This window comes from Zootoca vivipara, chromosome 13 (genome assembly GCF_963506605.1).
Source record: "Zootoca vivipara chromosome 13, rZooViv1.1, whole genome shotgun sequence".
Classification (NCBI taxonomy): Eukaryota; Metazoa; Chordata; class Lepidosauria; order Squamata; family Lacertidae; genus Zootoca; species Zootoca vivipara.
In genome coordinates, this window is record NC_083288.1 from 27,272,255 (window position 1) to 27,416,433 (window position 144,179).

The 144,179-nt window shown below is 43.3% G+C and overlaps 5 protein-coding genes across 7 annotated transcripts; all 5 read left to right on the forward strand.

Annotated features, from left to right (window-relative positions):
- The first annotated feature begins 8,659 nt into the window (after positions 1–8,659).
- On the forward strand, positions 8,660–12,821 carry LOC118095274 (uncharacterized). Its single transcript, XM_035136380.2, has 3 exons — positions 8,660–8,743; positions 9,818–9,939; positions 12,038–12,821. The coding sequence occupies exons 1-3, from the start codon at positions 8,732–8,734 to the stop codon at positions 12,627–12,629; spliced, it is 726 nt and encodes a 241-aa protein (XP_034992271.1). The 5' UTR covers positions 8,660–8,731; the 3' UTR covers positions 12,630–12,821.
- A 1,593-nt stretch (positions 12,822–14,414) lies between these two features.
- On the forward strand, positions 14,415–15,786 carry LOC118094636 (uncharacterized). The gene is made up of 2 exons (XM_035135192.2): positions 14,415–14,434; positions 15,015–15,786. The coding sequence occupies exons 1-2, from the start codon at positions 14,415–14,417 to the stop codon at positions 15,619–15,621; spliced, it is 627 nt and encodes a 208-aa protein (XP_034991083.2). The 3' UTR covers positions 15,622–15,786.
- Positions 15,787–21,111: 5,325 nt separating this feature from the next.
- On the forward strand, positions 21,112–43,157 carry LOC118094637 (uncharacterized). The gene is made up of 14 exons (XM_060282114.1): positions 21,112–21,118; positions 27,919–28,065; positions 28,574–28,732; positions 30,009–30,170; positions 31,560–31,706; positions 32,451–32,612; positions 33,957–34,124; positions 35,709–35,873; positions 36,088–36,252; positions 37,223–37,387; positions 37,821–37,985; positions 39,817–39,981; positions 41,602–41,766; positions 42,934–43,157. The coding sequence occupies exons 1-14, from the start codon at positions 21,112–21,114 to the stop codon at positions 43,155–43,157; spliced, it is 2,166 nt and encodes a 721-aa protein (XP_060138097.1).
- A 12,319-nt stretch (positions 43,158–55,476) lies between these two features.
- Positions 55,477–108,676, forward strand: LOC132593103 (uncharacterized). Its single transcript, XM_060282115.1, has 14 exons — positions 55,477–55,560; positions 56,792–56,837; positions 60,591–60,737; positions 64,451–64,615; positions 66,427–66,591; positions 68,494–68,640; positions 71,170–71,373; positions 71,670–71,822; positions 81,367–81,531; positions 82,930–83,091; positions 93,026–93,190; positions 95,611–95,847; positions 105,329–105,388; positions 108,513–108,676. Exons 1-14 carry the CDS (start codon positions 55,477–55,479, stop codon positions 108,674–108,676), a joined length of 2,064 nt encoding a protein of 687 aa, XP_060138098.1.
- A 21,795-nt stretch (positions 108,677–130,471) lies between these two features.
- LOC118094638 (epididymal sperm-binding protein 1-like) lies at positions 130,472–142,484 on the forward strand. Of its 3 annotated transcripts, XR_009558464.1 has the most exons (5): positions 130,472–130,678; positions 132,857–133,003; positions 133,287–133,451; positions 139,323–140,641; positions 140,733–142,484. XR_009558464.1 is itself a non-coding variant. In XM_060281532.1 (4 exons), the coding sequence occupies exons 1-4, from the start codon at positions 130,492–130,494 to the stop codon at positions 139,427–139,429; spliced, it is 606 nt and encodes a 201-aa protein (XP_060137515.1). In that variant the 5' UTR covers positions 130,472–130,491; the 3' UTR covers positions 139,430–142,484. The 3 variants fall into 3 exon arrangements, 2 of the variants coding, with proteins under 2 accessions (XP_060137515.1, XP_034991085.2); XM_060281532.1 differs by having other exon boundaries at positions 139,323–142,484; XM_035135194.2 differs by having other exon boundaries at positions 132,893–133,003; positions 139,323–142,484.
- The last annotated feature ends 1,695 nt before the right edge of the window (positions 142,485–144,179 follow it).

Below are 144,179 nucleotides of genomic sequence, written 5' to 3' on the forward strand. Positions count from 1 at the left end.
TGGTTCCGATCTTCGGACCTCTGAAAAGTGTGAAAACAGGCACGTAAACAGGCCTCAATCTGCAGCAGCTGATCCTGAGGAATTTCGCCTGCTTGGGAGTCACCGGTTCCTGCGTTCCAGGGGAGGAAGTGCACGGATAGTCTGCGTTCCTTATCACCGGAGCAGTGAGTAACCGGGACTGATTTATAGCGGCAATAAAACCTCTAAAGCGGCAGCTTAATTGCAGATGCCTGCCGAAAGCCTAATTTGCAGCTTCTTTGTACTTTGAAGTCAGAAGCTAGCAGCACGCTTACAGAAGCAAGATGGCTAAAGCCGGGGATTCAGATCAAACACCCAAGAGTTTGTGTCCTCTGTTAAATGACTCAAATTACGCAACGTGGAGTGTTAAAATGGAATGTGTTCTTATCCGGCAAGGACTTATTGAGTTGATTCAGAACGCACCGCCCGTTTTGCCAGGCCACAGGTGGTTGAATCGCAACGCACAGGCAAGGGCAACAATAGTTCTGCATTTGGACCCATCACAGCTGGTTCATATTCGGAACTTAGACTATGCTTATGATGTTTGGACTCATCTTCGGGACGAGCACCTTAGGTTGCGCGCCGGATCAACAATGTTATACTTTCAGAGATTAATTAATTTGCGTCTGAAGGAGGGAGGAGACCTGAGAGCCCATTTGCATCAGATGCGTCAACTACGCCAGGAGCTAGTTGACAGAAACGTCAATTTGGATGACGACATTTATTGCTTTACAGTGCTAAATAGCCTTCCCAAGTCCTATAATGCTATTGCAGCCCAGCTGGGGGCTCAAGACCCTCAGCAAATGACTGCAGCAGGAATTTATGCTTCATTGCTTAATGAGGAGGACAGGACCCGCGCACAGGCGGAGGCCAACGGGGAGCGCTACTCACCCTCACCTGGTGCATCTGCAGAGACTGCACAAGCCCTTAAAGCTGTGGTCAGATGCCAGTTATGCAATATTCCTGGACACACAGCCAAGACATGTAGACGACCCCAGAAGGACTCAGGAAGTCAACAACAGGCTTCTGGGCCTAAGGGGCGAGGCAGTGGCAGTAGCGGCAGCAGCAGCAGCGGCGGCAGCAGCAAGGGCCCTACAGCACGCAAAATGCTTGTAATGCTCACTCAGCTTGATGAGCAAGACGACGACGGGTCTTATCTGATCATAGATTCGGGATCTTCGCACCATATGGTGAACGACAAGAGACTGTTCCAGACTTTCGAGAAGCTGGACTCCATCGTGTCACAGGCAGATGGCAATTCTTTGAAATCCATTGGAAAAGGAACTATTTTTCTGAAATCTCTAAATTTGAGTATCAGTAATGTGTATCTTGTTCCAGAGCTGAAGCAAAACCTTTTCAGTGTTTCTCAAATTGATGAGAAGGGGTTTGAGCTGTGTTTTCACAGGGGCACCTGTGTGATTTCTAAAGATGGAGAAGTTCTTTTGACGGGACACAGAGACAAAGATAACCTTTTTAGGCTGTCTTATGATAAAAGTGATGCATGCTTTAACGTTGTTGATGATTGTTTAACAGGTCCAGAGGAGCCTAAGGTGGCAAAGAAGCAACCAAGCAAGAAAGGTCTAACACGTTGTTTCCAGATAGTTTCTGCTGGTGTTTTTGGTCCTATGCCAGAGTCCCTTGGCAAGGCCAAATACTATCTTCTGATAACTGACCACTTCTCTAAGTATACGTGGTTTTATCCTCTGCAAAAGCCTCAGCAGGCTATTGTGAAATTTTCTGAATTTCATGCTAAGGTTGAACTGAAACATGGTTGTAAAATTGAATGTTTGTTAACCAATGACATTCCTCTTTTTACTTCACAGGAGTTTCAAGCTTTTTTTGATGACAAAGGCATTCACCACAAGTTTGCCAAGACCCAGGCAGCTTGGGACAAAAGCTTATGTGTTAAGGTTAACACTGAGTTAGAAGCAGGCATGCAGGCGCAACTGCTGAGTTCAGGATTGTCTGAACAACTGTGGGCTGAAAGCACCTCATTTTTCCTTTACCAGTGGCTCAGACAGGTTCCTAAAGGACAGAAGCGTTCTCCTTATGAGATTCTGTTCCAACAAAAGCCTGATGTGAGCAACACTAAGGTTTTTGGAACCAAAATGTGGGTGGCTTCGCTTGAGGGCAAGCCAGTCCAAGGCATTCTATTGGGTTTTGAGGAAGGTCAATGCAGAGTTATGTTGCATTCTTCCAATGAGGTGATTCTTACTCAAGAGGTAGAACACACTCCTACGCCACAAGAAACATATGTTCTTGATGAATTTCCCATAGGTGCCAATGATTTTGATGCTTCCTACACTGACACAAGTGGTAGTGATAATGATTCCTTTGCTGAAGGCTCTACCCCGAGTAGCTCTGACACAGGGGAGACAGTCATACACAAAGGAACTCATGCTGTTTTTAACAGACCTTCATCAGATGATGAGAAAGTGCTTGAAGCACTAGATCCACTGTTTACCATTGGTAAGAGTTCTCCCAAAAGTCCTGAAGGGGAGAATCTCAGTAAACAGGATTTGCACCTCTCACGCAGGTCTGAGAGGATTAGAAGAGGACCCAAGAGGTATTCTCAGGAGTTTGCCAACACAGCAATTGCAAATTTAGCTGTGCTTAGAACTCCAAAACAGGCAGCAGTCACACAGGCTAAGCCACAACAACAGGTTGTCAAACGCAACACTGTTTCTGTCAACAGAGCAACTGCTCTGGTCCCCTGGAAGCCAAAGCTGGTCAATCCAGTCTCAGAGAGTTCCACAGCAGGAAAGTCCTACTTTGTTTATGACAACTGTCTGTTCACTTCTCTTAATGATGCTCTCACATTTGCATCTTTTTCATTTCAGGATTCAGGGGAGATGTTAGCATAAATCCTCTGCATGGCACAGATGCTGCATGTGGATGAATGTTTACTTTATAAAACTGCTGTAACTTTCCCACACACAGGAGACTGTGTAACTTGATCTCCTGTCATGTGATGTTCTTTTTTTTCTTTCTACTTTCACTTTCTTCTGAACTGGAGAGTGATGGCTGAACACACACTCTCTGAATAAACGTAGATTAGCACCTACGATTGTTTGCTGTCTTCTTTACCGAAGCCAGTGGCAGTAGTAAGAATATTGGTGATTTACACCCCAATATTCTAACAATGATATGAAAGATGTTTGGAGGGAACAGAATCCCATTAGGAAAAAAATTACACACTATTCGGAGGCGAAAAAATCGGCGGCCAGATTAGATGCGATATGGCTAACCAAAAATTTATTCCCAAAAGTAATAGAATCCGACATCTTACCCAAACTTATTTCCGATCATAACCCGGTGATGCTAAAAATTGAAGATCAAAAAGAATACTCAAGGAGATGGAGATTGGATGAGAGTTTGTTAAGGGATGAGATATTTGTGGAAAATCTGAAATCGGCGGTGAAGGAATTTTTTGAATTGAACATGGGGAAGGGGACAAAATTAACATCGATCTGGGATGCAAGCAAAGCCTTTATGAGGGGTCTCTATATACAGCAAAAGGGAAGGAAACAGAGAGAAAGAAAAGAAAAGATAGAGGAGACCAAAAAGAGGATAGAAGAAAAAGAAAAAGAGTTAGGGATGAATCCCAGGGATAAAAATTTAGCAAACCAAATAAAAATCTTACAAAAAGAATTAGAGAATGTGGTAGATCAAGAATTGGAAAATAAGATTAGATGGAATAAACAAAAATATTTTGAAGTTGGAAATAAGACAGGGAAGTTTCTATCTTGGCAATTGAGGAAAAGGCAAAATGACAAAATTATAACAAAGGTGAGAGAAGGAAGAAATTGTTGGTCAAAAGCCGAAGATATACAAAAATGCTTAAATAACTTTTATAAAAACCTATACAAGGGGAATGAAGGAGATGAGGTAAAGATAAAGGAATACTTAGGAAAATATAGAGGAAAATTAATAAATGAAGAGGAAAAGGAATTATTAAATAATCTAATAACGAAGCAAGAAATTGGAATGGCTATAAAAAAGCTAAAAGTGGGTAAATCACCGGGGATGGACGGATTGGGTTGCCAACATTATAAGATTCTACAAGAAGAGCTAATAGAAGTGTACCAAAAAGTAGTAAATGAGGCCCTAGAGAAAGGCAATATCCCCCAATCCTGGCAAGAAGCCTATATAACCCTCCTGCCGAAAGAGAAGAACGAAGAAATATTGATAACAAATTTCAGGCCAATATCCCTGCTTAATGTTGACTATAAGATATATGCAAACATCTTGGCAGAAAGATTAAAAACAGTGTTGAATAGAATAATTGGCAGAAACCAACAAGGGTTCCTCCCAAAAAGGAAAATGGCAAATAATATAAGAATGCTTTTGAATATATTAGAATTTTTAGATTGGAATCCCGGGAAAAAAACAGCATTTGTGTTTTTGGACACCGAAAAGGCTTTCGATAATTTGTCGTGGGAATTTATGAAAAATTCGATACAAAATATGGGGATAAGGGGAAGATTTGCAGAAGGTATAAATGCCATTTATAGAAAACAAACGGCAAAATTAATCATGAATGGGAGAATTCTAGAGGAGTTCGAAATCAGCAAGGAAACAAGACAGGGGTGTCCGCTCTCGCCCTTGCTATTTATATTATCAATTGAATGTTTATTGAATGAGATCACAGAGGATGAAGAAATCAAAGGGGTTAGAATTAAAAAACATATAATAAAAGTGAGGGCGTTTGCGGACGACATTATAATAATGCTAGAAGATCCGGAAGAATCAATAGTTAGATTAAAAAAGAGGTTGGAGGAATTTGGAGAAGTATCAGGGTTTAAGGTAAATGTAAATAAGACCAAAATTATGACAAAAAATCTGAAAGGGGAAGAAGCAAGAAAATTGGAAAAAGTGACAGATTGGCAGGTAGTTAAAAAAGTTAAATATTTAGGCATATTGGTGACTCCAAATAATATAAATTTATTCCAAGATAATTACGGCAAATTATGGAAAGAGATAAAAGAGGACCTAGATAGGTGGAAGAATCTCTTCCTATGTATGTCAGGCAGAATCGCAGCTATAAAGATGGTGATATTACCAAGGCTCATGTTCCTCTTCCAAATGCTCCCAATAATAGGGAAAAGATCAGTATTTGAGGAATGGAGGAAAATTCTAAGCAAATTTATATGGGCAGGAGGGAAACCCAGGATACAGTATAAATTACTAACTGAACCAAAGGAAAGAGGAGGTTGGGGAGTACCAGATTTGAGATTGTACTATGCCGCGTCGGGGTTCTGCTGGATTAAAGAATGGCTCACGTTGGAGAACAAAGAGTTGCTAGAGATAGAAGGATTCCGTAACATCAAAGGCTGGCATGCCTATCTTCTATTAGATCAAAAAGGCAACCCGAGAGAATTTTCTGACCATATAATTAAAAAATCGCTGTACCAAATTTGGCAAGAGTTCAAAAAGCTAGTAGAACCCCAAAGCCCCTGGTGGGCGTCCCCAGTGGAGATGATGGCCATGTGTAACAGCAGGCCAGAGGGTAAGTGGCCATCTTATAAGGATCTAGTGATGAAGGTAAATGATCATTTAGAATTGAAACCATATGAGGAAATTAAAACATATTGTGCAAGCTGGCTTCATTATGTCCAAATACAAAGTATTTTTAAATTACATAAAGGAATTGGATTCTCGACAAAAGATTCTAAATTACAAGAGATAATTATAAATAATGATAAGAAGCCACTGGGGAAAATGTATAAGTTCCTATTGGAATGGGAACTAAAAGATGAGCTAACCAAAAAGGTAATGATAAAATGGGCAGTAGATGTGGGCAAGCCAATTCAAGTTCACCAGTGGGAAAAATTATGGAATTCGGACACTAAATTCACAGCATGCATAACAATTAGAGAAAACATCCTAAAAATGTTCCACAGATGGTATATAACCCCAGAGAAGATTGCCAAATATCACGGATCTGGAGATGGCAAATGCTGGAAATGTCATGAGAAAGTGGGAAGCTTTTTCCACTGCTGGTGGACGTGCCCAAAGGTGGCAAAATTCTGGAACGAGGTATATGAAAAAATGAAAAAAATGATGAAATATACATTTGAGAAAAATCCTGAGCTATTCCTTTTAAGTATGGTCCCGACAAACATACCAACAGATAGAATAAACATTTTGCTATATGCTTGTGCGGCAGGAAGGATGTTGATCGCCGCAAATTGGAAAGAAGAAAAATTACCATCGGTACAAGAGTGGCAGGAGAAATTGATAGATTATTTGAAAATGGCAAAACTAACGGCAATAATAAGAAATGTATCTAGGCAAAAAATAATAAAAGAATGGAGGTATGTACAGGAATACCCGGAAAAAGAAAACATAGAGAATAATTTGGTGACATGCTTAGAATAGAGATATAAGAGGAGAGGAGATATGAGAATGCAAAAAGGAAGAAGTTAAAAACGAGAAAATATAGTAGTACGGTAAGGGATAATGAGTATATAAAGTAAAGCGTATTGCAAATAGTAGGAAGCAACCATCTTTTTTCTTTTTTCTTTTTTCCTTCCTTTCCCTTTTCCTTCTTTTTCCTTTCTTCCCCCCCTTTTTCTTTCCCTCCCCCTTCTTCCCCCTTTCCCCCCTTTACTCTTCATCTGTTTTCTCCTCTTTCCTCTCTCTTTTTCCTTTTTTTTAATGCCAAGGAGACGGGGGATTGCTACATGGATGATTTTTTTTACATGTTGCTTAGTTTGTACCCAGTAGGTATCCTTGGCCTTTATTGGCATTTTAATGTTGAATGAATGATCGTATGGTATTTATGATTTGCTTGAGTTAATTTTGCTTTTGTAGTTTGTATTTATGATTTGCTTGAGCTATTTTTTGTATGTATGACTGACATAAGTTACTGTTCAATGTAGTCTTTATTCTTTATTCTTTATTCTTTTTTCTATTCTTTTTTGTAACATGTTTAAAAAGAAATAAAGTATTTAATCTTAAAAAAACAAACAAAAGAATTAAGGGCCCCACTCCCAGAGGCAGATAGGGTTGCAAGAATCAGGCACCTCACTCCCAAAGGCAGATAAGGTCACAAGAATCAAGGGCCTCACTCCCAAAGGCAGATAAGGTCGCAAGAATCAGGTATCCCACTCCCAAAGGCAGATAAGGTCGCAAGAATCAAGGGCCTCACTCCCAGAGGCAGATAAGGCCACAAGAATCAAGGGCCCCACTCCCAAAGGCAGATAGGATCACAAGAATCAGGTATCTCACTCCCAAAGGCAGATAAGGTTGCAGCGGCACCAAATGTTGTAAGCCAGAAAATGGCTTATCTTCTGAGTTAGCCAATAAAACTCAGAGACAAGAGGAGTTAGGAGTCCATTATGTTTATTGCAAAGCAATAGGCTACAGTCGAATCTTTTCGGAAAACTGCAACCCCGCCCAACGTTGGGCAGTGGAATTTATAACATTTCAGACAAAGGATTTTGATTTAACCAATCACATAAATCATTACATCATTGTATATTTAATATTCATCATTACCTCATTTCATATTTAATACGCATGCGCAATAAGCATCGCTAACTAAACTTTGATTCTCACCGTGATCTGTTACATATTGTTAGTTTGCATGTAAGGGAACCTGTGTTACGTGTGGATGTAACAATTTATGTTCTAGTTTATGAATTGCTTCTTTGTGATTTACGTATAAGCTGACTTTCTATCCCAGTAGGGACGGCTTCTTGCTGAATAATCAGTTTCTTTAAAGCAACAGGTTACCATAATTCACTAATATAAGCATATTCCAGGATTTATAGGGAATTACATTATCACCTTAATTGGGGCCCTTTGGGCCCCAGCTACAAAAGGAGCAGGTGCTGTCCAGCTGCTGCCCACAAGCAACATAGGAAGCTGCCTAATAGCAGGTCAGTTTCTTTGTCCATCTAGCCTAGGACCTACCACTTGCTTGTTTTTCCTCTTACTTCGGACATAGCCAAAGAAACCTTACAAAATTATTTTTAACCTCTCTTGCAAGCCTGAGATCATTCTGAGCCAACCTGACTCTCCCCCTGCAACTGTTAGCACCTCGTGTATACGCCTCCGTTGTGATTTTTCCCTTTCTTCCCTTTCTTATACATCCCCTTCTTAACTCTCAGCTCATCTGTAAGCTCCTTATGCAGCCACACTGGTTTACTTAGATGTCTCCCACTTTTCTTTCTTGCTGGCATTGATGTAATCGCTGACCATTGACCAAGAAGCCGTGGGGTAATGGGAATTGTAGTCCAGCAACATCTGGGGACCCAAGGCTGAAGTACACTGCTGTAGAGAGGCAATTGCTGCACTGTTTTGTAATGGTGCTGGTTTCAGCGGCAAGAACCTTCCCAAAATGCTGGTGCAAATGTATTTGCAGTCTAAAGAGCTTAGCAAACAGTATTTAGGTTCCCTTCACAGTCATTACATGTTGCAGAGGGAAGATGTGACCATAGGATTTCTCTTTCAGTTTTCCTGCCAAGAATAGAAAGAGTTGCAGATCCTCCCTGCCTCACAACAATTTCTTCCTGTATTTAGTTTTTTTTTTTAAAAAAAAACTGACCAACGCTCTGTTTTGTGATTGGCAATTCTATATACAAGGAGGGTGGGTGTGTCCAACCTTTCATAAGAAAAACAGAATAGCTATATAAAGAGCTGGTGAATTATTGCTGTAAGTGGGAGGAAGACCATCTTTGGCTGGGAGACAAGCTACTTTCTTACCATGGAGCAGACAGTGAGTAGCTCTACAATTTATCTCATATGCCTCTATCAAGCTTCTGTTATTATTGTGTCATATTATACATGTTATGAATAAATAAATATAACATTCATACCAATAAGACTTTATCACCATTCCTATAGATCAACTTACAAAACACCACTAATATAATAACTTCATTGAAAAGAAAAAGCAACTACAGTATAATTATACAACATTAGGATTTTGATTTAATATCTATGTGCTGCTTTCCTGACAAACCAAGATGAGCTCCAAGCAGCTCAAAACAATTAACAGCTCACAAGATGTAAGACCATTAAATTCAAAGATAAACATTCAAGATTTAGAGTAATAAAATTAAAATACAATGTAATTGTTTTAGAACTGGGAAAATATCTTATACAGTGGTACCTCTGGTCAAGAACTTAATTTGTTCCAGAGGTCCGTTCTTAACCTGAAACTGTTCTTAACCTGAAGCACCACTTTAGCTAATGGGGCCTCCTTCTGCTGCCGCACCACTGGAGCACGATTTCTGTTTTCATCCTGAAGCAAAGTTCTTAACCTGAATTAGGGTTAGCGGAAACAAAATAACAACAACAACAACAATTCCTTCCAGAAGCACCTTATAAACCAACTAAGTTTGTCATAGGTAACCTGAAGCGTTTGTAACCCGAGGTACCACTGTATCCAGAGTGCATTGCATCCTCATGAAGCTAATTAAGGAGCAGGAACATGGAACAGCAAATGCATAGCTTGGGAATATTTCTGGAGCCACTATTGTCACTTGAGTCATAAGAAGTCTCATTGGCTTGGAGTGTCTTCTATCAGTTTGGGCTGATGGTCCAGCTACACACCTATCTGAACGGTATAGCCGTCTATATGCTCTGGCAACCTCTACCAGTCTTAGGGTCTCTACCCACTTCTGTTAGGCAGTTAGATCAATTTTCTGGACTCTCAGCTTCCCAAAGACAGTCACCATTCAGGCAGCAGCTTCCTATGACCCTTCCAAGGGAGTGGAGCAGAGTGGCGGGAGACACCTAGCCAATGACACTACTATCAGTGCCCTCTCTTTTTGTTTTCTTCTGACAGGTGTCCAGAAGGCGGCTGGGTTTCAGCCTGTTGAGTGTGACTTTCCTGCTCTGCTTGACAAGTGGAGCCTTTGGGTCTATAGATCCAGACAACCTGAAGGCAATCATCGACTACATCAGAGAGTGAGTAATGTTTTGGATTTTTCTGGGGCTTTCTAAGCAAGTGTTCTGCACATTTTGAAAAACACCTCAAAACAAAATCATGGGACTAAAACAAGCAATAATGTTGGCATTCTGGCGAAATAAAGCATTTTGCTTTCAAACTCATAATAATTTACATTTTGATTATTTCATACAACATGGAGGAGACTGTTTTGCTTCATGTTATGAGCTTACCTTGATGCTGATGCTGCTACAAGGTGGCCTAAGATAAATGAATAAGATTCTGTCTGTGTATGTATATTTGTGCAGAGGGGAAATGTGTGTGTGTGTGTTGTATGTTCGCTTTCAAAGGTCTGCCCATGTAGTTTTGTTCTGGCATGTGTGCTTTCACATTTTGTCATCTTTAGGTGATATCAGGGCGAAGATGTGGGGAAGTCAATATCATTATGACTGTGAATATTGCAAGGCACATAAAAACTTGTACAGTAAAATGCCTGTAGAGGGAAGCACTGCATAGGGATAGGTGAGCATGTTGGTTTTCAGGTTCTCTCAGTATCTCATCTTTCTACTCTGCAGTTTTCCACATTTACAAGAAAAATCACCAGCATTTGTGCCAATTTATATTCACATGTTTTTTATGCATTTTTCCTAACGTAAACCTTTTTGCAAACCATTTCCCCCTAACACAATGCACTACTATGTTATTTTTACAACTTACATGCATTTTTATGCACACTGTACCTTACTTAGTATATGCATAATTAATTAATTAATGAAATTTCTATTCTGTCCTTCATCCAAGGACCACAGGGCAGGTTACAAAATAAAAACACAAAGATACACACTATAATAACAAACAAAAACAACAATACCCTCTTAAGATAGATATCTATTTCCAAATGAACTTGTTAAGAAAATAATCCGTTCTCATATGGGTAGGACAAAACAGTGAACACTGAAGGCGTACCTAAATTCTACAGTCTTTTAAAAGGTTAGTGGTTCTTCCATTTAGATAGCACTTCTAATGTTGTAATTGCCCTTGCCTTCTGCTTTCAGAACAGGTCCTCCAAACTCTCATAGCAATGAAGTTGAATGTTGCCCATCTGTTTTACACCTATACCCTTTCTCGCCTTTCTGCTTTCTATTGGGGCTTTAGCAGTGAGGTCTTTTCACTTCCTAGGAAACTTGTTAAGACACTTATTCCCCATGTTCATGAAAACAAAACTGCCCTTTAATGGGCTATAGCAATGTCAATGGTCTCTTGTGCAAATTACTTTGCTTGAGAAATACATTGCACAATTTGGAGATGTGTGAATTTCAAAATGGTGGTGGTGGGCTCATTTTGGTTTTCAAACTGTTTTGAAAAGTGAAAATTAGGTAGGTTCACCTTTAAATGTGGACTGAATCACATTTCTCCACCATCTGTACCTCTGGGAGAAAGGGCACTGCAGGAGAAACAGGGTGGTTTGGGAAGGAACTAGCTGGGTATTATGCAGGCTTTGCTGGCTACAAGCCTCAGCCACTGTGCCCCAAACACACTAGCAATGCCATAGCTGAGGCTGTATTTTTTTTTAAAAAAAACAACAACCCGTGTGCACTCAGAGCAGCACAATGTCTGGCTTCACTTCCTGCGACGCCCATGGAACTATGTATGCAGCACATAGTCATATGGGTGTCCTGGGAAGTGCTGATGTGCTGAGAGCCTTCTTCTGTTGCAAGCAAATATGGTGCTTTTACTAGTGCAGTATTTTAAAGAATAAAGGTATTCCCCCTCTGGAATGCATGGAACCCCTGACCTGCACCCACTGGTCTGGCTCTAATGGCACTCTTAGCTAATCTAATTCCAATTAACATGATCAATTGGATCTCCATCATCTTGGTTTATTGGCGTCCCACCCCACCCCACCCCCCATAAATGCTGTAACATTATGTCTTCTATCTGTAAATGGGCCATCACAGATATTGCAATAGAACTGAAACTTCTCTGCCGCTCCATTCAAATGACTGCAACCAAGACTATAATAAAAAAATCAAGCCAATGCGGACCAGGAGGAGGAACCTGGTTTGGAATGCTAAGTTCAGCATCACTCATTCTCAGCTTTCCTTTTGTTTTTCTTAGGTATGGCATCGCCAATAACCATTATGCTGTTGCTGTAAGACTGGATAACAGATACTGCAGAAGTCCTACACGGCGGAATTTAGAGACTGCTTTGCCTAGAAACCAAATGGATCAGATGCGTAGTGCTATTAGCAAGAAAAATGGAATTTATAACCCACAGCAGATAGGGGATGTTGTTGCAGCCAGGCCAAACTTCCAGAGAGACCCGATAGAGCATGCTGAATGGCGCTTACTGACTGGAGACCAGAATAGCCCAGTAGAAAGGATCCTAGCCAATAAGGACCAGAATAGTTGCCTGATCTTCTTCAGCCAATTATCCCCCTGTGTGAACCAATGTCTCAATGAGAATGTCATGAGAAACATTGTACGGGTGGTCAACCCCCTTTTTAACAGGTACAATGAAGATGGCAGGGCTTTTGTTTTCGAGTCCATTTACAGAAAGGATGCAGTAAAAGAACATGAGGTTGTGTTGGGGGCCTGGCAACGCATCCAGCGTGCCCCACTCTTCCGGTGCTATGCAGGTAACAGAGCCTGCATCAAATGTTTTAACAGTAACCAACCTGTTAGCAACAGTCCCTGCTTGGCCAATTAAGGAAAGCCAATGATAGAGTAGTGCCCGCCTAGGGATGGCAGTTGTGGCACTTAGCATTTTGCCAGCTGACCTGAGAACCAAAGGCACCCCTTCCTCATCCCCATATTCTTGTTTTCTTGAGATTGAGCATTACATTTGATCTTTGTAGTCCTTTGCTTTGCTATTGAATCAATAAAATCTTTGGAGCATGTCACAAAAGCTTCTTGTCTGTTTTCTTCTTCTTCTTCTTCTTCTTCTTCTTCTTCTTCTTCTTCTTCTTCTTCTTCTTCTTCTTCTTCTTCTTCTTCTTCTTCTTCTTCTTCTTCTTCTGTACCCTATAGCAGTGTTCCTCAACCTTGGGCCTCTAGCTGTTTTGGAACTATAACTCCCATCATCCCCGGCCACTGGTCCTGCTAGCTAAGGATGATGGGAGTTGTAGTCCCAAAACAGCTGGAGCCCCAAGGTTGAGGAACACTGCCCTATAGTACCCATGCCTACAGAAGAGATGTGCAAAGTCAGGTGGGGCTGTAGTGTCCACATCGGGGCTGTTAACATGCCCGTGCTCATGTGTGTTTGAGAATTCAAGGTTACAATATAACCCAGTGCCCACAGCTGGCATAAAACTTAAAAGCCCAAAGGACAATTTGCTGCAGTCTGGACAAGCAACCTAAGTTAAGGAGAATTGGTTGCAACCTTGCGATGTCTCTGAAAATCCAGATGCTATATCCTCAGTTGCTAGATTCTGAGCCGCCATGATGGATATTCGTTGAAGGATGGTTTTATCTTAAGCTGGTCTGTGACCAAAATAAAGTTTGATAGCTGATTGTGGTGTCTTGATCTGAAAGACTAGGTCAAGGAAGGGGAGCCTTGGGACCATTGTTTGTGGGGTGCTTGGTTGAGCTGGAATTCAGAGCATGTCCCTAAACTCCTCACCTGAACTCAACAGGTCATTATAAAATAAGCACAAGCTCTTGCAAGGGTGGAGAGGAAGAAACTGTTGACATAGACTGGCTGCTCACACAAACACACACCTCTGTGGGTTCTCAATTAGCATTTGTGAGAATAAAAGCCGCCTTCCCAGCCAGGGGCATCTTAGCCATAGAGGCTAGTGGTGCAAGGAACCACGACGCCAAGTTCTGGAGGGTGCTTTGGACGGCGCTTCCGCCTGAGCCTCGGGCAAGACGCCCCTAGGGAATACTGCCAGCTGTGGTCCACCTCCGCCTCCTCCTTGGCCGAAGTGGGTGCGCAGCACTGCCGTCCAGGGAGCCCTGGCTGCCGAGCCGTTGGGAGGCTTGCCGTCGGCTTCCCCACGACGGTGCCTGCAGCCTGAGAAGAGGCGCCCTTGTCCGCCTCTTCTCGGGCTGTGGGCACCATTGTGGGGAAGCTGGCGGCGAGCCTCCCGTCGGTTCGGCAGCCAGGGTGCCCTGGACGGCAGCGCTGTGCAGCCGCTTTGGCCGAGGAGGCGGAGGCAGAGGCGGACCACAGCTGGCAGCATTCCCCAGGGGCGTCTTGCCCATAGGAACTAGTGGCACGGGGCGCTGCCCTCCGCCATCCACGCAGCACCCGGAGCCTCCTCCCCGCCAGAGGAACTGCCCTCCAGCCTGCCCACCGGGAGGGAAATGTGTGTGTGTGTGTGGGCGTCGTAGGGATTTTTGTACCACGGCGCTGGATACCATTAAGACGGCCCTGTTCCCAACTGATTCAGCCCTACTGATAAACTAACCAGCAGTTATTTTACAAATCTTAAGAAAAGCATCCTTGACTTCTGTTTTGCCTCCTATTTCCACATGTGGTGGGAATGCCAATATGTGTGTGGATTTTGGAAGGTTATGCTGAAATAATGTCTTATTATAATAATATATGTTGTTGTTCTCAATGTTGTCCTCAATCTTTAGTGCTTGCACATCAACTTTTGCTTCCACACTTCTGATATGCCACAAATAATGTTGTAAGCATGTCATGTGGGAACTGAATCAACTTGCAGCCTAACCTACCTCACAGAGTTGTTGGAAGCACACTACATAGGCATACTGGAGATGTAAAAAGACACATATTGCATATAATAGTTTGTTGGCAAAACTAGCTGCTTGTTGCAGAATAACTTTTTAAAAACCCCCAATATTGTTTTCCTGCCCAATAACAGCTGTGACGCTAACTAAACCCCACTTAATTTTTTGAGAATCTTTGTTGTAAAATCCATTTCTGTCCTGTTATAGTAGCAGATGGTGGTTAGAATCTGTTTATCAGTCACCACAACTATCACATCACCAATAAAAAAAATCCTTCCATCTAACAATGCCTTTCTAATTCAGCTACCAAACATGGACGTTCAGTTTGGAATACTCACTGTTAGTTTTTGCTCATTCAGTGCCACTCATTCCCATCATTTTTGGTGATCATTTCTAGGTATGGAATTAAAAACATCCATTATGCTGTGGCTATAAGACTGGACCATGCATACTGCGCAGAACCTACACCAATGACCTTGGAGACAGCTTTGCCCTGGAGCAAAATGCAGCAGATGAAGAGTGCTCTCGACCACAGGAATGGAATATATGTCCCAAAGCCAATAGGAGATGTCGTTGCAGCTAGGCCAAGATTTACCCGTAGTAAAGAGCACGCTGAATGGCGCTTGCTGACTGGAGGCCAGAATAGCCCCATAGAAAGGATCCTATCCAATAAAGACCAAAACAGTTGCCTGATCTTCTTTAGCAAATTATCTCCTTGTGTAGAACGTTGCCTCAATGAGAGCGACACAAGAAACATTGTCCAGATGGTCAACCCCCTTTTTAACAGATACAGTGAGGATTCCAGGGCTTTTGTTTTCGAGACTGTTTACATGAAGGATACAGTGAAAGAGCATGAGGCTGTGGTGGGGGCTTGGGAACACATCCAGGGTGCCCCCCTATTCCGGTGCTACAGTAGCAACAGAGGCTGCATTAAATGTTTCGATGACAATCAGTCGGGTGGCAGAAACCCCTGCTTAGGCAATGAGGCAGAGCCAAAAAGATAGTGGGAGAGCAGTTGTGGCACCTGATATTTGCCACTTGGTCTCCTGGGCTATATATTGCCCAAATAAGCAAGGTACCTCCTCCAACTCCCGAGCACCCGCTTGTCAGCTGACTGGCGTCTCAGGCTAGATTTCCCTTAGAATCAAGTCTCTTCCCCAACGCTCACCCCTGCTTGACCCTGGTTTCTGTAATCATATGCTTTGCTCTTGCAACAATAAATGTTCAAAGCAAATCCCAAATACTTCCTGTCTTTTCTTCCTGACTACTTCTGATGTCGCCCACCCTGTGCTCCCCACATCTGGCAGCTGAGACCTGCGGATTCACGAGGAGCTGCAGTGTCCACTATTGCCTGCATGAGGTTGCATGTGCAGTGCACTAAAACTGGGATTTTTCCACATTGTTTGATTCACAAATGAACATTTTAGCATGCTTGGAAGTCTTCATCTCTGTCTTCTGTTTTAGATATGGATGATTGCAACAAGTGCCCAGAGGATCAGTATCCAAACCAAGACCCAAAACCACAACATCCCTAAAAGCCTAAGCTTCTTGTCTTGGGATCACAAAAGTGCAGTACAGTGGAACCTTGGTTTATGAACACCTCTGTTTACAAATTTTCGGTTTACAAATGCCGCGGACCCATCTGGAACGGATTAATTCACTTTCCATTACTTTCAATGGGAAAGTTTGCTTCAGTTTATGAATGTTTCAGTTTATGAACAGACTTCCAGAACCAATTACACCCATGCTTCGGGTTAAGTACGCTTCAGGTTGAGTACTCTGTGGACCCATCTGGAACGGATTAATCCACCTTCCATTACTTTCAATGGGAAAGTTTGCTTCAGTTTATGAATGCTTCAGTTTATGAACAGACTTCCGGAACCAATTGTGTTCATAATAATAATAATAATAATTTATTATTTATACCCCGCCCATCTGGCCGGGTTCCCCCAGCCACTCTGGGCGGCTTCCAAACAAACAGAAATTCTAAAATACAGAAATCCATCAAACATTAAAAGCTTCCCTAAACAGGGCTGCCTTGAGATGCCTTCTAAAGGTCTGGTAATTGTTCTCTTTGACCTCTAGTGGGAGGGCATTCCACAGGGTGGGTGCCACTACCGAGAAGGCCCTCTGCCTGGTTCCCTGTAACTTGGCTTCTCGTAATGAGGGAACCGCCAGAAGGCCCTCGGAGCTGGACCTCAGTGTCCGGGCAGAACGATGGGGATGGAGACGCTCCTTCAGGTATACCGGACCGAGGCCGTTTAGGGCTTTAAAGGTCAACACCAACACTTTGAATTGTGCTCGGAAACGTACTGGGAGCCAATGTAGGTCTTTTAGGACCGGTGTTATGTGATCTCGGCGGCCGCTCCCAGTCACCAGTCTAGCTGCCGCATTCTGGATTAGTTGTAGTTTCCGGGTCACCTTCAAAGGTAGCCCCACGTAGAGCGCATTGCAGTAGTCCAAGCGAGAGATAACTAGAGCATGCACCACTCTGGAGAGACAGTCAGTGGGCAGGTAGGGACTCAGCCTGCGTACCAGATGGAGCTGATAAACAGCTGCTCTGGACACGGAGTTGACCTGTGCCTCCATGGACAGCTGTGAGTCTAAAATGACTCCCAGGCTGCGCACCTGGTCTTTCAGGGGCACAGTTACCCCATTCAGGACCAGGGAGTCCTCCACACCCGCCCGCCTCCTGTCCCCCACAAACAGTACTTCTGTCTTGTCAGGATTCAATCTCAATCTGTTAGCCGCCATCCATCCTCCAACCGCCTCCAAGCACTCACACAGGACCTTCACCGCCTTCACTGGTTCTGATTTAAAAGAGAGGTAGAGCTGGGTATCATCAGCATACTGATGGACACCCAGCCCAAACCCCCTGATGATCTCTCCCAGCGGCTGCATATAGATGTTAAAAAGCATGGGGGAGAGGACAGAACCCTGAGGCACCCCACAAGTGAGCGCCCAGGGGTCTGAACACTCATCCCCCACCACCACTTTCTGAACACGGCCCAGGAGGAAGGAGCGGAACCACTGCATGACAGTGCCCCCAGCTCCCAAGCCCTCTAGACGGTCCAGAAGGATGTTATGGTCGATGGTGTCAAAAGCCGCTGAGAGATCCAGCAGAACAAGGAAACAGCTCTTACCTTTGTCCCTAGCCCGCCGGAGATCATCGACCAGTGCGACCAAGGCAGTTTCAGTCCCATGATGAGGCCTGAATCCTGACTGGAAGGGATCCAAATGGTCCGCTTCTTCCAGGCGTGCCTGGAGTTGTTCCGCAACCACTCGCTCAATCACCTTGCCCAAGAATGGAAGATTTGAGACTGGGCGATAGTTGGCCATATTGGCCGGATCTAAAGATGGTTTTTTAAGAAGCGGTTTAATAACCGCCTCTTTCAGCGGGTCTGGGAAGGCTCCCTCATGGAGAGAAGCATTTACCAACCCGCGAAGCCCATCGCCCAGCCCTTCCTGGCTAGCTTTTATAAGCCAGGATGGGCAAGGATCAAGGAGACAGGTGGTTGGTTTCATTCGTCTAAGCAGCCTGTCCACATCCTCGGAGGTAACAGATTGAAATTGATCCCACAAAACTTGACTAGACAGGACTCTAGCACTCCCCCGCCCCGGCCCTGCTCCCACGGTGGAGTCTACCTCTTCCCGAATCTGAGCGACTTTATCTGCAAAAAACTTTGCAAAATCATTGCAGGAGATCGTGTGGCCCGTACTGGGCCCGGATGGAGCAGGTGGTTCCGCTAAATTGCGAACCACCTGGAAGAGTCTCCTGCTGCTGTTTTCTGCAGATGCGATGGAGACGGTGAAGAAGGTCCTCTTCGCCGTCGCCATTGCCACTTGGTAGGCTCGAAGTTGAGCTCTAGCCCGTGTCCGGTCTGATTCAAAATGAGTTTTCCGCCACCGGCGCTCTAGCCGTCTCAACGACTGTTTCATTGCCCTCAGCGCCGGGGAAAACCACGGGGCTGTCCGGGCTCCATGCAATCTGAGAGGGCGCTTCGGAGCCAGACAGTCAATAGCGCTGGTTAACTCCGCATTCCAGCGGGCCACCAGGGAATCAGCTGAAAGGCCATCGACATGGGATAAAACATCCCCTACCACTCTTTGGAAGCCAATTGGATCCATTAAGTAGCGGGGGCGGACCATCCGAATCGGTCCCACCTCCCTGCAGAGGGGAAGGGTTGCGGAGAAGTCCAGTTGCACCAGAAAGTGATCTGACCATGGCACTTCTTTTGTTTCACTTTTACTTAATGTCAGATCACCAACATCCATAGAGGTAAACACCAAGTCCAAGGCATGTCCGCGGCTATGAGTTGGGCCAGACTTATTCAGGGACAGCCCCATGGTGGCCATGCTTTCCACAAAGTCCCGAGCGGCTCCTTGTAAGGTCGTGTCGGCATGGATGTTAAAATCCCCTAAGACAACCAAGCTAGGTGTCTCCAGGAGCACATCCGACACGACCTGAAGCAGCTCGGGCAGGGAATCCTTGGTGCAGCGGGGAGGTCGGTACACCAAAAGGAATCCTGTACTGCCTCTATTGCCCAACTTCCAGAACATGCACTCAGAGAACTGGGTCTTCCCAATAGGACGCCTGGTGCAAACTAATGACTTCCTAAAAATCACTGCAACCCCCCCTCCCCGCCCAGATGGCCTGGGTTGCTGTGCATAAGAGAAACCTGGTGGGCAAGCAGCGCCAAGAACGGGCCCATCGGCTTCCTCCAACCAGGTCTCTGTCACACATGCCAGGTCAAATCCTCCATCCACAATCAGGTCGTGAATGGCGGTGGTCTTATTCATCATCGACCTGGCATTGCACAGCAGCACCTTCAGGTCATGTGGGTATCCCTTGCCTATTCCAATATCCGTCCGGTCAGGACCAGACCTGGAGGCAGGGATAGTCCTCAGACAACGACTAAGTCTGCCTCCTCGGTAATGACATGGTCTGGTCTTAGCGTAACTCCTCCTCCTACCCGTGACCACTGAGATCGGTTGTTCCAGTGCACACACCCCTGTGGAATCTGCCCCAGCCATTTTGCTTGCTGGGACCCCCTCCCGGGCAGCCCTGACCCCTCCCCTTAAAAACAAAATAAAACCTCTGTAAAAAACAGCAAGAACTCAACAAAAGAAGAGTACAAAAAAGACAATAAAACAATAAAACCAAAAACAATAAAAATTACAAATACACTAAAATTTAACAGATTCCCACACCCAACTAAAAATCCCTCCCACCTACCACCCCAAACACAATAAAACAATAAAACCAAAAACAATAAAAATTACAAATACACTAAAATTTAACAGATTCCCACACCCAACTAAAAATCCCTCCCACCTACCACCCCAAAGAAGATAAAAACATTAAAAATTCTTTAAAAAGCATTTTAAAAAGGACTCTGTGCTGTTTCAAGTTCCCCTGGGCAGCACCAGCAGCAGAGCAGCGGCAGCAGTCCTTTATGAGGCCTTCCAGGCCCCGCCCTAGACCAGGTGGAAGGAGGCAGGGACAGGGCCTGTGGGCACTCACAGCAGGAGAGAGTCCTGGGCAGCACCAGCAGCAGAGCAGCGGCAGCAGTCCTTTATGAGGCCTTCCAGGCCCCGCCCTAAACCAGGTGGAGAGAGGTAGGGACAGGGCCTGTGGGCACTCACAGCAGGAGAGAGTCCTGGGCAGCACCAGCAGCAGAGCAGCGGCAGCAGTCCTTTATGAGGCCTTCCAGGCCCCGCCCTAGACCAGGTGGAAGGAGGCAGGGACAGGGCCTGTGGGCACTCACAGCAGGAGAGAGTCCTGGGCAGCACCAGCAGCAGAGCAGCGGCAGCAGTCCTTTATGAGGCCTTCCAGGCCCCGCCCTAAACCAGGTGGAGAGAGGTAGGGACAGGGCCTGTGGGCACTCACAGCAGGAGAGAGTCCTGGGCAGCACCAGCAGCAGAGCAGCGGCAGCAGTCCTTTATGAGGCCTTCCAGGCCCCGCCCTAGACCAGGTGGAAGGAGGCAGGGACAGGGCCTGTGGGCACTCACAGCAGGAGAGAGTCCTGGGCAGCACCAGCAGCAGAGCAGCGGCAGCAGTCCTTTATGAGGCCTTCCAGGCCCCGCCCTAGACCAGGTGGAAGGAGGCAGGGACAGGGCCTGTGGGCACTCACAGCAGGAGAGAGTCCTGGGCAGCACCAGCAGCAGAGCAGCGGCAGCAGTCCTTTATGAGGCCTTCCAGGCCCCGCCCTAGACCAGGTGGAAGGAGGCAGGGACAGGGCCTGTGGGCACTCACAGCAGGAGAGAGTCCTGGGCAGCACCAGCAGCAGAGCAGCGGCAGCAGTCCTTTATGAGGCCTTCCAGGCCCCGCCCTAAACCAGGTGGAGAGAGGTAGGGACAGGGCCTGTGGGCGGTAGGGACAGGGGTACCACTGTATGTTTCAATGGAATCAGTTTACAAATTCAGTACTGGCCTACACATCCAGAAGAATTAGTTGGGAATGAAATGGTGTTGGCAGAATGGACTGCACTAGAATGGCGTGTAAGTTGTGTGTGTGTGTGTGTGTGTGTGTGTGTGTGTGTGTGTGTGGATTTAGCATACTTTTCTAGGCAAAAGATTGTACTGTACTGTATCTTACCAGCTCCCAGATTGTTTATGTGCCTCCTCTTACTCATATAATTCCTTCTGTAGTTCCTCCCAGCTTCTACTCCTTTGAACCTCATGCTTGCTTTGTTGATTAATTAATGTCCTTCTTGGAACTAATTCCATTGTATCCCATAGCACTGCTGCAGAGCAGGGATGTTATTAATGAAACACTGTTGCAAACCCTCCTTGACCCTTTCAAGTGTAATTGCTCTGAGAAGCAGCACTGGATTTAATTGGCAGGTTCTGCTTGCTTCTCTGCCGGTATCCAAATGAAGCCTTGTTATAACTTCCCCATGGTCTAGTATGCCTATTGTCTCTAGGCTTGACTCTTTTAATTTAGGCAGCCAGTCAGAGATCAGTACACAATTTATATGAGAATTGTTCAAGTTTGAGAAAAACATACAGTTCCTGACATCCTGCTTGTATCCTTGCCAAGAGTCCACTGAACAATATTGTTTGAACAGTTCTATCAAGTGTACATTTAAAAAGAAAAGAAAAAGAAAGACTTACCCTAGTAGCCAGGTCTCTTATGGGGTTACAAATCTCATTGAGAGCTGCTTCCCAAACAACTTCACCCTCTTTGAAAGTCTTAAGGGTTTGCAACATACAAGTACCATTTAAAAAATCTATTTCTCTTTTGGTGCATACACCAAGCCTAATGGATTGGACCGGTAAGTTACCTGTGTGTGTGTTTCATCTCTACAGCTGTTTTGTGCTGAAACGTATGGAAGAGCAGTGGACTGAGAAGGCCACGAAACACAATTAGTTTCGCTTATTGTCAGGTTTATTTGAAGAGGCCCAGAGTTCTTCCACAGTGTTTTAATTCTCAGAGCAATCTGTGAGAGCACCACAAACAATAGCACTCCACACCTGTGGGTCGTGAAGGAAGAGAAGGAGAAATGACCCATTTATCAACTTTTGTGTTTGTGTGGCCTTCAACTTGTCTTCAGGCTGTCCATTTATCACTCTGACCTGCTGGTTGGAGATCCAGCTGGGTTGGAACATGGTGGGTGAATGGGACCTTCCTTGTTTTTTGGGTTTTTTTTTACAACTCCCCTTCTGAATGGATAATGCATCTATTCATTTCTGATGCACAAAGCAGCTTGGTTCTTACAGGCTTCAGACATATTCACTTCTTGCTCCCGTCAGCCTTTTTTTTGGTCAGCTGACCAGTTTGTAAACTAGCTAAATTGAAACGGTGTTGATTCCTCTCAGTTGATCACAAATCCGTGTCATTTGCTAAACTGGTGTGTGGGTTGAATCCAGTAAAGTCATTATGAGTGGAGTGACTTTCACAAATGCAACAAAACTTGTCCTCCATCTCCTCCCACTGAGTGCCCCCTGAACTTCCCAAATTTGTTCTGGAGGGCTGGGGGAACTGCCAGAGCAGGGGTTTTTTGGCCGGGGGGGGGGCGCAAGGGAGGAGGAGGAGGGGAGGGAGTTCTGTTCTTTGAGCAGAAACTGTTCTGCTCCAGCAAGGACTTCCTCTAAGATGTAAGTTGTGTTTGTGTATGTAAGTAAATCAGCATTATTTGTAATGCCGACTGTAGTAAGAGTAGAGGACACTGTAAAGTTAGTCCTCGGTTAAGGTTACAGGAAGTCAGGCTCTGTGACCTGGAAGAACTGTTGCTTGGCAATGCCAGTCCAAGTAGGGTTGCCAGACTCAATAGAGGACAGGACTTCTGTGCCTTTAATTGCCCTGCTTTCTTTTGAGTCTGGAAACCTTAAAGAGAAACCAGCAGACCCTTTGCTTGGAAATTAAACAAAGGGTCTGCTGGTTTCTCATTAAGGTTTCCAGACTCAAAAGAAAGCAGGGCAATTAAAGGCACAGAGGTCCTGTCCTCTATTGAGTCTGGCAACCCTAAGTCCAAGTAGGTCAGGCACAGGTGTTTAGCCAAAAGGCAGGACAAGATCCAAAGTAGTGAGCAGAAAAGTAGAGCAGGAACTTAGACCAGGCAGGAAGTGGGCAAGGGATGTAATGTTCAGGGCAAGAAGAAAGTTCTGAAGCTAATACTTTATAGACCCTGATGGTCAGGAAATGGTCCTTGCTGTCAGTTGACTGAATGCTCAGGTGGGTTGCTACTGCAGCCTAGATGGCGTCATGTAGTGAAAACAGAGCACCCAAGTGCAAGTGGTAAAGCACTTAAGCCTCTCTCTCCTGGATCCCTCATAGTCACCTGCATTGGAATATAAGAAGAGCCAGCTGGATCAGGCCAATGGTCCAGCTAGCCCAGCATCCTGTTCTCAACCATATGCATGTGGAAAGGAAGCAGGACCTGAGCACAACAGCAATCTCCCTTCCAGCAACCGGTATTGAGATGTATATTGCCTCTGAAGATGGAGGTAGCACATAGCCATCATGATTAGTAGTCATTGGAACAGATGCATATCCTCCCTACCCTGCCCTGCCACTTTTAGCTATATTTCTCCTCCTGCACAATCAGGGTTCTCAGTAGAAGAGGGAATTCTAATCAAGTCCAGTTAAAATCTCCCTGCAGCCTTTCATGCTTAGCACAGTAAGTTCAGGAGAGGAAGGAGAAAGAGTGATGCTTCCCCTCCTCTGTCTGTCTGAGCACACATTTTTAATGTCTGATGAGGGTTGATGGCTACTGGTTCTGATGGCTATAGGGCTACTTTCAGCACCACAGGCAGAATATCTCTGAATATTAATTGCTGGGGAACAAAAGCATGAGTGAGCTCTTGCCCTCATGGCCTGCTTTTGGGATTCTTAGAGGCAACTGGTTGGCAGGCGCGTAGCAAGGGAGGGGCGTAGGGGGCAGGCCACCCCTAGCTCCACTCTGGTGGGGGCAGCGTGGGGGCAGTGTGCGGGGGCAGCGCCCCCGGCCCCTGGCCCACCCCCGCCTCCTCCGCCTGAGCAGGATGAAGCAGAGTGCGCTACAGAGTGGTTTGCTACCGCCGCCTGGCAACCCGCTCCGTAGCGCACTCTGCTTCAGAGCGCGCTGGCTGAGCAGAGCAGCAGTGCCAACCCGGATGGACTGTGCATGTGCGGACATGCGCAGTACATCCTGGAAGCCAAGCGGCACCATTCGCCACTGCTGGTTGGCCATTGTGTCTGAAAGATGACAAGGGCTTTTAACTGAAATGCCACTACAGTATATAACTATATTACATCCAACACGCACACGCAGGACATGCAGAATCTCTCTAGATGGATAAAGGGATTTCAGCACAAATACCAGTTGCAGGGAACCGCATGTGGGGAGACTGCTTTTGCACTCAGGTCCTGCTTCCATATTTCCCATAGACATTTTGCTGGCCATTGTTGAGTACAGGACACTGAGCTATGACGGCATGATTTAACAGTGCTTTTTTTTTTGTTATTTCACATGTGAGTTTCTGTTTCAGGAACCCCCAGGCGATGCTATCTGTTTGCCTAGACTCACATTTGTAAACATGTTTGCTTCTGATATCATTGGCGAACCACACAGATGAGGCAGTGGAACAATGTGTTTATGTTCTTAAACGAAAGGGACAACATAACTGGACACTCTCATGCTAGTGGCAATGCTCTTTCACAGTATTAAGCTGATATTCCCAAAGCTGTCAAGAACCATTTAAACATTTATAAACCTGCCCCTTCTTCCCTCCCCACACTACACATTGCCTGCTATCTCTGAAACAACCTGAGAGTTTCAGTCTCTCCTTTGGAAATGTTCAAAAGCAGGTTCTTTCTCAAGTTGCATTGCAACAGGTATATATTCACACAAGAAATAGCATTCACGATGTGCTTTAGTAATATAGTTCAGTTGTATGGCATAAAATATATGATACCTGGCAGATGGCCTTTTGGCAGTCAGAAAATTGCTCTTGATGGGGTACAGGAATGGCTGGAGCAGAGACTGGGGACCCCGTGGCCCTTCAGAGTTTGTTGACCCACAGGGTCCATGAACCCAGACCATTTCTCATGCTGGTGGAAGTTGAAGTCCAGCAACATTGGGAGTGCCACATGTTTCCCATCCTAGGCTAAAGAGTGGCTCAATGTAGCTATTGGGAAATTAAGGGATCTCAATCCATCCTATTATTCCACCCATAATCACTGGTCTGAGGTGACCTGACAGCTCCTGGAGAAAATGGCAAAAAGCCACAGGTGCTCTGCAGGAGAGGAGGAGAAAAATTATTTATTTGCAGCTGTTCCTGTAGGAGGGAGGGAATATACGTTTTGGCAGGCAAGTTGATGCGGGGAGCGGCCAAGTTGAGATTATATAGAGAACGGAACACATCATATTTCACTTCTTATGGACTTACCGACGAGCTGAGATGTTTGCTATCCTGGGATTCCTTGTATTAGGCTGCAACCTCCATACAGTCCATACAGTAGGCAAAGGTAACATTGGTGCCAAGGGATGCTTCTAGCTTCTCGAGCTGTGTCGAAAGAGAGCTATTGCTGAGGACTTCCAGAGTGATGTAGCCCCCTCAGACAGCAAATCGGGGGTTTGTCATGAGGAGGCAGCAAATTGTTGGTTATTTAATTTATTATGATTGGGTTTTATGATGGGGAGAGGTGTTGATGGGGTTTTCTGCTACAGGTGCCAAAATAGGTCTGGAGACTGTGCCCCTTGACTTAGAGGGGAGTATCACTTGCTGCTCTGCCTGCACATCACAGTAACTTGGGCTGGTTCTGTGTAAGGTGTCACCTTGTCAAAATTTACTGTCTTAGAGATGAAGAACCACTAGATAGGAGAGCAGGGCCTTGAAGTCGGCCATCAACAGTTAGCCCTGGGACAGGTACTCATGTCAATCTTCCATACTATGGTGAGGTGTACTGTGTATCCATTTTAAATCCTAGTAATAATTTTCCAAATTTTCAGTTGCATGCCAATATGGAAACATGTGCAAACTTTGTCTATCTCTGTCCTTTTTTGCTCTATGTTTTGGTGATACCTAAAATGGCTACCCTAGCTCTGTATGCACTCTTGAGCTCTCTCCCCCCCCCCCCCCGGCAAACTGTCTCCTAACAGGAGGAACGGCTTAGGAAGCTGGGTATGTTTAGCCTGGAGAAGAGAAGGTTAAGGGGTGATATGATAGCCATGTTCAAATATATAAAAGGATGTCATATAGAGGAGGGAGAAAGGTTGTCTTCTGCTGCTCCAGAGAAGCGGACACGGAGCAATGGATTCAAACTACAAGAAAGAAGATTCCACCTAAACATTAGGAAGAACTTCCTGACAGTAAGAGCTGTTCGGCAGTGGAATTTGCTACCAAGGAGTGTGGTGGAGTCTCCTTCTTTGGAGGTCTTTAAGCAGAGGCTGGACAGGCATATGTCAAGAATGCTTTGATGGTGTTTCCTGCTTGGCAGGGGGTTGGACTGAATGGCCCTTGTGGTCTCTTCCAACTCTATGATTCTAGGACTGTTGCAGGAAGGGGCAAAATTATCTGTATGGGCTGAGCTTTCTGGATTTAACCCGTGAAAAGAAATAGGGTGGTTGATGGGAATTCCGCTGTATCGGGTTGTATTTGCCATTTCAGTAAAGCTTATCCCATACATTCCCAGAGTACTTTCTCCTTTTATACTGAGATAATGATTGGGTCATCCCAGGTCAGTGGGCCCTCAGCTAGTGTGCCTGACCTGGCTGACCTCTGGCAATACTGCCAGGAAACATATCTCAAGTGATATGTTGCAGTTCAGGTGATGTGAGGCTTAACAGGTCTGGCCCAATTATAAATGATTATGATAAAACCTGATGCTTGCTGTTGGGGAGGCCAGATCCAGTGCCAGCCCAGAGTTCAAATGGTACCTACCCACTAGGAACACTTTAAAAAATGTTGCACCATTCAGACACCATTCAGCTAATCGTGAGGACTTGTGCAGCTTCTGTTTTATTCTGCCATGATTTTGATTAATCCCCTTTGCTGGATTGCCTTAACTATTGCAATGCTGCTGAACTGTCAGAAACTGGCTTGGTGAATTGTACATTTAGAATTGTTTTTAGGAAATTGTTTCACTAGGCAAAATCGATATCAAATGTTGTTGCTCCTATCATTAGCTGTGCTGAGGGGTTTCTGGTGGCCAAGAAGTGACAAAATAAAATCAATAAAAGGAATCCAATTGAATAAATATGCACATTTTAACTTGAAGCCAATATTGTTGGCATATCTAACACACATTTTATTTATAGTTTTTCTTTTTAACATGTTTTCAGTTTTTTTTTAAAAAAATGTAAATGTGGTGTAATGGTTAAGAGCAGTAGACTCGTAATCTGGGGAACCTTGGGCTAGTCACACTTCTCTGAAGTCTCTCAGCCTCACTCACCTCAGAGTGTTTGTTGTGGGGGAGGAAGGGAAAGGAGAATGTTAGTTGCTTTGAGACTCCTTAAGGTAGTGATAAAGAGGGATATCAAATCCAAACTCCTCCTCCTCCTCCTCCTCCTCCTCCTCCTCCTCCTCCTCCTCCTCCTCCTCATTGCCAATTCCATTCATTTCAATGCATCAATTGATTGCAATACTCACTTGATATCCAGATGAAGTTTTACGTAAACAGGGGTGTCCTTGATCTCAAGGCAGGAAGAACCCCACACTTGCAGCAGAGATGAATGTGGAGAACCTTTCTCCATAGAATGTGGAGAACCTTTCTCCATACTCAAGTGAACAGGGCAACACCCTGCTACTTTTACTTGGCCATGATTCTTAGATTAGTTTATACTGACAGCCTCTCAATTTCTTACTTTTCCTTTAAGGTTCTCCATCTTGCAGCTTCCCTTTCATTTTTGATGGTAAATCCTACTCATCATGCACGAAGGATGGGGCGATTGATGAACAGTTGTGGTGCAGCACAACCCCTAACTATGACAAGGATGGCCAATGGAAGCGCTGTTCTCTCCAAGGTGGGTAGTCAACAATACTGCTAGAATTATTATTCTTTCCTGAGCAGTGACTCAAACTATATATTATGCCTTAATAGTGATGGGTGAACCTTGTTCATTTCAGTTTCTCATTTTCTCAGCCATTAAGTTCAGTTCTATACATTTCCACACCAGTTTGCAAATTTTCTTTCTCATGCAAGTTTTGCCAGCATTTTAGTAGAAATTTCTCCCAAGTCCCACTTTTATTTTTGTCTGAGAATTCCCCAATACACACACTTCTCAAAGCATTTCCCATGAATATTTTGCATTTATGGAATTTCACAAATATATGCATATGTTAAGGTCTCTGCTGCCTGGCCTGCCTCCCACCTTCTTGGTAACCAGCAGTGATGTCAAGCCTATCTCTGTCCTTTTTGCTCTATGTTTTGGTGATGTTTTGGAAGTCAAGTGAGCAGTGCCACTTTTCCCCATGCCACTGACACTACTGTACCGTTCTTCACGCTGTGGTTTGTTCCTTCCACATTTTCAGAGTACGGTGGCAACTCTGGAGGCAAGCCCTGCATTTTCCCCTTCATCTACAAGAATCGGACATTCTACACCTGCACTGATGAGGAGAAAGGTGTATTCTGGTGTGCCACCACAAGAAACTATGACAAGGACCTTGAATGGAGCTGCTGTGCTGACATCAGTAAGAAAACTAAGGGGCCATGGCTGTTATTAGTATTGGTACTCCAGAGGGAAATAGGAGATAAAGACTGCTGAGTCATCAGTTACATTAGTAAAGGAGACCTGGGGAAAGAAAATGTTTTTTTGTGATTAAGAGAAGACTCAGAGGGCAAGGTCAAAGTCAGGCAGGGCCAGCTCTAGGTTTCTGGGGGCCCTGGGGCACAGGGTAGAAGTGAGCAACCATGGCTTTTCTCTCTTTCCTCCTCAAACCACACCAATCCCTCTTGACACCACCTATCTACTATGGTAAAATATATGCCTACTGAATTATACATTTAAACTTTAGTTATCACTGACTGCATTTTTTGCCTTCCATTACCATTCAACTCCCAACTTGCAATGTTGTTGTTGTTTTGCCTACAGTACTTCAAACCCATTGTTGTTATGATTCAAATGGCTTACCTGGTCTTCACTATAAGGTCCCAGGGCAAGTTACAACAATATAAAATATGAGCTTATAATCAGAACCAGTGTTTTTTTTCTATATTAAAAAAGAGTTTTGCTTAGGGCTACTCTCATTGAAATATTGAAATACTGCCCCTCAATGAGGCCAAACTTAGATTCACAAAATGTTTACCGGGTATGCGTCCCCCTGTGTCCCCCCCCAGAGAAAAAGCATTGGATAGAACAATATACAATCAGAAGAATAGGTGAGTTCTAAAAAGTGTGTGTGTGTGTGTGTGTGTGTGTTTGTTTTGTGACGACTTGCCAAATTGTAGTTTGGGAGAAAAATTATCCCTTATAGTGGCATGCATTCTGGGAATAGGAAGTAGATGTGTGCAGAACAGTCTATGGCAGGCGTGGTTGACCTATGACTCTGTTATTGTTGTTGTTGTTGGACTCCAACTCCCATCAATCCCAGAGAGCATGACTTAATAGTCAAGGGAAGATGGGAGTTGTAGTCCAGCAACATCTAGAGGGCCATCAGTTCCCCACCCCTGCTTTATGCTTTTGAGCAGGCATCCCCCAAACTTCAGCCCTCCAGATGTTTTGGACTACAATTCCCACCATCCCTGACCATTGGTTCTGTTAGCTAGGGATCATGGGAGTTGTAGGCCAAAACATCTGGAGGGTCGCAGTTTGGGGGTGCCTGCTCTTGAGAATAGGCTGAGTTGAGTGTTTTACCCAGGAATCCAAGTTGAACACACTATCCACTGGAGTACACTTGTATTTATGCTTCTCGTACCAACATTTCCCTAAAGGGTAGGGGCAACACTGTCTTTGTCTCCCCTCCTCAGGACTAGATGCCAATCCCAAAGGCCCATGTGTCTTTCCTTTCACCTACAACAGTACATCCTACTCAGCATGCACAACAGATGGGATTTCTAACAAGAAGCCTTGGTGCTCCCTTACCAGCAACTACGACACTGACTTGAAGTGGACTTACTGTGAGCCCTCAGGTAAGAGAAATGACTAACAACCATGATAGCTACTCTCTGCCTCTATGGGTGGAGGCAGTACTGCTTCTGAATCCAAGTTGCTGGAAGCCACAGGAGGGGAACATGCTGTTGGGTTTGGGTTGTGGGTTTCCCACGGGCATCTGGTTGGCCACTGGGAAAACAGGATGCTGAACCAGATGGGCCGTTGGTGTGATCCAGCAGGCTTTCCTTATATTCTTTTGAAAACTGTAAGCTTGGTAGGGAAGAGGCAGGATCCCACTATGAACACTTTTCTGTGATCCAGCTAGAGGTGATGATAACAGTTAGGTCTGTTTCACCACAGGAGTGCCCCAAACATATAGAAATGGGAGATTTCCAAAAGTGGTGGGCATGATCAGAGTTTCTGAACCTCACCACTCAAGCCTACCTCTTAGCTCCCTCAACCTCTTTCTGCAAGCTTCCCCCCTCCGCCAGCTGAGGACAAGACAATTACAGCATCAAAGTGCAGTGGAGGAGAGAAGCACTCAGGGAGAGACGTTAACGGGGAAGGTTGTGTGCTCTAATCTGTTCATCCTTTCTGTCAGTCATCCCCCCCACCTCTCCTTTCTATGTGACTGTGGGAGTCTTGTGTTGAAGTACTACTTCATACCTAATTTGGCCCTAGGAAGACTTGGCTAAGGCTAGGAATTTTTGCATGACACTGTTTTTATGGTTGAAGACATTGCTTTTGATGCTCCAGGGGCACTCTAGGAGTAAGAAAATGGCACTGGGAGACTGTCAAAAATATGGAGGGGAGGAATTTCAGCATGAAACACGGTTCTTTTAACATTCCATGTTTGTTTCACCCAATTTTTGGGGGGAGCTAATTAAAAAGGTAGAACCCCAGTTAGCTGTGTTTTATATTGGTGTTTTTTATATGTCTTAGTTTATATTGTTTATATTGGTGTTTTTTATTTGTCTTAACTGACCTATATTTTAAATAATTCTTAACACTGTTGTCATTGTGAATTTGAGATATATTTATGAAAATTCACCAGCATTTTGACCAAATTTATCTTTTAAAGCAATTTTTAGTAAATAGCATATTTTTTGAAAGCAATTCCTCATAATTTAATGCATGCTTGGATGCAATTTTCACTAATATATACGGTTTGATGTACACATTGGTTGGATGGCTGTATTACAAAATTCAGGGGAGTGTGAATTTTGAAAGATAGATTTGTTTCGGTTCTCGTATTGTTTTGAGAAGTGCAGATTACTTATTAAAATGCAAGCAAAATAAAACTTCTCTTCCACCCCTAGGTCCAATTCAGCGCAACACAGTTTCACGTGTTCCTACTCTAGGTGGTCTACAAATCCTCACATTTGCCTTCTTTTTATTTTAAAACCCAGGGCCAGCTCCAGCTTCAGAAAACCCATTATGTGTCTTCCCCTTCATCTACAAGGGCAAGTCCTACAGCACATGCACTAGTGAAGGCATGAGTGATGGGAAACTGTGGTGTGCAAACACCAGTAATTACGACATTGATAAGAAATGGGTGTACTGTACTGTAACAGGTAGGAGAAAAGCAACATATATGTTTGTTCTGGGTTTGGTGGAAGGGATCCAAATGGGTATGAAAGGTACCCTGGGCTCCTTTTGGAGGAAGGGCAGGGCATATATTCAATAATAATAATAATAATAATAATAATAATAATAATAATACAGTGGTACCTCTACTTATGAATTTAATGCGCTCCGATCGCACATTCGTAAGTTGAAAAAATTTGTAAGTCGAATCCCATAGGAATGCATTGGGAGAAAACATTCGTAAGTCAAAGCAACCCTATCTAAAAATTCGTAAGTAGAAAAAATCCTATCTAAACCGCATCCAAGATGGCGGACAGAGCTCCGTTCGTAAGCAGAAACATTCGTAAGTAGAGTTATTCATAAGTAGAAGTACCACTGTAATAATAATAATAATAAACAACTGAGTGAGAAGAGAATAAGCACATCACTTCTTCTGCACACAACTACACAAAAAGTTATTTTTACGCATGTGTGAACTGACCATCAGCATCTAGGCACTGGACAACACTTGCCTTTCACCTTGACAACCCTTTCCCTTTGACAATGCACACAACTCAATGCCCCAACCTATAGGAAGGTTTCTAACAGCGCATCAAATCATAGTTTCATTCCGTGGCAGAAAATTCATGATGCGCACAGTGCAATCCATGCTGGGATAAGGGACTACAAGCATGCACATAATGATCTTCTCTTTTGGTCTTGTGAACTTTGCCTCCCCCTTTCCTGCTCAGAAGCAGCTGCTGAGCCCAAGGACCTTTGTGCCTTTCCTTTCATGTACAACGGCAAGCTCTATGACTCCTGCACAACACATGGAATGTCCCGGAAGAAGCCCTGGTGCTCTCTCACGGCAGACTATAATGCGGACCTGCAATGGACATACTGTGAGCCTTCAGGTAGGAAGGATGGGAGGGGCAGGAAGAAGTTTAGTGGTGAGAGATGGGATGCCAGGTAGATTACACAATACTGAGCAAGATGGAGACAGCTTCCTGTGAATGCTTGTAAGAAGGCGGCACATCCCACAGAATCCTTTTTCCAAAAGTGCAGGCTAAACTGGATATTTCTGGCAGAGCCCCCTTGTGTTCAAACATAGAACTGCTTCAGTCCTGTAGAAAGGGCATGCCCAATTTCAACAAGAAAAGTGGTGGATAGGTGAGAGATACTGAATTCTCCCAATTTCTGCCATTCACTTCCTTTTTTACATATGAAATGCGAGAGGTGAGGCTCTAATATGACCATAATACGTGGCCATGAATGTATGGAAATCCAAACAGGCCAAATAGAATGATTTTTCTCCCCCTGTCCAAGCATTCCTAGTAATACAACTACTGCCAGAGGCAGCTCATATGCCTGGGGTAACCAGTGTGCTGTGCTCAAAAGTTAATTCGTTTTCCACCCACCCCGTCACACCCCTGAATACCAGGCCACTGTTTAAACAGGAACTGGTTGGGCTCTTCTTATTTTCCTTATGTGAAAAGGGCTGTTATTATATATCTTGAAAAACTGGCGGAGGAAGGTGGGTGCATGGTGTGTGGTGAGCACCGGGTGTCAGCTGTGAGGGCGGGTGACATCACTGCACCCCCCCACTCTCTGCATGGGCGGCGCCCCTGGATGCTCGCTGCACGGGTGGCGGTCCACTAGGGATGATGCTGCCACGGGCAGCTAGCGGTGCCCCTCCCGACACTCACCGTGCGGGCGGTAGGCAGCTAGGGAAGCTCACTGCATGGGTGGCAAGCGGCACCCTCCATGCTCACTGCACAGGTGGCGGGTGGCTAAGGAGGCTCACCGTGCAGGTGGCTAACCCCGCCCCCACGGGCTGGCTAGTCCTGCCCCTGCACCACTCCGGGTTCTGGGGCAGGTAACTCTGCCCCTGTCTTGAAATATATTTCTAGTTACAGGTAGGTAGCCGTGTTGGTCTGAGTCGAAGCAAAATAAAAAAATTCCTTCAGTAGCACCTTAAAGACCAACTAAGTTTCTGAAGTTTCTAAGTTTCTGAAGTTTCTAAGTTTCTAAGTATCTGAAGAAGTGTGCATGCACACGAAAGCTCATACCAAAATAAAAACTTAGTTGGTCTTTAAGGTGCTACTGAAGGAATTTTTTTATTTTGAAATATATTGTTCTGCCATCAGAGAGGGATGGAAAGTTGAGGTCAATGGTTTCTCTAGCACAAGGATATCTCTGATTAACTCCAATCCCTCCCTGACATACTGTATATTTCTTTTGCATGGTAAAAAATTCAGGCCCTGACGAGGTTGCAGAAAGTCCACCTTGCATCTTCCCATTCATCTTTAAGAGACAGTTTTACCACAGCTGCACCACAGATGGGCGGAGAGATAAGAAGCCATGGTGTGCCACCACAGGCGACTATGATACAGACAAGAAGCGGAAGTTATGTCCGGAAGAGCCAGGTAAGAGAAGCTAAAGGCAGGAGGAAGGAACAAGCCAAGCAGAGGCCAGATCTATTCATTTTATTTTGTAGAATCTTAAGTCACATTAAAAACAACAGCATGTCTGTAGGGCTCCTCCAGGTAGATCAGGTTATGCTGCTGGTCATATCCCTGAGGCTGTGCCCTTTCTGGACCACCCCATTGACAGGGATGGAGAATCAGACAAAGTTCCTCATTACTTTCTGGGCAACCTCCCAGTGGTGAATGAAACCAGAAGCAAAAGTGGGTGGAGCAATGAATGTAAATTTCTTTATTGTGAGATGGACTAGTGTTTGCACATGTTCATGTACCCTTCTCTATCCTCCATCCAGCCAAGTGAGAGGCATTATCAGAGTTCAAGTACATATTCCAGCTTGGTAAAAATACTCAAGGGGTGTGACTTGGGTGAAAGAGGGTGTGGCCTGGGGAAAGTTTCAAGGGTCAGACAGAGAGGTTTGGAGGACCCCATCTGGTCCACAGTCTTGCTTATGTCTAGCTGCCCCATTCAATTGTGTGGAGCACCTACTGTACTTGGGAAACAACATCTACAACTCTTTCCAGACATCCATATTTAACATGTGGGTGTTGAGGGGGAAGAACTAGCAGGAGGTATGATATTGGGGGCATGGCCTCACTTTTCATTATACCTGTAGGAGACTACATTATGTGGAGAAAACATGAAGAGGTTTTTAGTTTACTAAAAAAAACCCTGAACTGCATTGATCTGATTCAAAAGTGAGTGACCCCAATGTTAAAAGACAGCCATATATGTGTGTCTAGTTGTTCCCTCAGCATGGCATGTCATATTTATTCAGAGGCCTCAACTTCTGACTCGTAGGGATCGCCTATCTAGTAAAGCATTGTTACTCAGCAAAAAATAGTAACGGGAGAATTACTTACTTAAATTAAATACAGTGGGACCTCGACTTACGAGATCCTCGACATCCGATGATTTTGACTTACGAGCGGAAAAAGTGGCTGCGCGCTTACAATTTTTTTGACATCCGAACGGAAAACCTGTTCGCTGCTAGATGCGGTTTCCTCGACTTACGAGTTTTTAGATGCGGTTTCCTCGACTTACGAATTTTTCCGTTTCCAATGCATTCCTATGGGAAACCGCTTTTCCTATGGGAAACTTGAGTTACGAAGTTTTCGACCTACGAGTGTGCATTCGGAATGGATTAAATTCATGAGTCGAGGTCCCACTGCATAAGGGAACAAAATAGTTTTGGGGGCCCAAATATGCAGCAAAATTCAGCTTCTCGGGTATTGCGTATGGGCATATGGATTGGCTGGTATCATTTTCTCTCTCTGTGGCATCTATTATGATATGGATTGCCTACATATCCCTCCATCCATCTTACCGTATATTCTGGAGTATAAGATGACTGGGCGTATAAGACGACCCCCAACTTTTCCAGTTAAAATTTAGAGTTTGGGATATACTCGCCGTATAAGAAATACGACCCGTCGTATAAGACAGCCCCTGACTTTTGAGAAAGTTTTGCTGGGTTAAAAAGTAGTCTTATACGCAGGAATATACGTATTTCTAATTTTAAAACTTAGGTCCAGATCTGAAGGTAGAGAGTCCATCTTGCACCTTCCCTTTCATCTACAAGGGCAACTCCTACAGCACATGTACTACAGAGGGCATGAGTGATGGGAAACACTGGTGCGCCACCACCAGCAACTATGACACGGATAAGAAATGGATGTACTGCAATGTCACAGGTAGGAAGAGGACAGCAAAAGTCTTTGGGTTCGTTTAGGAGAAGGGTGTTCCTCTTTGTTACTTGAGAAGCAACATTCCACGTTTTCCTGGACGCTGCTTGTAGCTCTGGGTGTCTGTGGATGTTATATCTTTTCTGTCTATAATCCGACACAAGCTATTTTCTTGAGTGCTCTGCAAATGTTTAAATTCACTTCTTTTTATATTAACATCCAGGGCCAGATTCAAAGGTAGAGAGTCCAACTTGTGTCTTCCCCTTCATCTACAAGGGCCTATCCTACAGCACATGCACTTCAGAAGGCATGAGTGATGGGAAACTCTGGTGTGCCACCACCAGCAACCATGATGTGGATAAGAAATGGGTGTACTGCAATGTCACAGGTAGGAAGAGAACAGCAAAAAGTGTTTGTGTTGGTTTAGGAGAAGGGTGTTCTTCTGCAGATGGGCGGAGGGATGGGAGACTCTGGTGTGCCACCACAAACAATTATGAAGCTGAAAAGAAATGCCTTACAGCAACTTTTTTCTCTGCTCATGGATGTAAGAGCCTCAGCTCATCATTGATGACCATCAAACAAATCATTGTCCTGTTCCTTGCTTAGAACAGAAGCGAGAACATTTCAGATTGTATGTATTCCACACTGGAGTGAAAAACGTGTATGTTGTGTGCTGACAGAAAGTCTTCCCTATAAGTAATCCAAAATGATAACTACTTCTGCTTTGAGGGGTCCACAAATCCTTGCCCCAAGTGCTATTTTTTCTAGAAAAAGAGGTGCTGAAACTCACCAGGAAGCCCCCCTTGTTGTCTTATAATGGCAATGCTACCCACCTGAGAGATGCTGGAACTGAGTTCCAGCTGAAAAAGCCCTGCTTACACCCATCTTCTTTTTCCTTTCAAATTCAGAGCCAGACTCTTTTTTTATTATTCAATTTTTTTATTATGTTATTTCTTATACAATCTCATACACATATACATTGTTGTTACTACATCACTAAACATTTGTTACATTTTCAAGGTACTTGCTTCTTGTTTCCTTCTTTCTGTGTTATTTATGTTAAATCAAATATACATAAATCAAATTTCATCAAATATCCATAGTCAAACCTAACAAATTAAATCAAGAATTTTGACTTCCCGTCACCTCCCAAAGTGCACCTCATCTATATTATTAATGTACATACTTTCCTCTTCATTTTCTTATTGTCTCTTTTGTACATCAAAAACCCAATCATACCAACATATCTTATAAGTTATAAATTTGTGTTATAAGCCAGTCATTCCAAGGTTACCATGAAAATTACATTGTTGTTATTATTTTCTTATTGCCCATCTTCTTTTTCCTTTCAAATTCAGGGCCAGACTCAAATGGAGAGGGTCCTTCATGTGTATTTCCATTCATTTATAATGGCAAGTCCTACAGTGCATGTACCACTGACGGCATGAGTGATGGGAAATGCTGGTGTGCTACCACCAGCAACTATGATTTAGATAAGAAGTGGATGTACTGTAATGACACAGGTAAGAGGAGAAGGATATAGGTAGACTGCAAATGATACTTTATGACAGTTCCCTCCATTTGCATTGAAATGAATGGAGTGGGATAATGTAAATCCAACATAATCTGCGTCATTAATTATATAATTTATGTAAATTACACAATTTTGCCACAGTGAACAATAACATAATGTAGTTTTAGGTGGAAGATGAACTGAAGCAGAATGGAAACAGTGCTGCATGCAATGAATACAGGGCAGGTTGGAAAATAATACCTTCTTGCATCCCTAGAAGTACTTAAGAAGCAACATTCCACTTTTTCCTGGAAGCTGCTTGCATCTCTTGGTGTCTGTAGACGTTATATCTTCTCTATCTGTAATCTGACATGAATTATATTCTTGGGTGCTCTACAAATGTTTAAAGTTTTAAACTCTCTTCTTTTTATGTTAACACCCAGGGCCAAATCCAGAGGTAGAGAGTCCAACTTGTGTCTTCCCTTTCATCTACAAGGGCCTATCCTACAGCACATGCACTTCAGAAGGCATGAGTGATGGGAAACTCTGGTGTGGCACCACGAGCAACTATGATGTCGATAAGAAATGGGTGTATTGCAATGTCACAGGTAGGAAGAGAACAGCAAAAAGTGTTTGTGTTGGTTTAGGACAGGCATGGCCAAACTTGGCCCTCCAGCTGTTTTTGGACTACAAATCCCATCATCCCTAGCTAACAGGACCAGTGGTCAGGGATGATGGGAATTGTAGTCCCGAACCAGCTGGAGGGCCAAGTTTGGCCATGCCAGGTTTAGGAAAAGAGTGTTCCTCTTTGTCTGATCATGCAAAAGCAATAACTGTCGAGGTTTAAGGAAGAGAGCACTCTGGAGACATAGAAGGACAGACGTCATAGAGGTGTATAAAATTAGCCTAAAACTAATGGATATCCTGTAATGTCACAGGAGGAGAACAACACAACATAGGAGGAAGCTTCTACCTATATCGAATAAGACCATTGGAAATACTAGCTCAGTATTTTCTATGCACTTGGCAGTAGCTCTTCAGGGTTTCAGGCCAGCAGCCTTACTTGTAGTTGCTAGAGGTTCAGCCTTGGAGCCATCTGCATGCAAAGCAGTTGCCTTACCACTGATCTATGAGCCATTTTCCTTTCTGGAGTAGCCACGTTCTGCTATCACTGGCTATTGGGTGGGCTAGCCCTGGCTGTGTCAATAGTTTTGGCAATCATTTGCATTTTTGTGTTCTTTTTGGTGATATAGTTAGGCATTATCATGTGACATTTATGTGACATTGTAGTTTGATTAGTGCAATGTAATGCATTGCTTGCTTTCTTTTCTTTTTGTAATTTCATACACTATTTTGCTTCATTGTTCATTAAATGCATTATAACATTTCCATTCTCTTGGAGCTTCCAGAAATGGATGGAAAAGGGACATTATAAATTTATGTCTTGCCCAATGCAAGGTGGTTATTCTAAATGAGATTCAGAAGTAATACAAAACACAAGTGAGTGAGAAGATTAAATATTTTATTCTAAACAGCAAGCAATATATACAGCGGTACCTCGGTTTATGAACTTAATCTGTTCTAGAAGTCCGTTCTTAAACCAAAGCGTTCTTAAACCGAGGCACACTTTCCCTACTGAGGCCTCCCACTGCTGGTGCCCTTCTACTATTCGGCTTCCGTTTGGCTTCCAAGGCAAAGTTCGCTAACCGGAACACCTACTTCCGGTTTTGCAGAGTTCTTATCCCGAATTGTTCATTAACAGGGCTGTTTGTAGACCGAGGTACTACTGTACATATCAAGCAAGCACCTCAGTCTGACACTTGGAAGCCCTCAAGAAGTGGCAAAGTGACTTCCCTAGGTAGCCTTAGTTTACACAGCCCTGTGGCCATCAGTCTGTGCATGAGCTTGTTAGACTCTGCTCAACACTATCTGATTTATAGCTAGCTAGCCTGTTAGCCTGTGTGGCTTGCTCGACTGGCTATGTGCAGATTATTCATTAGCCAGCTCTCCCAATGTCTCACATTCTCCAAACAATGTCTATCATCAAAGAAGGTGAAGGTACCCAGCACTATCACTTCCTTCCACAGATTAGGGCATTAAAGGCTGTTCTCAGCCGTCAAACTGCTTAACGAGAGATAAGAAGGGGAAGGAAGGAGGCAGGAAAGGAAACCATGTTAGATCACTAACTCCTTGGTACAATTTATCTTATGGATAGATTTCCCATACAATGTGAGAACTGCATAATAAACTGCTTCTCCTCCATGTCTACCCCAGTCTTCTTCAACTTCCCATCATTCCTCACCATTGGCTAAGCTGATTGGGAAGATGAGATGGAATCAGCAAGCCCGTTGGAGAAGAAGCAAATAGAAAAATGAAGGTATGTGCGAAAGTGTTCCATTCTTTAAGAACGTTTCTTCCTTCTATCTGTTCAAAAACCAGGGCCTGATGAGAGTGTGGAAAGCCCGCCTTGTGTCTTCCCATTCATCTACAAGGGCAAGTTTTACCTCAGCTGCACTGCGGATGGGCGGAGTGATGGGAGACTCTGGTGTGCCACCACAAGCAGCTATGAAGCGGACAAGAAATGGAAGTTCTGCCAGGACTCAGGTAAGCTCAGAGAAAACAGAGGAAGTGGAGGTTAATCATTCCCATTGGTACCAGATGTACAAACTGGCGTGGGCCAAGCTACTTCCTCAGTACCTCAGTACGTCTGAACCCATTGGTTCCCTCTTGTTTAGTGAAATGCAAGGATTTCATTAAAGTTACAGTGTTTTACACCCACCCACCCTACTCACAAACGAAACAAAGACCACCACAGCCAACCACAAATGAACAATCACACCCTAGGCCAACCCCAACCTCTCAACTCCAAAGGAACACAAGCAAACAGCAGAGAACCAGCACAAGCAACGCTGACAAAAAAACCCCCACATATACCAATTAGAATAGAAACATCGTCACCCCACCCCACCTCTACCCATCTTTCCCCCATCTATCTTTCCCCCCTTTCCCCCCAATGTCTCAACAAATGAAACTGATTTGTAAAAATGTTATGAGAGACATTGCACATATTTCTGTAAATCAAGAAAATCTTTAATAAAAAGAAAAAAAAGAATTTTTTACAGTGTTTTAAAGGCAGCAATAGCTTGTTCAGTGGAGGATAGTCTCACTAGATGGGCTACATATAACTTCAGAATATAATTTTTATCCTTGCTAGTTGGAAGAGTAGCAGCTTTTCAGTCCCAATCCTACCTGGTCTACCCTCCTCTAATTTTTTTTAAACCCAATGTATTTTGTCAGTGACCCGATACATTTTTATTTTCTTCCTATCTACAAATAATCCAGAGGTTACTGAATGGAGGTAACATTTTATGTTTCTTACAGGAACTGGGCAGTTGTCTGGGTTAGGGCATATCTGAATCCCACCCCATAATGAGAGGAGCGTAAAGGGCTTTGGGAATGCAGCACAGCACGTCTGAGGATAATATGGTGGCGGGCATGGATTTATTTATAGCATTTCTTACCTTCCCCTTCACCATAAGGTCTTGGGACAGGTTGCAACAATACAATCATAAGATGATAAAAACACATAAAGCAAGTGAAATAATGTATACAAGAATAATAACAAGAAAAGCAGCACAATATAGGTTAATTCGGGAGGAGTTGCAATCAGAGGTAAGGGTCGGGGCCTTCACAGTGGTAACACACTGGCGTAACACACTGACTATGGAATGTTTCTCATAGGGAGTTTCACTTCCCGCCTACTTTAATGTTATTTCATTTTTTTTATTAAAAAAACCTCTGTTTCCCCACTCACCTCTTATGATAGGGTCTAGAGCAACTTTTTTTCTCTGTTCATGGATGTAAGAGCCTCAGCTCATCATGGATGACCATCAAACAAATCATTGTCCTGTTCCTTACTTAGAACAGAGGCGAGTACATTTCAGATTGTATGTATTCCACTCTGGAGTGAAAGTGTGTAGGTTGTGTCCTGGTAGAAAATCTTCCCTATAAGTAACCTAAGATGATAACTGCTTCTGCTCTGAGAGGTCCACAAATCCTTGCCCCCAGTGCTATTTTTCTAGAAAAAGAGGTGCTGAAACTCGCCAGGAAGCCTCCCTTGTTTTCTTATAATGGCAATGGTACCCACCTGAGAGGTTCTGGAACTGAGTTACGGTGAGTTCCAGCTGAAAATTGCACCCATTTTCTTTTCCCTTTCAAATTCAGGGCCAGACTCAAATGGAGAGGGTCCTTCCTGTGTATTTCCATTCATTTACAATGGCAAGCCCTACAGTGCCTGTACCACTGACGGCATGAGCAATGGAAAATGCTGGTGTGCTACCACCAGCAACTATGATTTAGATAAGAAGTGGATGTACTGTAATGACACAGGTAAGAGGAGAAGGACATACGTAGTTTGTGTTCATTTAGGACAGGGTGGGGAATTCTTTCATCCAAAGGGCAGCAGACCCTTCTATTTCACACTTGACAATTTCTCCATGGATTTTTGAACATTGAGAGAAATTATAGGAGTGGGGGAGGCATTCAGAACATGTTGTACAGACACTGTTGCAGTTATATTAGTTGTCTATTTGTTTTGGGAATGCTCTTTTTTTTAAAAAAAAGTTGTGGCATTGATCTTTAAAGCCCCTAAATAATTTCATAGGAGATGTCATAGGTAATAGGACCTGTGCTCATAGGAACCTTCCCAGTTCTTAAGATAAGCCTCAAGGAGCTTGCTCAAAGGCCCGGTGTCAAGGCCCATTAGACTGGTAGACACTAGAAACAGGGGCTTGATCATTGGTGACCCTGTAATTTCTTTTAACTATTCTGTAGGGGATACTTATGGCCCCATCTTTGTTAACTTTCAAACAGACCTTTAAACCTTTTTATTTCTATCTGAATTATATTAACGCCCTTAAACAGCAATTGAAATGTTCTGTTTTGTAATTTGCATTGTATTCTATGGATTATAAAAATAATTCATATGTAGTTCACGCGGTGGGGTGTTTCTTTTCTGGCCATGGCAGTGCTGTTGCTTGCTGGGAGTTCGGTGGGGTGGAGCAGCATGGTAGCAAGGACATTGAGTTTGGCAAGGGTCAGGAGTGGCCAGCTTGGCCCCATAACTGTGGGTACCCGGGGCCATGGGTGCCATGCAGCGTGCATGGCTCTGTCACCAAAATTTGTGGGTGCCCGGCCACTTCATGGGGAATTTTGTGGGTGCTTGGGCACCCAGGGCCCCAGGGAGTTGGCACCTATGGAAAGGGTATGCAGTGGACCCTACTGCCTGTGTGTCTGCATTGGCTTCTGCTAACCCAATGCTTTCTACACCCTCACTGCTGTGATGCCCTATCTTACCCTGGTTCTGGCAAGTGGACAGGAGAAAAGCCGCAGTACCCCACCATACAGACACCATCTCTAGACGGACAGACAGACTTTCTGTCTTTCATTTGAGCTTTAAAATATATAGGACTTGTATCTCAGAACAGGAAAATGAGTTAAGATGTCTGAGAGAACATTTCTACTTTAAGAATACATCATCTATTTGTTTAATGACAGGACCTGACAAGAGCGTGGAAAGTCCACCTTGCACCTTTCCATTCATCTTTGAGGGCAAATTGTATGTCCACTGCACTGCAAGTGGGCGGAATGATGGGAGGTTGTGGTGTTCCACCACCAGCAACTATGATGTTGACAAGAAATGGAAGTTCTGCGAGGAGGACTCAGGTAAGGGCCTGAGGAAGTCAAAAGCTTGGAGAAGAAAACAGACAAGCCTCCAGTAGTGAGATTCAGAGGGGCACAGAATGAATACAGATTAGTGATTGCAACTGCTAAAAGGTGGTTGAATGTGTTGGCAACTCTTGGGACAAATTGCAATGTTTGTATGTCATCACAATGGGCTCCAGGTCTTCCACCCTGATCTTACCACATTCCTCTAATGAGTTCCTGTCACCAGGTGCCAAAGCAGTAACGGGAGTAAGGGAAGGAGATAAATATTTGGGTAGCACCTAGAGATGTCAGAGAATTTCAGTAAAAATGGAAATGGGAGTGGAAATCACCGATGTTCTTTTATTCAGACCCGTGAAAAAAATCCTGTGAATAAAATCAGTATTTGCTATTGTTTCTGTTTTGAGACCGCAAATAATACTTTATGATGGTTTCCTCCATTTGCATTGAAATGAATGGAGTGGGATAACATAATGACAACATAATGGGCGTCATTAATTATATAACTACGTAAATTACATAATTTTGCCACAGTGAACAATAACATAATGTAGTTTTTGGTGGAAGATGAACTGAAGCAGAATGGAAATAGTGCTGCATGCAATGAATACAGGGCAGGTTGGAAAATAATACCTTTTACATCCCTAGTGGTATATAAGAAGCAACATTTCACTTTTTCCTGGATGCTGCTTGCAGCTCTTGGTGTCTGTGGATGTTATATCTTCTCTATCTGTAATCTGACACGAGATATTTTCTTGGGTGCTCCACAAATGTTTGAACCCACTTCTTTTTATGTTAACATCCAGGGCCAGATCCAGAGTTAGAGAGTCCAACTTGTGTCTTCCCCTTCATCTACAAGGGCCTATCCTACAGCACCTGCACTTCAGAAGGCATGAGTGATGGGAAACTCTGGTGTGCCACCACCAGCAACCATGATGTGGATAAGAAATGGGTGTACTGCAATGTCACAGGTAGGAAGAGAACAGCAAAATGTATTTGTGTTGGTTTAGGAGAAGGGTGTTCCTCTTTGTCAGATCAAGCAAAAGCAAGCAGCACTGGAGGATTAAAGAGGAGAGTACTCTGCAGACAAAGAAGGACAAACATCATAGAAGTGTATATAATTAGCCTAAAACTACAACATTCTTCTCCCCCCCCCCGGCACTTCCTTCTTGAAACAGGACCAGATATAAGCAAGGAAGCTCCCAAATGTGCCTTTCCATTCATCTTTGAGGGCAAGTTGTATATGCATTGCACTGCAAGTGGGCGGAGCGATGGGAGGTTGTGGTGTTCCACCACCAGCAACTATGATGTCGACAAGAAATGGAAGTTCTGTGAGGAGGACTCAGGTAAGGGCCTGAGGAAGTCTAAAGATAGGAGAAGAAAATAGAGACCAGCTTTCAGCAGGGAGATTCAGAGGGGCACAGAATGAGTACAGATTAGTGATTGCCATTGCTAAAAGGTGGTTAAATATGTTGGCAACTCTCTATCTAGGGGATTCTCTATCTACTAAAGCACTTCTAATACTTGCTTAGTTATTTTGCATATTTCTCGTATGGCTCTTGTCCAGAATAGTTGGATTTTGGGGCATTCCCACCACATGTGGAGGTATGTGCCTGTGGAGGTGCATCCTCTCCAGTATCGTGGTGAGGTTCCTGGGCGTATTTGTGCTAGTTTCCTTGGTGTTTGGTACCACCTGTAAGTGAGTTTCAGAGTGAGTTCTTTCCTTTTTGTTGATATGGATTTAAAAGGAGGTTTAAACCACATTCTGGTCCACTGAGTGGGGTTAATATCATAGCCTATGTTGTCCTCCCATTGTTTTTTTGACTATGTCTAGGGGGTTTGTGGGATTTTGTAGTAGTATTTTGATTATTGTGGATACTATCCATTTGCTGTGTCCCTTTGTTGTTAGGAGGAGGTTTTGAAGGTTGTCAGGGGCCTAGTTTTCTGACACAATACCCCACACATACATTAAGTAAAATTGAAACATTGCCACCCAACTCCACCCCCCACTCACCCATGCCACCTCCACCTCTTCGCCCCTTTTCTTCCTAATGTAACACTAATGTCTCAACAAATGAAACTGATCTCTAGAAAATGTAACTTGAAGAAGAGACATTGCACATACTTTTGGAAACAAAGAAATCTTTAATAAAAATATGTTAAAAATAAAATATCTGGTAAAGCACTGTTATCTAGCAAAAAATAGTAATGGGAGAATTACTTACTTAAATTAAATATAAGGGAACAAAATAGTTTTGGGGGCCCAAATATGCAGCAAAATCCAGCTTCTAGGGTGTTGTGTATGGGTATTTGGATTGGCTGATATAATATCCTCTCTCTGTGGCATCGATTATTATATGGATTGCCCACATATCCCTCCATCCACCTTATTTCTAATTTTAAAACCTAGGTCCAGATCTGAAGGTAGAGAGTCCATCTTGCACCTTCCCTTTCATCTACAAGGGCAACTCCTACAGCACATGTACTACAGAGGGCATGAGTGATGGGAAACACTGGTGCGCCACCACCAGCAACTATGACACGGATAAGAAATGGATGTACTGCAATGTCACAGGTAGGAAGAGGACAGCAAAAGTCTTTGGGTTAGTTTAGGAGAAGGGTGTTCCTCTTTGTCTGATCATGCAAAAGCACGGAATTGTGGAGGATTACGGAGGAGAGTACTCTGCAGACAAAGGAGGACAGCAGGGCTGTCTTGGGCATATGCGCCGCCAGGGTGCAAAGATCCACCCACGCCCCCAAATTTAGTTTAGGGGGGAAAACTCAAAGTTCACCTGTAACAACAACGCAGCAGAAAAACAGCTTTTGTTTCCTGACTTGGGAATATTTGACGCTATGGAGTAACGGAGCGACGGTGGGGGGGGGCAGGGATTTTCGCTCCATTGCTTTTCACTGCCACCGATCGAGAGGGACCAGTTGACGCCTCCAGAATTCAGTGCCTGGGTGCCCCGCACCCCTTGCACCCCAGGTAAAGACTGCCCTGGAGGACAGGCACCATAGAAGTGTATATAATTAGCCTAAAATTAGCCTCTCCCTGCACTTCCTCCTTGAAATAGGACCAGATATAAGCAAGGAACCTTCCAAATGCTTCTTTCCATTCATATATGATGGCAAGAATTATAGCAGCTGCACAGAAGATGGACGGACTGATGGGAAGCTGTGGTGTGCCACCACTGCCAACTATGATGCAGATAAGAAATCGATGTTTTGCACCATCACAGGTAAGAGACAGGCAGAGGAGAAAAGTGGAGAGACATACCTTTTCTCTGAGGCTCATTCTTTACTGCAATTAAAATGGAAATGCATGCCCCCTTTTCTCTTGGGATGCAATTGCTGATGAGTCACCAAAGTCTACATCTTTCCAAAAGAGAGCATCAATATTTATCTGTTTCCAAAAGAGAGCATCAATATTTATCTGGGACCCAGGTGGCGCTGTGGGCTAAACCACTGAGCCTAGGGCTTGCGAATCCCTGTGACGGGGTGAGCTCCCGTTGTTTGGTCCCAGCTCCTGCCAACCTAGCAGTTCGAAAGCACATCAAATGCAAGTAGATAAATAGGAACCGCTATAGCGGGAAGGTAAACGGCGTTTCCGTGCGCTGCTCTGGTTTGCCAGAAGCGGCTTTGTCATGCTGGCCACATGACCTGGAAGCTATATGCTGGCTCCCTTGGCCAATAATGCAAGATGAGCGCGCAACCCCAGAGTCGGTCACGACTGGACCTAATGGTCAGGGGTCCCTTTACCTTTACCTTTAGATAAGCTCATTAATGATACTTGATCTGCTTATATCGCATCTAGATGAGTGACCACACCCATCTTTGACCACATTCTTTTCACATTTTGACTATGAGGTTTTCATTGTGTGTGCATGCTGGAGGCTTAAATGTGTGATTGGGCAATAAGTGCCAACTCTACCCCATCCCCCATTTTCTTCACCAAAGGTCCATGCGCAAAAATCACTTTGTAGCAACCTTACTGCAACAAAATATAACAAGCAAACTGGGCCGCATACAGTTATACATGCGGCAAATTTCTCACCACTATATCTTCCGTTTATACAAGAAGATTCTTCCCTGTTCTACCTTGTATCCAGAATTATGAATGGCCCTCTAAAGTACAACATCTGCTGCAAATACTCCCCCCTTCTGTGTTAAGGAAGGGTTGGAATTAGCGAGTGTTTCCTCATTTGGCTTGCTCAGTACCTTATTATGACGCTCTCATTAAAAAACAACAACCATTTTTGTCCATGTAAAACTGAAGAGTGACTACTCTGTATAGGGCAGCAAAGCCTGTGAAAATAAAATAGATGCATGAGAAAGAAGAAATTTTGTGGTGGTGAAGAAAGGAAGGGAGGCAGGAATCTAGCTATTTCCTCCTATGGCAGTGTTCTTCAACTTTGGGTCCCAATATGTTGTTAGGACTACAATACCCATCATCCAGAGCCAGCTTGGCCAAATGTTCAGGGATAATGGGAGTTGTAGTCCAACATCTGGAGAGCCAATATTAAGAAAGAAGAAAGAAAGAAGGAAGAAGATTCCACCTAAACATTAGGAAGAACTTCCTGACAGTAAGAGCTGTTTGACAGTGGAATTTGCTCCCAAGGAGTGTGGTGGAGTCTCCTTCTTTGGAGGTCTTTAAGCAGAGGCTTGACAGCCATCTGTCAGGAATGCTTTGATGGTGTTTCCTGCTTGGTAGGGGGTTGGACTGGATGGCCCTTGTGGTCTCTTCCAACTCTATGATTCTATGATTCTAAAGGCATCAACAAAGAAGGAGTTTTAGTTCAAGGTTAAGCCTTTTAAAAGGCAAGCATTAACAGGAACACAACCAGTTACAGTGGTGCCTCGCTAGACGAATTTAATTCGTTCCACGGGTCTTTTCTTATAACGAAAAATTTGTCTAGCGAATCCCATAGGAATGCATTGAATTTTTTTTGAATTTTTTTTTTGCCCATAGGAACATTAATTGAATTTCAATGCATTCCTATGGGAAACCGCGATTCGCTAGATGAATTTTTCGTAAAATGGATTCGTCTAGCGAGGCAACCTCCGCTCGAAAAATCCTTTCCTTAAGCGGAAATTTCGGTAAGCAGGGCATTCGTTAAGCGAGGCACCACTGTATTCTAAGGATCACTGAAGAAGAGAACGATATTTGCCATGTGAATGCCATTGTTCCTCTCTGCTATTTCTTGATTTGTGCTGCCATCTGTTGGTGACTTAATATTGTTTCTGGTTTAAAATTAGTTTGTTATGGTGTCACCAAGGAATGACAGGAGCTCTAGTTTCTAAGAGGCACCAGACACTTTCCAGCAATGGCTGTGATGCCAGAACCCCAAAAAGGAACAACCTGGAATTTCTGCAGATAGGAAAGTAATAGAGAAATGCAGTGAAAAGTGTGAATCAGGATGAATGTTCATTGTTGTATAACCTTTCCACAAACAAAGAATGAAGTTCAGCTCTAAGTTAGCCTTTGCATATACTTGGTGGAAGCAAATCAAGATGAATGCTTGTCTAACCTCCCTGTGAACAATTTGGAATGAATGTTCAGTAAAGACCAGCCATAGTCTAACGTCTTTGTAAGCTTTCTTTAAGCAAATCTGGATAAATGCTCAGTAAACAGGTCACCTGGAAGCAACCTAAGAGAGGAAATTCTGCAAGGAATTATGAAAACTCAACGTAACATGTTCCCATAATTGCAGTTCCCAGGATTCCTGGGAGGCATGCTGCTTGTTTAAAGTAATTTACAGTCTGAGATGCAGTTGTGGTCTTACTCCAACTCTCTTCCGCACCCCTTCTTTTCTATTCAGAAACAGGCTGTGTCTTCCCTTTTATCTATAAGGGGAAACCCTATGAAAGCTGCACCACCCTGGATAAACATGAAGGAAAAGCTTGGTGTGCCACCACTCCAGACTACCAAACCGGCTTGAAGTGGAGATTCTGCAACCGTGAGCAGTTTGGGAGGGCAAATAAAAGGCCAGGGGTGGGGTGGGGCTATTTTTGTTTCTATTTGTAGGTCAGACTAAAGACCAGGTCGAAGTGTGGGTGCATGGAGCCTATGAGCTGAGACCATTCAAAATCTTTACTGCTTACTTGGCATGGAAGTTAAGGCATTTGTCATGCCTTACAATTTCTTGGTGGTTTTTGGAGCAAAAGATTTTGCCTTAACTTTCATCTTAAACACAAGGGGTTTTTAAATCACTGAATAATGTTGTCATAGGTAGCAATTATGGGGAACGGTAGACTAAAAGTGTGAAGCTTAAGTAGGGATGGGAAAAATATATTAGTGAAAATAAAATAACAAATTTGTTATCTTAAGAGAAAGATACACTTTTCAAAATTGTGTATACAGCCGTACCTTGGAAGCCGAACACCTTGGTACTCATACATTCGTCTCCCGAATGCCGCAAACCCAAAAGTGAGTGTTCCAGTTTGTAAATGTTGTATGGAAGCTGAACGTCCGGCATGGCTTCCTGCACCCAATTGGAAGCCATGCCTTGGTTTCCGAACATTTTGGAAGTCGAATGGACTTCCGGAACGGATTCCATTCGGCTTCCAAGACTGTATTAGCAGAAATTTGCACTTAAATGGTGAGAGCAACCAAAATTGATAGACTTGCCCATCCCTCAGGTTAACCTCTTCAATCTGCTTTTCTCTTTCTTTCCATTCAGAACTGGACTGCGTCTTCCCCTTCATCTTTCGTGGCAAGTCATACGACAGCTGCACCAAAGCAGGACGCTCAGATAAAAGGAGCTGGTGTTCCCTCACTAGCAATGCTGACACTGACAACAGATGGATTCTGTGCTGATTCAAGCAGAGGAATTCAGGTGGGGATGGATCACAGTGGAACTGAGGGATGCTTCCAGACAAGCAGAGATGAAGAAATTGGTAGTAAAGTCTAGTAGCAGACATGTTATGTGGGGTTGCTGGTTCATGTGTTTTGTCTCATTTGTAGGACGAGGCAAAGAGATTTTATCTTAACCCACATGCTGAGAATCTTCCTATATATTTAGCTCTCTTTTCAGTTTGTGTCCAAAGGAACTGACTAACCAACGACCTGGTCTTGCTGAGATGTTTGTAGTTTCAGTTTGGCTGTTCCTGACTCTGAATGATGAGGATGTCAACAAAACAGAAGACCAACAAATGAACCAAGTCTAGCTGTCTTTCCTCCTACTTTTCCAGTTTTGTAGCTGGGAATAAATAAAAAAACATTTCAGACTCCCAAGCTGTATGCCTTCTCCTTCTATCCCTCCCACTTCGATCTTTCTGAAAATCTTGCTGTCCAAGGTGTTTCTTAGCAGCTATGGTGTGCAACAACCCTAGTGCAGGAGAAACAGGCTTGAAGCTTGCAGATTCTGCTTTGTGTTCTACTAAAAATTAGTGATCCACCAACTGGAGTCAGATGCAAAAGTCATACACTTACTTAGAATGAAAGAGCATGGTGCTTCCAAGCTGCTGTTCAGAACTGAGCTGAGCTCAGTCTTTTCACTCAAAATCTACTTTCAACAGTTGAAGGAGCAGGGTGAGGAGTCATTTCATTGTCCCTAATGTTAAAACAACTCTGAGAGCCACATATCCTTGCTGATCTACTGCATATCAACCAGACCTCTGTCATTAGATCTGCTCATCCTGACCCACCCATCATTGTTGCCTTGCACTTACCCTGTATGAAGCAGACACAAAGTACTGAGTTCTCACATGCATGCTCCTTACTTAAGGACCACCACAATCAGTGATGGACTTTAGATTCATAATTCTGATAAAGGAGTTGGTGTGAGAATCTATTGTTGTTTGGTATTAAACCATTGCTGGCTTAGAGATGAACTACTTCTGAACACTGGACTGGAAATAGTTGGCTAGAATATCCTTTTCCATATGGCACCTTTTACACATGCATTTGCTCAGTGCAAAAGAACAGCTGACACTCTCCTTTGTTCTCAGCAGTGATTGCTAAGAAGGATCAAAAGTAGCTTTCTAAGTTGATGATGTGAAGGCACACTTAAGATAGAAACACCTATACAAAATTACCTTTCTCCAAGTGGTGGGAAGCTTTAGGGGCAATGTTACCAAGTTTTCCATTTGGTGGGAGACCACTGGGATTGTGGATTCAGCTGCTTCTTCAGAAGTGAGGTTGAAAAATATCCAGGGGGACAAGAACTGAGGGGATAGCGTGGAAAAAAGTTACCATCACCAGCCTGGCATCAGTTCTGGGTGAAATGTAACCTTGTATCTCCACCAACAATGAATTTCCTAAGGAGCTACTTAACACACTTCTGTGACCTCATAAATGATTGGAGCAAGCCACTGAGTATAAGCACAGTGTGACATTTTATGATGTCATAATTTAACAGCCAGTGTATAGGCATAACTGTAGACAGAGTAGAAAAGGCAGCTCCCCTTAACAATTTAACCTGTTTGTCTTGATTGGAACACATATATAGCCAGTCTCAGGGGTGAAGTGTGGGGGGTGCCAGAGAGGCTGTGGTCCCTGGCACACAATTTTTGAACCAGGTGCCGCCCCCATGTAGGCACCCCCAGTGCAGAACAGCCCAGTGCTTCTCTCTGCCTGCCAAGGCCGGATTAACTGGCTAGGCTCCTCCCTGCGCGGGAGGGCAGGCAACTCAGCACAGCCCCACTTTGCTCTAGTGGGGATGGGGTTGCTCTGGCAGCCTTGGTGGTGTGGGCTCGGCTGGCACCCTCTGCCTGGCATGAGCGCATGCCCCAACCGCTAGCAACCAATGCTATGCCACTGGCCAGTCTATATGAAGGTAGTAGAAGTCACCCACTATTACAACATTTCAAATGCTTCCTTGATTTCATTCTTTAAAATAATAGCACCTGGTTTTCAGCAGCTTACTTCCTCTGATAGTGGAGGCAGAACATTGCCACCATGCCTAGTAGCTACTGAGAGTTAGACACATTCATGAAGGATAAGGCTATCTTTTAAAGCCATTCATGTTGCTGGCCACCACTACATCTCATGCGAGTGAATCACATTATTTGATTATATGCTATGTGAATGAATACTGCATTTATTTGTGTCCTGACTCTTCCAACATTCAGCTTCAGCACATGTTCCTACATTCTGCTATTATAGAAAGATAACACTTTCTCACCTTTCTCTACTACTTCTGAGCAGACACGCTTAGGGTTGTGCTGACATGGGACCATTTCTTTACAACTTGCATAACCAGACTCTTATGCTCCCATGACACCAGTTGACAGATCGTTGGAGAATGATGAAAAATTGAAAATCCTCCAAGAACTGGTCAGTGCCAGATCCCATCACTTCTGGCATTTTCCTGGCACAACAATTCAAAGTTCAGTTATGAAAGAGAACTAGTTACATAATTATGTGATCTGTGGGAGGGGGCATTGGGGAAGAAGGCCCATTTCCACAAAAAATTGGGAAAGAGCCTCTTTTGTAGGCATCTTACCATGCCTCAAATATGCATGAGGGAGAAATTAATCCGCTTTGAATTTTAAATCGAAATTACCTAGTATGCACTCCCTGGGGTAGGGTTCTTTTCTAATGGTTCTAATACATTTTATCCTGCACTGTAAATAGCAGGTTGTGGCAGGGTGGATTCAGATTGGTATAATGGTTTTGGTGGAAAGGATTAATGTAATTTCCCCTATTTAGAGTTTTGGAAGGTGTGAGAGATCCAGTCACAGACCTCTGGATTTCACCAGTGGTTTGGTTTATAATACGGTCCCCAAATGCACATTGGTACATTATGGTCTTTAAATGGTAAAGGTAAAGGGACCCCTGACCATTAGGTCCAGTCATGACCGACTCTGGGGTTGCGGCGCTCATCTTGCGTTATTGGCCAAGGGAGCCGGCGTACAGCTTCCAGGTCATGTGGCCAGCATGACAAACCAGAGCAGCACACGGAAACACTGTTTACCTTCTTGCTGTAGCGGTACCTATTTATCTACTTGCATTTTGACGTGCTTTCGAACTGCTAGGGTGGCAGGAGCAGGGACTGAGCAACGGGAGCTCACCCCGTCGCGGGGATTCGAACCACCAACCTTCTGATCGGCAAGCCCTAGGCTCTGTGGTTTAACCCACAGCGCCACCCGTGTCCCACATTATGGTCTTTTTTGATCTTCTTAAAAAACAACAACCAATAAAGAGTTGGGCTGACAAATGTCCATAGTAAGGGCACCACAACTTAACCCTCACCCAGGCCCTGTACCAGCCCCCCCCCATTAGTTGAGTGCAGTGGGGCACTGGGCAGCCTGTCAAACACACACAGTCTGGCCCCATGAGGTGGAACCTTAGGTTTTCAGAGTTCCAACTCTTGGGATGAGCCTATATACATTCGGACTGCAGATACAACCTCTAACACATGGACAGTGGTGTGGGGAGGGTGGTGTGAGTCACGATAGGAGGGGTGGGGTGAGTGAGCCAGGTCCTCCTGCTCCTCTCACTCATGATATTTTCACTGCTTGTTTTGGGTCACCCGTGTAAGTCTTGTTATCACAACTTTTCCTGCATTAGTGAACAAAGACATCCTATCTTCCAGAGATTTATCTACAAAAGTTACCGGTCGATTAACTTCTAAAAGTGGCCTTTGTTCTGCTTGACAGCAGTGATAAACCCTGCTTCAAGAGCTTCTTTGTAGGTAGTTAGGCCATGTTCCTTCTGAGAATTTAACTGTTCTATATATGCACTGACTCCCAAGAAGTTAGATAAAGCAGGTATCTTAGCAGTTTGGAGAACAGTTAGGAAAACCTCCCATTTGCTCTCCCGTCCCACAGTACCTTAGTGCAGTTGAGTTATTTTTTAATCCTACAAACCCCTCTCCCTGTCTCTGGTTGTGAAAATACAACAGTAATAAAATTAAATAGGTAACAATTTGTTGCCCTTTCATAAACCTTAAATCCAGCTGCCCAAGGTAGGCACCTCACTAATGGTAGGGCTGGCCCTGGGTGTTCTTTAGGGTCTGGGTATAGCACCCAATAAAACATACCATTCCCATTGGCTGGACAAACAATGGAACTTCCATATGATTGGTGGTATTGTTCTAATGCATGATTGTATATCACACCATTCCCATTGGTTGGACAAACAATGGAACTTCTATATGATTGGTTGCTTTGCTCTAATGTGTGATTGGTTTGTGTAACAGCAAGGTCTGATTGGACAGTGAGGTTCTTGGGGCCAGTTGGACAGTTAGAAAATTCAGATGGAAAACATGGTGAACTTGCTGAGAGGTGTAAGAATCGGGGGAAAAGTGAGTAAGAAAGGTGCTGCTTCAGAAGTGTCTTTAAGTAATAATAATAACTCTGGGCAGCTCCCAACAGATTAAAAACAGAATAAAACATCAAACATTAAAAACTTCCCTAAACAGGGCTGCCTTCAGATGTCTTCTAAAAGTCAGATAGTTGTTTATTTCCTTGACATCTGATGGGAGGGCGTTCCACAGGGTGGGTGCCACCACCGAGAAGGCCCTCTGCCTGGTTCCCTGTAACCTCACCTCTCGCAGTGAGGGAACCGCCAGAAGGTCCTCGGAGCTGGACCTCAGTGTCTGGGCAGAATGATGGGGGTGAGTATTGCTATATTTATATTCCACTTTCCCCCCAGTTTTGCAGGGCAGAGTACTTGGTTCTCCTTTTTTTTATCCTCACAACAACCCTGTGAGGTAGGTAGGTAGTCTGAGAGATAGGGACTGGCCCAAATGAGCTTCAAGGTCACCTCAAATCCCACTGAATTCAAGAAGATTTGGGACTAAGTAACATATATATCATTTATATGTGTAATTTTTGGATTTGTGGCTTATCCTTTGAATGGTAAATAGCAGGCACAGCCCCTCCCCCTTCAAAAAAATAGAATCAGAACCACAGCATGTTGGGAGAGAGGGACTAATCCATTTCCCCCCTGCCTTTGTCACAATAACAACAAAAAGGCTGTCCCAGAGGAATGCTTCAATTGACGTCAATCATGGTAATGGAAAATTAATAACAAAACCTTGGAGTAAGTGACGAGTATATACATATTATTTCATAATAATTAAGGACATTATTAGTACACAGTTGCTCTTGGCAATCATCATTACTAACCTTGAGTGAGCTTGTGGGGGGCAGAGGAATAAATTCTCTGTTTTGGGACTCTCACAGTAGATTTTGCAGATTGCTTTGGAAAGGGCAATGAAGAGATAGCAGGAACTTGAAGAGTTTATTTCCGTGGCCACCTCACCCAAGGATACCAGTTGTGCTGCCTGCTAGGAAGCAAGACAAAACAAGCACCAGTCAGACCCCAGTTCCCCAGCGCATGGTATTACCTGAAGCAGGTGGCAGAGTGAGGTGATGAGCAGTTGTGATGTGTTAAGAGTACAGAGTTGTGTGTGTCACATGGCCTGGATGGTGGTGGAGGTCTTTGGGGAACTGAGTGGGGATGGCAGCACTGGGATTCGGGAAGGCAAAGCAATGATGATAGGGCTGGAGGTCAGTGGTGGAACACCTGTTTTTGCATGTAGAAGGTCCCAGGTACAACCCTTGGCATTTCATAGAATCATAGAGTTGGAAGAGACCACGAGGGCCACCCAGTCCAACCCCCTGCCAAGCAGGAAACACCATCAAAGCATTCTTGACATATGCCTGTCAAGCCTCTGCTTAAAGACCTCCAAAGAAGGAGACTCCACCACACTCCTTGGTAGCAAATTCCACTGCCGAACAGCTCTTACTGTCAGGAAGTTCTTCCTAATGTTTAGGTGGAATCTTCTTTCTTGTAGCTTGAATCCATTGCTCCGTGTCCGCTTCTCTGGAGCAGCAGAAAACAACCTTTCTCCCTCCTCTATATTACATCCTTTTATATATCTGAACATGGCTATCATATCACCCCTTAACCTTCTCTTCTCCAGGCTAAACATACCCAGCTCCCTAAGCCGTTCCTCATAAGGCATCGGTTCCAGGCCTTTGACCGTTTTGGTTGCCCTCTTCTGGACATGTTCCAGCTTGTCAGTATCCTTCTTGAACTGTGGTGCCCAGAACTGGACACAGTATTCCAGGTGAGGTCTGACCAGAGCGCAATACAGTGGTACTATTACTTCCCTTGATCTAGATCAGGCATCCCCAAACGTCGGCCCTCCAGATGTTTTGGACTACAATTCCCATCATCCCTGACCACTGGTCCTGTTAGCTAGGGATCATGGGAGTTTTAGGCCAAAACATCTGGAGGGCCACAGTTTGGGGATGCCTGATCTAGATGCTATACTCCTATTGATGCAGCCCAGAATTGCATTGGCTTTTTTAGCTGCTGCATCACACTGTTGACTCATGCCAAGTTTGTGGTCTACCAAGACTCCTAGATCCTTTTCACATGTACTGCTCTCAAGCCAGGTGTCTCCCATCCTGTATTTCTAGGTAGGTAGTACAGTCTGAGTCAGTATGTGGTAGCTTTTTCCATTCCCAATGATAGCAGCAGGAGGGAAAGCCAAGAGTGATTTGGCTGGGTACCCAGCCAGCCTCTCTCCCATCTGGCATGGACACTTCTCAGTTCTAACTGAGAGGATGTGCCAAGCACAATCTTATCTTGCACTCAGAGGGTCCTTCAGCCTTGGAAAGCGAGGACCTCCATGGCCAATGGGGAGACGAGTAATGACGAATGTAGCCCCTGATCAAAGGAGTTGCTCATCCTTGCTTAACTTTTCCTTTTACCCTCTGCTATGCCCATAAGGTAGCTAAAGAGGGATTGTTCCACATCACTCAGTCTCACCAAGGAGGTAAGTGGTCATGAGCCATGAGCCAAAAGCATGAGCCAAAAGGAGTCTCAGATGGGAAGAACATAGAGTACCCCTCTGGAGATGCAATGAGGTTGAGGGTACGTTCTTTCATATGTGGTGGACATGTAAAAGGGTTAAAGAGTATTGGGAAATAATTTATAATGAACTGAAAAAAATATTTAAAAGCACTTTTCAAAAAAAACAAAAACAAAACCAGAGTCCTTTTTGTCAGGGACAATTCAGACAGAAATTCCCAGGCGTAAAAAAAGGTTATTTATGTATGCTACTACTGCGGCCTGTGTTTTGTTAGCCTCCAAATGGAAAACGAGTGAGTTCCCAACTGAAGAAGAATGGCAACTGAAACTGATGGAATATGTGCAGCTTGTGGAGCTAACATATGGAATAAGAGAACAAGAAGAACATACATTTAAAGAAGATTGGAAAATGTTTATTGAAGATATGGGGGCGGGTTGTGTACACCTGAAAACATTGGCGGCATTAAGATAAATTCAACTGTGCAAATAAGTTATGATGGATGTAATAATGGAATACTGAATGGTTTAGTTTATGTAAAACATTCAGGGATTTATGTTATGCAAAATGAACTATGGAAAGAGAAGAAGGGAAGTCACTGATATCTTAAGGCTGTTTAAATGAATATTCTAAAATGTAAAACAATATATATATATATATATATATATATATATATATATATATATATAGGTGGTGAAACTCGGAAAATTAGAATATTGTCGAAAAGTGCATTTATTTCAGTAACGCAACTTAAAAGGTGAAACCAATATATGAGATAGATGCATAACATGCAAAGCAAGATATGTTAAGCCTTTATTTGTTGAAATTGTAATTATTTGTCATTAGGCGGGTCAATTATAAATGGAATGGAATTAATGAAATGTAATAGCGATGTTTATTTTTGTATTATTGTAACTATTTGTTTTATTACTGTGGAATTTCCAAAAGAAAGCATTTGTAAAAATTAAAAGAAAAATAAAATAAAGAAAATAAATAAGATAAATTAAAATAAAAATAAAATAGTAAGTTGCATTTCTGAATTTAATGCACTTTTCGACGATATTCTAATTTTCCGAATTTCACCAGTACAGTACTCCTGCTTTTAGAAGCACCAGTGTCTTTTATTTTAAGGCAGCATTTCCATCTTCAAAAAGAAGCTCTTATGCTTTCAGTAGAAACTGCGCCAGGTCACAATGAAAGGGCCAACAAATTCTCCAGGCAGGACAAACAGCACTCACTGGCCGTACACCACCTAATAACATTTCAGCTGCCCTTGAAACACTGGCTAGATCAGCAGCAATTTCCAGGTCATCGTGTTTAGCTCTCAGGGATGAAAACTTCACTTGTTAGCTTCAGTCGGTGTAGCCTCTGTTGAAGAGATAGGAGCAGGCAATGGCTATTTTCTTCCCTTTAGCCATTTGGCAACCCCGAGCAAAAGCTTTGTCCCATACTGAATCAGCTCATGCAGAAGTGAAGCGAAAATGGGAGCGGTCTAATGCTGTTTGAAAAGGTCAGGTTTAACATAGCAGGGTTTTGAACATCTCCTTCTGTTGTAGTTGTGGGAGGAAGATGTGGCCAGGCAGGGCCTATATAAAGAGTGAGCATGATGTGGGTTCTTCACGCCTGTCAGATTCCCTGACTGAGAGTAGAGATGGCTCCTGTCATAGCTTTCCTCACATGCACCTGGACTCTCCTGCCACTACTCGTGGCATCTAAAGGTAAGAACCATTCCATCTGTCACTTCTCTGGCCCCTTTTAGCTGGGCTGGTGTGTGTGTCATTTTACTTTATTATTTATTTAATGAGATTTATATACCACTTAATCACGGAAGCCTCTACAGTGGTGCCTCGCTAGACAAATTTAATTAATTCCACGGGTCAATTCTTATAACGAAAATTTGTCAACGCATTAATTGAATTTCAATGCATTCCTATGGGAAACCACGATTCACTAGACGAATTTTTCACAAAACGAATTCGTCTACCAAGACAACCTCCACTCGAAAAATCTCTTCGTTAAGTGAAAAATTCGTCTTACAGGGCGTTCGTCTAGCGAGGCACCACTGTAAGTGGTTTACATAAAATGTGCATTAATATTATGGATATAATCAATACTAAAAATAACCCATAAAGCCAAGAGTTTTAAAAGATATGCATTGTGAAACACATATTACTGTATGTTTCCATGTATAACATGCCCCTGTGTATAAGATGCCACCTATTTTTTGGGACTCAAAATTAAGAAAATGCACTATGTAAAAGATGATGCCTTCTTTTAAACTTCAAAAATGTAGGAAAATATATAGTCTTATACACAGAAAAATATGGTATATATTGCATCATATCAAATAGGATTACCTGTATGGGCAGACTTGCTTAAGCAATTTTTTTAAAAAGCTGGCATCAAAAAGTGTACAGCAAAGGTGCCTAATTTATGGAGTCCTGCTTTCAACAAATCCCTTGCAGTTGATTTTAGCTTTAATAGTCAATCTTTTATTTTTGTATTAAATATTAAAACACACAAATTGACATATTGAAAACATGACAGACTAATTACATAACTAGTAATGTTATCATAATTGGGCATGCTGAGGAAATAAGCAATTTGCCATCCAAATACCCCCCCCCATTCCACATCTTTATTTGATCCATTACAGTGATGCCTCGCAAGACGAATTTAATTTGTTCCGTGAGTCAATTCGTTTTGTGAAAAATTCGTCTTGTGAATCGCGGTTTCCTATAGGAATGCATTGAAATTTCGTTTTGTGCCCATAGGGATGCATTAATTAAATTTCAATGCATTCCTATGGGAAACCGCGATTCGCAAGATGAATTTTTCGCAAAACGAATTCGTCTTGCGAGTCACCATCAGATCGCAAGACGCATTTGCCTTGCAAAAAATTCGTCTTGCAGGGCATTCATCTTGCGAGGTACCACTGTACATCAAATAAAGCTCTCTGTAACTCAGGTTATCATGTTCCACCCAGTATTTTACAAAGGAGCCCCATATTAAACAAAAGTGATATTTCCTTCTTCCAAGAAAAGGGGGTTGAAAATCACTGTTGTGGAATGTACACATATGCTATAGACATGCAGTGCAGTTCCCCTTATTTATTGAAACCTGCACAGCAACAAACAATGTTCCCAATTTTAGCCGTTTCACCACTGACATTTTTTTTAATACTGAAAGCAAAGCAAAACAGAAGCACCTGGGACAAAATCAATTCCAGCAAAGTTGATTGAATTTTTCTTGCCACCGGTGTGCTTTTTTTGCTCCCACACCCAAATGAAACATATGAGACATAAGTGGAAGAAAGGTTATATATCACAAGTAGGTTAAACAAATTAACCAAATTAATAAAGTCTGCTGCTGTTGAATGCTCCCCTGAAGTGCGCATGCCAGGCCCTAAAAGGCCCCATAGTACACCATGCATTTTTGTACACACTATTCAGTTAGGTAATTGCACTGCAAAATTTGGAGACGTGCGAATTTTGAAGGCTAGCTTTGTTTTGTTTTGCACATTGTTTCAAAAAGTGCAAATTTGGTAGATTGGTCTTTAAATGCAAACTGAATCAGATTTCTCCCTCAGACCTAGCTCCTGGACACCCAAGGAGCATCCATGACAGATGGCCATCTCTTTTGTATTTTTCTTTTCATACAGTTTCTGCTGAGTGTGGTGCAAGTTTCCTTATTTTTCCTTTCCCTTTGTTTCCCTTTCAGCCCCTCCAGCCTGTGTTTTCCCCTTCCTTTTCGGTGGCAGATACTACTCTTCGTGCACCACTGATGGCAGCCCTGACCAGCAGCTGTGGTGCGCCACAACTGACAACTTTGACAAGGATCGTAAATTGAAGCCATGTGCTCTTAGAGGTGAGAGGCATACAGTCCCTCTAGTAAAATCCATTTACGCGTTAATAGGTCGTCCCACAGACTTTGCTTATTTACACACTGAAGTGTGCTCTGTTCTATGAGATGAAATTGATCCAAAAAGGTCCTAGCAGGGCTGGCCTGCTCATGAGGTGGACGGAAGGAGCCACCTCAGGCAGTGGAATCCAATGGGGGTGGCAATCCCATGGCTAGCGAGCATCACTAGCAGGCCAGTGAGACAGGGATTCCCTTTACTCTACCCCACCCCCTCCCTCTCCTCCTCTTAAAGATGTTATGCCATTTTCTGAGCTTGCAAAAAGTCCTCTTGCACCATCCTAAAGGGAGTTCTAATCCTCACAATGCCTAGGAATGCTCATTGCCCCCTCTTCAAATTAGCTCTTTGGGCAGCTGCCCGTTTGCCCTCTTGTAAATATTCCTCTGATGGAACATTTGTTCTGATCTGTTTGTGGGGAGGTTGAAATGTCGCAAGACTCTGCAGACTGAATGAAAACTTCAAAGCGCAGCAATAGAGAAAACGAAAGTAAATTTATGGTTTGCTGACAGCAAGCAGTGGCTCAGAGGATACTTCCAAAAGCTGAGTGCCTCGCCATGGTTGCCCAGAGGCTTATATACTTTATTTCTGACTGATATACATGAAGCATTACATATTCATTAGCTAATTGTTAAACCACATCCTTCCTCACTCCTTTTAAGGTTAACTTCCCCATTTCGTACATAAGCTCAATCATTCTTTCATGGCCTTCGCAAGACTCTGAACAGACTTTCTTGGGTCTTCTAAGCAACATTCCACAGATAAGATAAAGGAGAGCTTTACTGTCACTGGTTAGTACAAAGAGAATAGTCTTCTAGCAACTGTCCATGGCCATGGGGAGCATAGCTGCCAAGTTATCCCTTTTTTACAGGGATTTTCCCTTATGCTGAATAGGCTTCCTCGCGAGAAAAGCGAAAACTTGGCAGCTATGATGGGGAGGGGAACAACATCCTGCAGCTGCAACTGTACACGTGACAAACCGTTTCTCACAATATGGGGTTTCTCAGAATCATGGGGGCCACTGTTACAATACAACAGCAAGCATTCATGCTGATTTGCTTGTGCAACATTTATATGTCCTACCATTAGTCTTTTGTTTATCCCAGACTGTTCAGTGCATTTCTCTGTCACTTTCCTACTTGTAAAAAGTATGTTTGTTGGTTTGTTTTTTAAAGTGGCTTTAAGCTACTGTTAAAAGCAAAAATCTGCCCTTATTCCCTTATGGGGTACACAAGAGCCCTTTATTGGGTTCTCCATCGGTCGGAGATATAACAGAGGCAAACCAGAGAATTTTGAGAAGCAAAGCCTTTATTGTTGCTGTTGCAACAGGGTCCTTCCCCTCACGCAGGAGAACGAGGAAGGAACCCCAAACAAAGGTGTCCTGCCCTTAAATAGAAATTTGAAATTGGTTCCAGCCCACCCCCCCAGAAGCATCACCCATACGTCACAGAAGGGGTGTAGCCCAAGACCGCCCTCCCTAGATTCATCATAGGTACATCATGAAAGGGGAGGTCTGGTGGCAGTAATCTGAGCATCCTGGACCCTGCCCCCTGCCCCCAAAACCTAATCAACAAAAAAAGGAGATATTTACATTTCCCTGTTTCCCAGCCAAGTTAACCACACCCTTTTGTCTGGCACTCAGGTATCAGGATGCCAGGGATTATCACTTTAATTCCTGAGACAATGAGAAGGTTTCCCCCACCCCCCTCCTTCCTTGCAGAGGAACACCTGGTCAGAGAGTGTCAAAATGGTGTCAGTCAGGCCTGTCTTCCTGTGCTGCTTCAGACATGTGCCTGTACATGTTAATGAACAATTAATATATATATAACCTTAAAACTCATACAACACTACTGTACTTTAACTGTGCAAACCTGAATTCCTGATGTGGACATGAATCCCTCCTACAAGATATTTTGCTCTGGAAGTGACCGAAAAGATTAACAATGTGCATTACAGTCTCAATCTCATAATTTTGTTAAGAAGAGCAGCTTTGCACGGAGTGATTAACAATTTTCCTACTTCAAATTGCTCACCATTAGCTGTTTCCCCCTCTTGCAGTGTTGATACTGCATATCGGCCCATGCAAACATGTTTGAACTTGTGTGTGTGTGTGTGTCTAGGCAATTTGGAGATAGGGGTCAACATATTCTATCACTGCTTTTCTGCTCTTAATCACTCTACTCAAATGTGCCTCCCCCAATAAATGGGCAATGACACATTTATACTTTTGTGCAACATATAGTAACCCTCTGACCTCCCCATTCAGGAAGTACAGTGGTACCTCTACTTACGAATGTTTCTACTTACGAATGGAGCTCCGTCCGCCATTTTGGATGCGGTTTAGATAGGATTTTTCCTACTTACGAATTTTTAGATAGGGTTGCTTCGACTTGTGAATTTTTTCTGCCAATGCATTCCTATGGGATTCAACTTACAATTTTTTTTGACTTACGGATGTGCATTCGGAACGCATTAAATTCGTAAGTAGAGGTACCACTGTAAATAGGTTTAATTCTCATTAATGATACGTATCTGTGACAACCTCCAAAGGCAGTGTCTATATAGACACTATGTGTCTTTGCCTGAGTGGTTGGATTTCAATCCCAGCAGGCAAAGGAAATGGGGTTTGGTGGTGGGCAGTTGATCAGCAGCATATACAGATCCTGAAGCCTTTGTCAATCAATATATACTTTATTTGACCGATAGTCAGAAACAAAAAAACATTTCTCAATACAAAGATAAACATATAAAACTGAAGGCATCAGAGGGATACATAAAAATATAAAACTGAAGGCATCAGAGGGATACATAAATGGGGTATGACCGCGCTACTAAACCTCCTACAGATAACCCACATGAAGACATTTGATTATACGTTTCCGACACTTGAGCGCCAGGAAGAGGAATTTAGCCACTGAGAAGGTTATTTTCCCAGTGGGCTTGTTTAGCAAATATGCTGCCTGCCGTTCTCTTGGTCGGGAACTAAACTGAGATAAATACGGGTCTATAAGATATTGCCTTAAATCATTATAAAAGGGACAACTCAGTAGAATGTGTTCTGTGGATTCTACCTCACCCAAGGCACAATGGCACATTCTCTGACCGTATGGGACTCCTCCAAATCTTCCCCTCAAAACCGCCGAATCAAGGACATTCAGTCTAGCCGCAGTAATTAGTCTGCGGTATTCCACGTAGTGGATATCCGCCAGGTAACGGGCTGGTGCAGACCGATACACCTGCTCCCCTAAAAACATCCCAGATTTCACGCGGGCTATGTCCTCCTGTCTGGCGATATCCCCCAATCTCTGAGCGATCATGTCATGGACTCAATATAAAGGGAGGACAGACCGCACTTTTGCACTTCCTCTACCACTTCCCTTTCCCATGGAGATTTAAAATTATCCCTCAGAATCAGGGGGGCCAAACCCATCGGTCTGAAAAGCCTTTGTCTGTCTGGTTTGATTTGTCTTGTCTACCTGTCAAAATGGCCCACAGTGTTTGGGGACGGTAAGGATCTGGCTGCTGGCTGCATCCAGTTCTCTGCCCCTGATATAGGGTGTGGCTATTTTTTTTAAAAGGATAATATAAGAAAGAAGCAAGAAAAGTGTTACTAATGATTTATTGGCATAAACATGCACAAACTCTGCTTTTGTCTTTTGCCTAGAATATGGAGGCAACTCGAATGGAGCTGAATGTGTTTTCCCCTTCAGCTACAGGGGCCATACTTACTACACCTGCACTAACAAATACGAAATAAGAAATCGGTACTGGTGTGCTACAACAGGAAACTATGATAAGAACAAGATGTGGAGCTTCTGTGCTGACACCAGTATGTAAACTGGGGGGTCTGTTGGATTAGAAGTCAGGGTTGGGTTGCATCACAGGGCTTGGAAGATGGTTGGTTGTAGATTAAGCACAATTAATGATTTTTTGGGGGGTACACTTTACTGAGAATATTCCCTTGTAAATTCCATTCTCTGCAAATGCTCTTTGTAAACTCTCCTTTCCAATGCTTTGCTTTGACATCAGCATCAGCATTGTCCAGGCAGTCACATTACAAAATGGAAGAGTGAAATTAAGGGTGATGGAGCCATCAAAAATTTAGCAGATTTTCCATTTATTTTAGTGGGAGGATTACAGATCCTCCAAGTGTCATGATTTTCCAGGGAGAGTCCCAGATTTACAGAAGCCATCCTGGTTTTTTATTTGATCTAATCCTGGAATGCCCCACTTTTCCTTAGGATGTCCCTGTTTTCACTGGATAAATGTTGGAGGGTGTGGAATTAGGCATGTGTTTAATTTTATCCCATTGGAATCAATGGAACATGGGCGGCAATCCTATACACACTTTTTGGGGAGTATTTTTCTATATTTACTTAAAACATGTTTTACCCCACGCTTGATTGAAGAGCGGTGCATGCTAAAAGCTTTCAGAGTGGCTTGCAACAGTCAATACAGTGGTACCTCGAGTTATGAACTTAATTCGTTCTGGAGGTCTGTTCTTAACCCGAAACCGTTCTTAACCTGAAGCACACTTTCTCTAATGGGGCCTCCCGCTGCTGCTGTGCCACTGCCACACGATTTCCATTCTCATCCTGGGGCAAAGTTTGTAACCCAAGGTACTACTTCTGGGTTAGCAGAGTTTGTAACCCAAAGTGTTTGTAAGCTGAGGTATTTGTAACCCGAGGTACCACTGTAGTCAGATTATCAGTCCAGAGCAGTGGCGTCGCAAGGGGGGCGGGCGGGGGGGGGCAGTACGGCCCGGATGCCATCCCTAGGGAGGGTGACAACCCCCCCTGGGTGGATCGGTGCGGCGGCGCTCCCCTCCACCAGGCGGATCGGTCCCACACCTGTCGCACTTCAGACAACGAGTGCGACGGTGGTGGGTGCCAGAGCTGGTAGCTACGCCCCTGGTGCAGATTCCCTGCAATTCTTTCTTTCCTTCTGCTGTACCAGAGTGGAGGATTCCATCTCCACCTGAGGGCCACATTCCCTTCCAGGCAACGTTCCCAGGGCCAGATGGTAGTGATGGGAGGAGTCAGAAGGAAAAGTGAGCACAGCAAGGAATGTCCATATTACCTTACACTTACACAGCCCTCTCTATCCTTCATTCAGTCAAGCAAGAAGCATTATCAGAGTTCAAGGACACATTCTAGCTAGCCCAAAACACTCAAGGAGGGGTCAAAGTAGTGAGCAGTGAGACTAGGGAGGGAGTATGACCTGGGGGAACGCCTGGGGGTGCATCCAGCCCCCACCCCTGAAGTTCCCCAGCCTCGTTTTATAGTCTGATTAACCTAAAAGGGACTTACCTCTGAGCAGATATGCATAGATAGGGCTTCTTTTCAACCGGAACTTGCTGGAACTCAGTTCCGGCACCTTTCAGGTGGGCTCCATTGCCATTATAAGAGAACATGGGAGGCTTACATGGTGAGTTCTGGCACCTCTTTTTCTAGGAAAAATAGCACTGTGCATATGATTGCATTTTTAAAAACTTTAGATGATGGTGATGGTGATGTGGGTAGTTGTTCCATGATTTAATCATGCATAGGAATCTGATTACTGAGCGCATTCAGCAGGACAAAAAAGCATTGTAGGTTATTAAGGAAGCCTCTCCTTCTACCTATTCTCCACTTCTTCCAGGACTAGATGCAAATTTAGCTACAGGGCCCTGCATTTTCCCTTTCGTCTTCCAAGGCAAGTGGTACAAAGCCTGCACAGTAGATGGGAGATCTGATGGGAGGCTCTGGTGCTCTCTTGTCACCAACTACGATGAAAATCCGACGTGGGCATACTGCGAACCCTCAAGTAAGCAAAATAGAGAAGTATGTGGGATAGGCTATTCAGTGTGACAGACTAGAAATATTTCTCTTTCTTGCCGCAAATAAGGGCTGGCTTTGATAATAAGAATTATTATTATTATTATTATTATTATTATTATTATTACATACCTGTCCTTCCCAGGCCAGGTTACAATTTTAAAATACGATATTAGCATCAATTAAAATCAAAGATAGAAGGAATATCTTATTATGAATTTAGCTAAAATGACTGCAGCTATAAGGAATATCCCCAAACAAAAAATCCAAAACGAGTGGAAATTGGTAGAGGACTATCTGAAAAAAGAAGGTATTAAAGCTGATCTGGTGATTTGCTTAAGTTAAGTAACTTGTTAGATAAAAGAAGATGGTACACCTGTGGTAGGTGGTTTAATTAAAGGAATTTAAGAAAGCGAGTTAAGAGGGATGAAAGTTAGAGGAAGCGATATGTGAACAATCGGAAGTATTTTCAATTTTTATTTTCCTTTCTTTCCCTTTTTTTCTTTTTGAAATTTTTATATTTTGATTTCATCTTGATTTAAACTTTTCATACAATATTTGTTATGCATTGTGTTGAGCATAGGTTAAGATGAAGCTTTATTTTGAGCACTTATTTCTATGTTCTGTTTTTGGTATTTTATATCTTTCCCTGGTTTTTTTTATTTACATTTTTTAAATCCTTTGGTTTTCTTATATTTCGTAATGTTTTAAAGAATCGAAATAAAGATCTTTTAAAATATTGAAAAAATTATAGATATATATATATATATATATATATATATATATATATATATATATATCAAATCACATTAAAAAGTAGGGTTGGTCCTCACAATATTAGCTGCATTCAGGAAGTACTTTATCCAACCCAATTAAACTGGAAAATCATGGGAGTTGTGTGCTATAATTTCCCCATGGTTTTTATGTAACACACTCCCGCCACACAAGTGATGAAATCTGGGGCTGTATTTCTGAATACAATTATTTCCCAGCCTTGGGAGAAAAGAAGCACACATGAGCATTAAGGGCTGATGAACCGTCTGATGGCATACACTGTTGTGGGACACAATGTGAATGAAATCTAGTGCAACACGCAGTTGTATCCCTCAAGAAGACACCGTTCCATAACTACACAGGTAATGCAGTGTACTAGGAATGTTGGAAAGGGGACAGAAGCGCCAACATTGTAACCAGGAAAACGAACACAATAATTCCCACATCTGAATGCAACTTATCTCTAAGGTGTCATTTTATAATAAAATCCTACTGCAATCAATGAGACAAATTCATGACTTAAGTGGATTTCAGTGGTACCTGAGTACAACTGACATAATCTGGATCCAATCCATTTCTCTCTCTCTCATATATATATATATATATATATATATATATATATATATATATATATGGACCCCTGACCATTAGGTCCAGTCGTGACCAACTCTAGGGTTGCGGCGCTCATCTCGCATTATTGGCCGAGGGAGCCAGCCTACAGCTTTCAGGTCATGTGGCCAGCATGACTACGCCGCTTCTGACAAACCAGAGCAGCACACGGAAACGCCGTTTACCTTCCTGCTGTAGCGGTACCTATTTATCTACTTGCACTTTGACGTGCTTTTGAACGGCTAGGTTGGCAGGAGCTGGAACCGAGCAACGGGAGCTCACCCCGTCATGGGGATTCGAACTGCCGACCTTCTGATCGGCAAGCTCTAGGCTCTGTGGTTTAACCCACAGTGCCACCTGCGTCCCTTATATATATGCAGATTTTGTTCAATTCCCCTTACAGCTGGCTAGCATGCACACAAAATGCAACTGAATATGAATATCACACCAATCCCCTCTTTATGTTGCTTCAGTTAATGACTCCCCTCTCCACTCTGTTTCTCTTCAGAACCTGCCTCATGCGTCTTTCCCTTCAAGTATAAGAACAAGTCACACTTCTCGTGCATCAAAGAAGGAAGTGTTGATGGGCAGCTGTGGTGTGCCACAACTCCAGACTATGACAAAGACAGCAGTTGGAAAGGATGTTCCCTCCAAGGTAGAGTCATCTGCTGGTGACCATGCTCTGCTAGGCAAAACCCCTCCACCTTGAAAACGACAAATTGTACAGAAATGTTTCTGCTTCTGTTCCTTTAACAGACAACTAACAATGTTCCGGGTGCTGCAAATAATGTTTAAGTCCCCAAACAGCTAAATGAAATTGCTGTATTCGGATATAAGGCAGATACCAGACACTGATAAGTTGGCAGGTAACATGGGTTGGGCGAGGTTCAGAGAACCACTGAAGGAGCAGCAACCCGTGAAGAGGGTCAGTCATACAAAGTGATGCACATGGTTGATTTAGGAAGACACTGCAGTCCCACAGTATCAGTATCAAACTTTATTTCGGTCACAGACCAGCATAAGATAAAACATATGGATAAACTGAATATGTAAGACTTAAAACAGGCAAGGAATAAAAACTAGGAATTAAAAGGTGATTATATCACACATACTTAAAAAGAGAGAAACAAGGACAAACTGTTAAAAGTGACTATAGGGGAGGGAGCATGAAGGAGCACAAGTTTTGCATTGCATGACCAGACGGAGCCCCCCCCCCAGCTCCCAGGGACCATCAGCAGGGGCGTAGGAAGATAGGGGCAGTGGGGGCGGTGCGCCCCAAGTGACGCGATCCCAGGGGTGCCATCGCCGCTACCCGCCCCGCCCCAAAATGTGTGCCCCGCCCCTGCGCACGGCACGCCCCACCCCAAAACGTGCCGCTAGGTCACTGTGCACAACGCACCCTGCCCCCATAACGTGTGCCACGTCACTGCGCACGGCGCCCCCAAAACACGCACGGCGCCCTGCCTCCAGAACGCGCGACACGTCACTGGGGGCAGCTCGCCTGCTCTCCGCCCCCCATGGCGGAGCATGAAGCTCCGCCGCTGACCACCAGAATTAATAATGACTCATGACAATGTGTTATGGAATTTAAATTTGGCCACAACTTTATTAAACTTTCAAATGTAGAAAGACCTTGGCTTAGGCATTGGGCATGTATCCCTCCCAGGCAGGCCCCCAGCCGGGGGAACTGGGGCTCCTCAGGGTGAATGGGATATGGGAGGTGCACTGCAAGATGCATGTGTATGCAGGCAGCCCACCCCGTATCCCCGCACGCAGGGTAGTTCACTGACAACCTTTCAGCGTATGGCCAGTGACACCCATTTACAACCCCTTTAAGAGGGGACCCTGGAATCACCGCTGCGGGGGGGGGGGGGAGACTAAAGGATTCCACCCATGGTCTTAAACAGCCAAAGTTGTGATGATTTGCTACGGGGAAGACAGAACCTGCCAATGCAGGAAAATTTCTTCCCGGCTGGCTCTTCAACAGCAACCAGTCAAATGACCCTAGCAGTGCCCGCTAAACAGGAAGAAAAAGGTTAACCTGCAAAAAGAACATTAAACAAAGGGAGGGTTGTGTGTGTGGGTGTGTGGGTGAAGCTCCTAAGCTGACTGCCTGGCTGTTGCTGGCTCCGCCTCCTATTTATGCGATTGGCCCCACCTCCAGCAGTGCTAAATGACTGAGATTTGGCAGGAACCTCCAAAGGATAGCACTGAGAGGCAGGCCAGCCTAATCAGCCGGTATGTCCCCAAGAGCCCAAGGCTCCATGCACAATCCTGCAAAGGCTGCCCACAGTGTAAGGTGTGAGTGCTCATTTTGGGCCTAGTTTGTGGTGCAAACCACCCATTGACGAATATTCATTATTGCAGCGCAGAGTCTAGCAACCAAGTATGTAACATCTGGGTTTTCATCTTAATGTAGCAGGGGGGTATAAGGTTGTTCTGTACAACCTTGGAATTTATGTAGTATAGGCAAGATCAGGCATAGGCAAACACGCTCCTCCAGATGTTTTGGGACTACAATTCCCATCATTCCTGACCACTGGTCCTGTTAGTTAGGGATGATGGGAGTTGTAGTCCCAAAACATCTGGCGGCCAAGTTTGCCTATGCCTGGGCAAGATGAACCTAGCTTTTATATCTGTATAGTATTGGCAATGAAAAAAGGCATGTTCCGTTGTTTTCAGTTGCCCAGAGCCACATGGGCATTTCTGCTCCTTGTACGGTGTCTTCCTAAAGCAGCCTTCCTGGATGGTGGCTCTGCAGATCACAGGATTTTAACTGAGTTTTAATTGGATATAACTGCAATCCCACAAGATGTAGCAATGACCACCAACATGGCTGGCTTTAAAAAGGGGGTTAGACAAATTCATGGAGAATAAGGTTCCCAGAGGCTACCAGCTACTATGGCTGTGTTCCACCTCCACTGTCAGAGTCATTATGCCTGCGTCTAGTAGCTGCTGTGAATTGGAAGTTGCACTCATTTCTTGTATGGGCTTCCCATAGGCACCTTGCAGGCCGCTGTGAAAACAAGATGTTGGAGGAGGTGGGCCTTGGCCTAATTCATTAAGTGTCTGACTTTATCTAGTCCTTGAATGCAGAGCCATTGCCCATATCCTCCATACAGTTCTCTTTGACAACACGACGAAACTCTACGGCATATTATTTTTGTGTTCCCTCTGTCTGCAGAGTATGGAGGGAGCTCCAATGGCCAGCCTTGTTGGTTCCCTTTCACCTTCAACAACCAGACATATGATGCCTGCACCAATGAGGATGACGACGGCGAGAAGAATGGGGGATACTGGTGTTCCACTACTCCAAACTACGACGAGCAGAAGCTATGGAGCTTCTGTGCTGACACGAATTTGAGAAGTGGGGAAGTTTTATTACCAGGTTAGCAGAAAGCTGCCCAGGTGGGGGTGTAGGAGAAAGTTGGTTTCAGACAGGCAGCCTGATCTCATGTTTACTTGGAAGCCCATGCTACCAAGCAGATTTTGCTCCATGTCTTCATTGCAATGTGTTGAAGTAATATGCTGTAGGCTGTAATTAAATGCGCAGTTATTTGGGAGCAAATAACTCCCAAATAATCAGAAGTATTATTAAGATAGCTTCCTAGCCTCATTCCTTTGCTAGAGGTGCTCATCTCATGGTTTTCTCTTACATTCCACTCCCAACCCTCATGGGACAAGGTGCAGAATCGAGGAGCTGTGTCTTTCCTTTCACCTACAAAGGCAAGACTTACACAAGCTGTACATCAGTTGGGACAATGAACTGGAGGTATTGGTGCTCTCTCACAAGCAACTATGATGAAGGTCGCCAGTGGAAATACTGCGAACCTTCAGGTAGGAATGAATTCTTCTTGGTGCTTCAAGAAGTGCTTTATAGTGGGCATAGGTAGCAAGCACAGCAGTGGAAGTGTCACAGATTAGAAAGCTTTCTTTTATTCATTTCTCCATTTTTCCATTCTGTACAGTTTTGTATCTACATTAAGGTCCCCCCGAAGTCCTGGTTTCCTTTTACAGCTTAAATCCCCCCAACAAAACTTTACCTTATGTTCCACAGATTTGAAAAAACAAGATGATTATCAGCCATAAAGACAAGTGAGACCGGCAACTATTAGCAAGGTAAACGTGTTTCATGTTTCCATGTCATTTTTATTTGTCTCTCAATCGGGGGTGGGGGAATATTTTTCAGCTTGAGGGACACATTCCCTTCTGGGCAACGTTCCATAGACCACATGACAGTGGTGGGCGGGGCCAGGAGAAGCTGTGGGTGCAGCAATATATGCAAATTTTACCTCTGTACAGTAGGCTGGCTCCTACACACCCACACACCCTTCTCTATCCTCCTTCAACCAAGAAACATTATCAGAATCTGATGATACACTGGAGCCTGGCAAAAACATCCAAGGAAGGTGCAACGCAGGGCTGGTAAGGGGTGTGTCTCACAAAGAGTGAGAGGCCTGGAGGGAGTCATGAGGGCTAAATAGAGTGTTCTAAGGTTCCCCACCCTTGCTTTTGGCCCATGAGAGATGACATATGCCTTTTCATGATACAAGTCAGGGGTGATCTTTTAACCGTGTAATACTGCTCAGCACTTCAGTAGACAATGAACGATCAAGAGTTAATTTGGGGGGAAGCTGGTGATGAGCTAACTTCCCTTGCCTTCACTTAGAATTAGGCTTAGCAAGTCAAGGTGATTCCCCCCGCCCCAAGCCACATATAGAAAACAACTTGGTTTATTTTCCTAATTTTGAAATTTGGACCTGGCCATGCTTCCAATCACATAAATAAGCACACAAAAGAGTCAGAATGCCTCTCTCCTCAAGTGCCAGGAGTAGGTCAGTAATAAACGTACACAGCATTGGTGAACTTAACTCTTTATTCCAAGAAACAGCTCAGGAGGCCAGGTCTAGTAAGCACATCAGCTCTTCCTGGTAGATCTTGGCCGAATGAGGCAGTTGTGAGAACTGATGGTCCCTGTCTTCCCACAGTTGTCTAAGCCTCCCCCACCCCTGATCCTTCCCAAGCAGCTTAAGACTTTCTTGATGTGTGTGTGTCTCCTTTGCCCTTTCTTTGGTCCTGGGAGACTAGGGGGAAGGAGAGCTGGTCACAGCAGGAAGGGGAGACCCTTTGGCTTCTTAAGCAGCCTGCCTGATCTCTGCCTCTTGGCCCTGCTCCTCTCTAGCTTCTGTTTCTGGCCTGCTGTCTGCTACAGACTCTTCCTGCTCAATAAACCCTGTTACCTCTTCAGCTTCCAACATCTCCTCCTCCCAGTCTGCTCCTTCTTCTTTTTCAGACCACTCATTGTCATCCCACCACCACTCCCGTGGCTCCAAGCCTTCTTCCCTTGAGGGTTCCCCAGCTGGTGCCTCGCACCACTCCTCTGCATCCAGCCAGCCCATAGCATCAAGATACTCTGACTTAAAGTAGGTGAATAAATGAACAAATTAACTTAATTTGGATATGCAGAAAATATTAAAAATAATTTAAGGAACTACAGAAACAGGGGGAAGGAAGTCAAGTTTTGAAATGTTAAAATAACGGTAAAATTATCAAAATGTATAAACCTGAAAACCATAAATAAAATATTAAAAAAACCCAAAAAACCAAGATACCCTGACTCACACCCTCTTCTTTTTCTGGTTACCCAGTGACTGTACTGGAAACCTTTCTGTGAGACCTTTTCTCCTTGGCCCCTTCAAGGCTAAAGTAGCAACACCTCAGACACCAATAATTCTGTGAAATGCAGTTTCCTATGTTGCCTGAATCCTTAATGCACACATTGGGTACTCTGGAAACAACATGCCCCAGGGCTCCTAATGCCTGAGATTCTGCCCTTTGGAGTATTCAAGAAATCAGCGCATGAACCCTTTGCCTTCTAGCTTTATTGGACTTGCTACATGCCTATTGGCTCTGACTTTAGGTGTTGTTGGTAACTAACTAGCATGTATCTTTTCCCACCAGATTACCAAAACCAATCAACCAATATCTTGGATCTGTGATTCCCACTATACTATTTGACTAGTGGAAAGTGGCTAGTTTTCATCTGGGCCTATCCTGTTTCCACCTATGCCACAACTATGGATAAAGTCTCTTACAGACTGCAGCTGCTCTTCATCCCTGGCCTAGGATTCTGCTAGGGACCCAGCCTCTGAAGATGTTTTACCCTCATCACCAATGAACAGCAGTTCAGAAGCACCACCAGCATATCTAACACTGTCATCACTTTCATCCTAGATTTCCTAGCTGATACACAAACTCCTCCCTTGTCCTTTACTCACATGATGAGCAGCTCTGTGCTCAGTTGCTGAAAAACAAAATCTATTTTTGCCTTGTCTGACAGCTGTAGTCTTTTGGATTATACACATGGTAGCACTAAGTCATATAAAAGAATAGTAATTAAAATTAGTAATTAAAATCAAGCAGTAATATAATTGTGCATTTCTGTACGGCCATGATTTCACGGTTATCATCAAACACCTACAGATTATTATGGTTGGGCAGAAGAGTGTAAATAGGGTAGGCCTGGTTGAAATGTTAGAAGCTGCAGTGGTGTGAATAGACAAGGGAGAAAAAAAGAAGGGAGTACTACCTACAGCATCTCCTCCCCCATAGCTGTTATTCTCTAGCCTCTGCTAATTGGAATAAACTGTAGGGAAAGTGTTCGTTTGGGATCAAATCTGAAATATTTCAGTTTTGCTATACAAAAAAGGAGGCGTGTAGGCTACTGTGTAATCCAGCTAGCATGAAATGAATTTACTTTTATCAAGAACTGATGAGGTCATTCTGTTCTGGGCACCTATATAATTGACCTCTGTGTACCATTGCATAGTTTACATTTTGATGACAAGATGACTTGTGAGTGATGTTACAGATGTACACAAGAAATGTGCAACTTTCAGATGATTGTGGGTGGATGATTGACCCGGGTCGTTGTAATTGCGTCCTCCTGGAATGCTAAGTGGCTTATTTCACCTGAATACTTAATAAAGTCTATCCTTGCAAGTTCACAATAGAGTAGCTTTGTAAAGTGTGAGCCACCAAGACAGAGAAGCTATGATTGAAGTGGATAAACTCTTTTTTCTTCTTCAAAAGGTTAATAAACACTTTATTTCCATTTTACAATATCAGTTATTCTCAATTAATTTGCTTTTAAAGTGCTGAAAAGATTTTCCTTTTACTGTTTTGTTTTAAAAGCAAGATACATTTGTTAAACAAAAAGATCAAGTAGATAACAAATAGCATCTGTAAGGTTGGGAGGGAATATAGAAGGCCTTGAAGAATTTTGCTCCACATCTCAGAAAACTTTCATTATACAAAAATAACAAATATATAGAGATGACTAAGATGGTGTTAGAATGTACACAAAATCTTTGGTTAATTTATTTTATTGTGACTTTTTTAACCAGACAAAAATGGAAATTATACCATGGGTGTTTTATTACATCTGTCCTGTATCAAATTAATACAAAAAACCTGACCTTTCTGCAGCAATGCAGAGAGTGGATAAACTCTCACTGGGAGCTTCATTCCTGTCAGTATTTTTCTATGGGTAGCCAACATGGTGTAATCCGGATTTTGTTGGTCTACAATTCTCATCAGCTAGAGCAGGCATCCCCAAACTGTGGCCCTCCAGATGTTTTGGCCTACAACTCCCATGATCCCTAGCTAACAGGACCAGTGGTCAGGGATGATGGGAATTGTAGTCCAAAACATCTGGAGGGCCACAGTTTGGGGATGCCTGAGCTAGAGCCAGTGTGGTTGATGGTCAGGGAAAATGGGAGTTATTGCCATCATCATCATCATCATCATCATCATCATCATCATCATCATCATCATCAACAACAACAGGCTACTCCTCATCTAGTCCCACATTAGTTCCCACAAGACCCCTGCAGACTCCCAGTCTACCCTCTCCAGCTCCAGTGTGCTTGCTCACAATGTCTGTTCCTCTGTTTGCAGAAAGCTGGTTCTGCTTACTGTTTTTCATTCTCCAGCAAATGTTTGGGGGATTGGAACCTTTACACGTTGAATCCCTTAATGGGGATGCAATTAAAGAGGGGAAAAGAGATTGTTTTCCCTGTTCCCAGAGTATGCAAGGTAGTGTGATCAATAACTGCATTCTCCACTAAATGTTAGAACCCCAGTTTGGAAGTTGGAACTGAACTGGAAACTTTGTTTGAAAGGGGGGGGGCAGCACAAAGTGGCTACAAGCACCTGAAAACTGAGCCTGGTACCCAAGCTTATGTATAGATCAAACTCTTATTTCTTAGTGTCTGACATGTATGCTTTTTTGCTGTGTGTATAGATGAACAATTTTTTAAAAAAATTAAAAATGACCATTTATCTACATCCCACTTAGTGGTTGGTGAAAACGTCAATTTCAATGTCTCATTTTTCCAGTCTTAAGCTCAGTTCTTCACATATCCACAGCAGTTTGCAATAAGGGGGGGGGGGGGGACCAGCATTTTTGTGCAAATTTCTCCTAATGCACATTTTTGTCCGCACTTTTGCATAACATACACATTTTTCGCTAAGCTCCCCCCCCCCCCAGTTTTGATATTCTCCTTAATAAAATGCATTTGTTTGTGCTATTTTCACTAATATATGCATGTTTATGCACATTTAACTTAGTAGATGCGTTTTTTGGAAACATTGCTTTGCTGAAGAACTGCTTTTGCAGAATTCAGAGAAGTGCCCATTTTTAAGAATGGTTGTGTTTCAGTTTATGCATCATTTCAGAATATGTGAACTAGGTAGAATCACTTTTAAAAAACAAAGTGAATTGACCCCACCACCCCAATCCCTAATTCTACCTTCCTTCCACAGAACTCAAGTCTGTCATGATTTTCAGGTAATCTATCAAGTATTGAGCAGTACTGAAACTCTTTAGCTAACTCTTTTGCTACACTGTTCTCAGACTTCCACAGCATACAGTAACAGTGGTTCTGTGCAAAGTACATGCAAAGTACAGCTTGCATAGGAAATGAGCGAAGGTTGTATGAATGAATGAATGAATGAATAAATAAATAAATAAATAAATAAATGACTGATATGCAGAAGCAGCAAACATGGAATCTGTGTATCCCCTTGTGGCCTTGGTGATTAATTTGGGAGAAAAGAAAATAATAATAATAATAATAATAATAATAATAATAATAATAATTTATTGGCCAAGTACATTTTCCAACATACTTGGAATTTGTTTCGTCTACATTGCAATGTAGACATACACACACTGTTCCACTCACAATACAGATAAGCAAAGAAGCCCACCCATAATTGACCACCCCTTCAGCTACACATCTACAAATTTAACAATTTAATGGCACAAGGGAAAAAATCTTTCTGGGGTAATTTAAAATTCCTTAGTTGACACAGAAAATACAACCTCTGGTGGACCTTTTAAATAATACTATTGATGTTGCTTGACCAATTTAACTTTTGAGAAATTATAGAGCCCAGGAACTTAAAGGACTCTACTACTACAACCATGTTACCAAGGATGGAAATTGGCGGCAGTGCTGATTCTCAAGCTCAGGCCCATATGTGTTTATATGGGTGGCTGTTCACATCCCTTTTCATGCTCAAGGATATCTGTGTCATTTCTTTGCACATTCCAAGGTAGATTCCTGGCACCAAAAGACAAATCCTGTGACTGAGTCCTGATTAGGTCCTGACTGACTGTGCTAGTAGGATTCATATATCATGATCCTGGAGTTATGAAGGTGATGAACACCCACCTGAGAATAACGAACATTATTTCCAAATATCACCTAAATGCAGCAAACAGATGCTCTGGGCAGGCAGACCTGTTAAATCTGATTGGATTTTTCTTGCTCACTGCCCCCTTACCAAGCATTTTGCTTCCTACCTTTGACCACGGCATTGACCTGATCAAGTGGTCAAACTGAGACCGTGAGTGCAACTTCTCTTTAAACCAACAGTGGGACAAAGGCTCTGTTTGTCTGCTCTCATTTCTCGTAAGTCATTTGCACTGGTAAATAAATAAATAAAAATGCTGAGGTTTGGAAATCCTTTTTAAAAAATAAAAAACCAAAAAACTCCCTCCTGGAAACTCTAGTGAATTGCTGTGGAGAACTTAAAACTCTGTAATGAAGATCATACCGCTGAATCTCACATTAGTTTCACTTTAAAGTAGGCTGCTGCCAACTTCAGACATCTCTGCTATCCAGCAGGATGAAACTATTTTATGGGTAACTTTGTGGGGGCAACCCAGCCGAATCTCCATGCCCCACTGAAAGAGAGGTCTTCCTTACCAACCTCCTGCAGAATCCCATAATTTGGAAGGCATATAGAAGTGTATAGCCTGCAAATTCATCTGCAAGAGCAGAGTTCCAAATCAAGTACTGGGTTTCATCAGGAGTGAGCAGAAAGTGGATAGAGATCTAGGGATACCTCAGGGTGATGTGTTGTAGGTCAACAAAGTTTTCTGACTCCCAGTTATTGAATAATAGCAATAACCAAGTTACTTCCTCACATCTAAATGAGGCTGCTCAAGTGGGTGGAGGAGCTATCCAGGAGTAGACTTTTTTTGGTGACCTCATGTTAGTTCCAGTATCAAAAACAAGTTCCTAGGCCTGGGGTATGCTCAGGGGCACCCTGTCCTTTCATCCCTGGGCTCAGAATTCTTTCATTCTAACTATGGTTTCTTGTAAGTGGCTCTGGTTAGTAAATCTCGGGGTTCTAATAAAAAAGCAAAGTAGATCTGACAAGCGTAAAATCTGCACTCCCATATATGGCACACAGAGAAAATACTAAAAGATATTTTTAGATGGTACAAAAGAAAGCAAATGTGAATTTTGATCTCCTTTAGGCAGGCATCCGATGCCTGCATTACAATTATTGTACCATGCACACTGGTGAATCAGAAAGATTGAAGACAGCCCATTGCCAATCAAAAGAAGATATATCTAAAAACACTCTAAAGAAAGGGTTCAAGAAGTGTACATATATTGTCAGGGTGCCAAGGATGACTGGCCCATGAAGCCTTTTCTAACAAACATACAAACACCTCATGCTTTCAGATAGAAACTTGGAGAAGCGATTCCTTAAATTCTTCTGATTTGGCAGTTGCACCTTCCTCACCACCTAGCATGCCTCTATGATGGGCAACTAGGTCCTACAATAAGACAGCAGGCCTGGCATCAGTACCAGGCACCACGTAAACTCACCAATAGAGGAAGGGGCTGATCAGAGGGCATTTTGCCAAGGCCCTGGTCAAAGAAGCTGGCTTTGCAAGGTTCTAGCCAATACTGAAGCCTAGGATCATAGAGGAGTCAAATGAACAATTGTTTTCTAATTACAGGTAGGTAGCCGTGTTGGTCTGCCATAGTCAAAACAAAATTAAAAAATTCCTTCCAGTAGCACCTTAGAGACCAGCTAAGTTTGTCATTGGTATGAGCTTTCATGTGCATGCACACTTTTTTTTGAGGACTAAGTATTGAGGGGATATAGCAGTGAAAGGATTTAAAATAAATAACCCGAAGAGATGGCAAGGGGAAGTCTAAAATTTTGGATAGGAGTGAATGCTGAGTGGAAGCGTATTGGTTTAAATTGGATAGATTTAAATGTTTTTGTTTGTTTGTCAGAATATTCTGTTATTAAGGATTTGTTTTGCTTTGTTGGTTTGTTTGGAAAGCATGTGTGTCAGTTGTTATTTTTTATCTGTATGTTGTGATAATATTGTTAATCAAGATCTAATTTTAATATTTAAAAAAATGGAAGGACTTTTAAAAAATTGTTTTCTAAAGAACTGTTAATGTTTCATCTAATTGCAGTTTGCCTAGAAACTGCCAGACATTTGCACTGTACAGGACTATCCTTGGACTCTTCATATACCCAAGTCTGGTTAGGTAAAAAGGTAAAAGTAAAGAACTCCTGTACAGTTAAGTCCAGTTGTATTTGACGTTGGGGTGCAGTGTTCGTCTCTGCTTTCAGGCTGAGGGAGCTGGCATTTTTCCGCAGACAGCTTCTGGCACATGCAGCAGTACCTATTTATCTACTCTCGCTGGTATGCTTTCAGACTGCTAGGTTGGCAGGAGCTGGGACAAAGGAACGAGAGCTCACCTCATTGCATGGCTCCGAACCGCCAACCTTACATATAAACTGTGTTCACCATCAGCCAGATCGATGCTAACTTTGCCCAACTGTTGAATCTCCACCCCCACAAAATTGCTCAAATCCTCTTGCATCTTTGCATGTTGTGGACAGGGTGGTGAAGCAGTGTGTGTGTTGCCTCATCATGTAGCTTAATGCCCACTGAACTGATAGTCTGAAGCGTACATGAATATCATTCGGGGAGTTAGGTATGCATATATTGTTTGCTCAGTCCCTGTCCAATGTGCAAAAACCAGGTGTTTGTAGTTGTGGGAGGAAGGAGTGGCCAAGAGGGGCTTATAAAGAGGGTAAATGAGGCTACTCGGCATTCCTATGCCTGTCAAGTTGTCTTAAAGAGCTAATGGCTTCCATTATAACCTGCCTCTTGTACAGTTGGGTTCTCCTACATTCACACACAGCAAGTAAAGGTAAGGAATGGTCCATGTATAATTTCTGGTTCGTTCAAGCTGGATTACTATACAGTATTGGTGATCTCCACTTTCAGCAGATTTTATATAGACCTGGCTTGCATAAGCTATGTTCCCATTCAAGGCTGGAAACACAGTGAGGTAATTCTTTCCCGTGGCATTTTGAGCCACAATTGCGGCAGAGTCTTTCACATCAGAGAGAGGATGGGGGGTGCATGGACCTGACACACATCATCTTTAGCTGTGATTTCTGCATTCCAGGGGGTTGAACTTGATGAGCTTTTGAGTCCCTTCCAATTCTACAATTCTGTGATTCTGCGGTTCCCCTGTCCCAGCAACCCCACCTGTTCCTGTGTGATGGCTGTTAGGGTATATTGACATTAACATTGACTCTGCATGCAGTTTTCTAATCAGAATAAAGTTGGTCTGAGAAAAAACATGCATTAAACTACAGGATCAATATAGATTGTAGGTAATATTTTGTGAATGTGGAAACAGGACCACAGAGTAATTCAGAGTAATTCTGATGTAGCTGCAATTCTATCAAAGAAAAAAAACAGCTACTTAAAGGGAATGTATGAGAAAGGCAGAGTGGGTGTGATCTAGGAGTGTGTCCCTGCCATGGATGAGCCTCCATGGAGGAGGCTTGGTTCCTCCATAATTTGGACTATTGGTGTCAATCAAGAGGTGCTCCTGGACTGACATATACTAATAGGCTGCAATCAATCAGCTGTCAAAAGGATTTACACCATCAGCTTTTCATTATCTTCTTTAAAGTTGGAGTTTGATGACTTAAGGTCAGCCCTTCTGACCCTTTGTGCTCTCCGCATCTACAGAATATGGAGGGAATTCCAATGGCCAGCCTTGTGTCTTCCCCTTTGCTTACAAGAGCCGGACGTTCTATACTTGCACCAATGAAGATAATCCACATGGGAAGTTCTGGTGTGCCGCCACAGTGAACCATGATAAGGACCAGAAGTGGAGCTATTGTTCTGAAACCAGTAGGAAATTCTTACAGGTTTTTATTAAGATGGTGATTGGGTGGCCTAAGCCAGTTGTTGGTAGACCAAAGAGAGTAACCATGTGGTCTGATGAGAAGCTGTAAACAGAAACTGGGATGTAAATTTACATTGTATAGAAAAGGGGCTGGGTAGAAAGGTGGAGAAGAGCCTAGCTTGATGGTGAAGGACATAGGTTAAATGCCTAAAGTGCCAAATTCAGTCTGTGAATTTTTAGATAGCAGGAATTGAAAAGACACAACTTCTCAATAAGAGGTGATTCAGAACTGAGTGAATCAATGGTCCATCTCAGTATAGAACTGCTCCAGCTCTTTGTGTCAGATTAAGTAACATTTCTCATGCTCATAGCTGCCAAGTTTTCAATTTTCTCACGAGGAAGCCTATTCAGCATAAGGGAATTTCCCTTAAAAAAAGGGATAACTTGGCAGCTATGCTCATGCTGCTCATATGCAATAGTATCTATAGGCATTGCACTGCTTGAGAATTGGGTACCGGGCCAGATTTAACAATTTGTATTTACCTATGAAGCCGTAAAGGTACTGGAGCAGGATTCCCTGTTGCCCTACACAATTGTAATAGTAAGTTGATGGGCTACTTGCCCAGCCTATGGAAGTCCAGTTAGGAGCTTCTGGGGGGAGTGTAAAGATCCAATTTAAGGCCACTAGGCAGTGTTTTAAGACTTACATGTGTTTCCAATCTTTCACTGGTGCTTCATCTCAGTATGGTATACTTGTTGGGAAAGAGCTATTACCAAGTCTTCTGATTTTCTTTGTTTTTAAACTTGAAGCCCAACACTGACAACCGATTTAAACATTACAATAGCCTGGGGAAATTTCAGACTTTTATTAGAAGCTCAGTGTGCACCTACCACAACCAAGTGCAAAAATGTAGTGCAGGCAGTAGTTGCTAGAGGTGGGAAAATACAAAATGAGTCCGCAGATGGCTTGGCTTGCACTCTGCACATCATACAGCAGGATGAGCTGCACAGAGGTATGCATCTAGACCAGATTCGTAAGAGACCAATGGTTCTAACACAAAACTCTAAAACTGACCAGCAATCAGCATCCCTATTTTACAGGTGAGAAATACAGTGTGTCTAAGACCTCAGTCCAGCAATGGGAGAGCATTTGTAATTTTTAAATTGAAACTGGTATTAAGTGATTGAAATGAGAGACACCTGCTGATCTACTGCAAATAACTTGCACATTTATCAATAGATGTTGGTCTTTGTTCTGACCCCCATTGAATGATAAGGTATGAAACAGCAGAGCATTTGATTCTTCTGAATGAGAATCTTTATTGAGGGCATGGTCTTGGAAGCTCTCTTGCCTTACAGGACTCCCATCTTTTCTGACCCCTCCCTTCACCATTTCCATCCAGGACTGAGTACAAGACCTACAGGGTCATGTGTATTTCCTTTCATCTACGAAGGAAAACTTTATACGTCTTGCACAACTGATGGGGAATCCACTGGCAAACTCTGGTGCTCTCTGACCAGCAACTATGATGAAGACCCAAAACGGGCATACTGTGATCCTTCAGGTAGGAGGGAAATAGAGGGGAGGAAAGCTTAGCCAAACCGTTTTAGTGAGTTATTCACTTTTTCTTGGGATGTATATGGATGGGAAGAACAAGAGGATGGGTTGGGCGATTCAGTATGATGGATGAAAAATATCTCTCATTTTTGGGTCCTGGTGCTCAGAATGCCAGTGTCCTTGGCCACACGTCCACTTCTGCCATACCAAGACCTAGCAGTTTTCACCTTGCCCCACTTCCAACCTCAAATAATGCCCCCTCTTAAGTGATAGATTGGAACCAATGGCAATCTGGTGAAAACCCAAATTGATATATGCTCCGATTAAGTGTTAAAGAGAGGTTTTCTCTAAATCAGCTCTGTATCACAGAGATGGGGAACGGTTTGTAATCCAAGGGCCACATTCCCTTCTGGGTAAACTTTGGGGGCCATATGTCCCCAAAAGTAATTTTTTACTTTTATACAGTAGGCTAGGTTCTACAAATATTCAAGCACCCCATTCTTTCCTCCACTCTGGCAAGTAAGAGATATTATCAGAGTTCAATGACACATTCCAGCCTGTGACAGATCTACACTGGTTGTTTATAAAGTTAAAAATGTGTTAATAAAATGTGACACCAGAGGGCACCGTAGAGCAGTGAGCCTTCAACAATAGAAAATTGCATTGAGGATGATATAATGTTATATTTATTAACATTTTTACAGATCAATGTAGATCCCGCCCAGGCCAAAACCCTCAAGGAACGTTCAAGCCTGGGCAGGGTGTATGACCTAAGGAACATCTTGAGGGCCAGATAGAGAGACCTGGGTGGAATTTGCGTGTTCAGACCCAGAGACCTCCCCCCTAAATAAATTCACACTTCACTCAAATTTTGATTTGGTTTTTGGCAGTATTTAGGCCACAACAATGAGTGTTTGCATAGTCTCTGGTTCGACTAGCTCCCTGCACCCTTGCAGGTAGCACTGACCCAGGGAACCAGGATAGGTCAGCCAAGGGTGAACACCTGGATAGGCGGAAAGAACATATTACTCATAATAACCCATTCAGTTAATACATTGTGTTTTATGGCCAGTATATACATGAGTTTAGATTTATTTTTTCGGAGGCTCTTTTTGAACCATTCAACCATTGGATCAATAGTGTGTGTCCACACTTGACCTTTGAAGGTACATCGAGTCCACATTGTTTACCTTTCTTTCATCTAGAAATCTTTGTGGATAAATTAAGAATTAAAGTGCGACCCTATAAGAAAAGCACAGATAGAAACTCCTTGTTACAATACAGATCCAACCATCTCCGTGAGAACCTCCCCTTAGGTTAGTTTCTAGGATTAAAACGCAATTTATCGGACCCACAAGACTTTCAAGCCCATTCAAAAATACTTTCTGCATCTTTATTACAGTGAGGTTATCCAAACTCAGTCATAACAACTGCCATCCAAAAAACACACGTAAGAGAGAGGCTGATCCTTCTTACATCTGTTTCACATGTTAATAGACGATCTTCATGTATTTACGCTTCCCTAGAATATAACGTATGTTGTCCAGTCCTCCACGTGGTATTTTTTTTAAAGATGTGGGCATTGCACCTCCTGTAAATATGCTCTACAGGTAAAAGGGTTTACCAATAAAGAAGGTTTTAAGTTCGTTTTACAGGCATTTGGCACATGTGCTACTCCACTTGTTATAGGGAAGCTTTTAATCTTTAAGAAATTAGTGTATTTTAATATTTCTGTTGGAAGCCACCCAGAGTGGCTGGGGAAACCCAGCCAGATGGGCGGGGTATAAATAAATAAATAAACAACAACAACAACAATAATTATTATTATTTACGTGATTAGATGTCCCTGTGGTTTGTTGTATGTAGGTCATACTCTCAGACCCATAAAAGTAAGAATATCAGAGCACCGTTCTAGGATTAGGAACAATGTAATAGATGCTCCTCTAGTGTAACATTTTATTAAGTATCTCATTCAGATGAGGACCTGACCTTTTTTGTAATTTGGATGTATTTGGGTCCTGTCGAACGAGCTAAAAATATCCTCTTGCCGAAAGAAACTAGGTTTATTTTTTTACTGACTACGTTACACTCCTCAGGTCTGAATATTGAATTTGATTACAGTTGCTTTTTATGAGTAGGCACCAGTATTGATATGTAGAATACCTAAGTATGGACTAAGTTTGTTTACTTCTGTGGGGTGGAGGAGTCTCTTCAACAACAACAACAACAACAACAACAACAACAACAACAACAACAACAATTTATGTTTCTATCGACTGCTATTACTTTGTATCTGAAAATTGGTTACGGTTGTCCATGAGTTTGTATTAATTTTACATACATAACACCTAAGCATGGTTTAATTTGGGTTTTAACTTTCTGCTGGGCTACAAGGGTCACTTTGAGAAAGAAATTTTGTATCTGTGGATTGCCAACACCTGTACAGTAATTGAAATCAATACTGTCTTTGTCCATATAACCTCACATTGTAACAGTTGATGTTTATCGCAGGTAATACTATGACACAGAACTACTATCTTGTTACATCACTTTTGGTATGTACAGTTGTTTATGGTATTGTTATTATTCTTTTTGTAAAAAAGAGTGTGACATCACAACAATGCATTATTCGCATCACCCAGAACCTGTACTACTGATGAAGCCCAGGACGGTGAAACAATGTTTATATTCTGAAAATCCTTGTCTTTGGAATAGGATTCTGTGGAACTGGAACTACTGGTACTTGTTATTGCTGGGACTTTAAGAACTGATGTAGGTGGAACAGACACATACCAATGTCTAGACCTGATCCATGAACTGATTGCAGTATGAACTGATCCACTGGGTCTTCTGCTTGTTTCATTGTATTTTATGACTCATTTATGTTGAAATTTATATGATACATTGAATTACTATACTTTATTTTGCAAGAGTGTAGCCAGTTATGACTGTTTTTTGCGATGGAGACTAAAGCAGAGACAAATATAAACTGTTTCTAAAGAATTGTTTATAAAGATGTCCAATGTTACTTTTGGAAAGATCAGCCCATGGTACTAAATACTGAGATACCAGGAGAAGCCAATATTGTGCATCATTAAACTATATGGGAAAAAATAGTGATGAGGAAAAGCACTACCAAAGTGTACTTTGCTGCTGTGGTTAATAGCAGTTTGTTGACTTTTAAAATAAGCATGTGCATAGCCCCACTGCAATGATAAATCATTGTGGATCCCTCTCCAACCAGTTTGCAATTACAGTGGTACCTCAAGTTACAAACACCTCAGGTTACAAACTCTGCTAACCTGGAAGAGTTACCTCGAGTTGAGAACTATGTGCTGGCAGTGCAGCAGCAGCAAGAGGCCCCATTAGTGAAAGAACGCCTCTAGTTAAGAAGAGTTTCAGTTTAAGAACGGACCTTTGGAACGAATAAAGTTCGTAACTAGAGGTACCAATGTATATGAAACAACAATCAATTGTCCAATTGTCCCAACAACAACAACAACAACAACAACAACAACAACAACAACAAATTATTTATACCCTGCCCATCTGACTGGGTTTCCCTCAGCCACTCTTGGTGGCTTCCAACATGTATAAAAACATAATCAAACAGTAAACATTAAGAAACTTCAGATATCTTCTAAAGGTTCTAGTTACAGGTAGGTAGCCGTGTTGGTCTGACGTAGTCAAAACAAAATAAAAAAATCCTTCCAGCAGCACCTTAAAGACCAACTAAGTTTTTATTTTGGTATGAGCTTAGCTAAGCTCATACCAAAATAAAAACTTAGTTGGTCTTTAAGGTGCTGCTGGAAGGATTTTTTTTTATTTTGTTTCGACTACGTAGACCAACTAAGTTTTTATTTTGGCTACCTTAAAGACCAACTAAGTTTTTATTTTGGTATGAGCTACTCATACCAAAATAAAAACTTAGTTGGTCTTTAAGGTGCTGCTGGAAGAATTTTTTAATTTTGTTTCTTCTAAAGGTTGTATAGTTACTTATCTTCTTGGGCTGGGGGTCGGATAACTCTACCCTCCCAACATTTCTCCAATTAAAATAGGAATGTCCTACCATACCCTTCAACATTTTTTTTGATGAAAATAGGGTTGTCCCAAGGAAAATAGGTACATTCTGGGATTAAACCAGAAACCAGGTTGGTTTTTGTAAATTTTGGACTGTCCCTGGAAAACAGGGACACTTGGAGAAGCTGTATATTATGTAAGTGCTGTAAGATTTGAATAACTAATTTTACACAACACAAACATGGAACAACTTAGACTGCTCTGTTGCTGTTAAATTATCAAGAGAAATGACACATGCTTCGGCAGATACAGAACATCATTGCACCAGGCCAAGCCATTGGCCTTAAATGGCAGAAAATGCTATTTTGATTGCTATCTAAAGACTTGAAAGAAGAAGTTAGAGGTTGTGCCAACTCAGTATGATAAGCTCGGTTCACCGTCTCTTATAATCAGAATCATCTCCCAATCTTCACTAAATCAGCTTCCTAGAAAACTGCATTGAGAATGATATAACGTTATATTTAATAACATTTTTACAGATCAATGTAGATTCATCCCAGGCCAAAACCCGCAAGGAGCGTTCACGTCTGCACAGGGTGTATGACCTGAGGAACACCTTGAGGGCCAGATAGAGAGTCCTGGGTGGAATTTGCGTGTTCAGACACAGAGACCTCCCCCCTAAAGAAATTCACACTTGACTCAAATTTTGGTTTGCTTTTTGGCAGTATTTAGGCCACAACATTATTGATTACAGTAGGTGAGTGGTTGCATAGGCTCTGGTTTGACTAGCTCCCTGCACCCTTGCAGGTAGCACTGACCCAGGGCACCAGGATAGGTCAGCTAAGGGTGAACACCTGGACAGGCAGAAAGAACATATTGCTCACAATAACCCATTCAGTTAATACGTTGTGTTTTATGGCCAGTATATATATGAGTTTATATTTATTTTTTCGGAGGCTCTTTTTGAACCGTTCAACCATTGGATCAATAGTGTGTGTCCACACTTGACCTTTGAAGGTACATTCATACCTGCCAAGTTCCAGCCTGAGAAATAAGGGACTGGACCGGAAGTAGAAGGCCGGAAGTAGAAGCACCAGAAGTCGCGCTGCAGCCATTTTGGAACTGGGCAAAGCAGCATCAAAAGTCACTTCTGAGCATGCTCCGCCCAGTTCCAAAATGGCTGCCGCGCCAGAATAAACCGGGAAAAAACAAAAAAATCCGTTTTTCTGGCTGGGGTGCAGCTGGAAAAATGGGGGTTTCCTGGGGAATATGGGAGACTTGGCAGCTATGGGTACACTGAGTCCACATTGTTTACCTTTCTTTCATCTAGAAATTGAGAATTAAAGTGCAACCCTATAAGAAAAGCACAGATAGAAACTCCTTGTTACATTACAGACCTAACCATCCCAAACATATCTGTGATAACCTCCCCTTAGGTCATTTTCTAGGATTAAAACGCAATATATTGGACCCACAAGACTTTAAAGCCCATTCAAGAATAATTTCTGCATCCTTATTACAGTGAGGTTATCCAAACTCTGTCATAAAACTGTTATCCAAAAAACACACGTAAGTCTTTCAAAATTGAGAAAATCATTCAACGTAATGGCCTTACGCACCAACGATTGATTAATCCACAGGTGAAAACATCTCTTGGGGTAAGCTGCAGAAATAACCCTAGCATCATCAGAGGTCTGAGAAGGTGTACCAGTGGAAGAGGAGGCGTCGCCATCTCTGTGCCTCTTGGCCCTGTGTTTGGAGCGACAACTCTTATGCCAATTGCCACCAGAAGAAGGGGCTCTAGGCACAGGGAGATCCTCCTCAGACGACTGAATGCTGAGTGCCTCCCTCGAAGGAGCAGCCCGGACCTACAAAGAACTAAAAGCATGTGAGGAGCTTGGCTTGGAATATGATTCCCCCCCCCACATGCTGTGCAAACTGAGGCCCTAAACCCCCAGGCCCTGGGGTGCTGATTGTGAATGAGGACTGGGATTTCTCTAGATAGGCATCCCAAAACTATCTTTTTTAAACAAGGGGTATTACAAAAATACAAACGGAATTGAAAAGGCACCCCACAACCAAAATGGTGCTCCTGCCAAAACATGATGGCGCTCCCGCAAAAATTAGCTGGGTGAAGACCTCCCCTACTGGAAAGAGGGTACAAAATGGCGATCATGTTAAATGCGGGGTTGGGTGGAGGTGGGGTACCGGCCCTGGAAATTCCCCACCAGCCCTATAAGCAGAACAGAAGAAAAAGCAATTCGCTTGGAGATGGAACTCCCCACTATGCCCAAAAGCGATCAGTTGCCCAATAAAATTTTCAAGCACCAAAGCTGCAGTCGCAGCCGGGAGAAGGAAATGCCACTGCATAAAAGCCCACGGCAATTCAAGAAGCATAGCTGCCAAGTTATCCCCTTTTTAAAGGGATTTTCCATTATGCTGAATAGGCTTTCTCGCGAGAAAAGGGAAAACTTGGCAGCTATGTCAAGAAGTAGTGGCAAGCTTGAAAGACTGGGAGCACTCGAGGGGCTGATGCCCGGTGAGTCGAAAGCCCCTCAGGAGGAGGGAAGGGAATTAACCAAGGATGGGAGAATAACTACTGGGAAAATCAAGGGGAAAAGGGGGGGGGGGATAAAGGGAAGAGATACCTGTGCTAATTTTCAGTTTGCAGGGATATATGCTAAAAAGAGTAACTTTCCAAATCTGTATTTTTCCGCCAGCATTTCGACCACATCAGGAAGCAACCACCTCCTTTTGTTGTATGTGTTTCCTTTGTGGACTTTTTTTGAGGGATAAGGTTCTGTGTAAATAATGTCAAAATATGTATAATTTGCATATTACAGATTTATAACACACACATCCCACTCCCCAGATCATGGTGGTAGTAAAGGTATAGTTGGAATCTGTCTGTTGATATATGCATAGCTGTCAACTTTTCCTTTTTCTTGCGAGGAATCCTATTCAGAATAAGGGTATTTCCCTTTAAAAAAGAGAAAAGTTGACAGCTATGGTATATCATCCCTGGAGCTTTGAGGGTATAATTCTCGATTTCAAGTCAGATGTAATCATTTTCTAAGGAAACTTCTATTTTTACTCATTGCAAGATAAGACCCACTTCCCTTTGTTTTTAGCATTGTATACAAAGAGGAAACAAAATATGATGAGGTACACTGAGCTGCTTTTGGGAAATATGCCATTTATTGTAGTTGTGCCAACATCAGACATCTGTAGTTGGAGGAAGGAAGGACTAAGTGGAGCTTGTAAAAAGAGGACCCACCTCGTGCCGCTCAGAGTTCCTTAGAGAAGAAATGGACTCCATCATGGCATTCCTCTTGCTCACCTGTAGTCTCTTCTTATTGTTGCCTGAAGCTGTGGGTAAGAAATATTCCATGAATTTTCTTCTGTTTCATCTTAACAAGGCTAGTGAATCATTGATATCTGCTTTCAAAGGATCTCTTACAATTAGCCTTCACTTGCATAAACGTCTGTTTAGCTATGGTCCTGTCTTAGTGGGGAAAAGATGACTTACAGTCTGTCCACAGTAAGTCCCACTGAGTTAATGGGTTTTGTTGTTGTTTAGTCGTTTAGTCGTGTCCGACTCTTCGTGACCCCATGGACCATAGCACGCCAGGCACTCCTGTCTTGCACTGCCTCCCGCAGTTTGGTCAAACTCATGTTCGTAGCTTCGAGAACACTGTCCAACCATCTAGGCCTCTGTCGTCCCCTTCTCCTAGTGCCCTCAATCTTTCCCAACATCAGGGTCTTTTCCAAGGATTCTTCTCTTCTCGTGAGGTGGCCAAAGTATTGGAGCCTCAGCTTCACGATCTGTCCTTCCAGGGAGCACTCAGGGCTGATTTCCTTAAGAATGGATAGGTTTGATCTTCTTGCAGTCCATGGGACTCTCAAGAGTCTCCTCCAGCACCATAATTAATGGGTTTACCAGTGCTATTTTTTTTCTAGAAAAAGAGGTGCTGGAACTCAACATGAACAGCTCCCTTGTTCTGTTATAATAGCAATGGCACCTACCTGAGAGGTGGTAGAACTGAGTTCTGGAGAGTTCCAGCTGAAAAAAACAACCCTGGGTCTTACTCCCACGTAGGTGTGCACAGAATTGCAGCCTCCATAGAGGTTCTATCTCCCTTAAACTAAACCCCTGGCATGTAGGGGGTAGACTGAAATCCCTTCCCCTTAAAAACTGCCACATCCTTCCCTTTCAAAAATGGGTCATGGTTTTCTGCTGCTTTTAGAAGACATCTGAAGTTTTTAATGTTTGATGTTTTAGTATGTGCTGTGACCCACCCAGAGTGGCTGGGGAAACCCAGCCAGATGGGTGAGGTATCAATATAACAACCACCACCACCACCAGCACCAGGCTCACTCATACTTACCTTGCTCCACATTTCTAGGCACAGGTCCGGGCTGTCCATGTCAACACCTGACTGCTTGTTTTTGGACCTGGCATCCCTGAAAACCCACTCTTTACCACTGAATTGGAGTAAATGGCAATCCATGGAAAACTCAAATTGCCATTCGATCCGATTCAGTGGTAAAGATTGGGTTTTCCTTGGAAACTGGTGGGTAAAATAAATAAATAAAATAAGCACTCAGACATGGACTGAGAAAGCATGGCTGCTGGTCCCAAGTGCCTCTACCACAGCCCAGGTTGGGTGGGATGCTTCAGTGACTACATATGGTAGCAGTCTGTGGCACACTGGGGAGGGGGGAATGCCAGCCCACCACAGGAGACAGCTTGAGAAGCAGTGGCTTGCTCTGTATCCACTGCTCGTTCGCTGCTAGTTTTTGAAGCCACATTCACATGGTATTAGCCACGATCCATACTGATGCTGTAGTTTCTGCTGTTTGGTGTTTGATTTTCTTAAACCAGCTTCAATTCAACTAGAAAACTGAATGTTGAGTGAGTGGAAATTGAGACAGCAGTCATACATGCATGGATGATAACTAACAGTTTCTAGTTAATGCATTGCAGTTCTTATTCTTACACCTTTGTCTCCTGTTTCCATTTCAGTTGGTTATCCCTGTGTCTACCCATTTAAGTACAAGGGTGAATTACATTCCACTTGCATCGCGAGAGACCATGATTATCGGTGGTGTGCCACAGATGTTAACCCTATCTCGAAAGAAATTGTGGACTGGAGATCATGTGCTCTTAGAGGTGACCTGTATTCTCTTCTATTTCTGGTTTCCTATGTCACACATATGCATAGCCATTTTACTGAAATAAAGTAAACAGATCCTCCTTGTGAACTTTAAAGCTAGATGTCTGATTGGACATTGTGGAAACCAAATGATGGATTAGATGGGCCTTTGGTCTGATGCAGCAGAACTCTTTCTGTGCTCTTAATGAGCTTTGGGACTATTGAGCTTGTATTGATCTTCCTTATGCCCGAACTATTACAAATCTCCTTTCAAGTTGCTTCATGCAACAAGATTTCTGAAGAAATGAAAAACATCACCAGTTTGTTAATTTGAAAATATGGTTAAAACTATGTACCTAAGAGGCACTTTTGTGCAAATATTTCCTCCTAATAATTGATAAAGGTTGCATAGACCATAGAAGTCACATGTCATCTTTTCTAACATTACTGATGTATTACATTGGCATAAATGCCAGGTAGCCCCATGTCTTGTTTTATATCTAGTATAACTGGATTCATTCACTTAATCTTTCTTTATAGTATCATGTTTCTTTAACATTATTGTCAATTGAGCAATTGTCACTTGCTCTCACAGGCTCCTGACCAATTCTTTTGTCCTTGGTTTGTAGCTATCTTTCAAAGTCTTTGCAAAGGAGATTCCTGGCAAGGTTTATATATATGAGACTTGTTTTGTTTTGTTTTTTGTATTTTGTGATAATTAGTAGTATGTTTCAATGCATATAATTTCACTCTGTTTGGGCCTAGAGAATGGAGGTAATGCTAATGGACGACCCTGTGTCTTCCCCTTTGTGTACATGGGCGAAACTTACCATACCTGCACCCAGAAAAATGCACGGAGACAGGACTTCTGGTGTTCGACAACAAAGGACTATGACAAGGACCATAAATGGAGCTACTGTCCTGATATCGGTGAGCATGATGCAGGGACCTGGAATAACAGGAGTGGTTGGCTGGATGAATAATTAGTCAAGGCACTTCAAGACATTTTAAACTGCAGTTCCCATCACCACTGACCAGTGGCCAGACCTGTTGGGGGCAGACTGATGTGAAACACCTGGAAGGCCCCACATTGTGCACACTTGCTTTGCATGCAAAACATCAAAATTTCATTCCCCAGAATCTCAGCTCTGGGGAAAACCACGGGGCTGTCCGGGCTCCATGCAATCGGAGAGGGCGCTTCAGAGCCAGACAGTCAATAGCCCTGGTTAACTCTGCCAGGCCCGGCTCTAGGGGTAGTCTCGGTGGCGCGGGGTGACAGGGCGCCGTCCACCAGGACGGGGGCGCCAGAGCGATCTCCGTCCCACGGTGCCAGGGCGCACGACCTGCTTCAGATGGCCCTGAGGGAATCAGCTAAAAGGCCATCAACGTGGGATACAGGGGCGGTTCTAGGTATAGTCCCGGTGGCGCGGGGCGATCTGCTTGAGACTGCCCTGGTGGGATAAAACATCACCTACCAGTCTCTGGAAGCCATTGACTCCATTAAGTGGCAGGGGTGGACCATCTGAATTGGTCCCACCTCCCTGCAGAAGGGAAGGGTCATGGAGAAGTCAAGTTGCACCAGGAAGAGATCAGACCATGGCAGTTTTTTTGTTTCACTTTTACTTAGTGTCAGATCACCAACATCTGTTGAGGTAAACACCAGGTCTAAGGCATGTCCGCAGTTATGAGTTGGATGAAACTTATTCAGAGACATCCCCATGGAGGCCATGCTTTCCATGAAGTCCCGAGCGGCCGCTTGTAACATGTTTGCCGCTCTGTTTCCCCTGCTCTGACAGATTGGTTAGGAAGAGAGTTGGTGAGCAGTAGGATCAGCAGTACAATCTACAGAACCAAAGTGACATGCAGGAAGATCACTATGAATCTTCCCCTGCTGTTCAGACCCCCCCCCTTCTTTTCCTAATGGATTCACTCACAGTACTGAAGATTTTTTCGGAGAAAAGGGATGTTGAGGATGGTTTGCTGAAGAAGTCACTGTGCAGGAGAAGGGTTCAGCAAGCCCTGCCCGCCTGCCCATTTGATACTTCAAATGGCACCCCAATTCCTTTGCTTTATTGCAGACTTGTCATCATGGCATGTAATTTATGTCGGGTAAGCAAGTGAGGGGGGGGAGGAATGATCTCGCAGGCAAAACGCAGGAATGTTTCCAGCACTTCCCCCCCCCCGATGTCTTCATAACCCACGCCTGCTAGACACCGGGCATATATTCAAATACAGTATCTGGCAGAGTAAAACGCAGAAGGACTAAAGCAGAGGTGTGTGCAAGAACTATGTTTATTACTAAGAATAAGGCAGAGAGGAATAGAAACCAACAATTTAGGCCTTGTGGTGACATGATTGTTTGTGGGCTATGGCTTTTGCTAACACTGCCAAAACTCTCTTCATTGTTCAAAATTTTATGTATAAATGCATTCAGAAGTGCAGTGGGTCATATCCCACTAACATGTACTTTGAGTATACCCACTGAAATGAGCCATGCCCATTAATTTCAGTGGGTCTACTTTGAGCATGACTAACATTTGTAGAAAGGAGTTGACATTGTACAGTGAGTACTGAGCATTCAGTAAATGTCAGTTGATCAAACTGGGATGGATCTGGGAAAAGCCCAATTTCCACAGGTGCTTGGAAGTATGGAACCGTAATAAAGCTCTACTAGAAAGGAAAACACCATGGTGGGTTGCCCCCTTAAACGTCCTAGCTATACAAAAAGTGAATATGGAAAGGAAAGGAATTACGTATGAGGATATTGTTGTAAAAACGAAAGATGATTTTAAATTAAAAATTTATGACCAGATTAAGGATAAATTCGCCGGATGGCTACAATATTATCAAGTTAATGATTTATTTAACAAGGATAGAAGAGAAACTGGTTTTGAGGTAAAAAAAGTCGAAATTTCAAATTGAATTATTGGAAAATAATCAAAAAATATTATCAAAAATGTACAATTTGTTACTGGATTGGTACACGTTGGATGAGTTGACAAAGGATTGTATGATCAAATGGGCGAGAGATTTCGGGCACAACATACCCACTGATAGCTGGACAAAACTATGGAAAGAACACCTAAATTTTACGGCATGTACTACACTCAAAGAAAATGTAATGAAGTTAGCACACCGTTGGTATCTAACACCAGTAAAATTATCCAAAATGTATAGAAATCAAAATAAATGGTGTTGGAAATGTGAAACATCGGTGGGAGAATTTTACCACATGTGGTGGGAGTGCAAAAAGGTTAAAAATTTTTGGGATTTGGTTTACAATGAATTAAAGAAAATTCTGAGATACACCTTTCCCAAAAAGCCAGAGGCTTTTTTGTTGGGATTTTTAGACAAAGAAATAGCAAAAACTGACCAAAATTTCTTTTTGTACGCCACTACGGCGGCGAGAATTCCAATAGCCCAGAAATGGAAAATTAACGAAATGCCATCAATTAACGAGTGGCAGTCGAAACTTCTGGAATATATGGAAATAGCCATACTCACCAATAGAATCCGGGAACAGGATGAAGGAAAACTCAAATTTCAATGGAGTAAATTTGTTGAATATGCTAAAATCAATTATAAAGGTATGAAAACGTTAGTGGTAATAACATAACTCTCACAATGATACATATATAATGAATTAAACAATACGATATGAGATTGAAATAATTTACCATTTGCTGGAAGGAAGGAAGTCGTGCTGTTGATCTTGATGTATATATTGTTTTCTCTTCTGATATATCAATTTTGTTGGAAAATCAATAAAAATGTATCATGAAAAAAGAAAGAAAGAAAGATGGCTGTGAATCTTCCCCTGTTGTTCAGACCCTACACCCCCACCTACATCCCCTCTTTTCCAACTGGACTCACTCACAGTACTGAAGTTTGTTTGGGAGAAACGGGATATTGAGATGGTTTGCTGAGGGAGTTACTGTGTAGAAGACGGGTTCAGCAAGCCCTGCCCGCCTGCCCATTTGATACGTCAAATGTCACCCCTATTCCTTTGCTTTATTGCGGACTTGTCATCATGGCATGTAATTTAGGCCTTGTGGTGACATGATTGTATGTGGGCTATGGCTTTTGCTAACAGTGCCAAAACTCTCTTCCTTGTTCAAGATTTTATGTGTAAAGGCAAAACGCAGGAATGTTTCCAGCACTCCCCCCCCCCCGATGTCTTCATGACCCATGCCTTCTAGACACCGGGCATATATTCAGATATCTGGCAGAGTAAAACGCAGAAGGACTGAGGCAGAGGTGTGTGCTACAAATTATGTTTACTACTAAGAATAAGGCAGAGAGGAATAGAAAACAACAATTTAGGCCTTGTGGTGACATGATTGTTTGTGGGCTATGGCTTTTGCTAATACTGCCAAAACTCTCTTCATTGTTCAAGATTTTATGCATAAAGGCATCTAGAAGTGCAGTGGGTCATATTCCACTAACATGTACTTTCAGTATACCCACTGAAATTAGCCATGGCCATTAATTTCAGTGGGTCTACTCTGAGCATGACTAACATTTGTAGAAAGGAGTTGACATTGTACAGTGAGTACTGAGCATTCAGTAAATGTCAGTTGATCAAACTGGGATGGATCTGGGAAAAGCCCAATTTCCACAGGTGCTTGGAAGTATGGAACCATAATAAAGCTCTACTAGAAAGGAAAACACCATGGTGGGTTGCCCCCTTAAACGTCCTAGCTATACAAAAAGTGAATATGGAAAGGAAAGGAATTACGTATGAAGATATTGTTGTAAAAACGAAAGATGATTTTAAATTAAAAATTTATGACCAGATTAAGGATAAATTCGCCGGATGGCTACAATATTATCAAGTTAATGATTTATTTAACAAGGATAGAAGAGAAACTGGTTTTGAGGTAAAAAAGTCGAAATTTCAAATTGAATTGGGTCTACTCTGAGCATGACTAATATTTGTAGAAATGAGTTGACATTGTACAGTGAGCACTGAGCATTCAGTGGATGTCAGTTGATCAAACTGGGATAGATCTGGGAAAAGCCCAATTGCCACTGGTGCTTAAAACGTTATGTATGGTGCTTGCAATATGACTCCAAAGCAAGGTTTGGAAATGTTAAAGGCAATGCTATGAGTCACTGATTTTACCATGGGGAGAGAATTCTGGGTCAAAGTGTCCACAGGTTTGTTGTAATTAATAGTTATGAAGTAAATCTATTGTACTTCCCAGAACTTGCTAGCTGGAAGAAACCTTTCCATTTTTTAATCATTTGGGCTAAAGGTTTCCTTGGAACTGTTCAACATTAATGATATTTTGACTACTCTGTTTTCGATTTCCAGGAATTCAACCAGACGGCAGCTACATATATAAACGTCTGCCAATAACTTAGAAGAATGATGACGCTGTTACCAATATATAAAAACCTATTGGGAGTTCTTCACCCTGTGAGGTGGCCTAAAAATAAATAAGATGTGGCAGTGGGAGATTATTAATCTTTGTCAAACTGTATCTTTGTGCTACAAAAATGAAACATTTCTTTTAGTTTGCTGGGCAGCATAAAAAATGTGTGATGAGTGATCACTATGAAATATGATGAGTGCGGGAGAAAGTTTTTGCAACTGCATCAATGAGATTGCATAGTCTTCATAGGATGGATGAAAATATGTACATGTGGTTGTACGTGAGAGTTTGTGTGTCCAAAAGCTTCCCAAGTGGTCTTTAGCTTTCACTGGTTCATGTCAAAGAAATATCTGTAGTAGATAAACTGAGTATGATTCAGTATTCAGAGATACCCTAGTTAAAGCCAGCAGCAAGCATCAATCAAGCAAAGCTCTCATGCCCAGCCAATGCCCTCAGCCCTGAAGGGGACAGCCCTGCCACCCCATTCAACTGTTGTCACTTCCTTTGGAAATTCTACCTTCTCAGCCCCTCTCCTTGGATAGAACTTAATGGAAACTCATCAGATCAATACTTTCTGTACTGTACTAAAAAATGCAGACTGACAGTGTCATCCACTCCTAACTCGGACAGCCACTTTTGAAGGATATCATGGCTGATGGTAATGAAAGTCATGAGAATTAACAGAGACACATTTCCCCTATCTCTTGCCTGACAGACATCATCATATACACATAAGCTATGCTTTGTTTGGTGTGCAAAATCAACAAGATAATTGAAGGTGATAATATGCAAATGATCAGGGATGTGGATCAGTGTGAGAATTTGTCAGGGTGTGATATACCATGGTAAGCAGGAACAGATATCCAGACCACAAAAGGGGGAAAGTTAAGTCCATTTTATGAATACAAAGCAATGAAGTACACGTCCTCTAGGCTGCCATGCAACAATTCAAAAAGAAAATTCCTACAAAACTTCAGTCATAACATGGGATATAATTCCTGTTTAAAGGTGGTTCACTGCAGTCTAAATGACACATTCAGCCATCTTCAGATGAAGTGAGTCCTGGACTTTTTTAGTCAGTGAAGGGCACTAATGGAATAAGCAGATCATCATACAGTCTGTTATATACATAGTTCTGCAAAGCTCAACTTCGATTGACACCACTGGATGTTCTCACTCATTTTCCTTCTGGTCACCTCTCTATTTCTGCAACCTCTTTCTCTTTTTACGCTAGCCAAATTCAAAAAAATTTATTGCGGTCCATAGACCCACAAAACAGTTTCAAAAAAGATAGTTAAAACAACGAAACAGCAGGCTCCATCATGTCCTCCGATGCCTCAGCCCGTTGGTGATGTGATCCCTATTAGTAACCAAATAAATTGACTAGCTCATGCCCCACTCCCAAACTGTTTTAACGTTTTGTCTTGGAATATGGCGGGCTGGATGTCTAAATGGGATGATGGGGTGTGAATGAATTTCTAATGAAATTCCAGATTATTGGTATATAAGAGACCTGGTGTTTAGAAACCTCCCCCCCCATCCTGTCCTTATTGGGTTACTACATCTTCGTGACTCCTGGGACGAAAACGCAATTGTATGAGAGCCCTAGTGGAGGCCTGGCAACTTTTGTCTCCCAGGAGCTGCAGTTCAGTATCTCCCCGCTTCCCTGGTTAGAGAGTAAATGTATTCAAATTATGCATATTTCCAACATACTTATTGGGGATTTTATATGTATAAATCTATATAACCCCTTTATTTATACCTCACCTTTAACAAATCATATCTGGGAAGACTTAAGACTCATTCATAATAAGACTGCGGTTGAATTTCCAAAGTCAGAGATCCTTCTACTGGGGGACTTTAATGCCAGAATTGGGTCTGATATAAGCACATTTACTGACAAGTTGCAAATTGTCCCAGATGAGGAGTGGTTTCTCTTGTGGAAATCATATGATAATATCATGAATAGGATGGGCATTTCACTATTGGAGGTCACTATTAACCACGAGTTAAATAGTTTGCATGGAACTCCCAAACATTGGACCGAGGGTTTCTTTACATTTTTAGGTTCTAGAGGCACAAGTGTTATAGATTATATTTTGTGCTCTCCTGTTCTTGCTGACAAGGTGTACTGCTATAACATGTTTAATAGAGCTGAAAGCGATCAATTACCAATTGCTATTTCCGTGCGAAGGCCAGGCTTAGGGCTTTCCTATTCATTCCACCCCCAGGACGTACAGCCACTAGCTCCTAGATGCAAGAAGTGGGATATCCACCTGGAGTGAGAAATAAAAACTCCTATAAGTTCCTCGGAGATTTTAGCCCTGAACGATCAGATGTTAATGACGAACGAGGACCACTTTTCCACATTTCAGCAAATTGTATCCTTCTTGTTCCCTTTACTCACGAAACCACCCTCTGTGATCCCAACCTCGAAGAATCATTCCTGGTTCGATCAAGAATGTAAACTGTGCAGAAGCAGGCTTAGATCTCTCCAGTCTGGCCTGAAATTAGACACCACCCAGGGCAAAATTATCGATCTAGCCCATCATTATCAACATGCTGAGAGGGCTTATGACATATTGCGATGCTAAATCCCTCAAAATTAACTTCTCTAAAACTAAAATTCTGTCTTTTGGCATGCCAGAACGGAAGCCTTTCTGGAATATAGAGGGCTATTCCATCGGCCAATGTGTGGCATTTAAATACTTAGGCATCATATTTCAGTATAGGCTCAGTTGGTCAGCTCACTTAAAAATGACCATATTGGCTGCCTGCAGAACCATCGGAGCCCTGGATAAATTCTTTTATGCAAAAGGTGGCCTACATTAGCAAAGTACTTCCGATTTTATTATATGGGGTCGAAATTTGGGGATGGAATCTAAAAATCCTACAATGAATAGAGACCCTGCAAAATTCTTTTGTGAGAAAGATCCTCGGTCTTCCCAAGGGGTCTGTAGCTGCCCAGTTAAGAATGGAACTGCGCCTTCCCTCCATTGCAGCGAGAGCTCATATTAGGATCATCAAATTCTATAATTTTTTTTAGCAATGCTCCAAATTCCTTATTAGCCAAGCAGGCTTTTCTAACTTTTTCCCGTAGCCATATATGGATCAAGGCCATGGGGCCCATCCTTATTCATTATTCCCTTCCGGAATTTCCCGAGCTGTCATCCTGGGATCAAGAGGAAATTCATGACTGGATTCTAGCTAAAGACGAAGCTATGGACTTGGCATGGTCCAAGTCAGCCAGCCTCTCAATGTGGTTCCCTAGAGTGAAGGCCCTAAGTGTTGGAAGATTCATTCCCCGTGTGCAAACCCCGTGGGTTTGTATGTTTTTGACATGGCTGGGTATGTGCTTTGTTTCCACAGAGTGGGAAGTGGGAAGTGACGTAGACAGGATGTTTGTCTTACTATGTTTCCCTGAAGTAGGACTATTGTCCATTGTTCTTTCTCTTTGCTGTGTGATGCTAGAGAGAGAGGGAGCCATGTTGAGAGTTCCAGGTGTTTATATGTAATAAAGTAGGTTAGCCAACATGCTGAGTTGCTGTGGTCTGTCACGCAAGCTGGGCAGAACTCTGCGGATGCTAAGAGTGTGTTGATGTATTCCCACATCAATCACTGAGATGTCCGGGGGCTGTGGAAGGCTGAGAAGCTCCCGAACGATCGCCCAGGAAGGAAGGAACATGCCAGTCGGGCATGTGTCTCTGCCAGGGTCCGACTTGTGAGTAAGCCATTTTCCTGATAGTAAGATCATTTGCCAATTACTTGAGTAATCTGATGGAGCCTGCTTTAAGAAGAGCTTTCTCTATGGCCCGCTTCCATACCCTACCCACGGCCTTCCTCCAGGGTACACCTTAAGATCCCTATTGATCAGCGCCTCTGCTCCTGTAATATGAAAGAGATAGAGGACCTTTTACACTTCTTTTTTCAGTGTCCCTTATATGATTCAATAAGACACAAACTTCTTTTCCTGATCCTGCCCTCCATTACTGTATATCTAAGGATGACTGCCTGAAATTCTTACTAGTAGACGCAAACCCCCAAGTCTCATGTGGAGTGGGCATTTTTATTCTGCAGGCATTGAAACTTAGGGTTCCTTGACAGGGTGTGTGACCTAGATCAGGACTCTAATCACTTTCCTCACTCTGTTTTAGTTCAACCTTTTGAGCTTACCCCAAGTTTCTAGTTGCTTGGTATCTATTAGTAATTTTATATAATCAGCCTCAGGTGTTTTAGATATTAGCTCTATCTGTTTTATTGTAATTTAAGTTTTATTATGCCATGCTACCCTGTTTCTCATATTTTAAGACATACCCATAAAATAAGCCATAGCAGGATTTTTAAGCATTCAAGGAATATAAGACATACCCCAAAAATAAGACATAGTGATAGGCGCAGCAGCAATGCCGGCCGCGGCAGGAGGAGAAGGAAAAAAATAAGACATCCCTTGAAAATAAGCCATAGTGTGTTTTTTTGAGGAAAAAATAAATATAAGACATGTCTTATAATATGAGAAACACGGTATATCTGCAGCTCAGTGCGATTTATGTACTCTGTTGTTCATATTCGGTATTGTTTGTTTTTGTCTGTTGAGTTTATGCTATGGCTAAACACTAATGCAATGAAGAATTTGACTTTGGCAAACAGCAGGCCAAAGATACATACGTCTTATGCTAGTGTCTTTCATTCCCTTGAGCTTGCAAAAATTGCATGATTTCTTTAGATCATGCCAGATCTGCTACCTACACAGCATGATACCTGCATAAAATGTCTTTGTTTTTTCACTGTGGGGTTGCAAAAAGCATAAAGCTAAACACAGATGCAGAGTAAAAGTGTTGCTCATGTCAGGCCAGTCTGGAAGGCAATTATTCCACATTGGGGGTGGAGCGATTTTTAAAAAGCATCCCGTTTGAAAGATGCAAAATGGTTAAGAAGTTTCCTGTTTCTAAGATGGAGACAATTGTCTGATTACCCCACCAACCCCCCCCCCCCCCCAATGGCTATTGCACACCCACCAAAATTTCTCCGATGAAAATGAGAACAGTTTGTAATCCAAGGGCCACATTCCCTTCTGGGTAAACTTTGGGGTCCACATGCCCTTGGTGGGCAGGGCCAGAGGCACAAGCACAAACAGCAATTATTGTAATATTTTACTTTTATAGAGTAGGCTAGGCTCTACAAATATTCAAGCACCCCTTTCTTTCCTCCACTCTGGCAAGCAAGAGATATTATCAGAGTTCAATGAAACACTCCAGCCAGTGACAGATCTACACTGGTTGTTTATAATGTTTATAATGTGTTAATAAAATGTGACACCAGACACTGTAAAGCAGCCAGCCTTCAACAGTAGAAAATTGCATTGAGAATAATTGTTGTTGTTGTTCGGTCGTTCAGTCGTGTCCGACTCTTTGTGACCCCATGGATCAGAGCACGCCAGGCAAGCCTATCTTTCACTGCCTTCTCCAGTTTAGCCAAACTCATTTTAGTAGCTTTGAGAACACTGTCCAACCATCTCGTCCTCTGCCGTCCCCTTCTCCTTGTCCCCTCAATCTTTCCCAGCATCAGGGTCTTTTCTAGGGAGTCATCTCTTCTCATGAGGTGACCAAAATACTGGAGCCTCAACTTCAGGATCAGAATTGAGAATAATATAACATGATATTTAATAAACATTTTTACAGATCAATGTAGATCCAGACGCTCTCAAGGAGCATTCAAGTCTTGGCAGGGTGTATGACCTAAGGAACATCATGAGGGCCAGATAGAGAGACCTGGGTGGAATTTGCGTGTTCAGACCCAGAGACCTCCCCCCTAATAAAATTCACACTTAACTCAGATTTTGGTATGGTTTTTGGCAGAATATAGGTCACAACTTTATTGAATACAGAAAGTGAGTGGTTGTGTAGGCACTGGTTCGACTACCTCCCTACACTCTTGCAGTTAGTGCTGACCCACGGCACCAACATAGGTCAGCCAAGGGTGAATACCTGGATAGACGGAAAGCAGGGGACAGGCTATGTCCACAACCCATATGTGCCCCTGGACTCAGACATGGGCACAACCCCCTTATAATCATAATCAGTCTTCACCACCAGTACATTTTTTAATGGAGATTCTGGATTTATTTTTATTTTTATCTAATAGTTTTTTCAAGCTTGGTTCAAAGTACTTCACTCAATAACTAGGTGTAACCATAGGCTCTAAATGTGCTCCCAGTCTGGCCAACATCTTTGTGAGAAATTTTGATTTAGAACATATTGCTCATAAAAACCCATTCAGTGATTATATCCTGTTTTATGGCCCGTATATAGATGACTTGATATTTATATTTTCGGAGGATATTTTCTAACTGTTCAACCGTTGGATTAATAGTGCGAGTCCACACTTGACCTTTGAAGGTACATCGAGTCCACATTGTTTGCCTTTCCTTGATCTAGAAATCTTTGTGCATGAATTAAGAATTAAAGCGCGACCCTATAAGAAAAGCACAGATAGAAACTCCTTGTTACATTACAGATCTAACCATCCCAAACATCTCCGTGATAACCTTCCCTTAGGTCAGTTTCTAAGATTAAAACTCAATTTATCGGACCCACAAGGCTTTAAAGCCCGTTCAAAAATACTTTCTGCATCCTTATTAGAACGAGGTTATCCAAACTCAGTCATAACAACTGCCATCCACAAAACACATGTAAGAGAGAGGTCGACCCTTCTTACATCTATTTCACATGTTAATACAAGATTTTTGCGTATTTACGCTTCCCTAGAATATAACCATATGATTTTCGAAATTGAGAAAATCATTAGGCATCATTGGCATATTCTAAAGGATATCCCATGGTGCGATAACATCCCCCTCTTTGCCAAACAGCACACAAAGTCATTTAAAGATATATTGGTGCATACAAATTTAAAATCCACACTCACACAACGTCCGTTGTCCAGTCCTCCACATGGTTTTTAAGATGTGGGCATTGTATCTCTTGTAAATATGCTCTACAGGTAAAAGAGTATACCAATAAAGAAGGCTTTAAGTTTGTTTTACAGGCATTTGCCACATGTGCTACTCCACATATAATTTACGTGATTAGATGTCCCTGTGGTTTGTTGTATGTAGGTCATACTCTCAGACCCATAAAAGTAAGAATATCAGAGCACTGTTCTAGGATTAGGAACAATGTAATAGATGCTCCTCTAGTACATTTTATTGAAGCATCTCATTCAGATGAGGACCTGTCCTTAAAAAAAAAATGGATGTATTTAGGTCCTGTAGAACGAGCTAAAAATATCCTCATGCAGAAAGAAACTAGGTTTATTTTTTTACTGAATACGTTACACCCTTCAGTTCTGAATACTGAAAATGATTACAGTTACTTTTTAGTATGGACTAAGTTTGTTTACTTCTGTGGGTTGGTGGGGTCTCTTCGAATAATAATAATAATAATAATAATAATAATAATAATAATAATTTATGTATCTGTGCACTGCTATTACTTTGGATCTGAAAATTGATTACGGTTGTCTATGAGTTTAATTTTACATACATAACACCTAAGCATGGTTTAATTTGGGTTTTAAGTTTCTGCTGGGCTACAAGAGTCACTTTAAGAAAGAAATTTTGTATCTGTGGATTGCCAACGCCTGTAATTTAAATCAACACTGTGTTTGTCCATATAACCTCACATTGTAACAGTTGATGTTTATCGCAGCTACTACTATGACACAGAACTACTGGCTTGTTACATCACTTTTGGTATGTACAGTTGCTTATGGTATTTATATTATTCTTTTTGTAAAAAAAAAAAGTGTGTGACATCAAAACGTTGTATTTATTCGCATCACCCAGACCCTGTACTACTGGTGAAACAAGGTTTATATGCTGGAAATCCTTGTCCTACTCCAATATACCCATCCACAACAGACAGCCTGAATGCTGGGTCCCACCGCAACATGTGCCCTCTTTTTAGGGAGGACCCAATTTTCCACCAGCATTCTACCACATCAGGACGCAATCACCTCCTTGTTGTATGTGTTTCCTTTGTGGACTTTTGAGGAGAGATAAGGTTCTGTCTAAATAATGCCATAAAAATGTATACTTTGAACAGTACAGCATTTTTAACGCCCCCCCCTCCCCAGATCATGATGGTATTAAAGGTATAGTAGGAATCTGTCTTTTGAGACATCATTCCTGGAGCATAGAGGGAATAATTCTCGATTTCAGGTCAGGTCATTCAGTTATGGTTGTCGTTGTAGGGCCGTTCATCTGTGATGTGTTGGTTCGGTCTTGGTCTGTTGTCTTTTGCTGTATGTTCGGCGGAGTGATCCTGTGCATGGTGGTAGTTTGTACTGTTATGCCTTGTTGTGCCACTTCTTTTTCTTCTGTACTATCGTCCAATTGTTTGCTGTTGTTTCGGTTGTTTCCTTGTCTTGTTCATTGTGGCTGTTGCTTGCTGGGGCTGTCAGTTGCCATTACGGTGGGGGGCGGGCATTGATTTTGAGGTTCTTCAGTAGTTGCAGGGCTTCTGATGTGTTGGTAGCCGTGTATTGTGTTGTATTGGTTGTTACTATGAGGTGGAAGGGAAAGCCCCATCTGCACTTGATCTTTGCTTGTTGTAGTAGCTGGGTATATGGGCGTAGGCTTCTCCTCCAGAATAGGGTGTCCTGGGATAGGTCCTGAAAGGCCAATATGGGGGTGTCTCCAAATTGAAGGTTGGTTGATGGATTTTCTGAGGTTATTCCATATCTCTTCCTTCTTTTTGTAGCGTGAGAAGCATACAATGATGTCTCTTGGGGGCGGGGACTTGGGTTTCGGCATCGGTTTTAGGGCTCTGTGAGCCCTCTCCAGGTTGTCTGCCTTGAGTTTCAGGCCTGGGATTCCCCCCCCCCCAGCCAGTTTACAATTAGGTCTGTTGGGCTTTTATCCTCTGCTTTTTCGGGAAAGTTGCGGAAGCGGATGTTGCATCTTCTATTACGGAAAACAAGAATTTATTATTATTATTGCTCTCTTGAATTGTCCTGTGCATAGCAGCCAACTCCTAGAGGCCTAGGTGCCTTTGCCCCCCCCATTAAATATTTGAGGAAGCTTCTTTTGCAAAGGGGGAAAGCTCCATTTTTTTGAGGATCAGCTCAAAGTTGTGCAGCTTTTTTTTTTTTGCAAATGGGGAAAGCCCCATTTCGAGGGGGTGTCAACTCACAGTTGTGCATCGTTTTTGCAAAGGAGGAAAGCTCCATTTTTGAGGATCAGCTCAAAGTTGTTGAGCTTACCCTGCAAAGGGAAAAAATCCTGTTATGGGGTTCAACTCACAGTTCTGCAGCTTCTCTAGGAAAGGAAAGGGACCCATTTCTACAGTTTCCAGACACATAATCTAATCAGCCAGTCACATGTTGCTGGGGAAGCAAGCAGCCTCTCTCTGCAGAAAACAATTGAGGCCTGGACAAGGGGCCTGTGTGGGGTGGGAAGGGAGCTACATCTGTTATTTCCCTCCCCAATCTCTTGCAATTAGCTGCTGAGCAGGTCCTTTCAACACTCTCATTCCCTCTTGTTAGCCTTTAGCTCTTTCTAAAAACAAAAAAACCCCAAAAAACCACATGATCTGCCTTTCACCCCTGGACAATTCAGCTCTAGGGACCACGCACTCGCTCCATAAGACACAGAGAACGTCCTTTCAGGAGGGAAAAAGTGCATCTTATGGAGCGAAAATACGATACATTGTCCAGTCCTCCACATGGTTTTTTTTAGATGTGGGCATTGTACCTCCTGTAAATATGCCCTACAGGCAAAATAGTTTACCAATAAAGGTTTAAAGTTTGTTTTCCAGGCATTTGCCACATGTGCTACTCTTCGTGTAATTTATGTGATTAGATGTCCCTGTGGTTTGTTGTATGTAGGTCATACTCTCAGAGCTAGGTTTATTTTTTTACTGAATACGTTACACCCCTCAGGTCTGAATACTGAAATTGATTACAGTTGCTTTTTATGAGTAGGCACCAATATTGATATGTAGAATACCTAAGTATGGACTAAGTTTGTTTACTTATGGGGGGTGGGGGGGTGGGGGTCTCTCTTCAAAATAAATAGATAAATAAAAATATTAATTTATGTATTTGTGGACTGCTATTACTTTGGATCTGAAAATTGATTCCGCTTGTCCATGAGTTTGTATTAATTGTACATACATAATACCTAAGCATGGTTTAATTTGGGTTTTAACTTTCTGCTGGGCTACAAGGGTCACTTTAAGAAAGAAGTATCTGTGAATTGCCAACACCTGTAATTGAAATAAATACTGTGTTTGTCCATATAACTTCACATTATAACACTTGATGTTTATCGCAGCTACTACTATGACACAGAACTACTATCTTGTTACATCACTTTTGGTATGTACAGTTGCTTATGGTATTTATATTATTCTTTTTGTAAAAAAAAAGTGTGTGACATCAAAACGTTGTATTTATTCGCATCACCCAGACCCTGTTCTACTGATGAAGCCCAGGACGACAAAACAAGGTTTATATGCTGGAAATCCTTGTCTTCGAATAGGATTCTGTGGAACTGGAACTACTTGCTATTGCTGGGACTTCATGGGCTGATGCAGGTGGAACAGACACATACTAATGTCTGGGACTTTGCTGGGACTTTAAGATGACCAATTGTTAAAAAAAAAAAGACACGTCATTACTTAGTTTGTCAAAACAAAAAGTACATTTAGAAATACACGCAGCAGCATTAACTGAATATGTAAAAAACAACTTAATCCCTAGAGGACTTAGGATCCCTAAGGCACCTACTCTATTTAAGAACAATAGGAGATTTGTTGAAAAATGGGTATCAATTTTGAATAAATGTTCTAATGATCTAATGCTTTTGATCATAGAACAATCCGCCACTGATTTAGAAAAGGTCAACAATGATTTAATGGAGTTAAAAGAAAGGACAAAAACTAAATACAATAAGGAGGATTTTGGCAAACTCACTCACAAGCTGGATCAGGATGTTAATGAATTTTCCAATGAATTAGCCAATTTTAAGAAAAGTTGAGCAGAGATCGCAATGATTATTCCATAGGTAAAGTTTATTTATGGCTGACTTCTTCAGGACTAGTTCACAGGCAGTCTAACAGATCATCAGATATATCTTCACTTTCGACCACTCCTAGGAGGAACTTGAAACGGGCGGCGTCCCCTTCCCAGTCTCCTGATGCTGGGTTGAATGACGAGAAGCTGCTGTCGGTTGCGATTCTGAGTTCCTGGGTCGCGGAGCTGAAGCCTGGATGCACGGTGTGATGCAGTGGTGCAGCAGGTGGCAATGCTGCGATGCAGTGCATGGCAGTCAGCTCAGCAGTATCCTACCTTTGTTGCCAGTGAAATATACTCGGAATCGAGAGTGAATTTCATACTCTTTATTCAGCTAGTAGTAGCAAAAGAAGAATGGCTCTTTCCCCCAAACGCCTGCTATATATACATTGTTTACATAACGGGCCTTGTTTTTGCCAAATATGACATTATTTGTGTCTGCTGTTTAATTTATTTATGTAATTTACAAATATTATTAATTTTACATAATTAACAATGTAATTATTTCCTCACTATACTTGTCAGCAAAAAGGCCATTCATTTCAATGTAAAAGGAAAAAACAATTTAAATGGGGTAGAGGAAGTAAATAATTATGTATTGTTGGCAGACTGAAAGCCACCATAGCAGCAAATTCCAACTGGTATTCACTGGATGGATTTCTGCTTCAGACATGGGCAAAATAAGCAGCAATTTCCACCTTGGTATCCATTTCCATCTGAATTCCCCCATATCCATATCCCCTGTCCTGTTGTCAATTAGTCTGGTGATCTTTCCACACCAGAGAGGAAAATGGTGTCTTAGCCCTTTCACTGCTGTGGTAATTTTCAGTTTGCAGGGATATAGGCTAAAAAGAGTAACTTTCCAAATCTGTATTTTTCCACCAGCATTCTACCACATCAGGAAACAACCACCTCCTTTTGTTCTATGTGTTTCCTTTGTGGACTTTTAAAGGAGAGATAGGGTTCTGTGTAAATAATGTCATAACCCCCCCCCCCCCAACTCCCCAGATCATGATGGTAGTAAAGGGTATAGTAGGAATCTGTCTATTGAGACATCATTCCTGGAGCATAGAGGGAATAATTCTCGATTTCAGGTCAGATGTAATCCTTTTCTAAGGAAGCCTCCTGATTTACTCGTTGCAAGATAAGATCCACTTCCCTTGTTCTTAGCATGGTGTACAAAGAGGAAACAAAAATTGATGAGGCACACTGAGCTGCTCTTGGGAAATATAAACATAAGTGATTTCTTATGGTTGTGCAAACATCAGACAACTGTAGTTGGAGGGAGGGAGGACTAAGTGGGGCATATAAAAAAGAGCACCCATCCCGGATTATGCCTTCCTTTAGAGAAAAGATGGGCTCCATCATGGCATTCCTCTTGCTCATCTGTGGTCTCTTACCTTTGATGACTGAAGCTAGGGGTAAGAAATATTCCATGAATTGTTTCTGATTCATCTTAACGAGCCTAGTGGATCTCTGCTTTCAAAGGATATCTTACAGCTGGCCATCACTTGCATAAACATCTGTTTAGCTCTGGTCCTGTCTTAGTGGGGGAAAGATGACTTACAGTCTGTCCACCCATCAGTTAGTCCCACTGAGTTAATGGGATTACCAGTGCTATTTTTTTTCTAGAAAAAGAGGTGCTGGAACTCAACATAAACAACTCTCTTGTTCTGTTATAATGGCAATGGCACCTACTTGAGAGGTGCTGGAACTGAGTTCTGGAGAGTTCCGACTGAAAAAACAACCCTGGGCCTTACTCCCAGGTAAGTGTGTAGAGGATTGCAGCCTTCATAGAGGTTCTATAGCCCTTAAAGTAAACCTCAGGCATATATAACTAAGGGTAGGCTAAAATTCCTTCCTCTTAAAAACTGCCACATCCTTCCCTTGCAAAAATGGGGCATGGTTTTCTGCTGCTTTTAGAAGACATCTGAAGGCAGCGTGTTTAGGGAAGTTTTTACTGTTTGATGTTTTAGTATGTGGTGTGAGCCACCGAGTGTGGCTGGGGAAACCCAGCCAGATGGGTGAGGTATAAATAAAATAATAATAATAAAAATGATAATCATCACCATCATCATCATCACCTCACCCATACTTACCTTTGCTCCACGTTTCTAGGCACAGGTCCGGGCTTTCCAGGTCCATATCTGACTGCTTGTTTTTCGACCTGGCATCCCTGAAAACTCACTCTTTTCCGCTGAATTGGAGCAAATGGCAATCCATGGAAAACCCAAATTGCCATTCAGTCCGATTCAGTGGTAAAGTTTGGGTTTTCCTGGGAAACTGGTGGGCAAAAAAAAAAAAGCACTCAGAATTGGACTGAGAAAGCATGGCTGCTGGTCCCAAGTGCCTCTACCACAGCCCAGGTTGGGTGGGATGCTCCAGTGACTACATATGGTACCAGTCTTTGGCACACTGGGGAGGGGGAATGCCAGCCCCCCACAGGAGACAGCGTGAGAAACAGTGGTGTGCTCTGTATCCCCTGCTCGCTCGTTCCTAGTTTTTGAAGACACATTCACATGGATCCATATTGATGTTGTAGTTTCTGCTGTTTGGTGTGTGATTTTCTTAAACCAGCTTCAATTTGACTAGGAAACTGAATGCTGAGTTAGTGGAAATTGAGACAGCTGTCGCACATGCATGGATGATAACTACAGTACATCATTTCCATTTAATGAATTGTCATTCTTATACCTTTGTCCCCTGTTTCCATTTCAGTTCGTGGTACCTGTGTCTTCCCATTCGTTTCCAACGGTGTAACCTATTCCTCTTGCACCCAGGATGGCAGTGATCGGATGTGGTGTGCCACAGAAGTTGACCCTAACACGAATAACTGGGTCAAATGGAAAAGTTGTTTCCCTAAAGGTGACCTTTATTTTCTTCTGTTTCTGGTTTCCTATGTCACAGTATGCATAGCCATTTTACTGAGATAAAGTAAACAGACCCTCCTCATGAACTTTAAAGCTAGATGTGGGTTTTCCATAGGCATTGGACATGGTGGAAACAAAATGTTGGATTAGATGGGCCTTTGGTCTGATGCAGCAGAACTCTTTCTGTGCTCTTAAACAGGTTTGGGACTAGCATCAGTAGCTTGTAGAGATATTCCTTATGCCCAAACTATTACAAATCTCCTTCCAAGGATCAGATAAAAGTTGCTTCAAGCAACAAGATTTCTGAAGAAATGAAACACATCACCAGTATGTTAATTTTTTGTATTTTGTGATCATCACTAGTATGATTGAATGCATATAATCTCACTCTGTTTTTGTCTAGAGTATGGAGGTAATGATAGTGGACGACCCTGCGTCTTCCCCTTTGTGTACAATGGCCTAACCTACCATACCTGCACCACTCGAGATGCGGAGGATGGGGAGAGGTTCTGGTGTGCAACAACAGGGAACTATGACAATGACGGGAGATGGAGCTACTGTGCTGAAACCAGTGAGCATGATGCAGGGGCTTGGAATAACAGGAGTAGTTGGCTGAATGAATAATTTAGTCAAGGCACATTGTAGGCCAAGGAGAGTGAGAGGGAAGTTCAGTATTCCCCAATCTGGTGCCCTCCAGACATTTTAAACTGCAGTTCCAATAACCACAGACCAGTGGACATACTTGTTGGGGGCAGACTGATGTGAAACACTTGGAAGGCCCCACATTGTGAACTCTTGCTTTGCATGCAAAACATCAAAATTTCATTCCCCAGAATCTCCAGGTAGGGCTGGAAGAGAGTCCTTGCCAGTCAGAGTAGACAACACCAAGCTAGATGGATCTAGAATCTGACTCAGTTTGGACTCAGCTACATTGCTCATATTACAACACTATAACTGCATTATAAACATGTGACACCAGTTGGCTCTGTAGAGCACTAACCTTTGTGCAATTTCACATAGTTTTTTCTCTTTTGTTATTACAATTTAATTTATGACATGTTTATAGTGTTTCCCTCCTGTTTGTTGATCCAGCCTATGTCAGCTTTCTATCTTCTGATTAAAAGTTTGCTTAGTCTTAGCATTCCTGAGCACAGTTCCAGGTTCAGGCCAGCACATCGGAGATGACAGGTTTGGATAGGACCATAGAGAACTGAGTAAATAATCTTCAGAACAGTGAAAAAAAGGATTAGTTTGATGAACCACTAGTCACACATTATATAAGAGCTTGGTGCACAGTATATAATTGCTTTGTGAGCTTATATGAGAATAAGTGGTGTGGTAGACGTTATAGACAAAGAAATGATATAGGACTCAGCTACATTAGTCAAAAAACAGTGTAGTAATAATAATAATAATAATAATAATAATAATAATAATAATAATAATAATCCACTCTGGGCGGTCCCCAATCGAGTGTTAAAAACAATACAGCATTAAATATTAAAAACTTCCCTAAATAGGGCTGCCTTCAGATGTCTTTTAAAATTAGGATAGCTGTTTATTTCCTTGACTTCTGATGGGAGGGGGTTCCACAGGGCGGGCGCCATTACCGAGAAGGCCCTCTCTCTGGTTCCCTGTAACCTCACTTCTCGCAATGAGGGAACCACCAGAAGGCCCTTGGCCCTGGATCTCAGTGTCCAGGCTGAACGATGGGGGTTGAGACACTCCTTCAGATATACAGGACCAATGCAGTTTAGGGCTTTAAAGGTCATGGCTAGATAGGACTCTAGCACTCTCCCACCCCCCACCCCTGCTCCCATGGTGAAGTCTACCTCCTTCTGAATCTGAGCGACTTTATCTGCAAGAAACTTTGCAAAAGTATTGCAGGAGATCTTGTGGTCCCTACAAGGCCCCGGTGACGAAGGTGGTTCCGATGGATTGCCAACCACCTGAAAGAGTCTCCTGCAGCTGTTTTCTGCAGATGCAATAGAGGCGGTGAAGAAGGTCCTCTTTGCCATCGCCATTGCCACTTGGTAAGCTCGACGTCGAGCTTTAGCCCGTGTCCGATCTGATTCAGAATAGGTTTTCCATCACTGGCGCTCTAGCTATCTCAACGATTGTTTCATCACCCTCAGCTCCGAGCAAAACCTTGGGGTTGTCCGGGCTCCATGCAATCGGAGAGGGCACTTCGAAGCCAGATAGTCAATAGCCCTGGTTATTCCAGCAGGCCACCAGGGAATTAGCTGAAAGGCCATCAACATGGGATAAAACATCCCCTACCACTTTCTGGAAGCCACATGGATCCATTAAGTGGTGGCGGCAGACCATCTGAATCAGTCCCACCTCCCTGCAGAAGGGAATGGTCGTGGAGAAGTCCAGTTGCACCAGGAAGTGATCTGACCATGGCACTTCTTTTCTTTAACTTTTACTTAGTCTCAGATCATCAAATCTGTAGAGGTAAACACCAGGTCTAACGCAGAACAAAGCAAGAAACAATTATGCTAAAATTATCCCCTGCCCCGAATAAACATTTGTCCAACCCCAAACAGAGAGAAAATAATAAAATAATATTATAAAAAAACACTTAAAACATTTAAAACCATTTTCGCCACTTGCTGCAGAGAGCTGCTCATAGTATGTGTGAGTGTAGGCCGGATGGAATTGGCTTGCAGGGAGGAGCGGTCTTCCCAAACATTTACAGAAGCAGCAACAGCAGTGGTGTCCCAAAGGCCTCCTGGGGCCTCTTAAGCTGTGGCTGTGAGTGTAGGCCCCGCCCCCTAGGCCTGATGGAATTGGCTGGAGGAGGGAGCGGTCTTCCCAAACACTCACATGTGTTATAAACATGCAACACCAGATGGCGCTGTAGAGCACAAAACATTTCTATGTGATTTTATCTATTTATTTATTATTGCACCTCTCCTCCAAGCAACTGAAGGCGGTCCACATGGCTCCCCTGCTCTCCATGTTATCCTCACAACATCCCTGAGAGATTGGTTAGGAAGAGACTTGGTGACCAGTAGGATCAGCAGCACAATCTACAGCACCAAAGTGACAGGCGGAAAGATGGCTGTGAATCTTCCCCTGCTGTTCAGACCCTTCCCCCTCTTTTCCAATTGGACTCACTCACTGTACTCAAGTTTGTTTGGGAGAAAAGGGATATTGAGGATGGTTTGCTGAGGAAGTTACTGTGCAGAAGAATGGTTTAGCAAGCCCTGCCCGCCTGCCCATTTGACACCCCAATTCCTTTGCTTTATTGCAGACTTGTCATCATGGTATGTAATTTAGGCCTTGTGGTGACATGATTGTTTGTGGATCATATCCCACTAACATGTACTTTGGGTATACCCACTGAAATGAGCCATGCCCATTAATTTCAGTGTGTCTACTCTGAGCATGACTAACATTTGTAGAAATGAGTTGACATTGTACAGTGAGTTCTGAGCATTCAGTAGATGTCAGTTGATCAAACTGGGATGGATCTGGGAAAAGCCCAATCTCCACAGGTGCTTAAGTCACTGATGTTTTGCATGGAGAGAGAATTCTGGGCACAGTGTCCACAGGTTTGTTGTAGATATAAATTAATAGTTATGAAGTAAATCTATTGTACTTCCCAGAATTTGTTAGTTTCCATTTTTTAATCATTCGAGCTATAGGTTTCATTGGAACAGTTCAACATTAATGATATTTTGACTACTCTGTTCTCGTTTTCCAGGTGGTAGTTGATTCCGATCATCCAGTTTGGATCACAACAGGTGCATGGACAAAAGAAAGATCATTGGGTGCACTGACTAGACGCCTTGCTAAGTGGGTTGTGTTGCAAATAATTAGAAGAATCATGACCCTGTTACCAATATATAAGGTCTTGGGAGGGCTTTACCCTGTGAGGTGGCCTAAAAATAAATAAGATGTAGCATTGGAAAATTATTAATCTTTGTCAAATTGTATCTTTGTGCTACAAAAATAAAACATTTCTTTTAGTTTGCTGGGCAGCATAAAAAAAGTATGATGAGTGATCACTATGAAATATAATGAGTGCGGGAGAAAGTTTTTGCAACTGCATCAATGAGATTGCATAGTCTTCAAAGGATGGATGAAAATATGTACATGTGGCTGGTTGTATGTGAGAGTTTGTGTCCTATCTATCACACACTTCACCCAAACATCCAAAAGCTTCCCAAGTGATCTTTAGCTTTCACTGGTTCATGTCAAAGAAATATCTGTAGTAGATAAACTGAGTATGATTCAGTATTCAGAGATACCCTAGTTAAAGCCAGCACCAACCAAGCAAAGCTCTCATGCCCAGCCAATGTCCTCAGCCCTGAAGGGGACAGCCCTGCCACCCCATTCATCTGTTGTCACTTCCTTTGAAAAGTCTACCTTCTCAGCCCCTCTCCTTGGATAGAACTTAATGCAAACACACCAGATCAATACTTTCTGTACTAGTACTAAAAAATGCAGACTGACAGTGTCATCCACTCCTAACTCGGACAGCAACTTTTGAAGCATATCATGGTTGATGGTATTGAAAGTCCCTGAGGCCTAATTCTCAATGAGAATTAACAGAGACACATTTCTCGTATCTCTCTCCTGACAGAGGTCATCATAGAGGGCGATCAAAGAAGTTTCTGTGCCCAAATCAGGCCTAAACCTTGATTGAAATGGGTTCATTTGATTAAAACCTCAACATTTACTTCTTTCACTATGAGAAATGTTGGTGGCACAGAATAGCATATGCATAGTATGTATAATAGTTTCTCATTTGCACATATTTGTGACTACCCATCATTAATAGAAAGGTGATTTCATAGAACTTGTGGCATATTGAGTTTATTGTCAACTGGGAACCATGCTAGTCCTGGCTCCCAGGTTATGACTCATATGTTTATTGCATTCTTACTTTATATTTGAATGTATGAATGTAAAACATTTTAAATGTGCATCTACAGGGTGTAATATGTGACACAGCCCTTACATCAGGGGTCAACAACCTTTTGCGTGACGAGGCTGACTGAAATCCCCGAAATAACTCACAACAGACACGTAGTTTAGGTTTGGGTTTTTGGCATTGTTTTGCCACAACTTTATTTAAATACAATTTAAATTGAGTGTTGGCTTAGGCTTTTGGTTAAACCATCTGCCCCCCTCTTTGGGACAGGACCAATTTCCATCTGCCCCGCTTGGGACAGGACCACAAATTCCATCTGACCACTTGGGCCAGGACAATCTCCATCTGTCCACTAGGGACAGGACCAGCTCTGACTTTCCCATGAGATTGGGGAAGTCAAGGAAACACCCCATGGGAAAGGAGGTAGCTGTGCCCAGGCATTCCCCCCTTTCACCAGGAATGTTCCCCAAGGCTCAAACTCTGTAATGGCCCTTCAGCCCTGCCTATGGCGGGAATGTAAGGACTAGAGCCGAGAGCCCCAGGATTCCTTTAATGGAATACTTCTATGTGGAGCAACGTTAGGAAGAGGGTAGGCATGTAGATGCCACACCCCTCCTCCAACCAAATTAATTAACCAAAAGCCTAACCGCCAATCAAGCTGATTACAGCTTGCCACCAACACTCATAAACTTAGCCATCTTTTTAGACCCCCTGAAACTGCCCCCAACCAGATGTCATTCCCCGCCGGGGACAAATGAACCCCATCATCCCAGAACAGGGAGGTGGCCTTAAAAGAAAGATTGGGATGCAAGATCAGCCCCCCCCGAGCTCAATCACTCTCTTAGACACTGCACTATTCACTCCTTTTCTGGCTCTCTCAGTAGCAACTGGGGACATACATTCACGTCTCTGCAATAATTGAACCCAAAATTATTATTAAAATTAATTATTAAAATTATTAATAAAAAATGGAGGTTTTCCCAGATCGTCTATGCCGGAACCTTGGCAGCTGCTAGTTTTGCAGGGAGTAGCAGCTTCTGTTTCCCCCTCTACTTTGCAGGCTTATTTAAAAAAAACATGGTCTGATTTCTTAAAGTTTCGATATCAGTCCTTTGCATTGGGGGGAATGGTGAATAATATACTGCTATCTCAGTAGCAACTGGGGACCCCTCTATTTGCGTCTGTGCAATATTTGAGACCAAAAGAGAGCAGTGTCCGGCATCAAAGTCCTTATTTCAGACAAATAATTCAGGATGGCCAGGCGCAGAGATGGAGCGTCCAAATCAGGCAGATCGTTTTCGCCCAACTGGAGCACAAGCTTCTTTACTTTAAGATTGGAAACTCCTGTCCTGTGAGAGAAGCTGTGGAGAACATGCTGACTCAGAAGCAATGATTTTTTTCCTGGTGGCACTCAGTTGTATGGAGTATCAAAACTTTTGTTTTTAAAGAGCAACATCATGTTCTCATCCGTTTATTGGGGGATTTAGTGAGGTTTACTATTGAGTAAGATTGCATAGGATTGTACTGTTAGTATATATAGGGTAGAAGTGGAAAAGAAGCATTTGTATTAGGTACAGAAGATGCTTTCCTTTCCTGGGCTGTGGAACAAGGCCAGTGAGCAAAGTTGAAAGAAGAATCAGGGCAATACTGAGCAGGAAGTGTGATGTAATGCTGAATAGTGGTGCTATGGGCTGAGGAGGCAATGTCTCTTTTGCTACTGAGCCTGACAGCTGTGGCTTCTGAGGAACCATGTTGTATCTCCTTAACACATTCCTTCCAGTTCCTTTTATGGCCCATATAGGTACACTCTCTGCTCTGTTTCTTCTCATCCCCATCCACTGCCTTCTTGAGTGAGAAGTGACTGAAGAGGAGAAGGACTAAAAAGCAGCAGTCACTGTGAGGACAGTGCCATGCCAGTGCCCCACATGAAATTCCCCCTGCATGGTAGGAGGGGATGGCAAAGAGACCTGTTAAGGCAGAAGGTTGCATGACATTTGACTTTTTATTTTGCTCATTTGCAAATGATAGTGCATGAAAAACATAAAATGATCACTGCATACTCCATTCAGTATTGGTCAGGCAATTGTTTTTCATAAGACAATGGGTGGAACATGCAGAGAGCCCCCTTTTCTCATCCATGTTCTCCCCAACAACTGGTATACAGTGGAATACAGACGGAAAGCATTTAATTGTTATGGCTAAGAGTAGTTGGTGGTGCTTCCCTCCATCACCTTTGTCAAATCTCCTGTTAAAGTCATTGAAGTTAATAGCGATCACCTTGTAAAATTAATTATGCTTGATATAATGATGTGCTTGACGCGCAGCAGTATTTATTTCAGCAGAGTTCTTTGTTTAAATAATGAAAGCTTTATTAAATCATTGTTCTTCATAAAATATAGTTTCAGAAAACATAGACTCAGTTACAGAAACACAGAGGCAAAGATGTCCATGACTGCAAGGTTACGCAAACACTGGAAGAAGACTCAAGCCTAGAATGGAAGTTGACAGTTACACTTATGGCAGTTGGGATTTGACAGTTACAGCCTGCCTTGCTGCCCCTGCTCCCATGTGTCTTGGTCACATGACAGTGCTATCTTTTATCTGCCCTGAAACTCCTGCCAATCACTTTCATTGGATGACCCTGAGTATTACGTAGCATTATAAAGGAGAGATTTAAAACTGCTCTCTATCCTGTGCTTCCACATTCTACCTAATGTTTATTCTCTCTCCCTCTTTGTTGTCTCAAGGTCTCCAAACACTTAGGGGTTCCCCCTCCCCAAGGATAGTTTTTCAGGCACTTTCCCATACCTTTCCCAGGTCCACAATATCATTTTTATTTTATTTTATAATTTTTTATTCATTTTACTATTTGATTTTACATTCACATATACATTAAAATAAAAATGAAAATGTAGAATCCTCTGAATTCTTGGACTTCTTTCTTGGAGTCCACCAATAACTGTTTTCCACAATATCATTTTTGATACTATGTGCAAATGTAGTTATACCATAGCTTTATGAGAAGGCATTCATAGGATCATAGAATTGTAGAGTTGGAACGGTGCTAAGGGTAATCTAATCGAATTCTCTGCATTGCAGGGATCTCAACTGAAGCATGCATAACAGAGAGCCATCTTGCCTCTGCTTAAAAACCTCCAATGAAGGAGCGTCCATCACCTTCCCAAGGAGCACTGGTGGAGGAAGGGGTTGCGGTGGGTGCGAGCCGCCCCGAGTGTCATCCCCGAGAGGGGGGTGACATTGCCCATCCTCCCCCAGGGATGCTTACCATGGGCGGCGTCCCCAGTACGCTCGTGGCTTGCCACGGGGGTACCTCTGCTAGTGGCTAGCCCCGCCTCCATGGATGGGTAGCCCCAACCCCTGAGTACACAGCCTCTGGGGGCCGGGGGCAGCTAGCTCTGCCTCTGCCAGGGAGTCTGTTTCACTGTCAAATAGCTCTTACTGTCGGAAAGTTATTCCTGGTGTTTCATCAGAATCTCCTTTATTGAACCCATTGGTTCAGGTCCTGCCCTTCAGAGCAGGAGAAAACAGGCTTGCTCCACCTTCCCTGACAGCCCTTTAGAGATGGCTATCATATCTTATGATAATGGCTATTATGTTTAGTCCTTTTTCTAGTAATGTCTAGTGTGGGATTTACACTGGTTTTGTGCTCTGAATGGACCTGTTCATTATTCTTTCTGTCATGGCCCTAAACCCGGCAAGTCATCATCAGTAGACTCAGTGCTTTTTTTTCTTTAAAAAAATGTTTAGGGGTATTCTCATTTTGACTCACAAAAATCACCATTTTATAGTTCAAATCAGGAAAAATAAATACAGTAAATTGTGTAGATCTACCCTGTTTCTCATATTTTAAGGCATCCCCATAAAATAAGCCATAGCAGGATTTTTAAGCATTCAAGGAATATAAGCCATACCCCGAAAATAAGACATAGTGATAGGAGCAGCAGCAATGCCGGCCGCGGCAGGAGGAGGAGGAAAAAAATAAGACATCCCTTGAAAATAAGCCATAGTGTGTTTTTTTGAGGAAAAAATAAATATAAGACGTGTCTTATAATATGAGAAACACGGTATACTTCTGTGCAGGTCATTCTGCTGTAAGATGTGCAGAGTGCAGGCTATCCCATCTGTAGATTTATTTTGCATTTGCCCCACCTCCAACAGTTACAACCTTCACAACAATTTTGCACATTCTGTAGCTGTGATTGTGATAATATGCAAATGGTCAGCTTAAGGCAAAGCAGGGATATGGATCAGTGGGAGAGTTTGTCAGGGTGGGATATACCATGGTAAGCAGGAACAGATATTCAGACCACAAAAGGGGGAAAGTTAAAGTCCATTGTATGGAGCACAAAACAATGAAGTACACGTCCTCTAGGCTGCCACGCAACAATTCAAACAGAAAATTCCTACAAAACTTCAGTCACAACATGGGATATAATTCCTGTTTAAACGTGGTTCACTGCAAACTAAATGACACATTCAGCCGTCTTCAGATGAAGTGAGTCCTGGACTTTTTTGGTCAATGCAGGGCACCAATGGAATAAGCAGGTCATTATACAGTCTGCTATATCCTCTCCCATTAAACCGAGTAAAAAAGCTTCAGGTTTTTTTTGAAAAGGCGTATTTAAACATCTTTTTCAACTCATTGCATACCATTTCCCAAAATCCTTTTACTTTCTCGCATGTCCACATATGGTAAAATATGGTAAAATTCTCCATCTTTCTCTTTACATTTCCAGCAAATTTTGTTACGCATCCTACACATTTTAGCTAATTTCACTGGTGTTAAGTACCATCTATACATCATTTTCATTACATTTTCCTTCAAAGCGGTACATGCAGTAAATTTCAATGTTTCCTTCCATAATTTCAACCACGCATCATATTCAATATTGTGCCCCAAAACTCTTGCCCATTTGAAAAGGATTTGGAGTCCTGGTAGATTCTTCCATAAAATGACAACTTCAGTCTATTCCATACATCTAAGTCTTTCTTACCTCTTTCCACACTGGTTCATAATTGAACAAATTAATATTCTCTGCTGTTAGCCATATTCCCAAATACTTTACTTTCTTGATGACCGCTATTCCACATTTTTGCTGTAATTCGTCTTTTTCCTCTATCCTCATATTTTTAATCACCACTTTTGTTTTAGATCTATTCAGTTTGAATCCCACCAACTGTCCAAATCTCTCAATTTCCTCTAATGCTTCTGCAACGCTTTCGCTGGGTTCTTCTAAAATTAATGTTTAGGGGTAATCCATCATAGGCTGATGGATCCTGACGGATTCTGTCAAGCCTTGCGGGACCCTGCTCCCCCTGGCGGCTCATTAGAAGAGCTGGTCGAGAACTGGAATAACCGGCTCTTGGCGGCCATCGATGAGATCGCACCTAAGCGCCCTCTGCGACCCCGCCGAAACCGGGCCCCTTGGTTTACCGAGGAGCTTCGGAAAATGAAGCGGGACCTTAGACGGCTAGAGCGAGTATGGCGGCGTGCTCACGACGGAGCCTCAAGAACATCTTACAGGAAACTTATGAAAGCCTATGAGATGGCGGTGAAAGCTGCAAAAAAGTCCTACTTCTCAGCTTCCATTGCATCCGCTAGCTCTCGCCCAGCACAACTTTTTAGAATAATTAGGTCTTTAACAACCCTAGAGGAACGCCAAATTTAAATACGAATTTGACCCATAGCTGTGAGGCATTTGCGAGCTTTTTTGCGGAGAAAGTCTTGATACTCCGCCGTGACCTCCCTGCCAATTTGGATACAATAACGGAACTGGAGGCCCCTCGACTGTCTTCGAGTTCAGTATTGGACCAATTCGATCAGATACTCCCTGCCGATGTAGACAGATTCCTCCGAGCTGGAAGGCCCACCACTTGCTCCCTGGACCCGTGCCCGTCTTGGCTGATTAGAGCGTGTCCAGATGAGGTACGGGCCCCCCTGGGTGAGATCATCAACTTGTCCCTGGGCACAGGGACTTTCCCAGAGGAGTTGAAGGAGGCAGTGGTGCGTCCACTCTTAAAGAAAACATCTCTAGATCCTTTAGATCTATCCAATTATCGCCCGGTTTCGAATCTTCCGTACCTGGGTAAGATAATTGAGAGAGTGGTTGCCGAACAGCTTGGTAGGTTTCTGGATGAAACATCGGCTCTAGATCCATTTCAGTCCGGCTTTCACCCTGGTCATGGGACCGAGACAGCTCTGGTCGCCTTAACAGATGATCTCCGTAGACAGCTGGATTGAGGTGGGTCGGGACTGCTGATTCTTTTAGACCTGTCAGCAGCCTTCGATATGGTCGATCATGAACTTTTAGACCACCGCCTTGCCGACGTGGGGATTCAGAGCACAGTGCAACAATGGCTGCGTTCCTTCATCTCAGGTCGGGGACAGAGAGTGGCGCTAGGGAGGGAGTTGTCGCCGCGGCACCCCTTGGTGTGTGGAGTCCCGCAAGGCGCAATCCTTTCCCCAATGCTTTTTAATATCTTTATGCGCCCCCTTGCCCAGATTGTCCGGAGTTTTGGGCTGGGTTGTCATCAATATGCTGATGACACCCAGATCTATCTGTTGATGGACGGCTGCCCTGCCTCGGCCCCGGACACACACACCAGGTGCTTGGAAGCTGTGGCTGGATGGCTATGTGGGAGCCGACTGAAGTTAAATCCTTCGAAGACAGAGGTCCTCTGGCTAGGTCGGGGCAACATGGGGTTGGGGGGCCAACTCCCATCTTTTGCAGGGGCTCAATTGGTACCAGCGCCTTCTGTCAAGAGTTTGGGTGTAATCTTTGACACCTCCCTTTCCATGGAGGCGCAGGTTGCATCCACAGCAAAGGTGGCATTTTTCCATCTCCGCCGCATCAAGCAGTTGGTCCCTTACCTCTCTCGCCCCGATCTGGCCACAGTGATCCATGCGACGATCACCTCCAGGCTTGACTATTGTAACTCGCTCTACGCAGGGTTGCCCTTAAAGCTGACCCAGAAACTCCAGCGGGTGCAGAATGCCGCAGCGAGGCTCCTTACAGGGTCCCGGCCGCGGGATCACATTCATCCAGTGCTTTACCAGCTGCACTGGCTCCCGGTGGAGTACAGGATCAGGTTTAAGGTGCTGGTTTTGACCTTTAAAGCCCTATGCGACTTGGGACCCTCGTACCTACGGGACCGCCTCTCCTGGTATGCCCCGCGGAGGACCTTAAGGTCCACAAATAATAATATTCTGGAGATCCCGAGTCATAAGATGGCTAGATTGGCCTCTACTAGAGCCAGGGCCTTTTCAGTACTGGCCCCAACCTGGTGGAACGCTCTTTCCCAGGAGACCAGGGCCCTGCGGGATTTGTCATCTTTCCGCAGGGCCTGCAAGACAGAGCTGTTCCGCCTGGCCTTTGGGTTAGACTCAGCCTGACCCCTGTGTTTTTCTCCCTCATGGCTTGGATTTATGGCCTACTTGAAATGAGGCTGCACTTTAAATTTTAATACTGTATTTTAATCTGTATTTTAATTAATTGTTTTTATGTTTTATTGTGGTTCTGTTGGTGTCAGCCACTTATGGCCTACTTGAAATGAGGCTGCACTTTAAATTTTAATACTGTATTTTAATCTGTATTTTAATTAATTGTTTTTATGTTTTATTGTGGTTCTGTTGGTGTCAGCCGCCCTGAGCCCGGTTTTTGACTGGGGAGGGCGGGGTATAAATAAAAATTTATTATTATTATTATTATTATTATTATTATTATTATTATACCAGATCGTCCGCAAAGGCTTTTTCTTTTGCACCCAATCTTATACCTTTGATTGTTGAAATCTCTCTCAATCTATTTAATAATACCTCCAGGACCGTGATGAATAACAATAGTGAAAGTGGGCAACCCTGTCTAGTACCTTTTGTAATATCAAAATATTGTGTTAAGACATTATTCACAATCAATTTTGCTTTTTCTTCAGAGTATATTGCTATATTCAGCCGTCTTCAAATGAAGTGAGTCCTGGACTTTTTTGGTCAGTGCAGGGCACTAATGGAATAAGCAGTTCAGCATGCGGTCTCTTATATTCATAGTTCTGCAAAGCTCAACTTCGATTGACACCAATGGATGTTCTCACTCATTTTCCTTCTGGTTTTCCCCCTCCTTTTTCTGCAACCTCTTTCTCTTCTTATGCTAGTCAAATTCAAATATCTTTATTGTGGTCCATAGACCCACGAAAGAGTTTCAAAACAAGATACAGTTAAAACAACCAAACAGCAGGCGAAAGATACATACGTCTTATGCGAGTGTCCTTCATTCCCTTGAGCTTGCAAAAATTGCATGATTTCTTTAGATCATGCCAGATCTGCTACATATCACAGCATGATACCTGCATAAGATGTCTTTGTTTTTGTTTTTTCACTTTGGGGTCGCATAAAGCTAAACACAGATTCAGAGTAAAAGTGTTGCTCATGTCAGGACAGTTTGGAAGGCAATTATTCCACAATGGGGTTGAAGCGATTTTTAAAAGAATCCTGTTTGAAAGATGCAAAATGGGGATAAGAAGTTTCCTGTTTCTGAGATGGAGACTAAAGCTAGAGACAAATATAACCTGTTTATAAAGAATTTTTTATAAAGATGCCCAGTGCTAACTTTTGGCAAGATCAGCCCATGATACTAAAAACTGAGCTATCAGGAGAAGCCAAGATTGTGCATCATTAAACTATATGGAAAAAATAGTTATGAGGAAAAGCACTACCAAGCAGTACTTTGTTGCTGTGGCCAATAGCAGTGTGTTGGCTTTTAAAATAAGCATGTGGATAGCTTGTGATAATAAGCATGTGATAAATCATTGTGGATCCCTCTCCAAACAGTTTGCAATTACAGTAGTACCTCGAGTTACAAACGCCTCAGGTTACAAACGCTTCAGGTTACAAACTCTGCTAACGTGGAAGAGTTACCTCGAGTTGAGAACTTTGTCCCAGAATGAGAACGGAAATTGTGTGCAGGCGGTGCAGCAGCAGCAAGAGGCCTCATTAGCAAAAGCACGCCTCTAATTAAGAACAGTTTCAGGTTAAGAACGGACCTCTGGAACGAATTAAGTTCGTAACTAGAGGTACCACTGTATATGCAATAATAATCAATTGTCTGATTGTCCTACCCACCCACCCCAGTGGCTACTACATACCCATCAACATTTCTCCAATGAAAATAGGGACATCCTATTCAATCTATATATATAAAAATGTAAAAATTGTGAAACTGCGTTTGACACTTTTCTCCATAACCGCTTGAACGATCGTCCTGAAATTTTGACACAACAATCCAGGCCACTCCCAGAGCGTTGTTGTTGGCAAAAATCCCTCAAATCACACACCTGCGCAGGTACAGACATGCTTTTCCACCAACTCAAACAGCGCCCTCAAGTGGCGTAATACCCTCCTCCACCCCCTCCCTTCCTGTGAAATCTAAGCCACACCCACAAACCAAATGACATCATCATCAACGACCATTATCACACCACTACGCCTTTGTTTAATGTAGGCCCCTGACAGGCCCGGGGGGGGGGAACCCACAACAACACACTTGGGGGCACGACAAGGGGTTTTTACTTTACCATTTAGCACCACTACCCCCCCCAAAAAAACCCTACCTAAAAACCAACATTGCCAAGTGGAGGTCGGGGCCTGCCTGGTGTGTGTGTGTGTGGCACAGACCACAGCACAGCCTTTGATTTATGTAGGCCCCTGCACGGCAAGGGTTTTTTACTTTACCATTTAGCAACACTACCACACCGGTCATGGGGGGGGGGACAAACTGAATAGATCATGGATCAGGACACATGGGGCCAGTCACAGGGATAAGCCACAACAACACAACACACCCACAAACCCCGCCTCTGCCACGAGATCCTGTAAAACAGGAGGCCTTGGCTCCATTTTACATACTAGGCCTCAGGTCTACAGCCCATTAAATACTATCCCAAATGGAGCCCTGGGTAGGAGGTGGGGGGAGGAGGAGCCCAAATAGGTCATGGGCTGACGTAGGGTGTGTGGGGGTAGATAACCCACAGCAATGCACTTGGGGGCACGGCAAGGGTTTTTTACTGAGTTACCAAGAACATATACATGGAAACTCTCGTTGTAGCTTATAGCTGCTGCCTCACTGGTCAACATAAAGGCCTTACGCACCAACATATAGGCTAAAAAGAGTACCTTTCTGTAGCAATGGTTAGATCCAACAATGAGACATGAGACAAGGCTGAGTTCCACAAAGACCAACCCCAGGCAAAGCTCGGGGGTCTGTATTTATTAGCAGCAGCTTTGACAGGTAAACATTAACTCACGATGTAACTTCCAGCCAATCACAGAGCAAACCTCATGCATAAACATGTACAGGTACAGGTCACTTCCTGCCAACACCCTAACTTCTCCACCATAGAGGAAGTGGCTAGTGGCACATCTCTCACACCCCATACCTGTCACATGTCCCTCTCATCAAACATCCCCCTCCTCTCAGTCTTGTGATCCTCAGTAACTTTCCAAACTCCCCATAAGGATTCATTGTGCTCTTCTCACCTCAGCATGACCCATCCCGATCTTTCCCTGTCAGGCTAGATCCAACCAGTTCGAACCAAACCTTTCCAGGTGCATCCAGCCTCCCCCAGCACAGTTGACCCATACCTCACCTTCCTATCTCTCACACTGTACTGGTTTGCCAGTATTACTCTAGCTAAACCTAAGGATTAGCGGGTTTGCCACGCTACTATCATACACCAACCCCACACCTTTCCAAATCTGTATTTCTCAGGCAGCATTCTACCACATCAGGAAACAACCACCTCCTTTTGTTCTATGTGTTTCCTTTGTGGACTTTTATGGAGAGATACAGTTCTGTGTAAATAATGTCATAAACATGTATAATTTGCATATTACAGGCTTTTAATTCACCCCCCTCCACTCCCCAGATCATAATGGTAGCAAAGGTATAGTAGGAATTTGTCTGTCTGTCGATACATCATTCCTGGAGCACAGAGGGAATAATTCTTGATTTCAGGTCAGATGTAATCCTTTTCTAAGGAAGCTTCCTGATTTACTCATTGCAAGATAAGATCCACTTCCCTTTGTTCTTGGCATTGTGTACAAAGAGGAAACAAAAAATAATGAGGTACACTGAGCTGCTGTTGGGTAATATAAACATATGCCATTTCTTGTGGTTGTGCCAACATCAGACATCTGTAGTTGGAGGAAGGAAGGGCTAAGTGGGGCTTTTAAAAAAAGTACCCATCCTGCATTATGCCTGTCAGAGTCCCTTAGAGAAGAGATGGGCTCCATCATGGCATTCCACTTGCTCACCTGTGGCCTCTTACTATTGTTGACTGAAGCTGTGGGTAAGAAATATTCCATGAATTGTTTCTGATTCATCTTAATGAGGCTAGTGGATCATTGATCTCTGCTTTCAAAAGATCTCTGACAGCTAGCAATCACTTGCATAAACTTCTGTTTAGCCATGGTCCTGTCTTAGTGGGGAAAAGATGACTTACAGTCTGTCCACCCATCAGTAAGTCCCACTGAGTTAATGGGTTTACCAGTGCTATTTTTTTCTAGAAAAAGAGGTGCCTGGAACTCAACATGAACAGCTCCCTTGTTCTGTTATAATGGCAATGGCACCTACCTGAGCGGTGCTAGAACTGAGTTCTGGAGAGTTCTGGCTGAAAAACAACAACCCTGGGCCTTACTCCCATGTAAGTGTGCGCAGGATTGCAGCCTTCATAGAGGTTCTATAGCCCTTAAACTAAACCTCAGGCATGTATAGCTAAGGGTGGACTAAAATTCATTCCCCTTAAAAACTGCCACAACCTTCCCTTGCAAAAATGGGTCATGGTTTTCTGCTGGTTTTAGAAGACATCTGAAGGCAGCGTGTGAATGAGGTATAAATAAAATAATAATAATAGGCTCACCCATACTTACCTTTGCTCCACATTTTTAGGCAGAGGTCCGAGCTTTCCAGGTCCACATCTGACTGCTTCCTTTTGGACCTGGCATCTTTGAAAAACCACACTTTACCACTATATTGGAGCAAATGGCAGTCTTTTGAAAACCCAAATTGCCATTTGATCCAATTCAGTGGTAAAGATTGGGTTTTCCTTGGAAACTGGTGGGCAAAAAAATATAAATAAATAAAAGCACTCAGACATGGACTGAGAAAGCACGGCTGCTGGTCCTAAGTGCCTCTACCACCGCCCAAGTTGGGTGGGATGCTCCAGTGACTACATATGGTGCCAGTCTGTGGTACAGTAGGGAGGGGGGAATGCCAGCCCCCCACAGGAGACAGCGTGAGAAGCAGTGGCTTGCTCTGTATCTACGATGGAACAGGGAAGTTAAAGTTATTACAATGTCATTTATATTAGAATGGTTTTCCTTTTCCTTTTTTATTTTTTATTTTAATTTTTCCCCCCTTTGGAATTGTTGGTTTATATGATGTGAAGTTGAAGTGAAGATATAATGATTTGTAATCCAAAGCTTATATATATATATATATATATATATATATATATATATATATATATATATATATATATATACACACCGTGTTTCTCATATTATAAGACATGTCTTATATTTATTTTTTCCTCAAAAAAACACACTATGGCTTATTTTCAAGGGATGTCTTATTTTTTTACCTCCTCCTCCTGCTGCTGCGGCCGGCATTGCTGCTGCGCCTATCACTATGTCTTATTTTCGGGGTATGGCTTATATTCCTTGAATGCTTAAAAATCCTGCTATGGCTTATTTTATGGGTATGTCTTAAAATATGAGAAACAGGGTATATAAAACTGAATGCTGAGTAAGTGGAAATTGAGACAGGGGTCTCACATGCATGGATGATAACTACACTGTTTCCAGTTAAAGAATTGCAGTTCTTATTCTTACACCTTTGCCCCCTGTTTCCATTTCAGTTGGTGAGCCCTGTGTCTTCCCATTTACTTACAATGGCAAATCCTATTCCTCTTGCACCACGGATCATCATCATTCGATATGGTGTGCCACATCAGTTCACAAGGGCACGAAAAAAGAAATGAAGAGCTGGAGATCATGTGAAAATACAGGTGACCTGTATTTTCTTTTATTTTACTGAAATAAAGTAAACAGATCCTCCTCATGAACTTTAAAGCTAGATGTGGGTTTTCCATAGGCATCTGATCGGACATCGTAAAGACAAGCTGTTGGATTAGATGTGCCTTTGGTCTGATAGAGCAGAACTCTTTCTGTGCTCTTAAACAGGTTTGGGACTAACCGGTATGTAGCTTGTATAGATCTTTCTTATGCCCGAACTATTACAAATCTGCTTCCAAGGATCAGATAAAATTTGATTCAAGCAACAAGATCTCTGAAGAAATGAAACAAATCACCAGTATGTTAATTTGAAAATATGGTTCAAACTATTTACCTAAGAGGCGCTTTTGTACAAATATTTTCCATTAATAATTGATAGATTGCATAAACCATAAAGGCCACATGTCATCTTTTCTAATATTACTGATATTACATTGGCATAAATGCCAGCTATCCTCATGTCTTGTTTTATATCTAGTATAACTGAATTCATTCACTTAATCTTTCTTTATAGTCTCTTATTTCTTTAACATTATTGTCAATTGAGGAATTGTCACTTGCTGTCACAGGCTCCTGACCAATTCTTATGTCCTTGGTTTGTAGCTTTCTTTCTAAGCCTTTGCAAAGGAGATCCATGGCATGGTTTATATACTGTATCTGTGTAAGGGGGAGGGCTTATAGAGAACAGCCCCCCCTCCTCAGGTCGAGCCCTTCGCAGAGCAGAAAGTCCAGTAGCGGATAGGATTACAGGAATCAGGAAGTAGAGAGGGAGGTGAGAGGCTCTGACAGCATGTGAGAGCCTCAGCACTGCGTCGAGGAAATGACAGCAGCTGGGAAGGAAATGACAGGATCCGCCACTGGAGAGCAGTCAGAAGGACGGCCCTCCCCCCCCGTTTTTTTGTATTTTTTTGTATCACTAGTATGTTTCAATACATATAATGTCACTGTGTTTGGGTCTAGAGAATGGAGGCAATGATGGTGGAGCACCCTGTGTCCTCCCCTTTGTGTACAAGAGGCAAACCTTCTATACCTGCATCGATCAAGATACGAAGCACAAGGACTTCTGGTGTGCAACAACAGGGGACTTTGACAAGGACTGGAAATGGAGCTACTGTGCTGATACCAGTGAGTATGAAGCAGGGCCAAGAATACCATGGAGTGGTTGGCTGTATGAATAATTAGTCAAGGCACTTTGTAGGCCAGGGAGAGTGAGAGGGAAATTCAGTATTCCCCAATCTGGTGCCCTCCAGACATTTTAAACTGCAGTACCCATCACCACTGTCCAGTGGCCATAGTTTTTTGGGGGAAGACTGATGTGAAACACCTGGAGGGCCCCACATTGGGAACACTTGCTTTGCATGCAAAACATCAAAATTTCATTCCCCGGAATCTCCAGGTTGGGCTGGAAGAGAGTCCTTGCCAGTCAGAGTAGACAACCCCAAGCTAGATGGATCGAGCGTCTGACTCAGTTTGGACTCAGCTGCATTGCTCATGTTATGTTATAACTGCATTATAAACATGTGACACCAGTTGGCTCTATAAAGCACAAAACTTTGTGCAATTTCACAGATTTTTCTCTTTTGTTATAATGATTTTATTTATGACTTGTTTATAGCGTTCCCCCCTGTGTGTTGATCCAGTCTCTGTCAGCTTTCTATCTTCTGATGAAAAGTTTGCTTAGTCTTAGCATTCCTGAGCACAGTTCCAGGTTCAGGCCAGGACATCTGAGATGTCAGGTTTGGATAGGACCATAGAGAACTGAGTAAATAATCTTCAGAACAGTGAAAACAGGATTAGTTAGATCAGGGGTTCCCAACAAAATTTTCTCGAGGACCCCTCATCGAGCCGCTATTGTGACAAAGACCCCCATTAATTCCTAATCCTAAAATTAAAAAGTGACAGCCAAATTAAGAGTCTTTTTATATTTTATATTTATACGTTTTTTTACAGTTACAACAGAGTACTCCATCTGTATACAGTTAGTTTTAACTTTCAGTTCTTAATGAGATGAGTTAAATCTGTCCTTTGAGTCCATTATTTCTGAAATATTAGGTTCCAAACTTGAAACTTTCACTCTGAAATCCGACCTCATGTCGAGCCAATTCCTTTATTTGTTTTTCATGAAACACATGGAAGAAAATGCTTGCTTTGTTTACAAACACTACTGTTTTGCAAAGAGGCAGCGCGCGCCAGGGAGGAGGGAGGGGAATGGAGAAGACAGGGTACCTGCGCAGTAGCGCACAAATGAAGCCGACACGCACAAAGCATCTTGGGGAGGTGAGCGTTAGTAGAATGTGCGCGCTGCCTCTTTGCAAAACAGACTCTGCACTAGACTCTGCTCATGCAGGAAGCAGCCAAAACAAAAAATCTGTTATCATATGAAATATATTTAATATATTTTTTATTCTAATAGCATTTTGCGGACCCCTCTGGCATAGCTCGCGGACCCCTGGGGGTCCTCGGACCACCTGTTGGGAACCACTGAGTTAGATGAACCACTAGTCACACATTATATAAGAGCTTGCTGCACAGTATATAATAGCTTTGTGAGCTTATATGAAAATAAGTGGTGTGGTAGACGTTATAGAAAAGCAAATGATATAGGACTCAGCTGCATTATTCAAAAACCAGTGTTAATAATAATAATAATAATAATAATAGGCTCAGCAATACCTACCTTTGTTCCACATCCAGGCCTTCCAGGTCCACATCTGCCTGCTTGTTTTTGGAGCTGGCATCCCTGAAAACCAACTCTTTACCCCTGAAGGAGCAAATGGCAATCCATGGAAAACCCCAATTGCAATTTGAATCGATTCAGTGGTAAAGATTGGGTTTTCCTGGGAAACTGGTGGGCAAAATCAATAAGAAAATAAGCACTCAGACATGCACTGAGAAAGCATGGCTGCTGGTCCCAAGTGCCTCTACCACAGCCCAGGTTGGGTGGGATGCTCCAGTGACTACATATGGTACCAGTCTTTGGCGCACTGGGGAGGGGGGAATGCCAGCCCACCGCAGGAGACAGATTGAGAAGCTGTGGCTTGCTCTCTATCCACTGCTCACTCACTGCTACTTTTTAAAGCCACATTCACATGGTATTACGGTAGCCACGATCCATATTGATGCTGTAGTTTCTGCTGTTTGGTGTGTGATTTTCTTAAACCAGCTTCAATTTGACTAGAAAACTGAATGCTGATTAATTGGAAATTGAGACAGTTGTCACACATGCATGGATGATAGCTACACCGTTTCCAGTTGATGACTTGTAGTTCTTATTCTTATACCTTTGTCCTGTTTCCATTTCAGTTCGTAATATCTGTGTCTTCCCATTTGTTTACAAAGATGTATCTTATTCCTCTTGCACCATGCGGAACGATAAACATATGTGGTGTGCCACATCAGTTGACCATGACAGCCGAAGGATGAATGGCTGGAAACATTGTAAAACTAAAGGTGACCTGTATTTTCTTCTATTTCTGATTTCCTATGTCACACATATGCATAGCCATTTTATGGAAATAAAGTAAATAGATCCTCCTCATGGATTTAAAGCTAGATGTGGGTTTTCCATAGGCATCTGATTGGACATCGTGGAAACAAAATGTTGGATTAGATGGGGCTTTGGTCTGATGCAGTAGAACTCTTTCTGTGCTCTTTTTGTTTTATTTATTTTTTGTATTTTGTGATCAGCACTAATATGTTTCAATGCATATAATCTCACTCTGTTTGGTTCTAGAGTATGGAGGTAACGATGGTGGACGACCCTGTGCCTTCCCCTTTGTGTTCAGGGGCGAAACCTTCCATACCTGCATCAATGACGATTCGCAGATAATTTTCTCCTGGTGTGCGACAACAGGGAGCTATGATAAGGACAAGAAATGGAGCTACTGTGCTGATACCAGTGAGCATGATGCTGGAGCCTGGAATAACAGGAGTTGTTGGCTGGATGAATAATTAGTCAAGGCACTTTGTAGGCCAAGGAGAGTGAGAGGGAAATTCAGTATCCCCCAATCTGGTGCCCTCCAGACATTTTAAACTGCAGTTCCCATCACCACTGGCCAGTGGACATACTTGTTGGGGGAAGACTGATGTGAAACACCTCAAAGCCCCACCTTGGGGGCACTTGCTTTTCATGTAAAACATCAAACTTTCATTCCCCAGAATCTCCAGGTAGGGCTGGAAGAGAGTCCTTGCCAGTCAGAGTAGAAAATACCAAGCTAGATGGATCTAGCATCCTACTCAGTTTGGACTCAGCTACATTGCTCATGTTACAATGCAATGACTGCATTATAAGCATGTGACACCAGTTGGCATTGTAGAGCACAAAACTTTGTGCAATTTTACATAGTTTTTTCTCTTTTGTTATAATGATTTAATTTATGACTTGTTTATAGAATTTCCCCCCCTGTGTATTGATCCAGCCTATGTCAGCTTTCTGTGGTGTAGTGGTTAAGAGTGGTAGACGTGTAATATGTAATAGCTTGGTGCACAGTAAATAATAGCTTTGTGGGCTTATATGAGAATGAGTGGTGTGGTAGAAATTATAGAAAAAGAAATGATATTGAACTCACGTACTGAACTTCTGGGCTGAACGATGGGGGTGGAGACGCTCTTTCAGGTATACAGGACCAAGGCCGTTTAGGGATTTAAAGGTGATCCCCAACACTTTGAATTGTGCTTGGAAATGCAGATCTCTCAGGACTGGTGTTATATGGTCCTAGTGGCCACTCCCAGTCACCAGTCTAGCGCTGCATTCTGCATTAATTGCAGTTTCCGGGTCACCTTCGAAGGTAGACCCACATAGAGTGCATTGCAGTAGTCCAAGTGGGAGATAAGTAGAGCATGGACCACTCTGGTGAGACAGTCCGCAGACAGGTAGGGTCTCAGCCTGCGTACCAGATGGAGCTGGTAGACACTGTGTCCTGGACACAGAATTTACCTGCACCTCCATTGGCAGCCGTGAGTCCAAAATGACTCCCAGGCTGCACACCTGGTCCTTCAGGGGCACAGTTACCCCATTCAGGAGCAGGGAGTCCCCCGCTCCTGCCCTGACCGTGTCTGCCCAAAACAGTACAGTAGCACCTCGGGTTACAAATGCTTCAGGTTACAAACGCTTCAGGTTACAAACTCCGCTAACCCAGAAATAGTACCTCAGGTTAAGAACTTTGTGTCAGAATGAGAACAGAAATCGTGCTCCGGCAGCACGGCGGCAGCAGGAGGCCTTTTTTGCAGTTTCCGGGTCACCTTCAAAGGTAGCCCCACGTAGAGTGCATTGCAGTAGTCTAAGTGGGAGATATGTAGAGCATGCACCACTCTGGTGAGACAATCCACGGGCAGGTAAGGTCTCAGTCTGCGTACCAGATGGAGCTGGTAGACAACCACCCTGGACACAGAATTATCATGAACCTCCATGGACAGCTGTGAGTCCAAAATGACTCCCAGGCTGGTCCTTCAGGGGCACAGTTACCCCATTCAGGACCAGGGAGTCCCCCACCCCCCCACCCCCTGTCCCCCCAAAAACAGTACTTCTGTTTGTAAGGATTCAACCTCAATCTGTTAGCCGCCATCTATCTTCCAACCTCCTCCGGGCACTCACACAGGACATTCACCGCCTTCACTGGTTCTGATTTAAAAGAGAGGTAGAGCTGGGTGTCATCTGCATACTGATGAACATCCAGCCCAAACCCCTGATGATCTCCCCCAGCGGCTTCATATAGACATTAAAAAGCACGGGGGAGAGGACAGGACCCTGAGGCACCCCACAAGTGAGAACACTGATCCTCCAACACCACTTTTTGGACACGGCCCAGGAGAAATGAGCGGAACCATCTCCCAGCCCCTCTTGCCTGTTAAGAAGGATGTTATGGTCAATGCTATCAAAGGTCGCTGAGAGATCCAGCAGAACTAGGAAACAGCTCTCACGTTTGTCCCTAGCCCGCCAGAGATCATCAACCAGTGCAACCAAGGCAGTTTCAGTCCCATGGTGAGGCCTGAATCCCGATTGGAAGGTATCTCAATGGTCCACATCCTCCAGGCATGCTTGGAGTTGTTCAACAACCACCCATTCAATCACGTTGCCCAAGAATGGTAGATTTGAGACTGGGCGATAGTTGGCCATATTGGCTGGGTCTAAAGATGTTTTTTTAAAGAAGTGGTTTAATGACCACCTCTTTCAGTGGGTCTGGGAAGGCTCCCTCACAGAGGGAAGCATTCACCACCCCACAGATCCCATCACCCAGCTCACTTTTATTAGCCAGGATGGGCAAGGATCAAGGAGACAGGTGGTCGGTTTCACTCGTCCAAGCACCCTGTCCACATCCTCGGAGGTAACAGTTTGGAATTGATCCCATATAACATGACTAGACAGGACTCTAGCACTGTCCCGCCCCGGCCCTGCTCCCATGGTGGAATCTACCTCCTTCTGAATCTAAGTGACTTTATCTGATTTTTTTGCAAAAGCATTGCAGGATATCTTGGGGTCGCTACCAGGCCCCGGTGACAAAGGTGATTCTGATAGACTGCGAACCACCTGAAAGAGTCTCCTGCTGCTGTTTTCTGCAGGTTCAATAGAGGCGGTGAAGAAGGTCCTTTTCACAATCACCATTGTCTCTTGGTAGGCTTGACATTGAGCTCTAGCCTGTGTCTGGTCTGATTCAGAATGAGTCTTCCACCACATGGGTGTACCCAGCATGGGGCAGGGGGAAGGAGCCCCCCCTAGAAGGCCAAACTGTGGGCCCGACTAGGGAAGCAAATACCCTGCGCAGGCGCCCGCTTGTTGACACAGGAGGGGAGGGGGGAGGAAACGCTGCTGGTGCCGCGGCTCCTCGGCGGCGGCTCCTCCTCTCAGCCCATCCTGCCTAAATTTGCACCAATCCCCGCCCACTAAAGCCTTCGCGCCTCCCAATGGAAAGCCCTGCCGGGCGGCAACCTCTCCTGTCTAAGAGTTCTGCTGGGCTGGCAAGCGCAGGAGACGCGGCTCCCTGCATTGGTTGCAGCCGCTGCCGCGCTCTACCTCCCGGTAGGCTGCACTGCAATCGTCGGTGCCGCGGGCTGGGAATCGCCCCCTTCCCCCCTCCGCACCCCCTCCCCCCCTGAGTTAGGAGTTGCTACTGAGACTCCTCCTGGGATGGGAGAGGAAGTGCACCGACAGGAGCCAGTTCAGCCTCGGTTTGCAGAAGCCTGCAAAGGAGGAGTGGGGGGCGGCGCCCAAAGGCGGTGGTCATGGCTGCTGCAAGGAAGCTGCGTGGGGGCATTTGCACCGGATTGCCGGCGGTAGCCCAGCGGCAGTGACCCTTCCTCGCCGCCCCCCCACCGGCAATAGGAAAGGAGCTGCCTTGGGGGGCGGCACAGCTCTCCACTCCCCCTGCGTGCATTGCCCTCTCTGGGCATTGGCTGCTGTTTCCTTCTTTGCAATGCACCCCCCCAGCCGCTCTCCCTTGCTGCCCCTGCTGAGAGAGGGGTGTTGAGGGTGGGGGAGCCGCTGCCACCGCCGGGTCGCAACTGGGGGGGGGGCTCGCCTGCGCTGTGCCACCCCACCTTTCCCATCTTTTGCTCCCTTGTGATGGGGAGGCAGCGGTGGCAGCTTCTTCTTCTTCTTTGAGGGTCTCAGCTTGGCGGGGGGGTCCCCAGTATCCTCCCAGGCCACGGGGGGGGGTGGTCCCCCAGGACTAGCAGACCTCTGAGCTCCTTCCCCATCCCAGATATATAGGGTGGGAACTGGCAAGGCTTCAGGGGGACCTGGAGGAGGGAAAGCGGGGCCCAAAGGGTTTTTTTCAGGGGGGTGGCTAGCCGTAAATGGATGGGAGCGGTTTTTCAGAGCAGGGCCGTCTTAAGCATACCTGGCGCCATGGTGGTACGGATCCCTCTGGTGCCCCCACCCGCCCCGGCACGGCGGGCGCAGCTCACTGTGTGGCTGCCGCCTGGAGGGCCGGAGCCCTGCGCAACCCAGCCTGGGCGTAGGGCCGACCCTGGGCCAGGGGGTGCTGCCCGCCCTCTGTTGTGACGCCCCTGCGCACAGCAGAGGCACCCCCAGGCCCGCGCCTCTCCGGAAAGCAGCCTAAAGCCGCTGAACAGCTGAGAGGCACGCCTGGGTCGGCCTCCACCGCGCCTCTCAGCGGGCGCAGTGGCGCCCCTGGTGGCCTGGCGCCCTGGTGCTCCGCGCCACCGGACCCGGGCCTACAGATGGCCCTGCTTCAGAGCAGGGGGATTTTGTGTGAGAGAGTTTAGGGGGTTGGCCCTGTAGCCCCGCCCACATTCCCACTTGTGGCCCCTCCCCTCCCGTGCCTTGGCCCCGCCACTGAACGACCATGGCTTGCCCCCCCTAGTTTTGATCCTGGGTACGCCCCTGTTCCACCACCAGTGCTCTAGCCATCTGAACGATTGTTTCATCACTCTCAGCTCTGGGGAAAACCATGGGGCTGTCCGGGCTCCATGCAGTGGAAGAGGGCGCTTCGGAGCCCGACAGTCAATAGCCCTGGTTAATTCTGCATTCCAGCAGGCTCCCATGGAATCAGCTGAAAGACCATCAACATGGGATAAAACATCCCCCACCACTGTCTGGAAGCCAATTGGATCCATTAAGTGGCAGGGACGGACCATCCGAATCGGTCCCACCTCCCTGCAGAAGGGAAGGGTCGTGGAGAAGTCCAGTTGCACCAAGAAGTAAACTGTCCATGGCACTTCTTTTGTTTCACTTTTACTTAGTGTCAGATCACCAACATCTGTAGAGGTAAACACTAGGTCAAAGGCATGTCCATGGCTATGAGTTGGACCAAACTTATTCAGGGGTAGCCCCATGCAGGCCATGCTTTCCACAAAGTCCCAAGTGGCCCCTTGTAATTTCGTGTCAGCATGGATGTTAAAATCCCCCAGGACAACCAAACTAGGTGTCTGCAGGAGCACATCCGCCACGACCTGAAGCAGCGCAGGCAGGGAATCCTTGGTGCAGCGGGGAGGTCAGTACAACAAAAGGAATCCTGTACTGTCCCTATTGCCCAACTTCCAGAACATGCACTCAGAAAACAGGGTCTTCCCAATAGTATGTCTGGTGCAAACTAATGAATTCCTTAAAAAACAGAATACAGCAGACACCTGCTCCCGTGATTCCAACAATCTTTGCTTGAAATCATAAACACAGTCTTGTGACTGCACAGTGAGAGGAATAGAAACCAACAATTTAGGCCTTGTGGTTACATGATTGTTTGTGGGCTATGGCTTTTGCTAATAGTGGCAGAACTCTCTTCATTGTTCAAGATTTTATGTATAAATACATCTAGAAGTGCAGTGGGTCATATCCCACTAACATGTACTTTGTGTATACCCACTGAAATGAGCCATGCCCATTAATTTCAGTGGGTCTATTCTGAGCATGACTAACATTTGTAGAAATGAGTTGACATTGTACAGTGAGTACTGAGCATTCAGTAGATGTCAGTTGATCAAACTGGGATGGATCTGGGAAACGCCCAATCTCCACAGGTGCTTAAAACTTAATGTATGCTGCTTCCAATATGACTCTAATGTAAGTTTTGGAAATGCTAAAAGGCAATGCTATGATGAGTCACTGATGTTTAGCATGGGGAGAGAATTCTGGGTCACAGTGTCCACAGGTTTGCTGAAGATATAAATTCATAGTTATGAAGTAAATCTATTGTACTTCCCAGAACTTGTTAGGTGGAAGAATCCTTTCCATTTTTTAATCATTTGGGCTATAGGTTTCATTGGAACTGTTCAACATTCATGATATTTTGACTACTCTGTTCTCATTTTCCAGGAGTTCCAGGTGGCACCTTCCTGAATAAAAGTCCGCGATTCCAGTTTCCCTTTTTGGATAACATCAGGTGGAGGGGTAAAAGAAAGATCATTGAGGGCACTGACTAGAAGCCTTGCTAAGTGGGTTGTGCTGCAATAATTTAGAAGAATCATGACCCTGTTACCGATATATAAGGTCTTGGGAGGGCTTTACCCTGTGAGGTGGCCTAAAAATAAATAAGATTTGGCATTGGAAAATTAGTAATCTTTGTCAAATTGTATCTTTGTGCTACAAAAATAAAACATTTCTTTTAGTTTGCTGGGCAGCATAAAAAAAAAAGTATGATGAGTGATCACTATGAAATATGATGAGCGCGGGAGAAAGTTTTTGCAACTGCATGAATGAGATTGCATAGTCTTCATAGGATGAATGAAAATATGTACATGTGGCTGGTTGTATGTGAGAGTTTGTGTGTTCTATCACACACTTCACCCAAACATCCAAAAGCTGCCCAATGGGTCTTTCACTTTCACTGGTTCATGTCAAAGAAATATCTGTAGTAGATAAAGTGAGTATGATTCAGTATTCAGAGATACCCTAGTTAAAGCCAGCACCAACCAAGCAAAGCTCTCATGCCCAGCCAATGCCCTCAGCCCTGAAGGGGACAGCCCTGCCACCCCATTCAACTGTGGTCACTTCCTTTGAAAATTCTACCTTCTCAGCCCCTCTCCTTGGATAGAACTTAATGCAAACACATCAGATCAATACTTTCTGTACTGTACTAAAAAAATGCAGACTGACAGTGTCATCCACTCCTAACTCGGACAGCCACTTTCGAAGGATATCATGGCTGATGGTATTGAAAGTCCCTGAGGGGTCAATGAGAATTAACAGAGACACATTTCCCCCATCTCTCTCCTGACAGAGGTCATCGTAGAGGGCGATCAAAGCAGTTTATGTGCCCAAATCAGGCCTAAACCTTGATTGAAATGGGTTCATTTGATAAAAAAACTCAACATTTACTTCTTTCACTATGAGAAATGTTGGTGGCACAAAATACCATATGCATAGAATGTATAATAGTTTCTCATTTGCACATATTTGTGACTACCCATCATGAATAGAAAGAACATTTCATAGAACTTGTGGCATATTGAGTTTACAATGGAACCTCGGTTTACGAATTTTCGGTTTACGAACGCCGCAGACCCATCTGGAACGGATTAATTCACTTTCCATTACTTTCAATGGGAAAGTTTGCTTCAGTTTATGAATGCTTCAGTTTATGAACAGACTTCTGGAACCAATTTCACCCATGCTTTGGGTTAAGTACACTTCAGGTTGAGTACTCTGCGGACCCGTCTGGAACGGATTAATCCACTTTCCATTACTTTCAATGGGAAAGTTCGCTTCAGTTTATGAACGCTTCAGTTTAAGTACTCCGCGGACCATCTGGAACAGATTAATCCACTTTCCATTACTTTCAATGGGAAAGTTCACTTCAGTTTATGAACAGAATTGTTTTCATAAACCGAGGTACCTCTGTATTGTCAACTGGGAACCGTGCTAGTCCTGTCTCCCAGGTTATGACTCATATGTTTATTGCTTTCCTACTTTATATTTGTAAAACTTTTTAAATGTGCATCTACAGAATGTAATATGTGACACAGCCCTTAGATTAATAACAAGAATTAGTTTGTTGTTGATCAACAAGATTACCTGGAACTGTTGCATGAATCAATAAGATAGTTTCAGAGAAGCCTGCATTTCCAAGGGCAGGGAATTGTTCATTTTGCAAAAAAGATGTTTGAAATCTCAGACACTTTTATAGAACCGGACACAAATCTCTCATGCTGTTTGCTTTTCCCAGCTTCACTTCATTCCACTAGGGTGCTCTGAGAACAAAATTGGACCCTGTTCCCATTTTCAATTAAAGGGTGTTGAGGGAACTGAGTTCATCCTAATTATGTTGAGCTTGTTGCATCATTGCATTGCTTGTTATATAACAGGTTTTCTTGGATTTGCTGAAAGCCTTTTCAGCATTTTTTTTCTCAAACTCCTCCTTTGTAACAATGCAATTTTTCTGTACACACTCAGCAAGCATAGCCCATTGAGATGCTCCCCTGCCATCATCGACCTTAGTTGGATCTTTGTTCTCTGCAAGGTACTGAATGACCACTATCCTGTACAAGTGGTGCATGGCTGAGGAAGACAGATACGCCAATCGAAAAATCATGGTTTCTTTGTGCTTTCGTAAAAAAGCTCAACAATTTTTCATAAGAAATAAAGCTCAACAACTTTATTGGTGCCCTGGTTTTTACTTTTTGAAATATAGCAAACCCAGAAACGAGCAGATTTTTTTTTTAATGGACGCAGAAAATATTTCCATCAGTTCGTGGAAACCATGCCCTATCTCTCAGTTGTGTTGCCAGTTGCGTTGTTAGAATGCGACACAACATCATCCAAGTGTCTTCAGCAAGCATTTCAATTTCAAATATTCTGATTATTTCTAATTTTAGTTAAGTGTATGTGTTTACTTAATTTAGGAGTGCTACCCCCCACTCCCCTGGCTACACCCATGGTTACATGTCTTGGAATTGCTAATAGATTTCAGCAATGATAGAGGTCCTTGAAGGGAGTGTGGAGAGTCAGTGTGTCAGGAATATAACACCCCCCGCCATTGCTATTTTTCTAGAAAAAGAGGTGCTGGAACTCACAAGGAACATCTCCTTTGTGCTCTTATATTGGAAATGGCGCCCACCTGGGAGGTGCAGGAACTCAGTTCCGGTGAGTTCCAGTTTTTTAAAAAAAGGCCCTACTCCCCACTCCCAGAACAGAACAGTCAATTCAGAATGACAATGAGGCGCTTCTGAAGCTGAGGTGTTGCTTTCAGGGCTTTGTACCGTAGCTAGCAATGAATTATAGCTCAGACCTAACATTAATGATTTGCTCATTGCAATTTCAGAAGTATTACATATGTGGGAAATCCCATGCCAAAGCAGTGCAGGGATACAGGAAAGGGGAGAAAAGACCAGAGCTAATTTGTCATGGCCCAGCCCAGCTGATTGGCACATACACACCTCTCTTGAGTTTCTTGTCCCAGTATTTAGTATTTGAGATTCCTTTGTCTGGTATGAGTGTCATGCCTATTTATGGAGTGCAGTGTTTTGCAACCATAAATGCAAATTGGCGACTGTGCTAAAAACAGGACACCACAAAGAAGCACAGGGATTTCAAACTCTGGAGTGATCAGCAACTATGTGGTTCATCACTCAACTCCTAGTTTGTACCTGGGTCCTGTTTTTACCCTCCTTCAGTGCAGCACGTCCAGGTAACAATTTCCTTCTGCCTCCCCAACACTGCACAGCAGGAACTATCTCCCTCCTTCCGTTTTCTTCTTTCCTGCTTCTTTACTTTAAGATTGGAAGCTCCTGTCCTGTGAGAGAAGCTGTGGAGAACATGCTGACTCAGAAGCAATGGCCTTTTTCCTGGTGGCACTCAGTCGTATGGAGTATCAAAACTTTTTTTTAAAAAAAGAGCAACATCATGTTCTCATCTGTTTATTGGGGGATTTAGTGAGGTTTACTATTGAGTGAGATTGCATAGGATTGTACTGTTAATATATATAGGGTAGAAGTGGAAAAGAAGCATTTGTATTAGGTACAGAAGATGCTTTCCTTGCCTGGGCTGTGGAACAAGGGAGATGAACAACTACCTGATATTTAGAAAACACCTAAAGGCAGCCCTGTTTAGGGAAGTTTTTAATCTGTGATATTTTAATGTATTTTTGCATTTGTTGGAGGCCGCCCAGAGTGTCCGGGGAAACCCAGCCAGATGGGCGGGGTATAAATAATAAATAATAATAAAAGGCCAGTGAGCAAAGTTGAAAGAAGAATCAGGGCAATACTGAGCAGGAAGTGTGATGTAATGCTGAATAGTGGTGCTATGGGCTGAGGAGGCAATGTCTCTTTTGCTACTGAGCTTGACAGGTGTGGCTTCTGAGGAACCATGTTGTATCTCCTTGACCCATTCCTTCCAGTTCCTTTTATGGCCCATATAGGTACACTCTCTGCTCTGTTTCTTCTCATCCCCATCCACTGCCTTCTTGAGTGAGAAGTGACAGAAGAGGAGAAGGACTAAAAAGCAGCAGTCACTGTGAGGACAGTGCCATGCCAGTGCCCCACACGAAGTTCCCCCTGCATGGTACGGTAGGAGGGGATGGCAAAGAGACCTGTTAAGGCAGAAGGATGCATGACATTTGACTTTTTATTTTGGTCATTTGCAAATGATAGTGCATACAAAACAAAATGACCATTGCTGGATCAGACCAAGTGTCATGGAATAAGCAATATACCATATCTGTGTTAAACTTTGGTTCCTCGCAGTACATACTGGGATGGTCTGAAAAGGAGCTTGGGAATGAGTTAAGAGAAAAAAACCTGTGTTCTTGGAGGAGTTGTCTTTTTGCCCTGAAGGAAGAATCTCACCTGTCAGCCCCCTTCCCTTTTGATTTACATGTTAATTGGGTATCTGCCTCAGCTGGGGATTGGCTTAACACTGCAGTCCACACTTGTGCTAAATGTGGGAAATGCAAATTGTTAGAGTGAGAGCCAGAGCTGGAGCTGAAGCCTTGTCCCGCTTTAACCTGGGCAATGTAACATTATGTGCTCGTGCTGTGTCCTGCCGGATGGGAAAAGACATAGCCAGATTTTCTTCTGTTAGATTCATATGTATGTGTAAGTTAATTAGTTTATATCTTTGTTGTTTTAATGGTAACCTTTTTGTTGAGAACTGCATAACCATTCTTGTTTAACCTTGTTTAACCTTTTGAATAAATAAGTAAAAAGACGTTTTGTCTTGGGTTTTGTTGCTTTAGGC

What these genes read in the sequence shown, in the direction of transcription:
- LOC118094637 (XM_060282114.1), top strand. An exon ending in GACTTACTGTGAGCCCTCAG is followed by an intron (nt 30,171 to 31,559) that starts GTAAGAGAAATG and finishes CTCCAGCTTCAG; the next exon opens with AAAACCCATTATGTGTCTTC. An exon ending in GTTATGTCCGGAAGAGCCAG is followed by an intron (nt 34,125 to 35,708) that starts GTAAGAGAAGCT and finishes TTTAAAACTTAG; the next exon opens with GTCCAGATCTGAAGGTAGAG.
- LOC118095274 (XM_035136380.2), top strand. An exon ending in ATCATCGACTACATCAGAGA is followed by an intron (nt 9,940 to 12,037) that starts GTGAGTAATGTT and finishes TGTTTTTCTTAG; the next exon opens with GTATGGCATCGCCAATAACC.
- LOC118094638 (XM_060281532.1), top strand. Translation starts at nt 130,492, where the DNA reads ATGTCACTGTGTTTGGGTCTAGAGAATGGAGGCAATGATGGTGGAGCA. An exon ending in GAAACATTGTAAAACTAAAG is followed by an intron (nt 133,004 to 133,286) that starts GTGACCTGTATT and finishes GTTTGGTTCTAG; the next exon opens with AGTATGGAGGTAACGATGGT. An exon ending in GAGCTACTGTGCTGATACCA is followed by an intron (nt 133,452 to 139,322) that starts GTGAGCATGATG and finishes CTCATTTTCCAG; the next exon opens with GAGTTCCAGGTGGCACCTTC.
- LOC118094636 (XM_035135192.2), top strand. Translation starts at nt 14,415, where the DNA reads ATGTGTGTGGATTTTGGAAG. An exon ending in ATGTGTGTGGATTTTGGAAG is followed by an intron (nt 14,435 to 15,014) that starts GTTATGCTGAAA and finishes GATCATTTCTAG; the next exon opens with GTATGGAATTAAAAACATCC.
- LOC132593103 (XM_060282115.1), top strand. Translation starts at nt 55,477, where the DNA reads ATGGTGGTGGAGGTCTTTGGGGAACTGAGTGGGGATGGCAGCACTGGG. An exon ending in CAATGATGATAGGGCTGGAG is followed by an intron (nt 55,561 to 56,791) that starts GTCAGTGGTGGA and finishes TATGCCCATAAG; the next exon opens with GTAGCTAAAGAGGGATTGTT. An exon ending in GAAAGGATGTTCCCTCCAAG is followed by an intron (nt 68,641 to 71,169) that starts GTAGAGTCATCT and finishes CTCTGTCTGCAG; the next exon opens with AGTATGGAGGGAGCTCCAAT.